Below are 144179 nucleotides of genomic sequence, written 5' to 3' on the forward strand. Positions count from 1 at the left end.
CTGTGTCACAAATACTTTGATAAAAAGAAAATGGCAACTATCACTCCCTTTCTAATGTAAAAAAAACAAACAAGAAACATATTTCCTAAAGATATATACAGGTTTAACGTATTTAGTTTAGTTTAACTGGTAGTTTTGTATTTAAGATATCTTAACATACTTTGATATATCATATCACTTATGTATTAGGATAATTAGGTACTTAACAAACCATGAGTTTAAGTTTTGAATAAACATTGAAGTATTATCTATTTAAGAACAAAAAGCTACTCTTTTCAATGTATAAAATATCGAGTTATACGAATGACGCATGCCTAAGAGAAAACAACAACAACAATAAAAAAGAACAGATGACCTACTTTGAAAGTTACTACATATAGAAATGCAAACTATTTAATTGTGAATAAATTATCTTCAGTTAGTGCAAGTCACAGAACTTGTAAACATTTTTATAATTTCTGGTGACGAGAAACCCACTAAAAGTAAAAATGTATTCTAAAGATAACTGGTATGGGTACTAAAACTTTAAATAAAATAAAAGTACAGAACAACGTTTCGACCTTCTTTGTTAACCTGAAAATGACCTAAGAAGGTCGAAACGTTTTTATATACTTTATTTTAATTAAAGTTCTAATACCCATACTAGCCGTCTTTAGAATATATTTATAATTTATGCCACTTGACAGAGAGATTACTATAACACTTTTTAAATTTATTCAATTCGTGTAGTAATAGCATAGAAGTATGTTAAACTTTACGTCCTTTATGAACATTATTTTTTATAACACTTTGCGAAGAAACCACAATTTAAATTCGTGTTTTTGTTACTGCGGTAACACAATGATCTATTCATAAAAATAATACTAAAGAACGGTGGATTGAGAGAGACGATAGTTTAATTCTTGCTGTGACATCTCAAAACAAGTTTGATACCGACTCTGATACGTGTCTGGATTTTGATTGGGTGGGTGTATGTTATACAGAGTATAATGTACTGTAAGAAACGAAACCGCTTGAATTACTACTTGAAACAACAACAACAAAAAATTCCCTTGTAATTAGCGCCACCCTTTGGGTAAATATTCAAGGAGAGAAAATCTGTAATGCATTTTTGCTGTCAATAACTGTTAAAAAAAGAAGGAAACTTGAGCTAAGAGCATCTTTAGTGAGCTATTTGTAGAATGTTGTACATCATATGATCACGTGGGTTTTGATAAGAGGACTATACCAGTACAAGTACATAGTTGAGAGTGGGGGGAAAGGGGGAAAAACAGTCCTTACGATCAAAGGTCCTTCTGTTCTGTTCAGTTCAGTGTAATCCACGTTAGCAATGAGATGAAAACATGTTGTTAGTTTCAGTAGTGTTAGTATACTTTCTAGTCTAAGTAAATAAACTGAGGAAACGTTTTAGTGGTATAAAATGATAATACCATGATTTGTTTTATGTGGTTTTATTCAAGATAATTTAAACTCCAGATTATGGTTTTGAATGGGCCTAGGTCTTCAACAAGGAAAGAACATCATGTTAGACAGAGAAGTATTCATTTTTTTTATGTTTTATTACGTTTATAAAGTACAATCAAGATGAGTACGTGTAAACTAGCGAAGTTGTATATTATGATAGCTCTCTCTGGATTTTTCTTTGGAGCAGAGATTGTTGCCAGCCACTTCACCAGATCTCTGGTTTTGTTGGCAGACTCATATCACATGTTATATAATGTGTTCTCTCTACTTTTACTTATTATTAACTTTAACACGACAAAGGAAAGAACGTTGAAAAATACGTTTGCTTGGGCACGTGTAGAGGTGCTGGGAGTCCTAGTGAATGTGTTTTTTCTCGTTGCTTTGTGTTTTACCATTTGTGTAGAATTCTTCCGAACATTTTTTCATGTTTCTCATGAAATAATTGGACCTCAGTATCCTTACGGCCTGTTAACATTTGGTGTATATGGATTGTGTCTCAACTGTGTTTGTACAGTCTTAATTGGTGGCTACTCAAGGCATCAAGGTTGCTATCTAAGCGTTAATGGGGAAGATGTTGAAGTAAACTTGGTGTTGTGTACAGATGAGAACACAAGTAAACCAATGCATCCGGAATACATCGAACACACAAGGGAAACTCTACTATACGGTCAAACCCGTGGTTTACGTAGTTCCAACATTACACAGTACTCACGTTATTTGCGTCGAATGCTTGATTTTCTACGTGATTCGTGCAGTTCTGTTTTAGTTACAATAGTTTCCTATTTTATTCTTCACAAGAATGACCAAGGTTTGATGAAATATGCAGATTCCATCCTTGGCCTCATCACTGCTGCAATCTTGATCATTACAAGTTATCCACTCATGAAGGAAAGTGGACTGATTCCTCTTCAGAGTGTAATTCATCACATCGATGTCACAATGCTAAAGAAACGCTTGATGTTAGAATTTCCTATCATTCTAAACGTACACGACTTACACGTATGGCAACTGGCCAGTGATCATGTGATTGCCACACTTCATATAATCTTGAATTCTTACCACGACTACCCGAATATTGCTTACCATATTGAGAATTTCTTTCGAAAAGAAGGCATTGCTTCTGTGACTGTACAGCCAGAATTCTTCAGAATTAGAGGAGTTCTCAGAAGTTCTGAATGTATTACTCAGTGTTTAGAGTCAAGAACATGCGGAACTTTAATGTGCTGTGGGTCTTTACGTCAAACTTTCAAAAAACAATTGGAGAACAGATGTAAATGTAATTGTGGATCACTCTGTGTAAGTAATTCTGACCATGGTGTCATTGATCAGATTGTTTCAAGTATTGTACCACATGTTCATGATAAGATAATTATTAAGAAAAAGTGCAAGAACCTCGAAAGGCAACAACAAAGTATGGTTGTTAAATCTAATTTTGATAGTAATAATTTCTGTGCAGAGTCTATAACATATATTTTCAAAAATTTAAACGAAAGTAAAGAAACTCGTGTGTGATACTTGGAAGGCAATATAAAAACTCATTTTTGAAATAAAAAATTAAATCTATATGTAACTTTAAGACACAGTATTAACATTCATAAATACTGTGTTACAGATAAGTAAATAAGTGTGTAAAACAAATAAAGAAATTGATATTCACGTAACGATTTTCTGTGTGAAATATGGAAGTGAATTAAAAACATTCTCTTTAAACTCTGAAAAGTGATATAAAAGAATTATGATATTTGGGAAAAAGACAAACTTTTATTTTTGACATCTACTAGGTTGCAAGAAATTTTATATAGAACTAAAGCAGATAAAAATTCGTAAGCTAAGTTTAATGAAAGAAAAGTAATCAATGTCGGATGTCTGAAAATAATTTTGATTTACAACCTTTAGGGCACTCGGAAGAAGTTACAGAAAACTTCAATGAGAGTGTAAACAAAAGAAACACAATAACTCTCTTGCAGATAAAATTCAATATTTTCTTTAACTGAATTTCAATGTAATCTATTGAGGTAAAATGAAGTGTTGTCTGAAATATTTTGTGTAGTAATTGTGTGTAAAAATTAGAATTAGATGAAAAATCTTACATTTGTACTGTACTCTTCTATACTGGTAACATAACTCTTTGTATAGCTTTTGCGACACATTTTCTAGTTTTGTTTTATTATACTTTTTGAAATTTATAGCTATACAGTTGTATACAAAAGAAATTTACTAATGCTCTTTTCGTCGATTCAAAAAACTAAATACCGTATCTGACTTCATAATTTCTTTAATAAAATAGTTTGTTGATACGTCGTGGATGGTGAAATAATACAATAATAACCTATTTACTAGTAAACAAAACATGACAATTTCCAGATATTTAAAATAATTAGTCAGGTTATTTGGTTATTCATGAGAAGTTATAGCTAAGTTAACCAATACAACTACAGCAACAAAATAAAAACCTGTAGAAATAAAGGATAAGAAATGGAATCTTTGAACGTGGGTTTTACAAGGAAAATAATAGTGTTAAAAGGAAAGTCTGTTAAATCAAGTCTTAACAAAAGTATAAAAGTCTCTAAGCTAAGTTTTATAAATAACCGTGAGGTTAGTATAATGAAGGGTAGAAAAAGTTCGCAGACGTCGTTGGTCTCGAATACACAAAAAGTTTATTATCGGAAAACAGTTAATCAAGAGTAAAAAAATAAATACTTAACATCGTTTTTAAACATTTCCACTGTATTGTTTAGCACAGTTCCAACTTGTAATTAATTCATGATTTTAATAAGTCTTGTTATATGACACATCACTTACTTGATGTTGAAATTACACTTCCATGTAATTTTTTTTTGCAGTTCGTGGTATTTTATGATGATGTTAACATGACTTGTTAATAAAAATGTTGGTAGACCAAGTTTTTGAACTGGAATTTTGTATCCATTTCATAATATATAATTTTGTTATTCCGTTAAATTCTGTAAGAAAAAAACCTAGGTTAGAGCTCTCATGATGTATTTACCAACTGCTACAAGTTTTTATGGAAAATAAAAATTTGTTATAAAAAAGTAAATATAATAATAATATTATTAATTTACTTTAATAATGAGTGAAAAACGTCTTAGAATATACAGTTATGCTAAAGATATGGAGCTGATTATCGCCTAGTGTGTTTGATAATCTTTGTTTTGGCGTGAGTTCGAGACATTTCGCTGTGCCACTTCAGAGCGGCTAAACTTGTCGCAGTGTAGAATTTTGGGGCCATGGGTGTATTATAAGAGTGACGATCATATTCCACTATTCCGTGATACAAGAGTAGCCCAGGTGTTGGCGGTAGGTACTCTAGTATATCAGATCTAAATTCGGTACGGCTTTCGTGAATAGCCTTTGAGTAGCTACGCACAAATACCCGAAAACCTAACACTAAAGCAACAACGTAAAATTAAAAATACGAGAACATAGTTTATTTGTATTGAATAAATGTAGGACATAACACTGTGTATAATTATAATTGATTAGGGGCGTTAGAGGTTTTCTGTAATATTTATATATTGTATTTGATTCGTTTTTATTTCTTTAGGTTCCTGAAATGTTTTTCTAACACTTTAGTGAAACTTTATAAAATAAAAATTATTTTGGTGATTTCCAGAATGTTCTAATTATTCAAGAAAAATTATGATATAGAAAATAACTTTGAATAGCTGGTGGTTTAGGGTGCTCTGATTCGAATATCTTTTGCCGAACATAATAGCTCTTTTAGCAGTGAGTGCGTTATAATGTGATGGTCAATCCCAAGAATTGCTGTGTGTGTGATATTAACTAGCTGTCCTATCTCTAGTCTTTCACTGCTAAATTACGGACAGCTAGCGCAATAGCTCTTCTATAGCTTTGCTCAAACTTCAAACCAAACCAAGCCATAGTAGAGTGAAAGACAAAAGAAGAAAGAATTACATATATATATATATATCAATGATGAATATCCTATACATACACGAAACAATTGTTATATTGAGCTTTAACCTCGAATTAATGTGTTTTTCTAATGCTGATTAATGATATAGTTTTATTAATTTTATTCACTTTAGTTTAATCTTGATAATTTTTAAAACTTTTCTAATTTACTAGTTTCCAAGTGATATTATGATATTTATTTGTTTGCTAAGTACAAAATTGAAAAAAAATGCTCTTTCTTTTGTGCACATTACAGGATATAATCCTGAATTTCAGAAGTATAAGCCTTATGTGAACTTACCACTAAGACATGGGGGGCAATGTCACATAAAACACTTCTATTTACTAGCTTGTAAATAATAAAATAACGTTTAAGCCCCTTGGACTTTACTAATTCAACAAGTACATGATAACATTAACACTAAATACTTCTGTTTGTTAGCTGAACACGGGTATGATAATATTCAAAACACTTTTACTTACTAGTTTCATAAAGTATGGTAATATTTTAACTTCTTCCAAGATAAAACTGTGGAACGTATTTAGCTGTATCGCTTCTCAAACCCCGTATTCTACGATTCTTAACTTGACATGATAATCACTGGGCGATGCTCTATCCTAAGCTTTAGCTAATTTGGTACACATTTTTTATTGCTTTTTATATTTCTCTAGACAGAATTTTCGCTTATTTCGTTTGTTACTTTAGCCTTTTAAAGTCATAGAAAATATATTAATTAGAAGAGCAGATATCGTCTGAAAGAGTAAGCTCATACTTACCAGAACATTTTATTTATTGTTTAAGCTCTGGACGTTTTTAAAACTGAGTGTAACAAAAATTAATAGAGGGAACATGTCATATATGTTTAATAGAAACATATTTGTTCTCCGCTGGAGCAGCATTAAGTTTACATAAGTACAACGTTAAAATCAGTGGTTCAATTTCTCGCGGTACAAACAGCAATTAACCAAGTGTGGCTTTTACCCTAAAAGAAACAAACAGACAAAAAAAATACAGCCCATAAGTTCTGATTACAATTTTTGTTGTTGTCTGTACAGACGGGAAATTAGTAACAACTGGTGGCAAACTTACGAGAAAGAAATTGGATAAAAATAGCAAATAAAGATTTTTATGGATTTAGTTAGAGAACTTGTTTCAAATGTTTAATTATTTAAATACTATAAAAGTCAAACTAATATGTGGCGCCATCGTTTGTCCAGTGGCGGAAGTGTAATGAGGTTAGCTAGATAAAAAATTGAGACACATTTTAGGCAAACATACCATAGGAAGCATTGATGGGGTTAGGAGCTACGGCATATTAGATAGGGGAGCTTCAGTCTCAACAAGCTATCCCTTTTACTGTTGTCTCTTTCTATGTTATTTATGACCAGGTTTTTACCCTTCAGTAACACTTTATCTTTGAGCTTACAGTTGATAGTAGTTAATTCATAATCTTAAGCTTTGAGACAAGTGTTAGTTGTTAAACATAATTGCTGGATTTGTTTATAATTGGCATTAAGCTCCGAAACTTAATCAAGTCAAACTTTATGCAGTTTATACCGACCTTTCAAATGAATTTATTTCACTATACAGATTATGATACTGGTGCTTGACATCAATCCATACTAGTAAAGCGAAAATGGTATAAATGTTGTGGAAGTAAATATTCATGATTACTGTTTTATTATGCAATTAGATGTTATTATGATATGAATATGAACTGTCAAGTGACACTGTTATTAATAATGAATCTTTTACACCCACCAGAGATAAACTCATGTAAGCGATAGCCAAAAACTATTATATAAAATGTTTGGCAGTAACACTGAAAACAACACACAAGAAAAGTTTACATGGCTCTAAGCTGCTGTCAAAAAACTGTATTGTTCTGCGCATGACTATCATGAGATTATTTGAATATTATAATTTATATATTAAATTTTATTTTCCATGTTAATCCACGATAGGTTATATTTTATTATTCGTTTTCTTGTTTCCTTTAGATCAGCATTTTTTATATTAGTCCAACATCAATTTATTCTGTTGCCGAATAAGATCAAGTTGCAAAGTTTGCGCTTGTAATCTGTACTGAAGATATTCTACTAAAAATATTCGACCGTTTACCACTACACTATTTCTTGCCCGATACATTTACGGAAAGTGATGAAGAACAGAACTGGATATCTTAAGTACTTGTCGTTTTCTCTTACACGACTTTGATCGCCGTTCGAAAGCTCTCAAATATTAAACATACACACCGTACTTACAGTTACTGTGCCATCATCATGTGCTGGTGTATTGTGTATGAACATATCCGAGGTATTTCAAGTCTATAAAACGAAAAGCAAACCATAAACATTCCCTGTGATAGTTAGACTTTACTAAAATTTCTTAAAATTTAAAGAAAATAAAATATAGAAGGAAATTTCTTGGAAATATTTATTTTAAAACTTGGATGCAACAAGGGAATCAAAGAATATTTCAAACATAAAAAGTAGATGTTTGTTTTGCTGTCGGAAAATTAGAATTTTTGCTGCCATAGACTTGTAGTTTTAATACTGCGTTATACGACATTTTATAAGCTGTAAAAATTAAGTAATAAATGATAAAAGGTGGGACTCTTTACATTTTGTAACTAAAGTGATGATAAATCACAATTAAAGTGTTTGAAAACATGACTCTTTAAAGGTCAAGAAACGTTCGAAATATTATCAGTGTTATTGCGCAATTTCATCGTGCGAGTTACTATAAAAAGGAAGCTGTTTGATGTTATCAGTACTGTAATGAAACATGGGCGTACCCCAAGTTACATTTGTTGTAATAGTTAAAAACTAATAAAATGATTAGGCTAAATTTAAAGTAAAATAGTATTAAATACTCGCTGAAAACAATGACACATATATGTAACACATGTGTTAAGTAGCGTTCTACTTAAAGAATGATTAAATGCTTACATTCTTAGAATCGGATCAGCGAAGCAGTTGGAGCGTTGGAAAATTTTTACAGCTAAAAAAGAACAAAGAACAAAGAAGAAAGAAAATGTACGATAAAAATATGTATCTTCACTCTGTACAAAACGATATAAGCTATACATAAATGAATATAAATTAAAACAGACTGAAAGTAAAATAGAGGAAATCTCAAGATAAACTGAATTAAACTGAAATTAGAATAATTAGGAAATTAGGAAAACTGAAGATAACTGAAGCATACTGAAAGTAAAATATAGAACACTAAAAATAAGCTGAATACTGCCTAAGGTGGTCGGCTGGCATACTGAGAAAAGGGGCTAATTCTTTCATGTCATTACAGAATGTAAATTTCAACACTATGGTAATGCTTCACTGACCCTTATTGACAACTGAATGAGCCAGGATGAGAATACTTATCATTCTTTAGAGTTAGCATATGCTTGTACCAAGTGCTTGTCATAAGAGTTCTACTGGAATAAACATACTCACCAAATCTGTGGTCTAAAATAACTGTCATGGTACTCCATGCAGCGTCTTAACTATATAGAAATAAGGTGTATGGTACCGGTATATGTTAGAAAAAAATTAGCACTCCATAAATAAACTTTGATAAAAACAGTATTTAACACTATATATTACGTTCTACGGTCATGCCATGGCCGAAACAACGTAGAGAATCTTCAGTAGAATAGAAAATTCGCATAAAAGCTTAACATGATGCTGGTTGGATGCTGCAGACCCGAAATGCTCCCCAAACATTGTCAAGTACACCCTAGATCGTGAGACCGTGACAGGTAAGTTTGAAAATAGGAATCTTTTAGATTCAGAACACCTAATCTCAATAATACTTCAGAACAGAAGGAAGATTGTCATTAATCTCAAGCATGAGATAAACTACCATGTACTAAATGACAGCAAAGTGTCCAGAGCTACAATATCAAGAAGTTTGAATGAAAACGGAATATTTATTTTACTTTGATCTTTAAATATGATCGAAAAACTGAATTTGCTAAAAAGTACATAAACTAGACTGTTGATTGGAAAATGATGTTATGGAAGAATGAGTCCAATTATGAAATATTTGGTTTCAGCGCAGGTTGTAGGTCTGGTAGAAGAAAGGTGAAAGATACTTACCTCAATGCATATCACCTACCATAAAGTATGCGATGGTTGGGACGTTTTTATTTTGAGGCGACAAGAGATAATTGCAAAAAAACAACCAAAAAAAAACAACAGTAAAATGGACCAGTGCAAGTACCATCAGATGCTAATCCGTCATGATATAGTGGTCGTATTATTGATAAAGAATTATTAGTATTAAAAAGATAATGATCTCAAACACTCATCTAACCTATGCAGCAATTATTCGGCTAAGAAAAAAGCTGCTGGAGTCATTCAAATGATGCAATTGTTCCCACAGAGTTTCGATCTTCCGAATTGAGTAGATCTGGAATTTGATAGATCAAAAACTTTACGTATCAAAGGTTACTTCCAAAGAAAGTTTATGGGACTTTATTAAAGACGTTTGGAGTAAAATCGCAAAGGAATCTTTGATTAACTATGTATTAACAATGTGTGAAAGACTCTCTGTAGTTATTAAAGCAAAAAGGGAACATACAAAACATTAACTGTTCGCTGAACTCAAGCACTTCCAATGAGTTCCGCTTGTATTAAATATGAAGGTTAATAAAATGTTTATGTTTTACCTGTGCTTTAACTTCTACCGTTCTTTGAAAGTAGCCTGAAATATAATTTTTGACTTTGCTCAAACACTTATCTACAGTACTGTAACTTAAGCGATATTCAGGATATGAAACTCTTAAATATACAATATTAACCAGGGCAGTTGTGTTCTCCAGTTGTACAGTGGTATGTCTGCGGACTAACAACTCCAGAACCTGGGCTTAGATATCCGTGATGGGCAAAGCACAGATAACCCTTGTGTAGCTTTGTGTTTAACTACGAACAAACCAACAATGTTATAGCTTTCTTAACCTTTACCTAGTAAACTAAGCAGTTCTATAAAAATGAACACAGCGAAGAGTGAGACACAACTCATTAAGCTTCTGATTAATTTAAGAACGGTTTGAATAACCGTAGTAGTACTTTTCGTAATTCTATAACATATCCCTTAGTTTTCAGAAGTACAAGAATGTGGAGTTTTGAAACTTAATATTACATATTTACCATTACTACTTACAGGAAAGTAATATTATAATAACAACAAATATATATTTGAGCTTTGGGAAACACGACATAAATTTATAAGTGCAAAACAAAAAGAACAAACCTATTTGTGTTAATACTGTTTTCATTCCACATAAATTGAATCGAATCCTAGTTTTCTATGTTTATCTAATTATAATGAATATTATATATATTGGTATGTTTAGAAGAGTAGTTTACATACGAGAACTAAGGACCAATTATATATGCAAAAACGGCTCGTTTGTGTTGAGAAAATATTTTACGTAGAAGAGCGAACAATGTTTCGACCTTCTTCGGTCATTGTCAGGGTTTTTTTTTTTTTTGTGAACCTGACGATGACCGAAGAAGGTCGAAACGTTGTTTGCTCTTCTACGTAAAATATTTTCTCATCCCAAACGAGCCGTTTTTGCATATATATTTCTCTACAAGTGGGTTTTCTCGACATCACTGATTAAGGACCAATTACTTTCCATGTATGTAGTGTGTTAGTTAATAAATATGATGAATAATCTACACAGCGTTAGATTTTCATTATTGTTATCGTTTTCTATCTCTTTTTGCTTTGTTACATACAGAGTTTATGGTATAGTGTTATTCATTTTTTTAAATTTTTACGTAAATTTCAGATTCTATAAAACAATGAAGACAAAAGGATAAATCATAAATGAAACTTGGTCTCGCTCATTATAGACTGTTTTTAAAATCCCAATAAAACAGAAACATTTCTTAACCTTTCTAGACATAAATGTTACATTTTCACCATTTATGGACGCAAAGAAAGTATTTTACCAAATAATTAAGTACAATGAAGAAGGACTAGTTAGAAAAGTTATTTAATAAAATAAAAATAATTTCCTATGACGATAATATTTGTTAACAAAAAGACTGCTATAAAATGTAACAATGAAAACAGAAACATGGTACACCAAAGCAGGCAATTGAATCCATTAGAGTTTGACATTCTGGATTTTTTTCAAGCTTCATAAATAATGAATTATAAATCTAACTAAATTTATATTATTTTATAAAACTATACAGTTAGCTGTACATGCGCTGTACTTTTACTGATCAAACAACTGAAGCTGAAGCTTTGGCGCCTACTGAAATTCATATTTATTCCATTGACTTTTTGACATTTATTGTGTAAGTGATAAACTAACTCCTTAAGAACTTATTAACAAGCAGCTTTCAAACCTATAGTTTTGTTATGTAGCTGTCTCCCCAATATTAATATTATTTTCGATTTCTCAAGAGTCATTATACTTCAGTCCTGGCAGATCATCAATACACGTGCTTCCTCTATCTGATAGCTGTGACCTTTTTGGCTACTTGCGTAAGTGATATCTAAACGAAAGAAAGAAGAAAAGTAACAAACAATATTTTGATCGATGGCCTTTTGTTCTCTACATAATTGACCGGAAATATCTCATTCTGTTCATCACCGATGTTTTCTCTACGCTAGTGACTAGTGTTTTGATGTTTGTACAACTGTTGTCACGATTTTGATAAGTGAGTATTTCTGTGCATGTAAGTTGCTGAACATTGCTTTGTCACATAGAATACGGTTACTACGAATTACTACTGTTTAGTCAAGTTGTTGGGTAAAATTTGATGGATAGAGTTCTGTTGTTTGTGAGAGTTATTACACAATATTGTGGTATATTGACCTATAAACCATTGTAGTATATGCAAATTACTCTGGACAACGTTTTGGTCTTTGATTTGAAGCTTTATATAATTTTGAATTATTTGCACGATGATTAAAAAAACGGTTTGTAATACATTGTCCTACTGTATAATGAAAATTTTTTCAACTCGATAAGTGTGCAAAAAAAGAAAAATCAGTTAACATCAATAAATTTGATATATTTTTTTCTAATCTTGAATACAGTGCGGTGCTTATAATACTTATACTGCAATACAAACATCATTTTACCATTCTATGTAATTTACTGCTTCTAGTACAGTATTTTTCATATCTACATTGCAATACAAACATTATCTTACCATTCTATGTAATTTACTGCTTCTAGTACAGTATTTTTCATATCTACATTGCAATACAAACATTATCTTACAAAGCTACGCATTTTACAACAAGAACATATGCTTTTTGTGAGATTTTATTAAAACATTAAAAACAAATATAATATTCATAACAACATGAAAGCCAATATATTCATGAAAATGGTAATAAAAAAGCTTCATATAAATTATACAGTATTCACACGACGAATATACAGAGGGAGCTGTAATGAACATTCCAATAAACCTATTACTTCTGTTGTATTCCGTAAGAAGCTGTAGTCATATTATATTAATAACAGTGGTGAACACTTTGAATACTTGTAAAACTGTGTAGAAACTTTTATGCTAGTATTCAGTTTCATTATAGCTAGCCAATTCTATTAACTGTTACATAAATAAACATGTAAGAGTAATGATGAAACTACTGTCTCACAACAGGTGCTTTATAAGGGTGCTTGTAGCAACACTGCTTAAGAAATTTAACTTAGTTCAAGAGTCAGTTTGAAAATAGCAGCATACAATACAAACTTACCCAAAGTTTGTTGTTAAACGCAAAGCTGAGTTAGTTATTTGTGCTACAGTAAACACAGAGACCAAAACCCTTACGTTTTGGGTAATAATCCCTTTAAGCCACTGAGAGGGAGACATTAATAAAAGGAAACTTAAACGGACGCTTGTAATTACGCTATTGTAAAACATCGCCTAACCGTATTCTGTACAATCTTTTAAAAAAGTGTAAAAACCGATGTTAAGTGACTTGGCGTATTAATTTAGGGTATGTAAACATGAGTCATCCCTTTTTAATTATATTTAATTTATATATAACCTAATTTTGTCTTCATATTCCATGATAAACGACACTTTTTTGTAAACGACGCTTTATGAAATTCATTTATTTTTTGTATGAAAAATTCGTTATTTCTATATTACAAGCTGAATGTTTGAACTTTTAAAGTTTAGAATATTGGAGCTACAAACGTCAGATATGCTGGATACCTTAAAGAAATCTAGGGTAAATTGAAAGGCGTATTTTTAGCTAATGTGTTATATGATTCCTAGAAACAGACACATTTTTCTCTTGTTCGACATTGAACAAAAGTAAGCAAGTTTGTAGTTTTCAAATAGTAGAGGTAATTATATTTAAATATTTCTCAGTCACATTGTTATAACTTGTCTATGCCGTTCCATACCGATTGGGTCAACATACTAGCCTGTTACAATACTCATTGTTAAGAAGCGAACACATACTGTTAGGTGGAATCACTAATATTCTATATAAAGTACACAAAGGGCTCCAACATTCACTAGTGAGATTATGTGCATTATTCATGGCATAATTCTTTATATTTGTTTGTTGTGATTTACATGTTATTACGAACCTTAAAATTAACAAAAAATGTCTTAAAAGCCATCTATACCAATTAGACCATATCAGTAATTCTAGGGTTAAACATATTACCGTTTCAAACAAACAAAATTAAACATGTGTCAAGCCCAACAAAATATTTCAGCAATTTTATTCAAAAGCATAAATCCAACTACACATCACTAGTCTCACTTCATTTGTTTTTAAAATTTTTAACGAATTCCAACTGCATAGTACAAAAACTAGAAAATATCAAGTAACATAATAATCAGGAACACCACAACAAAGTGAAAAATATATACAATCCTTGACAAAATGTTTGTATATTTTGTAACAAATAAGATCATTATAAAAAAAGATGGAATACAAATACATTCAGCGATGTTAAACTGAGAAATGCATGCTATATTAAACATTAAAGATGTATAATTCCTTATTTCACTTGTTACAACAAAACTTTACCAAAACATATATATAATGACAAAATATAGCATCAAAATAATTATAAATAGCATTTATAATTTATATAAGTTAACATTAAACGTTCAGTCCTTGGTTAGTCCTTCTCGTACTTTAACAACCTCTGTAAGGCAACGTGGCATGTTGTTTATGAAGTTATTGTTGTAATACACCATGATTCCATCGCAACTGAGTACTAGAAAGCGCTGTAACGTAGCTGCAGTAGCTGGTTTATGGTCGGTATTTCCGGCTCAGTTTTGTTCAACAATTCTCAATAGGATTACAATCTGAGGACTTTTCTGGCCATGGTAATCACGCTCTGTTCTACTTGTAGAGATAATCCTGTACAGTATGCATACTACGGGAAGTGGTATTGTCATCCTGGTACACAAAGGTGTTGCCAATGTGACGCCTGCAGGAGGTGCCATCAACGTTTCCGTGGAGAATATTAAGAGCAGCAGTATTATCTGTTCCTCCGGCTTGAGGTAGGACACTGGTAACCTGTCAGATGACACACATTGTCTTGTCCAAATAACACAGTGACAGCTGTAGATTCTAGTTAATATTGGCTTGCTGATAGCCCTTTTTGCAAAATAATCTTGTTTGGTTAGTTTACTTTCACTGTTCTTTTGTATACTCTGTAATGAATGTGTTCATGCCCTTCCTGCTGTAAGGTGTTGCAAGACATCTTTATACCTTGACGTGTTAACTTAATCAAAACACGGTCACCACTGGTAGTAGTTTTTCAGAATCTACTAAAAAACTTCATTGAAACAACGTGTCTTGTAGTCCAATGACGTTTCCGGATTCTAGATATATTACACTTGGATACTTGATTATTTTGGCAATGTCAGTTTGCTCCATACCGTTTCTAAACAGTCGAAACATTTAACGTCTTGTAACTTCTGACAAGTGATGAAACACGATTTTCCACAAAGTACAGATAAATTGTCCGAGCAAGTGTTGATATGTTTCGAGAAACGTTATATCAGAAGCTCTTACCTTTATACAAAACTAGTGTATATGTGTATTTTGGTAAACAAATTCTGAAAGCAGCTTATACAGACCAGAATAACAACTCGTACATAGATATTTGATCATAATCTACCTTCTATGTTATTACGTGGGTATTTACTCAATAAATACTCCCTGCATGAAAACAATACTATTACTATAAAACAGTGTGCAAACATTTGGGTCAAGACTGTCTATCAGAGGCACGGCATGGCCAGGTCGGTTAAGGCGTTCGACTCGTAATCTGAGGGTCGCGGGTTCGATTCCCCGTCGCACCAAACACTATGCGTTGGTAAAAGAGTAGCCTAAGAGTTGGCGGTGGGTGGTGATGACTAACTGCTTTCTCTCTAGTCTTACACTGATAAATTAGGGACGGCTGCCGAAAATAAGCCCTTGTGTAGCTTTGCGCGAAATTCAGAAACAAACAAACTGTGTAGCAGTATGAGTTCATCTGCAAAATACCTTATAATTCATAGCCCTCACCAACATATATAGTTAACAGTTGAGAAAAGGTAAAGAAAAAGTAAATTATTTTAAAACGATTTTATTCTAAATTATTTCTACAGCGACTGAGATTTTTTAAAATACAATTGATGGCATACACAGAAAACTCAAAAGTGATCTTGACATATTTGAAACAAGTATTTTAAGATATTCTAATTACATATTTTGGATTTTCAAAAAAAATGACAACATTTTGCTACTTCTTAAACTATTTAACTTATATAAGGTATGTTAGCCTCACTCATGCCGAAATAGGATCATTAACCTTACCAGACGAATAGAATATAAAATTCTGATATTAGTTATCAGCTTAGTATTTAAAGTGTTAACATCGTAATTATTACTTTCAAGTAGTTTTCTTTAAAATTATACCTCCCGGCAGCTGAGCTGTAAGTATGAGGTCTTACATCGGGTTTGATACTTGCGATGGACAGAGGACAGATATCTTGTTCATTGTTCAGTTTGACGCTTGATGACAAATAAGCTCTTCGATCGTACACTCTTACTTTGTTTACCTATTTTAAGCAATATTATATTAAACATATTTAGTTTAACATTAAAGTGTTTACACTGTAGGGAAATCTAAACACACTCTTTAACTTAACATTAGTTTTTGCAGTTTTTGAAACGAATATGTTCTACCAGAATGACAGAGATTTATAATTTCATTAAATCCTATTTTAAGCAAAACTTCATAATAATCCAATAAAAATGACCACTAAGCCACTAGTGAAGATGACAATACTCTGTTGCATAAACACTAAACAACTAATTCGTGATGACAACTAGAGAAGATGAGACCACTAAGTTACATAAGCACTAAACAACGACTCAGTGACATTATTGAACAATTATTACAATATAATAAACACCCTCCATAAGCACAAATTTGAACATTAAATTAACCAATCAAGTTTTCAGTTGTCTCGTTCAGGATTTTCACACAAAGCTATACAAAGGTCCTTAGCGGTCCTGACTTTTGAAATGATAGACTAGAAGAAAAGCAGTTAATCAACAACACATCTTTTGCTATTTTTATACGACCTAATAACATCATTTGGCTGTCACTCTTATAACGCGCCCACGACACCAAAGTGCGGAACGCGAAGCGAGTCATGATTCATTAAGACCAAAGAGCAGATAGGAAAAAAATAATCACAAGTTGGATGGGATGCTTTCAGTCAGCTATTCCTTTTGTGGTAGTGGTATGAAGGCGAAAGCATGTCGAATGAGCACAGGATTCAGAGTTAAAACCGAAATACAGAGTTTCCAGTTTTATTGTAACAAACTAAATATAGACGAGACAATTAAATAAAATAAATTAAACATTATTTACAATAATGAAATAAACATTAAATAATGTTGATTAATACCCGTACTATATAGATCAAAGTCCATAAAGATGGAGGTTCTGATAGGTCCATTACTTTTAACACCAATACTTACAATAAGGCTCCAACAAAATATATTTATATATCAGAGTATTAAACGTTAGTAGGTAACTCTAGTCTCTCGTTGGTACAGCGGTAAGTCTTCGGAATTACAACGGTAAAATGAGGGGTTCGATTTCCCTCGGTGGACTCAGCAGATAGCCCAATGTGGCTTTGCTTTAAGAAAACACGCACACACAATAGATAACGCTGAGATAAACGGTTTTGAATTTGCTTAGACTGTATAACTGCACTATGTAACACAAATTTTGATCTTGGATAATATGTGTTATTTCTTAATTGCTTATGTCGTAAAAGTACAGAAAATGGCCATTATTCCCCTCAAACTTTGCTTTCGTGATCTGGATAATGAAATTTAGAAATTAACCTAGTTTCTACGTAAAAACGGACAAATTTGCACATTTTCATTTACATAAGGGCTGAATAAAACAATATACGAATCGAGATTTACATGTATTTACACTAAAGTTATACAAAATTGAACAAACATGTTTAGAAGTGAGTAGTGTTTTGAGATTTGCGACTGTAATGTAAATCACTTTCACGTATCAGCCCCCAAACATAGTCTCCCGTCATGTTTTTGTTATACGCTCCTTGGTAGTGGCGTTCAAAATCCAGTACATCTTAGTGGAAGAGCTCGCATTGTTTCTCTGTTCCCATGTTTTCCTTGAATTTATCTAGATGAGCGTCAAGGATATGGACTTTCAGAGACATCCTGTAGCCCATTTTGCCGTAGTTCTTCACCAGAGTCTCAACCAATTCCATATAATATTCGGCCTTGTGATTGCCCAAGAAGCCTTGAACAACTGCGACAAAGCTGCTCCAAGCTTTTTTGTCCCATCTTACTGAGCTTCTTGGGGAATTCTGTGCACTCCAGGATCTTCTTTATTTATGGTCCAACGAAGACCTCAGCTTTGACCTTTGCCTCAGACAGCTTAGGGAAGAAGTCTCGAAGGTACTTGAAAGCTGCAGAATCCTTATCAAGAGCTGTGGCAAATTGTTTCATAAGACCAAATTTTATGTGCAATGGTGGGAACAAAACCTTCTGGAGGTCCACTAGTGGCTCACACTTGACATTGCGCCTCCCCAGAGAGAACTCGGTCCGTTGTGACCAGTGCTTCCTGTTGTAGTACGCTGCGGTGTTCCTGCTGTCCCAAAGGCAAAGATAACAGAGAAACTTCGTAAAGCCTCCTTGGAGACGGATCAGGAATGCTACCATTTTGAAGTCTGCGATAACCTTTCAGCCATACTCATCATTCTTCAAGGCTTCTAGCAAGGTCTTGACTCTGTTGTATTCCTCTTTGAGATACACCGGATAAACCAGGGAAGAGACGGATATTTATTCCTGTTATGGAGCAGCACAGCTTTGATGCTTCTGGAGAATGTTTGCAGCTTCTTGATACCATCTCTGATAAAATCAGATAGGTCTATGTGTTCACTTAGGCAGCTGGAACTAAACTAAAGTGGTGAATTTCTGTATGTATATTACTATGGAATGTTCTAGAAAATTCTAAAAGGTTCTTGAAAATTCTCCTAAGTTCTGCAACATTCTAGAAAGTTCTTGAAAATTCTTGTAAGTTCGAGAAAATTCTCTATCAGTTACTCAGCACTTAATCTATCTGGAATGTTCTGGAAAATGGTTAAATTTGAAAATTTCATTATCCAGGTCACAAAAGCAAAGTTTAAAGAGTAAAATAAATCTTTTCCATTTATTTTAGGCATAAGTAATCGGGAAATAACACTTTCTGCCCAGGAACAATAAAAAGTAAAAAAATTGTTACATTGTGCAGCTTAAGTTTTATAATGCGATGTACTAGTTTAGACATATAATCTATACTAACATGCCATTAGATGAGACTATTGATTTACGTACAAAGTTTGTACTTCGAAATCAAGAGATTGCAAACAACGTTTTTTCTGTCTACTGTTAATGAAAAATTTGGTCCCAATCTTGATTTATCGCGCATACAAAATCACCAGGAGATATGAAAATTTTAATAAGGAACTGAATAATACAAAACATTTTCAGCAGAAATATGGTTTTACAAATAACGTAATAATATCACGTAGAAGTATTTAATGGAAGTTAGAAGCATCAAACAGCTCATGTAAAATGCGACGACAAAACCAATATCAACAGTATTACCCTGTACTGACAAAATATGTAACGTTAGTAAGAAATGACTAATGTTTTCGTAGAAACTTATACACAGATATATTTACGAGTGATTTTTAGATCACAATGTATACCGGGAACATTTTCCGATTTAAGAACAGAATACCGTTTTAATAAAATCAACAACTAGTTACGAATTCAAAATATCCCAGATGTCGCTCTAGATATATTGAGACTACCACCAGATAGCTAAAACGGATATAAGAAAGGACAAATTTACTAAGTAATAACAAATGCAATATAAAAGATTACGCCTTATGAGACCCTAACACGATAATACACTATTCATCGCTTGAGAAATGTCTATGTAAAATAGAAACATTCTTAATTCGTAAATTCAAGCCTAAACTGAATGGAATTAGTTCATCAACTGACTTATTGCAAAAATTTCTAAAATTAGATTTAAAAAGCTGTTGAAATTTTCCAAAAAATAATCTCCTTTTTCAGTGCAAATATGTTTTAACAGAGCACTAATTCTATTTCTTTTGCAAATATATTTGTTTGTCATAACAAGAAACAATGGTTATATGATTGTCTATCAGAATTTATACCCTTGTTTTATAGACATTACATCAATGGTACTTTTAGCATAGCTAAAAAATAAAGTAGTTTGGGGAACTACAAACAGCCTAATCAACTCTAAAATTGTGATGAGCGCGATTCTAGTTACGTTATTATTTCTTTAGAACATCCAGCATGTGCTGTGAGAAAGTATACACCAGAAGGAACGATCCTCATGTTGAACTAAAAAATATATATACGTATTGTGTTTGATATTAAATACACATATATTTTTATTATGTTTAAACTTAAGATCTTATTATGAGAAATAAAAACATAAAAAAAGTTTCTACGTATGTTTGTTTATTTAGAGCTTAAACGGGTGATTCATAATGATCTATCAGCGCTTTAGCTACCGCCAATATCAAACCCAGAATGTTAGCATAAAGTTTTCAAATTTATTACTGACTCACAGTAGGGAGTTTTGTAACACTACGATGTAATGTATCTTAACACCTACTATACAAGCCAGCCGAGCATTTTTTAGCACTTAACCTAAGATGGTTAACAGGGGGTCATTTCGGAAATCAGTGATCCAGGATTATTTGTATAAGTATCGATGAATGAAGCTTGGAACAACTTCTAAAACGAAACTAAACTAAACATTAATTACAATATAAGATGATAAAATACATATGGGTCATAATACGGTGATAACATACTGAGCATTACATATATATTTTTTATTCCACATGATAGAAATGACATTTTTAGCTGCGGCATAGTGGCTCATAGAATGATTCTGAGATTTTTTTCATGTACAAACTTTCATATCATAGCTCCGTCAGCTGTTGACCGATTTGATATATAATTGCAGTTTTCGACTCAGGGGTTTAAATCCTTTCTATTGCTGTATTTGACAAAGTTCAAGGTGTCATAGATTAATTTACTATAATCCTACTTAAAAGAATTTCAGTTTAAGAGTAGACTGGAAGAGATTCTCATGAGTAATAAAATTGAATCTTGTATTCTCATGCTATACACATGATTTTGCTGGCGCACAAAAATATAGCTAAAAAAACAGAACAAAAGGTTATCGCAGATTAAGCTACTGTAATTATGCATAAAATAATTTTCAGTGCCACGGCTGTTGATGATTCTCTCTAGTTCATTTAAGAATCGCTAGTGACATCACCTTGCAATGCTTCGTACATCTGCTTCAACTTCAACTCTGTATCTATGGGCTCTACTGTACCATTAGCTTCACAAAATAATGAAACTGATAATTTTGTTTATATATGATTCTAATCCCCTTTTTGAAGACAAAGATATTATTGTTTTTAATGTTTCGTTAGGAATGCAGCAATCAATGACGAATCTCCGATTCAGGTGATATCTTAAATCAATTGGGATATATTCGAATAAGTTCTTTTCTCATCTGACCTAAATCCATTGTTTAGCTTGATCGTTACACGTAAGCCATTACAATCTCAACTACATCTAGAACATTTTAACCACGTTTCATCATTTTACTGTACACTTAATAGTTAATTCATCCATATTGGTTTTCAGGGTCCAGTTAGGGGTCTGGTCCAATGACCTAGACCTTGGAAATTGTGCCAAATGTCATTTCTTTTGTCTAATCACAACCCAAACCTTTTCGAAATAACACATCTTTTGGGTCAACATCGAGATGTCTTACTTATTATTTTGTTTATACTATCAGGTGATATGTCTAACTTAGAAACAATATCATTTTAGATAAGTGGATCTTTTTTGTGAACGAAAGATCTCTTTTTTGAAAATGCTGTTTGTTATTAAGCATAAAGTTACATATTACGGGTATCAAAATCCGGTTTCTAGCACTATATGTAAACTAGGAGGGTATTTAAAAATGAAAGATTTGGTTCAACTTGGATGTGTTTTTGAAGCCGTTTGCTATCCTAAACACACTGCTGTGCGCGATTCGTACTTCTAAAGAGTTTAGTTACGATTCCCTTCGAAATTCTAATCCTTTATCTCAAAAACTATTTAACACTTTTTGGGAGATAATTTACAATCCCAACTAGAAGCTATGCGGGATAAATGCCTGTTGCAAATTTGACCATATCAGCAGAGCCGTCCTTATTACGCACATTCTTATAACAAAGCTGGGTATAATGGATCATTTTAAATGTTTCAACTGCGTAAAGCAAAGACGCTTTACTAGGGTTTGTCCTGATCTTAGATATTATAGAGAACTTTCATGGATATATTAAAAATTGTATATAAACAGAGATTTTAGAAATGGGTCAAAAAATAAATATTACAATTACCCCGTTTGGTCAGTGTGAAGTTTATGAACTTATAATTTAAAATGTGGGAGTTGTTTGTTTTAGTACAAAGTTACACAAACCATTTTCTGTGCTCTGTTCAAATAAATAAAATTCATGATAAATAATAGAAACCCGTTTTGAGTCTTCTTTCGAATTTTCTTCATATACCTGTGTAAGTCCAGTGTGGTCAGGTGGTTAAAGGGTTGAGTTGTAATCCGAGGGTCGTGGGTTCAAAAATCCGTCACGCCAAACATGCTCGCCCATTCAGCCGTGGTGGCGTTATAATGTGATGGTTAATCTCACTATTCACTGGTAAAAGGGTAGCCTAAGAGTCGGCGGTGGATGGTGGTGACAAACTGCCTTCCATCTAGTCTTACACTGCTAAATACACGGCTAGCACAGATAGCCCTCCTGTAGCTTTGCGATAAATTCAAAAACAAACAAACAAACAAACAAAATTCCAGTGTGAATTGTTTGTAGAATTTATATTTTCCCTTAGCCAAAGGTATATATTTGTGTTGTCAGTTAGAATGACGAACCATAACACAAGGGTCGTGTTTTTTAATCAAAATGTTTATAGGTTTAAAATATTTCATGTCTTCACAAGCATCACAAACTATAAGGTTTCTCTAATGAAGCAACGTCCATTTGTGCAACTTTCGTGTAAAACTGAATAATAAAGAACTATTGTCTTTATAATATGTGATTATTCAAAGGACAGAAATTGTTCCAGCAATATTACCTTAATAAATGATGAAATTGCGAGCCTTAATGGCGAAAGAAATTTAGTAGGGTTGTTAAGATTAAATTAATGATGAAATAATGTTAACCATGTTACACATAATTAACAACGAACAGGTAAGTACGTTTTAATGAAAGTTTTCCGGTGTTGCATTCTCTTATCTGTATTTCACTGGTTTCTCATTAATAGAGTTTTTTATACATATAAATGTCTCCGGTAAATGATATGTATCGATAATTGTGTAAAACAGGTAATAACTTAAAATGAATGAAGATATTTAAAAGCACGCGGGATCAACAGTAAATGTTAGCATCAGGAGTAAATAGCAAATGATCATTGCTAACAGGGCCATGCTGATCAGTTACGAGGTCGTTGTACGAAACTGTAACGTCACACGTTTCTCAGAATATGACCAAAGTTGTGAAATATTCGAGTGTGTGATGAGAAACAAACAGAAAGTAGAATTTTGAAATAAGACAACTGTATTTGAGCAAGAAGTACCATTGACAATGGAATAATTTTTGTAATGATGGCGTTGAATACTATTCAGTATAATCGAATCGTTATACATGATTGAAACCACGCATGTTTAGTATCCCCATAGATCAAGACACTCCTAGTTCCTGCGCCCTTGAGAAGTACTGCCGAAAACATTTGGGAGATTTATGAACAAAAACACTTAGTATTAGAGTAACGGGAAGGATGAAATATTAATATAAAATTTAAGTAATAAAATCCAATAAAAATACATAATAAATGAGACGATACAAATAAAATATATCAGTTGAGAGGAGATATGAGTAGTTACACAGAAATAAAATTAATTTTAATTCAGTTATTACGAAGTTATGAAAAAATTTGTTTCAGAAAACATTTTCTAAGATTTTCTGTACTTGAGTTACAGAACGAAGATTATTTCTTTTTTTTATTAAGCACAAAGGACTACCTATGCTTTGCCAGCCACGGGTATCGAAACCCGGTTTCTAGCGGTGTAAGTTCGTAGACATACCGCTGTACCAGTGGCGGCACGAAGAATGTTAATACTGGGGTCAAGGGTCATACCATATAGGTGACAGTATTTAAAAATATTTCTCTAGTACGTCTCATCTATTTCTGTGTCGGATGTACAGTTAAAACCAGTCTCCATACTACGGAGAATTATGTTATTGATGAAATGGATAAGCGTAGAACAACAAGAACATATTTTAAAATTGACAAATAATTTGTAGCTATTAAACCGTTCTCTAAAGGTCGTCATGGTTTGTTTCACATTTTCATGTGTGATGTTTTTGCACTGTATAACACATATCGTGTTTTGAGTTTGGCAAGAAATTATTTTATTCATGTTGGCTAGAGAAAGTACTAGTAGTTTTATAAAATTACAAATCTGACATCGAACTTTATTTTAAGAAGTATTCTACAGCACACCATAATTTATTTTTTCGTGAAGAAATACATTTCTGAGACTATTTTTCGCAAGTAGACGACTGAAATTTCAGGGACGTTTGAATTACTATGAGGTGTTAAAAATATTCCTGAGAAAAAAGAGGTTATAAAGTTTCTGGAACAGAAGAACAACTTGAAACAAACGGACAGAATTTCATGTGTTGTTGTTCTCAACTAGTACGACCTCAAGAAATGTATCAGTTTTTCTGCTTGTCACATATTAAAGCCCCTAGTTGTACATGCACGTAAATGTTGTCAGTTTGAAAATAATAACAAATAACAAATAAGTCAAATACAACTATACAAGTGTGAAATAGCTTTGTTTGTATTTGATTAAGATTAAATTAGACTTTAGAAAAAAAAAACACCTTTTAAAAACTGTGATAATAATTTGTTAATTTGGTGGAGTGTCGAGCAAACGTTCTTTTTCAAGCCAGAAAACAAACTTATCGGTCAGTGATACATACATGAACGTTTTGAAGTGAAAACGATTACAATGAAACAAGTAACAATTTATATATATATTTATATATGCATTTGTATATACACTCACATAAAGGCACTGTAATAAACATAACGTTACAAATCTTTGGAGTATTTTCTTGTTTTTTTCACTTTTAATTTTTCACACAGTAATTTTACAGACTTTTTGCTATGTGAAAGTAATGTTCTGAAAATAAGGAGTGCTCGTTTCTCATACTGCCATGCATGTAAAGGATATAAATGGAGCCCTTGAACTGTAAAAACACCAGATATGCAAAGAGAGTTTCACTTACGATTGGTGTTCATGGTACTTCCTCTTCAGCAGAGAACATGTAGTGTGTCGCTTTGAATGTGGTCAGAGTGAAAGAGTCATTGCATTTGATGCTGCAGAAACAGCAGAGAGGAACAATGATAAGTGTTTTCATTATTTAAAATCTAATTCTTGACCATTTTGGCAAGATACTTCTTTAGTCAGCCAGTGATTATCTTGCTTTGTTGCCTATTCCTGAGATAACAATAGAAAACTGCATGGTTTGATGAAGACCAGTAGGTTTAAAACTTCTTCCACAGTGAAGGAGTGGGCTTCGCCACTTATCCGTATATTTCTTAAGCCAGCCTAATGTTTACTATGACACCTTCTATGGACGAAGATGCATTGTTAATAGATGCATTAGAGATGTTAAAGCTTGTCAAAACTTTGTTTTGAAGCCACCTGGAGTTAAACAGTCCTCATCAACAGCTGTACGTGTGGCTTGCACAAGATGGACTTGTGATGACGGAAGCAGCAGGGACCACCACCTCATTAATTCCAGAGAAGCCTGACAGATAACTATGCTACATCTGCTGACACCACAAAAATCCAACCAGTGTAATCTGAAAAAGTGAGACCCACTCCCAAGATGTCCATTAAGAGGATGCAGTGTAACAATATATTGAATTTGCTCAATATATTTTAATCTTTGATGGGTGCACTATATTTTAAACACCAAGAAAACCCTTTCAATACTTGAACGCTTAGGTGTATTGACCAGATTTAGTGTTGTATGAGACCGTGGGAGTTCCAGCTACAACTGAAATACTGACTGCCATGCCAGACAGCGCCATCATTAAAAGTGATTTTTACCTATGTAAAAATTGCACATAGAAATGACTATAAAAGCATTAGCATTTCGACTTTGTATGTGTTCGTTTCGTAAAAGATAACAAAACTATATGAACTAATCAGTACAAGTTGGGGCATTCTCTATTGTGTATGCTAGTTTGAATAGTTGGCAGTGTATATAACTTTAGATTATGGGAAACTACGCTTAGACAGTTTGTTTAATTTAATAGTGCAATATTTCATAATTGTTACTACATTCATTCTATGTGGATTTTCATAAAAAACCTCTCTGCAAATCAATAGCTTGGCAGTTGAATAAACACGACTTCGTTCCAACAAATAAAGGTTTTGATAATTTTTTTCTTTTGTGTTTGTGTCCACAGAAGCACAATCCTAAGTCTGCTCACTTTTCGATGGCAAATACCGGATATCGATACTTGTGGTGGGCATAGGAGAGATAGTCCATAATATAGTTATTTTGCTTAACTATAAACAAACTCTTGCGTTTGTTTGATTTTCCTTTGCTTTTGAAGTTCAATTTATTTGTTGAGTTTGCATATTACCTTAGGCATTATATTTATTTGCTGTACATTGGAGGATTTTAGTACTACAACATCATTACAACTGCTACACAATAGCTTATATGAGATATTTATTGCTACTTTTGATGCTTAGATATACCGATCTTAATTTTCCACTTTGTTCATATTTACATAGATACTTAATGGTATGAACTCTTAAAAAGTTTTTATTTAAGGTAAGGGATGGCAGGCTGGGCAAGTAGGATAGGAAAAGTTCCTTAAAGTAAACTTTTCCTATTATGCTATAGCGAGTTTTAACATTATTCAATGTTATACTGCAGACTATTTTCATTATGATTGTAGAGTCGCTATGCCTTTTTAGAATCTATGAATTGTTATCATTACTCTGGTCCTGCGCTGAGTGTGGCCCAGTTGTCAGTAGAAGGGACTGTGGATCTTAGGTTCCATGGTTGATGTTTTCATTACCATCTAAAACAATTCATGCTCTGCATTTTAAAGCTGTGGATGTACTATAAGAGAAAAAGTTAAATTGATTAGAGCAAACCACAAGATGGAGGAAGAAGGTATTAAACAGCTGCCTTTTCTCTTGTTTATTTCTTTAAAATTAGGAAGAGTAATGCACATAGAGTAGCTTACTTTAACAAGAAGAAACTTTAGCTTTCAGTGAAAAATGCAAAACCATGAAGAAGTAGTGTATGCAGCATTGGAAAGTATTTTTTATAGTAGCGAATAAAACATGCAATTAGGAAAATGGTAGCCAAAGGCACATAGAACTACTTTACTATAAGTTCAGAAAATGTAGTAGTCCAAAACACGGTAGTGCAAGCAACATTCGCAGGCTGAAAAGTGTGTATCCACCCAGCTTCTGATGGAAAACTCCTACAAGAGCAATCTTTTTTCTGGCACAACCAACGTCGACTATACACTCAATTTCAACTCCTAGAGGGTCTACCAGTGTTGGTTGACAGTGTATTTATCTTTGGCTACCCCTGAAAATAGGAAATTGTGGAGTATCACGGCCATATAGGTGGAGAAGGCTCTGCAAAGCACTCAGTGGCTAGAGATGTTTTTGCTGTGTGCAAAGCAATGAGCAAAAATGCTAATGGAATAACATGTGGCCATATCCCAACAAATATTTTCAAAATCAATGCAGCCAACAAAGACGATGGCAGCGCCATCCAGGTATGTGTTACCAAAATTGAACACAACACTAGGTGCAAGGCTAGATAGAAGTAGAAGAAACTATACAATGCAGGTACTGCCCCTAGACTAGACGTGAGGTGTATTAAAAAGACTTGTGTAAGTGCGTGTTTAGGTATTCAGTGTACTCGGCAAGGTGGCCACTTGCTAAAGTCAGTACCTCCCCTGCCCTGAAGTTCGAATAAACCTTAAGGTAGAGCTTGGTACAAACTCTACGACCATCTTGAGAGCTGTGGGCCCAAATACAGATGTGCTTGCTAACAATGTTTGCTGGAATATTTGGCATTGCTTGATCAGATCATGGCATTATAAAGGGCACCGTGTTCTTGAATGATCTTGAAAGTGTACAACTGCTTCACCATAATTTTATGGTCTAGAATCTTTAAAAAGTCTTGTGTGTAGTCGACTGAATACAGTCTATAGCCATGTACTAGCAGCTGATTTTCAAAGGTAGGAAGTGCAGCTTCAAGTTTGTCCATATGAATTTTAAACATGTCCTTGCATACCTGCTGTGGATGTAGACTGTCAATTACAATGACCGAAGAAAATGTTGGCAGTAAACTTGGTGCTCGTTTCACAAGTTGACCCTTCGTAAGAGAGATGTTTTTTCATAATCCAGTAGTGGAACCTCCTGGCTGCAAACCTCGGCCAATGATGCTTTGTGCTCGCCAACTGCCTGCAAAGTGAGATCTTAGTGACTTGGTATATACGCACACATAAAACCACAGGCAGAGTTCTGGGAGTTCATATGGTTTCTACCAAGGCCAACGTGCAGAATGACCAGAAGCGGGATACGCAGTTGAAAGGATACTGCCAAGGAAGCCTACACAGCTTCACCATGATTCCTCAGATCCCAATCAGCTACTGACAGAGACACTCTATGTGTCATGGATCTTGTAAACCAGGAAATGGCAAATCATTGATATGGGTACGCCTATTTTCCAATTCCACCAGTGGAAAACGAAAGACAGGATTGAAAATTGTCGAAATCCAACTGCAAAAAGTGCCTACAAAAGCTATCAGATGCACTGTAAACGCTAGAACAAGCTAAGTCTAGTTTGAACTCTACTCTTTCACAAACACTTAGATGTAGATTGTTTTGTCTTGGGGATGAAGTAGGTTGCAGCTCCCTCAGAGAGGTAGCGACTTGTGTGCACAATTTTTCCGAGTCTCTGTTGCACGTGCAAAGCATTTGATCAAGGGTTGGGAATGGCCGGATACAGTAGACACAACAGGAAACAACTATATTACACATAACAACACTTTTCTTGGACAAGAACAAAATCAAAATGCTCTCCACGGCATGTTTTGGCAGCTAAAGCTAAAAGGTGTTTCAGAATAGGCCATTTGAGGCTCTACAGGATTTGACAGTACGCAGTTCTTTCTAGTTTACAGGACAAACAAAGGAAACTGCTTACACTAACTACGCCCATGTCTACAGAGGACATGAATGTTGCGTTCTGTAGAATGGAATCCACAGGATGGGCAACAAAAAATCTTTGCCCTAACAGTTCGAGAGCAAACCCTGTTCAGGGCGTCTAGAGAAACATTTGACAACGTCTAGCACCTACACAAGATGTACAGAAAAATTCTCTCTAAGAATTTGGAAGATGACTTGCACAGAGTACAAAGTGAAGTGTGGGAGGAATACCAAGAGTATCTCTCTCTCTCGCAGCCATGCCACATAGACTTGGGGCAGTTGCACAATTCTTGGAGTTGCAACAGAAGGAAAGCAGCAGTCTCCTACAAACCTCATGCAACCAGCACAATTTTCACATTCAATGACCACAGATAAGAAAGTCTTTTTATATGTGTAGAGGCCAGCAACAGGCTTGAATGGGTATGGGATATACCACCAGAAATGGTAGCCAAAACTTTGGTAGCTCTAGAAAAACACATTATACTAACCGGAGTGCTTTTTAGCTACTGCTCTAACTTAGAGAACGTCTTTTGCAAGCATGGCCTCGTGGCCACCTGCACAGGCCAACTGAAAAGATTGCCAGCATGTAATCTCATACGTGGGCGTTGTCTGGGTGCGGGCTTCCCGGGGTTTGTCCTTGCTATTTTATTCCACCCTCTTGCACTTCATCAATTTACCCTTCCCAGGCCTACATGTTATTCTGCTGAGGTGACCTGAGGTGCTCTTTTCACTTCGTTCACTGACTGCTCATATGTGGGTACAGGGGACTGACGTGCGTCCACCCCAGCAGCTGCCAAAAGGTCCAAGCAGCTTCTACTGTGTCTGCTTCAGGCCAGTAGTAGCAGCCCTGCAGGACCCATTTGCATAGACAACTCTTAATCCTTGTTCGATTTCTTTGTGATGCATAAAAGGGGGCTAAAACTAAGAAAATAGGTGCTTCTACAGATGCCCACAAAGAGGTTGGAGGTGAAGTTGGTCCAGAACCCCAATTATGTGTACTGCTAATCTAGACCATGATCTTCCAAGGTTGAGAATTAGTTATTTTCACCACGACCTTCCGATGTAGACAGTTTTTAATCTACCTTAGTATATATTTTTTGTTGAGGGTCTGCCACCCTGGGAAATGGGGCTGGAAACTAAACCAGGGAATAGCCAAAACTACTGTTTTGCTCGTGACCCAAAAATGAAATTGTAATATCTTTAGACTTGTATTAAATATTTTTGCAGATAAAAATAAATTGTGTATTTGTTCTACCACTTGTAAAATTTGTACTGTAGTATCGACGTTAAAATAGCAAGTACAGCTTAAACGTTAGTAATAAAGGTCGGCTCTAACAGACTCAATGTTAAACAAAATTTGTTTATGTAAGCGACACAAAAAGAGGAATAAACATGAAAAATAATAAAGGGAAAGTACACAGAAAATATGGTTATGTACTAACACCTAATGATGAACATTTCAATATTGAGTCGTAAGAAACAAAAACAAACCACAGTATAATTTCTTCACTTTTTTATTATATTATTGAGTTGACTTTTTACCTTTGAAAGTACCACGTATTGGTCAATCATATATTCTACACGCACTTTATGATCGTAACTATCGTTATGTATCCTAATATTTACGAGTAAGAAAAATAATGTAAGAAAAGTATATTTAATTGACTTGTTCTTATTGAAAGTTAATGTTAATAGATGCCATAAATTACGACACTCGCCCCTGCTTTTCTGCATTAACAGAATATAATAGCTAGAAATTAAATATGCGTAATCAGTTAATGCAGTACTTCCTTTGGGTAGCTAGTTTAACAACGGTAGTCATTAGTGTCATTCATCAATTTACGTTTAAGTAGTTATATACAAGAAATTGTCACTTTCTATAAACCTATGTTTGCATGTACATATAGAAAGTAAGGTGCTCAAATTCAAGTGATGTGATATTGAGATATAACTGTTAGATTGCAAGCCAATGGCTATAAACAAGACTCAAGGTCAGAGACATCTTTCATTAAAATGTTTCGAGCAATGCAATTGAAAGGAAAAGTGTCTGACGTTAATAGAACCTGTTGTCACCATCGGTGTGACAGCTCAGTGCGAATAACAGTTGGAGAAGCTGTGTTTGGGTTGAAGGCTTTATTCTTCAGTAATATGCAGAATATAATTGAAAGGTGTTATATGGCAGCCAATAAACAAATACTTATCTCATATACAAACAAAAGTTACAGTTTCTTTCGTGCTTAGAGCACAAACTGTGAATAATAATCATCAAGAAGCAAATGATATAGTCGATAAAATTCACATTTTACTGTTTTCCTTACGTTTTACTTCTTTGTAGAAAAATAGGAGAAAGACAACATGAAGCATTAGACCCTTCTTTAATATTTTCGGTTCGAGATGATATAATAGTGTGGAAGACACTTGGTATTTGTTCTTTATAATTCTTTACAGAATAACGTAATATGTCAAGGGTACTTCTTTGTTTATTACTGTTTTCAAATCCTAGTTTCACTGATAATCTATTTAGTGAGCTTAAATGTTTCATTCGCTACCATATTCCTTTGCTGAACTTTGCAAAACTGTCATATATCACACTCCACGAACAACTTGCTACATTCAAATAAGATACCGATGCGTTCTCAAGTATACGCTTTGTGAAGTCTAAGGTTTTATCACGGTGAAAAGTGATTCAGTGCAACATATGATGAGTGTTTATGTAAAATGTCCTATCATTGAATCCGTTACTCCACATATTACTAATAAGTTTAAGTACAAGTAAGCTCTGTGGTATTCTTTGATAGATTGTTTAGGCAGAGTATTCATGATGAAACCTTGTAGAATGGACGGCAACTGCCTGTTGTGGAAACACAAGTGAAGAGACGAAAGGCGGAAGACTTTCGAAACGTCGTCCTTTACACTTGTGTCTCCACAACAGGCAGTTGCCGTCCATTCTACAAAGTTTCAAGCCCTGAGGTAGATCTCTGGATTTCTGAGCCAGTGAGTTTATTTCGTTTGCATGGCATAACCAGGTGGTTAGGGCGCCATACTCGTAATCTGAGGGTCGTGGGTTTGAATCTCCGCCTGGTCAAACATGCTTGCCATTCCAGCCGTGGAGACGTTATAACGTTACAGCCAATCCCACTTTTTTCGTAAAAGATCAACCCAAGATGTGGTTGTAGTTGTGATGACTAGCTGCCTTCCATCTAGTCTTACACTGCTAAATTAGGGACGGCTATCACAGATAGCCCTCGTGTAGCTTTGTGCGAAATTAAAAAAACAACAACAAAAAACATGCGACACGTAATCTGAGGGTCGCAGGCTCGAATCTCAGTCGCACTAACATGCTCACCCTTTCAGCCGTGAGGGCGTTATTATGTGACTGTCAATTCCACTATTCGTTGGTAAAAGAATTGGCGGTGGGTGATGATGACTAGCTGACTTCCCTCTAGTCTTACACTGCTAAATTAGGGACGGCTGGCGCAGATAGTCCTCAAGTAGCTTTGCGCGAGATTAAAAAACAAACAACCAAAACAAGAGTTGGCGGTGGGTGGTGATGACTAGCTACCTTCCCACTAGTCTTACACTTCAAAATTAGGGACGGCTAGCGCAGATAGCCCTCGAGAACTTTGCACGAAATTCAGAAATAAACTCTACGAAGGATTGTACATTTATCTGTACGTAATATAATAATCTCTTTAAATATCGGCATGTGCATGTCTAAATTTCATATATGTAATGCAGTTTTCGCAACCTTAATGTCTTTTTGTACCATACAAATATTCACATATGTTTATACCATCTTATATTACGCGAGAAATACATGGACTTGACAGACGAAGTCCATTAACTTCATATTGTAATAGCCTTTTATTACTCTTGTTTGGTCGAAAAAAAAACAACTGATTAAAGATGTATAGGTTACATCAACATTTTTGTCATTAGTTAAAATTAAATGAACAGTTACCAACAAATAATCCGGTTTCTAATATAGCTTTGCTTACAATTCAAAAGAATTAAAACAATACAAAATAGCTAAAACTAACTGTACCTTTCCAGAACATACAAATAATTATTTCTGACCTTAATCTGTTTCTTTATAGCTACACAATGTGCTCTCTGTGCAATGCCCACCACTAGTATCTAAACCCAGATTCTAACGTTGTTAGTCCGCAAAAATACCGCTGGAGGGCTTAATTTGTTATTAATATGTTGCATGTTTACGTATATGAATGACATAAAGCGTTGTTTGTGTTAATTATTATTACTTTTTTTATGCACAGGACCAACAGTTGCCATTTTGATGCTTTTAGCAAGTTTAAACATTTGCGTGAACCCATAGATATATCTGGCATTCAACCATAACCTAGTTAGTGCTTTGAAACACATATGTTGTCACAAAAGATCTCACGGTTGCTCTCTCCAGATCCCCGTGGAAAACGTTAATAACATCACTAGTAGACGTTCACAGACAGACAATGAAATATGCACCTCCTATCCACTTAGTTTGAGACGTGGTGTTCACTACACATCTTCTTTTCATCTCAGAAAGAGAAAGATAACTCATTTACTCATGTAAAGTAGTCTATCATACCTTTTCTCTCCCTTGTTATTAGCTATATTTGTATGCACCACCACTGCTACATATGTATCTGGTATATAAGAAAGAGCCAATTCGCTAAAATGTCATAAGAAAAAGGAAAAATAATAATCTATTATTCCTAAATGTTTTATATAAAGACCAGAATGTTACACAAACTATCAAATAATAATTTTGAATATTGATGTTAACCAATAAGTGACTCAATTATTGAACTTTTCAATTGTTCGTACAGATTAAAATATTTAGGTGAAAGTTGTATATAGTTTAATTTTGGTAATAAGTTGACATAATATAAGAACAACAATTTATTTGACACTAGTTTGAATATGTGTAAATAGGATTTTGTTAACAAAATTTCAGTTTATTAACACAACTTTTACGTGTTAATTCTGAAGGTTTTATTATCAAAAAGGAAAGAATAACACTTTGAATAAATTATAACATAATAACTAACTTATTGTGTGTTGAAGTATTGTAATTTTCTGAGCATGAAGCTACATACTAGACCAGCTGTCGAATCTAACTCATGCTACAGCGTTGTAGATGCGTAAATTTAGCGTAGGAACATACTAAAGAGACAAGCTTATTTCACCTAGATAAGAGAGAGACTATACATAATAAAACATTAGAAGTATATAGTTAGTCACTTTAGGTTTCATTAATGCCCGGCTATCCATATAATATAGTAGTATATTTACCTATTAGTTGAAAATAAAAATAAAAAGTATTTACTACACGAAAATAGGTATTTAATACGGAATTAAAGTACTTTCAATGAAAAACTATAATGGGGATTATTTATTTTGCTCTAATTATGTTGGCCTATTTTCAAAAATATGTTTGAAAATGTTAAAATTCGATTTTTTTTCAGGATAAAAGTAAATGAGCCAATTTTTTTGGTGAATCACTACTGACACTGGAATCGTATTGAGAACTATCTTATACACATTAAACAGTTTTGTCTGTCCAAGCGTTCGTCTGTCTACCTTTTGAAAAGTCCAACATTAATCTACGAAGTGGTGGTAGAACAGGCATGAATAATATTGATGTCAAATCTTACTTCACAAGCAGGATATTCTGCAATAAATTGTTAGGGATTAACCACACTACTATTCACATTTCAAAATATGATGTAACTTAAATAATAAAAATTTACTGTATGCTATTCTTGAACGATTCTCAGCATGACTGAAATGCTCAAATAATTATCGTATTTTCCGGCGTCGAAGATTACCTACATTTTGATAAAGAAAAAATAAACATAAGAATACAGTACTTTCACCAATCTTATAAAGATGTTTCGTAGGTTGTTTAGTGACTTATGATACATAAATCATTTTGCCCACTTATCTTTTTTGTGAGCTAAATACTTATCATATTTACCTTTGAAAGTGGTACCTTATACACTGCTGGCCAAAATCTGAAGGTCAATGAACATAAACAAAATATATGCATTTTGCTTTGTTAGACTCAACAACTTATTTAAGTAGAGCTTCGAAAGATGAAAATAAGAAAAGGAAAAATAAAAATAAAAACTTTTTTTGCATTTAATAGGAAAAATGTGAACACTATAAAATTAGCCTAAATATTAGGTTGAGGAATAATTCGTGAGCGTTTTTAAATAATTTCATTCAAGCATTACATGCAAGACTATACAATACTTCAATGCGTGAACACATTACACCCAAAACATTTATTATGATACTTTATTCCATGTAATACCTAGGTATATAGTATGCATTGTTTTAAACGAAATTGCAAGAAATTAAATGGGAAAAGCAGATGGTGTCGAAAATGCTCGATTTTGTCCACTTGACATTCCATTTAATGAGCAGAAAAATGTAAGCAAAAATTAAAGACATATGAAAATCAAACACACCATCTATTAGAGCAAAAAATTATCTTCCAAATGACATGAAATATTTTGCGAAAGCGTTTCATTTATGAATATATTTTGTTAACTTGAAAAAACGCTCACGAATTATTCCTCAACCCAATACTAGCTGGTCAAAAACTTAAAACTATACTAAAAAGAAGTCCTAAACAGGGTAGGAAATGCCCAAAATGAGGTGTCAGTAGTGATTTGCACGGCTGTCATTGCAAATAACTTCAAACATTCGCTTTGGCAGGGTCGATATAAGCGTTTGCAAAAGGCTGGCTGGAATGTTATTCCAAGTGGTGAAGATGGCTTCACGAACATCATGCACTGTTTGGAATTGACGTCCATTTCTATAAACTTCCCTTGCCATCCACCCTCAAACATTTTCAATGGGGTTCAGTTCGGGCGAAAACGCTGGATGGCCCAAAATAATCACGTTATTCGACATGAAACAGTCCTTTGTCATGCGGGCATTGTGGATTGCAACGTTGTCCTGCTGAAAGATCCAGTCATTTCCACACAAGCGAGGGCTTTCAGTCAATAAGGATGCTTTTTCCAACATGCCAATGTAGCCAGTTGTTGTTTGACGCCCCTGTATGACTTGAAGCTCCATCCGTTGTTCCATGGAAGGAGAAAGCACCCCAGATCATGATGGAACCTCCTCCACTGTGTCATGTAGAAAATGTTTCTGATGGGATATCCTTATCGTGCCAGTAACGTTGGAAGCCATCTGGACCATCCAGGTTAAATTTTTTTCTCATCAGAGAACTTAACCTTCGTCCACTTTTCTACGTCCAATTTTTGGTGCTTCTCAGCAAAGTTTAACCGAGCTGTTTCGTGGTGTGGAAGGAAGCGTGGCATTTGAAGACGTTTACGGTTTTTAAAGCCTTTCTCTCGTATATGCCGAGAGGATTTTTTTATTGTTTTATTGCTTTTGAGCTGCATTCTGCGTCCGTAAGGGCCTTAATCTGGTTCGACGAACGGCTGGTGTCCTGTCGGATTACCCGTCGAATCCTCCTTCTCAACGTCGGCGAAATTTTCTTGGGCCGGCCACTTGAGATTCTCGTTCCGTATCCCTTAGAGTCTTTTAAGAAATTTGAAACAGCAGTTTTACTACGCCCAATCTCACCATCGATGGCACGTTGAGAGAGATCTTGCTTTTGTAGCTCGACAATACTGCCACGTTCAAATTCTGTCAACGTTTTATTTTTTGCCATGTTTTTTACACAATGTAACGCTAATATTTGAACACAAATGACTAAATTTCGTTACGTGTTTACCGATTAACGCTTGTTTCAGTATGATCTTAAATTTTTGACCAGCTAATATTTAAGTTAATTTCATAGTGTCCACATTTTCCCTATTAAATGCTAAAAAAGTTTTTTATTTTTATTTTCCCTTTTATTATTTTCATCTTTTGAAGCTCTACTCAAATAAGTTGTTGAGTCTAACAACGCAAAATGCATATTTTTTCTTTATGTTCATGGGCCTTAGGTTTAGGCTAATGGGCAACTTAACCTTCGGCCTGGAAGAAGCAGGGTGAATGTTTGAGACTTATTCTGGAGAAGAAATAGGGTTTCGACGCCGGGAAATACGGTATTTATCACGGTGGGCGGTTGAAATTGCTCAGAGCTTTGTCTCAGAATGAAACTAAGAGAACAACATAATTAACCTATTTAAGCCTATGAATAATTTAAATTGATAGATTAACTTTTCCTGCATGGGGAGAGTACATTTTGTTATATTATAAATGAGTGAATGGTATCGAATATTTCTATAACACATCTCATGACATCCTGGATTGTGAATCTGAGGTTTCATTATTCCTGGTTTCAAATTCAGATTTACATGTTTGTTGATGCTTGCAAAATACTTTTTGTAATAGTTATAGTTTTGACTACAGTGCAAAGTAATAAACCAGATATATCATTTAAATAATTTTTATTGTTTTGAAAATTAACGTAATTTGCACTTAAATTAACCATATCTGTATATGATAAGCTTATCAATAAGCTAATTATGATAAACTCTTCATCCAAAGTACATACTTGAGAATATGCAGATCAGAAAAGTTAAACTACTTTAGAGAAAAACAAAACTTTGTATTATAATATTTACATTAACCATATGAACTTCTCATTCCATATTTTGTTTTGAATTTCACGCAAAGCTACTCAAGGACTATCTGCGCTAGCCGTCCCTAATTTAGCAGTGTAAGACTAGAGAGAAGGCAGCTAGTCATCACCACCTACCGCCAACTCTTGGGTTGCTCTTTTACCAAGGAATAGTGGGATTGACCGAAAGATTATAACGCTCCCACGGCTGAAAGGGCGAACATGGTTGGTGGAGCAGGGATTCAAATCCCCGACCCTCGGATTACGAGTCGAATGCCTTAACCCACTTGGCCATGCCGGGCCCTCATTATATATAAACTGTAGATATATTCTTTTCGAAGTCTTTTGTTTCGTGGTGTCTAATTCAATCACACCGGATACAATTCTGTCATGGCAATGCCTTTGAAGAAATGTGCTAACTTCAGATATAGAACTCCAATCACAAACCTTGATGAAAAGTTTGGTCGTTTTCATTATAGTTCAATTTTTGAAGTCCCCGCTGGTGCAGCGATAAGTCTAAGGACTTACAACGGTAAACACCGCAGGTAGTGCGATATGGCTTTGATGTAAGAAAGCATAAAATTTTTTAATGAGCGTTTGCAGCCAGTTTATACTATACACCACATTTAGATTTATGTATTCAGTTCTCAAACTTTAATGAATCTATGAAGAACGTGAACATGGAAATGTTTCATATGATAATAATGTTATTTATTACATTTAATAAATATTTATTAGTTTGTTATTTAGCACAAAGCTGGACAAAGGGCTATCTGTGGTCTGCCCTCCACGGATAACGAAACTCGGTTTTTTGCAACTCCCCACCTAACATCACCCTACGGAAGATGCCACTCCTGCGCCTGATCAGTTCCAGCCGAACGGTGCCCTACACAGACTTGGATCCACCGAGTTTCTCTTCCACCCTTCAAATGTTTAGGATTTTTACTCTTAAAATCTCCAAGAATATCTATCCATGAATATTAATCAATGTTTGTTTCTCTTCTAAAGCTTCTTCCAGTCCTTCTTGGTCCTGAAAGTGAGTTTTCTCGAGGTAGTCCCGTTTCCCTTCACAGCAGAATTACCAGCTAGTTCTGGATCCATTGATCCCAGCCATGAGATGTTTCGTTTTAATATTGGTTCAAAAACATTAATTCTCAAAATCCAAATTTTTGAAACTCTCTAAAAAATAAAAACAAACTTTATTTTCAAACTATTTACTTACAGAATTAACAAATCAGATAAGATAAGAATCTAGTCTCAGATAGCATAGTTTAACATTTTAAACATAATTGAACGTACTCAACCTGCTATACTTAGCTCTTCTCAACTAAATATATATGTAAAAACGGCTTCAGGTTCGTCAGGTTCACCAATAACAACGAAACATTCATGGAAGTAATGTAAATATTTGACTGCATTACAACTTAAACTCAGAAAGGCAAGCATATACTCGTAAAAGCTAAACAAAGAGTGTTTGTTCTGAACTAGTTTCAATTTAGTTCCAGTACACGTCGGTACATTTATTTACATTGGATAAATGTTAGAAATTATTTTAGCTGGTATAGTCCGTGACTCTTTATACTTCTAAACGAATTCTTTTCATCGTTTAAATGAAATCTATCCTCCTTCATGGCGTCTGATAGATTCTTTTGAATGTACTCAGTTACTAAGTTTAGTCAAAGCAAATCGGAAGATAAAGCTTTAGTCAATAAGCAATAATAGATTATTTGAACTTTATAACAAAAAAAAACAACAACCAACAACTAGCTCATTAATCATTAGTATTATTATTGATATATACATATATATTTACTGAGTTCAGGAAATTAAGTAGAAATGTTGATCGAATAAAAGAATTGAATGCTAATATTTTTAGTCTGTAATCCAGATGATAAGAGTAGGCTTAATAGAAAATAAGTGAACTATATAAAACGGACATTTATTATGCTTAATATCCATCTTTAGCTATGACATAAAATACAAAAAAAATTAATAACTGGAGAGTTTTTCAATGAAAAGAAGAAAACAATGAGATATTATTTCCTCATTTAGGATTGCTGATCAAATATTGTAGGTATGTGAAGTGTTTGGGTTCTTCACTGGGTGGTGCTAATAAAGAGCAATATATATATACATATAAGATAGTTAATAGTTTTGAAAAGTTAATCGAATACGGAAACAATAGTCTCAGTCAATTATTATTTTTTATTTCAATTAAACAATTTAATATCATGATACAAGATATTCAATCAAAACTAATTATTAATTTCAAGAACTAGTATTTTTTGCTAAGAGAACTAATATTGCTTTTTTTTATAATATTTGCTTCATTTTTTCAAAATAAGCTATAGAAAGCCAAAATTACAATACTTTATACACGACTATACTTCAGAATTTGGGTGTTTAGGGAGGTATGAACTTAAAAGTTAAGTTTTACATGTACAGAAGTTATAAAAAATAGTTAAAGAACTTTTGGTGATGTATATTTTTTATAACATTTATAGTTTTATGAGGGTGAAAATTGGAGAACTATGACTTGCTCAGTACATTCGAGGTATTTTGCAATAATTTATTCAAAACAGCTAGCCACACAATAAATATTTTTACATTTAAAGCGTTGACAATAAATGTGAAATGTTTTCATTAACCCGAAATATTATTTAATTTTAATTTTCCTTACAGAAATTTCGCTTTGAAATCTAAATTTTAAAATTTAGACTGCAATAGCGTAATGTTACAATTGAACATTATCATAGGTAACACTAGACTGCCAACATGGTGCTATAAGTTCATTTTATATATATCATCATAATGATGTTTTCAAAACATAATTACTCTAGCATTTAATCTTCTAGAAATTGTAGACTGCATTTTGTTTGGAGATTTGAGGTGGGCGATACTTTGATTTGCTTGCTAAAGGCCTGGAAGGAAAAACCGAAATGCCTTGCACTACGCAGTCTATAAACGATTAAACACCGGCACAATTACTCTCTCTAAACTACGTTAACAAAATGTGATCGTTACTAGTGTTATTCTCTTTCTTTCTAAATAAGCCTAAAGAAAGTTTGAGAAATGTCTTTGAAATTTAGTTTAAGTACCCTTATGCCCATACGCAATACTACTCTTACTCTTTTATAACTGGTAACTTGTTACTATAACGTAACCTACAAGAATCGTTTCAAATCGATGCTATGGGAACCAAGTGAGAAAATTGTGCTTAATGTTTCAATAATATTGATTTATTTTTGCTAAAATTTATGATGGTAAACAGTAAAAGGCTAAAGTCCTATTAATAACAGAATCAGTGAAAGGTTTTACACATAAATCTGAACCTAGGAAGTAAGTTATTAATACTTTTTAAAAGGTAGTTTGGAATTATTTTACAAAGAATAAAATAAACAACCTCAATAATGAAAGAATGTTACCAGGTTAAGGTTTTCTCCTTGGAAAATGTAGTTTTATTTCTTACAAAATATATATGTAATACATAGCTCACGAAAGATTCTGCTTATCAAATGCGTTTGTTGCTTCAATTCTGTTTTTCAGGGTTGCGTTTTTCACAATAGAAACTAAACTAGCCCACAAGAATATGACGGTAATAACAATAATCATGACCAGTTAAGCTGAAGAAACTAAATTCGATTAAGATTATATATACAATCCAAAGCGTCATCAGTATGCTATGCCACTGGATAAGTAGAGAAGGAGCAGCCAGTGTTTTTACATATAATAAAAATGCAGCTTGCCCAGATCATTTAAACGAAATATTCACGCTCTAAATTAGATTAAAATAGATAGATTCTGGCCGAACTCTTCGAATAAGTGAGACAGAAAATCCTAAAGTTAAGATTAATATATTTTAAGGTCGAATATATCCCTGAACCTGTACCTAAGTGTATAAGGTGTACTAAGACTTTAAGGAATTACATAAAAACATAATTATAAATATAGAAGGGCTCGGTTTCTGATTTATTCAGGGAATATGATTTAAGGTTTTAAGTTTTATGTGATAATTGTATCGTTATAACGCTTCTCGGGTATACAAATCTTTCAGACATCGAGTTGCATTTTCAAAGGAATTAGGAATATAACCACAGGAAGGCATTTATTGTTGAGTAGCTATTTTTGTACATTATATTGAGAAAAATGTTTTTAAACAGCTTGGTTTACATATTTTTGATATAACTTGGGTGACGTTACATCACAAAGTTAATTATGATAATAATTCAACAAGTCTATCTTTACTTGCTCTCGTTTTCAATGAAGAGAAATATAATGACGGCATGCTTGGTTCGTAATCAGGAAAATCAAGCAGTTATTTTGACAATAAACAACAATAGAATAATCAATAAATGTTTAGAAAATTAAAATTTTTGAATTTTGTTTCGAGTTTGTCTTAATAAAAGAAGTCACTTTTTATGTGAAGAAAAAGCTGTTATATATGTAGTACTATGCAAGTGATAAATTTGATTTCAGGTTACTTTGAAAGAAAAATGGAAGGTAAAACACAGATGAACCATCAAAATGTTATTAATCTTCATATTTAATACTATAGCAACTCAGTAGAAGTGTTTTAGTTCAGCAAACAGTTAATATCTTGTGTGTTCTCCTTTTGTTTTAATAACTGCAGACAGTCTTTCAGCCATTTTTCAACATATTTAACAAAAGTGTTCTTTTGAATTTTATTCCATGTAACTCTAATACACACCCATTAATTTTTTTGAATTTACATTAAATTTGTCAAGCTTTTAATCTCTTAAATCCCAAATACACTCGACTTGGACTCATTTGAATGACTCCAGCAGCTCCTTTCTTAAAGAAGTACATGTAATTGATATACAGATTGGATGAGTGTTTGGGATCATTATCTTCTTGGTAGTAGAATTAGTTACCAATAATACACAAACCACTGGGTATACCATAAAGAATTAGCATTACTTGTACTGGTCTATTATTTAATCTCCTTTACAAATATCTTCTGACGCTTCAGCAAAAGAACATCCTCATACCATCACACTACTTCCTCCATGCTTTATGATGGGTGCTATGCATTCAGGTATATTTTACTTTTCTTCCACCGGACGTGCACGTCCGGTGGAAGAAACTTCCATAACACCCTTTTCCAATCATCAACAGCCCAGTTTTGTACTTTTAGCAAATTAAAATGTCTTTATAATATTTGGAGGTTTATTTGTGGAGTCCTATTAAAATGATTTCTTCTCGCATATAACTTTACCATATTTGTTTATTTGAGCTTAAGCACAAAGCAGCACCATGGGCTGTCTGTGCTTTGTCCACCATGAGTATCGAAACATGGATGCTATCCTTGAAAGTCTGCAGACACTGAGGGTATAGAAATTTTAATAACGTATAGACATAATCCGAATTTTGTATGAAACGTACAGGATATTTAGTTACATAAGAGATCTTGGATTATTGATAAATTAAAGAATTGTTATTATGACGTTAAAGAAATGATTTTTATACATGTATCTATAAATAAGTATTGCTGATTATGAATGTTGATAAATGCTTTTCTTAAATAAATGTGTGCTTTCTATGGTTAATGTAAACCGATTTTAAATCCTTTAAATATTGGATACAATATGTAAACCATGTTCATTATTGATTAAAATGACTATGATAGAGTTCAAAGTGTTTTTTATTATTGAATCTTGCAACGAAATAATCATATCTTTTAAACTTTCAATGAGTAGCATTGAAGGTGTGAAAAGAAAGATACCAAAATAGCGATTTAAGTACTTCAATGAACGGCCCAGTATGGCCAAGCGTGCGACTCGTAATCTGAGGGTCGCGGGTTCGCATCTCCGTCGCGCCAAACGTGCTCGCACTTTCAGCCATGGGGGCGTTATGATGTTACGATCAATCCCATTATTCGTTGATAAAAGAGTAGCTCAAGAGTTGGCGGTGGGTGGTGATGACTAGCTGCCTTCCCTCTAGTCTTACACTGCACAGATAGCTCTCGAGTAGCTTTGTGCGAAATTCGAAACAAACAAACAAACTTCAATGAATACACTGTGAAAATAGAAATGTTCATACTAAAATAACTGCGGCAGCAGAACTTTTATAAGTCTTTGATAATATAATATCAAATTCCATGAAATGCATTCTTACTAAATCAATAATTCGAGCGAATGAAATGTTACATCAGTTTGATTTCAATACAAACGAACTTTTTTCTGGGATGTTGTGAGTTCTGGTATCTAGATTCTAGCCCTTTATTGAATCATTAGCTTGATTTCTAGTTTTACATCTGTTATTTTGGTTACGTCTGATAGACGGAATATTAACAACACTTTTGGGTGCTTTTGCGGCATACATTTTAACGTTGAAATGGTACCATTTATATTTTTGTATAAATACTATAACCTTACATTTCTTTGTTACTTATTTGCTAGCGCAATCTTGTGTTTATTTGGTAGATCTATAATAAAAATATTGTGTTGTTACACATTTATTTCCTCAGACCTGTGTTAACTTGTGTCTGTAATGTAATATAGATAACTGTGTAAATATATATATATACACACACATATATGTATATTTATATTTTAATATAATCATTATTTGACAAATCATTACGTGTGTTTTGTGCATGTACCCTGCCATTTGAACATGAATGTTCCGCACTACGGTTAGAATGTCTAGATCATTCTGCTGTTTTATGACGTAAATATTTTAACTTTCTGCGTACGTAATTTTCAAAGATTCTATTTGTTTGTTTAATTCACTGGAAGTATAGTATGCTTACACTTTCAAATGTAATGTAAGAAAACATTTTACTGTTGTTTAAATTTGACTTTTTAAAGTTAATACCTAAAATTTGTAAAGTGTCAAAAACACAGGAATCTAGGAGAGTTGCTGGCTTCTAACAAGAAACATAAACACATTAATATAATCAAAAAGAAAATAAAAGTAATAATTTTGTTTCTGAAAGGAAGCAAGTCATATAAAGTGGTAATCAGTAAAGAGATACGAAACGCATAACTGCAAAGATGTCTTTGTTATTTCTTCTTCTTATATTTTAGTTTCTAACTGATATTTAGAGTTGCAGTACATTTTCTCCGATATTTTGAGGTACACGTGTAATGCTTAAAAACTATGTTACGGAATACCCGATAGAACTTGTACAATTTATATTCTTATATAAATTTTTACATTGTAATGCATACCTTTATTTCATTTTAATGAATCCGATTGCAATAAGTTTGATGTTTTGTTTTAAATAAATTATCATAAAGTATAGCAGTAAAGAAACCAATAACTACATTTTATTCAATAACAAAGTTAAAACATTTCCAAATGTACCATTAGGTAGTTTACACGTCAGTATCACTCTCTAGTAGAACAATTTTATTTTCAATTACATAACTTGCGAGTATATTTCAGTAGCTATTTGCTAGCAGATTATTTAAACTATTCATCAATTTAAGGATTAGAAGCGTTTTCTTTACCTGTAATATAGTCTAGTTTTCGGCTTTACAAATTACTTTGAACACACTGGGGGATTGGGATCACTTCACATTCATGTATACATTAATATAGTTGGGTATTAACGAAAGAATATTTGTACAGATAGTTCATTTCATGCTTGTTGTCTGAGTTTATTGGGATTGAGAAGAGTAAAATAAAGTCTTAACATTACAAAATTTCACTGCATAGATCTTTAAAAAATACAATGGAATTATCACATGTGCAATAGGCTCTATTGTGATTTCTAGAAATTCGAAGTAAAATACAAAGTTTAGTATTTTTAATCATGACCATTCATAGCATGGTATCACAAAAATGGATTTTATGTATTTAATATACCTAAGGTGAATAAACATAAAAGCTTTAAAAGGTGATAGGATTTTCAGTGAAATGGCCATGTTTTAAATATTATGAACGTTTATGCGTGAAAAGCATTTACGACATAATTAGTAACATGGAATCCGTGTAAAACTGTAAGTTTTCTGCAAATAGATTTTTATTTTGGTATTTACACAAAAGCTACTAACGCTGCCTTTGCTGCTTTTATTTTGACCTGCTAAGAAGCAGGAAGGAATCAATCAGCATCCTAACTCTCACTATTCACGTTTTTCCTTTGATCTACTAACAAGAGGGATGGAATCAATCAGCATCCTAACACTCACTATTTACGTTCTTATTTTGACCTACTAACAAGAGGGAATGAATCAATCAGCATCCTAACTCTCACTATTCACGTTCTTATTTTGACCTACTAACAAGAGGGAAGGAATCAATCAGCATCCTAATACTCACTATTCACGTAAAGGCATCGGTTTTTATTGTTATAACACACTAATAGCTTAGAGGGATGGAAATATTTTGCAATATGGTATGAATTCGAACCCTTGTCGTAATATCAAAAATAGAGAGCTTTAATTTGGAGAAACCTGAGTCCATTTTACAAAGATCATAATAGCTATTTTCAGAAAAATAATAATTAGCTAAGGCAGTATCTCAGATGAATATGCTTATTGGCTTTCTCAGAGAGGAGGGGGAAGTAGAGGCAGTGCATAATAGCTCCACAAAGCAACAACAGATGACATAGATGTCTTAGAGTTATAGTTCCATGAAGTGGCACCAGAGGGCACATTGGTATATAGAGCATGCAGACAGTTCATGACAGAACTATCAGAGAGTGTTTTACATCAACAGGAAGTTAACTCTATAGTAACAGTCGAAGTCTAACGTTAATCATTTAATCTATTTGGCATAACATTATGTTTCTATAGGGAGATGGCAAAATGTTTTACTGAGGTTAGCTCTAATACAAAGGATGGTGTTTCTATAAAAAGAAAGTTAAACATAATGATTAGTTCATCATAGGATCATCAATGTCGATGTTTTATTACATCTTAAACTAGTATTTGTTTTTTATTGACTTAGCATAACAATGAAACTGAGCTTCACAAAATATTTTATTATACTATAGTTTTTATTTATAAGCTTTTTGTATTACAAAGGCAGATAGTGTATTTGTAGGTGGACAGTGTTGCTATACTTCTGTAGGATTGAATACAGATTTCAGTTTACTCGAACTTATGTTTATATTTTTATTAATATATTTGGCTGTATCACATGTATTTCTAACACATTTAACACAACTGAAACTATTTTTTTCACACCCAACGTTTCGTCTTTATAAGTATCCAATGAGACAGTGCACTATAGCTGATTTTGTTTTTATGATTTTCTACATACTTAAAATACTGTGTGTTTAATTTGCATAACATACCTTGTAATTGTAAAAGGTATGTTATGCAAATTAAACACACAGTCACTATAGCTGATTTTGTTTTTATGATTTTCTACATACTTAAAATACTGTGTGTTTAATTTGCATAGTACACCTTTTACAATTACAATCCTGAAAATTATTTTTACTTAAATCTCACGCTTAGCTTTATGATTTGATTTGTTTTACTAAAGTTCAAAGAATCTTTGTTAAAGAGTCATGTTTATCTATTAGTATACATATTTTGTGTAGATATTTTCACAAATATTAATCTAGAGCTTGTTCCTCATTGGATTGAAATTGTATGCACAAACTTTTGTGGTTTTTAAGAATAATTTATAAACGAACAAAATGTCTCCCATTAATATTTTAGATAAAAGTCTAACTTATGCAACTACTGTTTGAGAGGTACAACTTGAATGACATTCATAAACTTTGATAGTTGGAAAATAAAAAGGACAGAAGAGGTCGTCACGTTGCTCATGCGTCACATCCAGCTGGTGGAAAGTATAGACTTAACAAGCATAGTGAAACATTTATTAACCAAACGCTATGATACAGTAATACATTTTTTAGAAAAAACTATTGATTTAGTCTTTTATGATACATTACACACTATGAATATATTAGTTTCTAACAAGTATGACTGAGCAATTAATACAAGTCTCCACATATATTTCTTATATAAAACTGTTGCTTCATTATAGCCCAAGTAGAAATACACACTTAAAAACAATATTAAAACTTGTGTTAGTAAAACTTCAAGTGATATTAATATACTTTTTATAAAAACATTACCTTTTCCAATTTAATAATACTTGCAGTACGCACTTGTTCTAGTAGTGCTATTAGTCAATTAGAATAAATGACCATAAACAAAACAGATAACACAACCCTCAAAGTGACTCGAGCTAGCATAACCAAAGTATATTTTTGTTTTCAGAAACACTACAAATTAAATAATACGCTTCGAATCTATAACTAAATTGGCTGCCGCCATCATGCTAAATCCCACGTTACCCCTCCCCTAATGCTTAAAACTGGCGTTTTTCACCATATCCTGTATGCTACACTACTTGGCTAAAATATGTGCTTGTTTAACATCTTATTCCAAGAACATGGGCATTAACATGGATCTGGTCTCCCCTTTGCTGCTATAACAGCCTCCACTCTTCTGGGAAGGCCTTGCACTAGACTTTGGAACATGGCTGCGGGGATTCCCTCCTATTCAGCAAAATTAAATTAAAATATACATTTTAGAACTTTGACCGTTACTATAAAGTTGATGACCTGTTGATCTACATCAGTCTGTGGTGGCTCACTTGTAAATCACTTCTTGAAACTAGAACTATAAGGTAATCGTCTCTACAACTTCTTTCGAGAGCGTTTGATCCTGATATCGCTCTAACTATTGACATTTTTATATTTTTTACCTGAGGTTTAATTTTAATTTTTGCCCCACTTGGTTTGAAACAATAACTTTAGAACAGTTGTAAGTTTTAGATAAATTAGTTATAAATTGGGCCTGCCATAGCCAAGCGCGTAAGGCGTGCGACTTCTAATCAGAGGGTCTCGCGCCCGCGACGCGCTAAAACATGCTCGCCCTCCCAGCCGTGGGGGCGTATAATGTGACGGTCAATCCTACTATTCGTTGGTAAAAGAGTAGCCCAAGAGTTGGCGGTGGGTGGTGATGACTAGTTGCCTTCCCTCTAGTCTTACACTGCTAAATTAGGGGCGGCTAGCACAGATAGCCCTCGAGTAGCTATGTGCGAAATTCCAAAACAAACAAGTTATAAATTACTTTTACAAATATTAAAAGTAACTGTATTGTTTTAATGTTTTATCATGGCAACTGTTTTATTATTCATTATGAAAAAACTGTTGAAGTTGTTTACAGATTTTGTACCTGTTTGTTATGTAAGTATTTTGAACAAGGAGTTATTATTATTAACTTGAAAAATATCACCAATGTTTGGAGCAATGCTTAGGTGAAAATTTATTTTTATCTTTTATATAATGTATAACCAAGAGAACTCCATAGACTATTTCAAAGAGGTGTTTATTAATATTTTATTTGGTTTTATAAATTTACTGATAACACGAATTTTTTTCACTTATTTTATATGAAGGAATGTGTTTTCAAAAATAGTCTGAAGAGCTTAAGAATGTAAGTTCAAAGCATGTAATACATATATATATAATATTTATTAATGCCCCCAAAACTTTAAAATACAGTTCTATAAAAATCAAATTTGTTATTATTTTAACATGTGGATATGTTCTATAGAAGGCTTATGATTATAAAATATTAAGAGAATAATTATTCAGAATGATTAAAATATATTTCATTATTTTTAGTCCCCCGCTAGTACAGCGGTATGTCTTCGAAATTACAACGCTAAAATCAGGCGTTCGATTCCGCTCGGTAGGCTCAGCAGATAGTTCGGTGTACCTTTGCTATAAGAAAGCACACACATTGTTTTTAGAGTATAATTAATGCATATTTAAAGCTGCAGTAATATATTTTATTGGTAGAAATAAGAGAAATATTTCTGAAAACGAAACTTTAATTACATTCTATCTTCATCACAAAAATATAAATCACGTGACGATATTTAGGTATTTAATTATTTTAAATCGATTCTAAAAGCATATATATGTATATTTAATATAATTTTGAGATTCTGTTCAAAAGAAAAAATTCATTTACACCTACAACGTTTATTATAGCTATTACAATTTTATAATGGTGTAAAATATTGTTATTATTTTACAGCTATAACCTTCCACATTACTCTTTTATAATGGTGTAAAAAGTTATTTTACAGTTACAAGTCACACCAATCATGCTCGCCCTTTCAACCATGAAGCCATTATAACATTTTGTTCAATGCCACTATTCGTTGCTAAAAGAGTAACCCAAGAATTGGCGGTGGGTGATGATGACTAGCTGTCTTTTCTCTAGTTTTGCCCTGCTAATTTAGAACTGTTAGTGTAGATAGCCCTTGTGTAGCTTTGCGCGAAATTGACAAATAAACAAACAATACAGTTACAACATTTCATGCTTATTACGTCTTTTAGCGTACAAAAGAGCGGTTCCTAAAATTTAATTCAAATAAAATAAACAAATACATTCGTTTTGAGTTTATTCATTTTGATTTTAAAATATGAGCATTTGTTATTATCCGTCTACAAAAAATTACTCGAACACAGTTGCATCCGATATCAAGCTGCGCTGAGATGAAAAGCGTTTACTTGTCGTGCGTCTTGTGCACGAAGCAAGACCTCACGGGAAGGTAAACTTCACGAAGCATCAGTGGTAAGTGAGTGGGATGATCAGGTTCTCCAAAAATTCAGACATCGCCGGAGATCCTTCTCTTTCACACTTTGCTTTTGAAATCAGTAAGTTCATGGAGCTGTAATATGAAGTAGGGTAAGTTGTGATAATAATTAGTTAATAAGGTATTATTTTGTTCGTTTGTTGTTAAGCACAAAGCTATCAGTACTCTTCCAACAGCGGGAATTGAAACCCGAATTTTATGTTATAAACGTTAGGCATAAATAGCAGGAGGAAGGACAGTATTATTTTAGACACTTTAGTTTGCAAACAAAATTGTGGTAAAACAAACTTACATAAAATACCTACAATAAGACTGGCAGAATTTGATTTCAGTACTTTAAATGCTTTTGAAATTCATGATTCCTGACGTTTCTGTTCATTTTGTAAAATGTACGTAAATTTTTGACAGAATGATATATAGCAACAACTGTTTACTTTAATTTTCCAGACTTAATTATGAAGTATGTAAAATATTTTAATCAATCTTAGTTCACAATATTATTTGCATAGGTTTCAGTTTTATGAATAGTATAAATAAATGTAGGAAGATGTAGAGAGAAATTGGTTCAAGAATTTTCGATGTTTATTTGAGAATTTCTTAATTCTTTAGATATTTGGTTTTCAGAATTTCGCGCAAAGATGCAAAAAGGCTTTCTGCACAAAAGCACTCTCTAATTTTTGGCTGATAACATATAAGGAAGGCAGTTAGTCAAAAGTATCTTTCAAATAGCGGAATTTATCAGTCCTGGAAGTGTGGAACGAATTTTTATGATAACGAGTCGTGAAATGTTAATCTTAGGATTCACAGTCCGAAATCACTAATCACTAGACCGCGTTCGGCCTGTTTTAGCTCAAGTAAATGTAATAAAAGAATCTAAATATAAGAGTTGACTTAGAATGTTTTAAAACATGTTGTTTATAAGGGAGGATTGTTCGTTTATAACTCTCCATCACTGATTATACAAGTTGCATGTAAATTACTGAAGTGTCTGTCATGTTGTATGTATGCATTTCAGATATATACACTAGTTGATTAATAGATAAACGATGTTTTATTTGAACTATTTCCATGCTTTAAAAACATCAAGAAAACCTTTGTTTAGTGAATCAATACTGCAGGTATTTAATTATTATAATGTTCATTTTTGGTTGAGAATATCTGTGTCCAAGCGTCATACGTAACGTGTGATTCCACTTTCCTTGCAAGTGATAGCACTTGCTCTCCTACGTAAATCAACACCATTTTTATACAAATAAGCACGAGTGTTAAATAAAAAAACACAAAAACATTTAACTTATGGACATTATCTCTCGTAAAAACAATTGCTATTAGTTTTACTTTAAATACGCCTTAATTGAAGTTGGTATTTTCAAGAAATAGCGCAAAAATTTAAAAGAAAATAATACTAGTGAGGTAAAAGGTTAACCTCAAGAGATGCAAAGACTGATTTAACTTCATTTATGGATTGAGAATGTTGAGTGTTAATATAACTATTTTGTAGAACTCACACTATACTCATTACGGTTGTAGATATCAATTTTATTAAAAATGATTTATTTATGTATGGATCATGGGCAAATCGCTGTTTATTATTAATACAATTAAATGGGGCACAGCCACAGTCTTGTTCAAAATTGAGGTAAGTAAGTTTTGATGTGCTACGTCGTAGATGTGTTTTTATGTGTAAAGATCGCGAAAAATTCGTTGTCTCGACGCATAATTTTTATACACAGACACACGTAAAGTCACATAGGTGTTGCCCTTTACTGTATAATATGCTTTTAATTTGAATAGAAAAGTCCACAACCTGTTAATCCACAGGTGCGTTTTCAGGTTATGTTAAATCCTTAGGTTCGTTTAAACACTTTTCTAAGGTACAGAAATAGAATTTTGTCACCAAGTGTTCTTTGCTTCTAGTAATCCTAACTAGAATCAAAGGTTTACTTAGTGTCAGTGTAAAATAACAACTATAGATTTTGTAAACCTAATCAATCTACTTTTTATCTCCGTATTGAAGATAGATACGTTTCAGTTTTAAAGTGAATTCGTCATTCTGAACAGTGGCGAATCTATTAAGAAATTGCTCGTCACACATTCTTTTAAGACAACAGTGAGTTTAATTACGATTTTTTACGGGTTAATGTTAAAAGGTTGTTTACATTAACATATTATAATAACGTTTACATGAACACGTAATAGCAATGTAAGCAGTTGTTTCATGTTATTTAAAGATATCCCAGCAACAAGTGCTTGAAGTAGTCGAATTGGAAGAAATTGCAGCTTTAATTTTAAAATATTTATTCATATCACTATAGCCTTTATCTACAATCACGTGATATAAAATCTTAGTGTAATAACGCACTGAAGATGAAAGTAACTGATGAGGGAACTTAAGTGTTTCTGCAAAACTTAATAGTCACTTAGTAATGTTTATATTTTTCGCAATTTTGTTTTCTTTTTTTATCTTTGTTTAACAGAGTTAAAATATTTTTTTTCAAACAGTTAATTTTGAGAACAATTTTATTTGAAAAAAAAACTTACTTAGCAAGAGAAACGCTCTGTTATTATCTAAATTTAAATATCACTCACGGATTTACATCAAATTCAACCAAAAATACCCAAAAGCAGCAGAAATAATACATCAAATGGAAATCAGCATACAATAGCAAAGAACAGGTTACATTATAGTTTGATATTTCCACCCTTGTTCATATAATAAATAAGTAGTAGATGAAATAAACACATTTTAAGAGTTTAATTTGTTTTTTAGAAAATAAAACGATACTGGGTGAAAACAAAAGTCATATACAGAAAAACAATTTAAGTAACGTTAAAAAAACACACGAACTTTACACACATATTTATAAAAGCTGTCTCATCAACTTTATTGAAAGTTCTATATCACGTGCGATTTCCGTATAAATAATTCGGAAGCCACAGTACATTTTTTTTTCACCGTCTGAGCAGTCCCCTTTGAAGAACTGAAGGATCTGAATTTAGGAATTCTTTTCAGTTATCGAAGAGAATCTGCACGCGTTTCAAAAGTGTATTGGATCATGCCCACAAGATAAAGTTCTACGACTAATATTCTTAAGAGAATAAACTAACATTGCAACATTATTTGAAAAAATAAACAAACATAGCTTGAATTAATGTGTTACAAATTTTTAAAGTAATGAAACTAAGTAGTGGTTGTGAGGTAAAAAAAGGTAAAATACTCATATTTCTTATTTGCGATATGTCTATGATTCTTAATCAGATTATAATAATTTTCATAGTTTCGATAATGTTGAGAGACATCAATTATTGTACCATAACTTACAATTTTGTCTCCTGGTGGTTCAGCTGTAATCTTTAAAGCTTTTAATGTTGAAATTAAGGGCTGAGTTCTCTTACCAAACACACTTCAAATCGCTTGTTGCGTAGCTTTACTTTAAAAAAATTAAAACAAACAAACAAATTTTTAGCCTACAAGTTGTTTGTTTTGGTCATATTTAAAATTAGGTTAAAATACAAGATTATGGATAGCAAGCAGCAATAAAAGTTATTTATTATTTGTTCCAATAACATTTGTCTCAGGCTTTAGTTTAAACATAAATAAAATAACCTTTAAAATGAGCCTCATCATTGACCCTTGCTAAGATGTTAAACCAAATGTAATGAGCAACAACGTAAACTTGCTTCTCTGGAAAACTGTGCACTTTTTAATTTTCTTTGTTGTATTGGTTCTTTTCTCATAATGATTTTATCTTTGATTACCACGCAAGTCATGCCTGGAAATTTTGAAAGAAATTTATTTAGCTGGTGCTAGTTCGTTATTTGATAAGGAAAACTTTTGATGTTCATACCATCAAAAATGAGTTTCCTTTGAAGCTATTTAATTTACAGCTTTTGAATGTCATTAGAAAAACATTAAAACATACAAGAACTAATTCATATGTTATATTGGATTTTTCCAATACAATATGTTCTTAAAAATACACAGGGTTTTTCTTTTCATAACTAATATAAAACTTATATAACTTAAGAATCTAAGTTTGTTATGATGAGCTTGTTACATATTTTAAATTAATTATTTACATAACTTAGGAATCTAAGTTTGTTATGATAAGCTTGTTACATATTTTAAATGAATTATTTACATATGTTTCTTTTTCTGAGATTTTTCGCAATTCCTTTTTCTTTCATCTGTATATTATAGGATTAAAAATTCAACCAATTATACTAGGAAAACATAAAGTGTGTGTATTTTCTTATAGCAAAGTCACATCGTGCAATGCTGCGTCTGCCGAAGGTAATCGACCCCCTTAGTTTAGGGTTGTAAATCTGAAGACCTACTGTCGTCCAACCGGTGGAGACAGGAAACCATTAAAGCTTCAGTACTACATAAATATATTTGTTTGCTTGGAATTGAGCACAAAGCTATCTGTCCTCTTTCTACCACGACTATCGAAACGTAGTTTTTAACGTTATAAGCCAACGGACTTATCACTTCTCCACGAGGAAAAGGAGCAGACATACCGCTATGCCACTATAACGAATTTTTTATTGTATATTTAATTTAATATCTTTGTTTGTTTAAGTTTAATATACGAGTAGATTTAGAAATGTGTGCAACTTATATTGTTAAATGTGTATTGCGAAAATCCCTTCTATTTCCTGAATTTGTAAAAGATTCTCGAGTGTAAGAATCCACAATATATGTTTTATGAAAGCACTAGCGTATCTTCCAATATAGTTGCAAACTAAACTTTCGAGAACATTACCTTTAAAGTTTATAAATCGACGCGCCAAGAGATCATTTAATATTATTGGTTTGCTACAGTCAGTATGCTTTAAATCTTGGAAGTTATAACTGTGATAAACGCTTATCAGTCGGGGAGCTACAGAATTTGACCAGAAACGTTTATAGATTTCGAACACTACAAACCGTTCAACTTCAGGGAATTAACTTCGGACGCTAGTACTTTTACGAATACATTAAATATTTTCGTCAATGAAAAACTTATGTGTTCTCAGTGAAGCAACTTGCTATCTATCCCGTAAATGAACTGTACCGATATCAACTTGAAATGCATTCGCTTGTCGTAAACCGTCGATAAAATATTCAGTTATCCACCAGAGAGATAACTCAAGATTGTTTCTAAGTTTGTAAAACTTTTGTGGGTAAATCTTTTTTTGTAATAACTGTTTGTAATAAACTGTATTTATAAATTTAGATTGGAAAAAAAAGAGACTGGACTTCTAATAGTGGTAGATCTACGAACCTGCGGGAAAAGGTGAGACCATTTTGACACATTGTGATATAGATTCAGGAAAACAAAAATTATAATTGTAATTATAAATTATACATTGTAATTATAAATTATACATTGTATAATGTATGTTTCTTGATATATCTTATTTACACATAGTCTATCAAAATGTCGTGCTTGATAGAACAGTTGACTTCCTACTAAGTTTATAATATATTTTTGATTAAGGAACCGTTTTTTGGTTGTTTTCGTTAAACAAAAAAGTTTTAAAATTAGTATATATACTACTCTCCACCACGGGTCTTCCAGCCTAGTTTTAAGCCATCAGGAAGCCATAACTCTATGGCTGATGAAGTATGATTTTGATATGTCAGTAAAAATCCTCTAGTTATACCAGAGTAAAAAGTCTGCAATTATGCTCATAAAACTATGAATACAGTTTGTTAATCAAAACTTATTTGCAAAGAAGTACTTTTTTCTGGATTATCGAGACATCTGGATAGTGGAATTAGTTACTTTGAATATGATGCATGTTCTATTAACAGCATAAGTTATGATCGAAAATGTAAAGGTGTTGTAACTGGTAAGGGAAGACATGCAATTTATAAATCAAAAAGGCTATGTTTCAAAATGTATTTTGGGTGTAAAATATCTTGTTCGTAACATCACTTTGAACGTTTCTGTATTAGTTGCGTTAAATAAAACAAAAAATGCTATATTTTACTGACTTTTAGGAAGTTAATTATATATATATTAAAAACTAGTCTCCCAACATAGAAAAATAGTTACATTATAATATAAAAATATATTTTGTGCGTATAATAATTCTACCATAATTCTATTTTAGGTTCTTTTTGTTTTAGGAACGTTACAAAATTCAAATAAAACATACTATACTTTACCATTCTGGTTGGTTTGTTTACTAATTCTAAGTTTTAGGTGTAACACTTAGTAATAGCATAAAAAAAAATCGATGTTATTAACCATTAGCCCGGCATGGCCAGGTGGTTAAGGCACTCGATTCGTAATCTGAGAGTTAAGGATTCGAATCCATGTTACACCAAACCTCTCGCCCATTCAGTCGTGGGAGCGTTACAGTGTTACCGTCAATCCCACTATTCGTTGGTAAATGAGTTACCCAAGAGTTGGGTGTAGGTGATGATGACTAGCTGTCTTCCCTCTAGTCTTACACTGTTAAATTAAGGACGGCTAGCACAGATAGCTTTCGAGTAGCTTTGTGCGAAATTCAAATAACAAAAAACAAACAACCCTTTTGTCTTACACTGCTAAATTAGAGACGGCTAGTGCAGATAACCCTCGTGTAGTTTTGCGTGAAATTCGAAAACAAAACTTACTGACCATTGATAATAACCGTAAGTTTTATAACTTTTCTCTCGGTCTGCTAAAGAGAAATATGTTATTGTTAGGCAATCTGTCTAATACGATCTCTTCGTTTTCTGCTTGAACTGTACTTTTTTGTTACCTGTCCACGTGTTGAGAAAGACTTCTAACTGAAATATAACGAAGAAAATGTCAGTCATTCGTACCGTCTTGTTGCTGAACACAAAGAATTCTTAAGAAATTATCTCGTTTACCGTTAGTTTATGATTGACATAGCTGAATATGTAGACTGATTCTACATTACGCTCGTGGTTTAATGGAAATATTACTCAAAATATTTATTGCAAATCTATAATCACTTCGCAATGAAAGCAACTATTTGGTTTGGTCAGTATGGTGGACTTGACAAACAGAAAATAGCATCATATGTAACATAACATGTTCATTCAATACCTCAACGGGCGCTGTGTAGCTAGGTAGTTAAGGCGATCGACTTTTAATCTTATGTTCGAAGGTTTGAATACCTGTTACACTAAACATATTCACCTTTTTAGCCTTGGAGGCGTTCTAATGTGACGGTACATCGCATTATTCGTTGTTAAAGAGTAGGCCAAGGGTTGGTGGTGATGACAAGCTGACTTTCCTCTGGTCGTGTATTGTTAAATTAATAACGGCTAGCGCAGATAGTCCTTGTGTAGCTTTGCGCGAAATTCCAAAACAAACAATACCTCAAACCCAGAAAATTGACTTTTGTTTAGATTAAAATTCCACTTAATAGGTCAGAGATCATCCAAATGATATCTAACTGACCAACAGTTTTGTTTCGTTGATATCGGACCAAAATGTAACATTCCAAAACACTGTAAATTTGATAATCTGTTGGATTTTCTGGTTTATAATATGTTTAATTTTTCCAGAACTGTATTTTTGCAGTATTTATAGATATTGTCATATACACTATTTGAAAATTCTCATCTTTCCGACATCTAAACCTACCCCATCTTTGTTGTTAAAATATTGTAACACAAACGTATTGATATCACTAAAATTATCTAACGAACCAAGAAGTGCCGCGCCAGCATAAAGCCTAGATTGTACACCTTGCTGTAAATACAAGTATAAACGTTAACTTCACAAAAGTAAGATATATATTAGCAAAAAGTGATATTAATGAACGTGTAGATGTTCAAAACTACTGCCGAGAAGAGGTAACCAAGCCAAATGGTTGAAATATATATTGATCACAAATAGTGGAATGAACAGAACTTCAGACGTGTGCGTCTTACAGACAAATCCAAGTTATAATTGTTCACGAACAATCAACGCTACGTTATTATACAATGGAAAAGAGAAGCTTATCATAGTCAAAGTAGAATGTTTACACTAAAGCGTTGTGTGGAATGAATACGTGTTTGCAGCTGCGTTTCAACCAACGCTATCGGTGATCTAAGGAAACAAACTGATGGCACCTTGACTACTGAGAAGTACAGACCTATCATGATCCATTGTTGTATTTTCTCAGGAACGCAACCATGATCCAAGGCATACAACAAATGTTGTAAAACAATACCATGATGGGTAAAGAAGCCAATGAAACATTTTCAATCATGGTTTGGCTTGCACATAATCCTGATAAGAATATTCTTAAAGCTATATGGGCTTATGTAAAATATGAAAAGGTTAAAAAGCGACCCAACAATTTGTCTGAATTGTGAGGGTACTTAGAATAATATTATGAAGTAATCCATTGATCATATATAATTTACTGTAAACACAAGACATAATGTTCGTTTTGAGCTAATGGGTTCACATACAAAACAGTAGCGTTTTGTATCCTCTTTTATTGTGTATTTTCTGTCACAACGTTCTGAACCATCTATAAATACAGACTTATATGCCTTGTGTTTGAGTTTTGTATGTACATATTTTGTGTGTTTCCATAGTTTTGTTTATTACTGTTTATCATAATATAGGAAAAATAATTATTTGGATCGGTGTATACAGTAGTTCATTATCAAAAGTATCTTACTGCCATACAGTGTTGAAGATTTTAAATGAACACAATATATATATATATATATGTATATTTTTTCTGTAGGGCTGTTTCATAAAAGATTATGTATCTATGATGCCTGCAAATCGTCGAACTGCAGTTCTCGTATCTCACTGCCAACTTTTTCAGAGTAAAAGAATTACTGGTGGATTTGTAATGGCAGGACCATTTGTCATCTGCTTTGCATTGTTTGGTATTATAAATCTTATTGCTGGAACATATTTAACCATCAAGGCTTGTAAACCACGAACACCAGATGCGGATTCAACCTATAGTGAGGAGTTTATTCGTACTTTCAGCAAAAAACTCGAAAATATATTAGATCCATTTAAGATTGTTGGTCCTATACTTCTAATTACAGGCTTCTTGTTAGTTAACGTAGGAGTAGTCTTAGGGATAATTGCATGCAAATCATAAGTTCACGCTACCCAGAAGTATTCACTACCATCTACATTATCATGTTTTCAAATGTCAGACATCAATGGTACTATTGGGACGAGACTTCAAACTAAAAGGAACTTCAAGAAACGAACTTTCTTGTGTTTACCTCAGCGAAAAAATTTAGGAAATAGGGACACTGCTTCTTTCACATATCCAGATGTTACCACTGATGTTCATTTTGCCACTTCTAAAAATGGTGAAACAATCTTCAAGTCATTATCAGCAGCTAAAGCACAGGAAAATGTTTCATCAGTTGCCCATGGCAATATAGAAGACAAAGATACCAAAAGAGAAGACATAAGTTTAAAAGAAGAGACTTTATTTCATGTGTAAGAATTGTATGTATATGGGTACGTGTGTGTTTTTGTAAGCAGACACGAATCAGATTAATGCATCTGTGTTGTTACATACTGTGCTTTGAAAGATAAATAAATCTCTAATACTTATCCAACATTTCAAAGCAATTTATCAGGTTAAGTACATAATAAATGGGATTAACACAACGTAATTTAAAACACAATACTTGCTGAACCTAGTGTTGTTTAGAATGCCATTAAAATTAAAAATATTTCATTGATTTGGCTTACACTACAGTCATAATCTTAAAACAAAAAGGAAGATCGCTTAGAAATATTTGAATCTCCCCAAATTTGTGGTTACCGTTGATCAGTGGCTTCTCTAGTGTTGATTTCGTGAATGTAATAACACACAACGTAATTATTTCACAAATATTAAATTATTACAAGCGTATTAAAAATCTCAATTTACACTATTTACGTATGACATACTTAAAGCTTATGTTTAACGCAAATGAATGACTCAACAATTAAAATATTTACTCTTTTTAAAAATATTTCTACATTTAGAAATGACCGCGCAATGACTAGATATCTAGTAAACAACGTGTTTTAAAGTGCAATGACTGAAATAGTCATTATTTAAACATTAAGATAAATCTTAATTCATGTATATATACATAATATTCTAAATTTTCATGCAGTTTCTTCATATAGCGAATCACGTCAATTAAGGCTAAGAACTTTGACATGTATCCTCTCAAGTCGTGCACTTCGTTTAAAATTGTGCATAAACTATTTACTGATATATTTAACTTCCTTCCTTATTTCATAAGGTTAATTAAGACAGGTATATTTATACTCCTTTCCATTGATTCTTCCTGAGTCTTGATGTATCTCTTGGTCGTCATCTGTTGTTTCGAAGTCTTAGGCTCCAATAGACGACACAGAAGAAATCTTATCAGTTCAGGTGATATAACAATGTATTTGGGTAAAAAAGAATTTTATGTTTAAAACTATTTGTTTGTCTCCCGCTACAGCTCATATCAATTTACCTTTTGCTTAGACGTGTTGAACCTGTTTTATGCGGGATCCATTGATTACCTAAAAGCCACAAACCGAGTTATTTCATTGGAAATGAATTGTTACATAAGCACCTTTTGTTCCTTTTAATTTATTAATTATTGTTACTTCATTAAGTTAATATTATTTGTTTACCTTGATTTCAATGGCCTTTACCATTAGCTTGTGTGGTTGGAGGGTTAGAGAAACAAGTCAACAAATCAGTACCGAACCAGCAGAATAGAAAAAAAAAGTGCCTGCTTAGGCAACTCAACCCATTCTGACCTGTTCCATAGTGACTTTTCTTTTTAATGTTATTCCATAACAGATTTAAGAATAAGAAATATAAGAAAGAGGGGTGAGTGTGTGTTTTCTTACAGCAAAGCCAATCAGGCTATGTGCTAAGCCCACCTAGGGAAATCGAACACTTGATTTTAACGTTGTAAATCCGTAGACTTACCGCTGTATTAGCGGGGGGCATAAGAAAGAGGACGAAGTACATTAAATAGTCGTAAGTATCACACAAGAACTTGAAGAATGAGTGACGACTCTTTAGATGAGCTGACAACCTAGTTTTTACAAAAGATTGGAATCATTGCTTGTATACTGGTTCAACATTATATAAAAATGAAGTGAAATAATAACATTCGCCTGATATGTTAATATTAATAAAAAAAAACACTGGAATTAATTTTATCATAGCTTTTACTTAAAAATATGCCCATGAAGATGTAACTGTATAATCAGAATTAATGATCAATAAATTTTCGCAAAGCAGAATAAATAATAGACTTGTAGTTAAGAAATGCGTAAGTAATCTACCAGAAAACATCATTAATATACAGAAAAAGAAACGAAGATAAAAACACTATTTGAAATGCAAGCAACAGACCTAAAAAACAAAAAACGTCAAAACTCTTTCAACTTTGTTTAAAGATCTCATTAATTCATTCAGTTAAAGATAATTTATCCAGAATGTCGTAATACTTAAATGTTCTGGCTGCATAATCTACAATGTTTCAATGAATCCTACCAAGAAAAAAAACCAACTACGTTTAGAGGCGTACGAAATAATGAAAACAATCTTGAAATTTCTTCGTAAAACTGATCAAGTAAAAAGTATAAAACATAAATTAAAATATTATAGATTACATCAAAGGTAACATAAAACTGGATAATTAGTTGAATGATATATATATATATATATACAGTCTAATGAAAAAGTTAGAACACTCTATAAAAGCCTATGTATTTTTGTAACATTTTTGCAATTTCCATAAACAAACATTGGCAGTAGAATGGGTCATACTGAAAAACTCGGCGACTTTCAACGTGGCACTGTCATAAGATGTCATCTCCTCAACAAGCCAGTTTGTCAAATTTCTTCTCTGCTATAGCTGTTCCGGTCAACTGTTTGTGCTGTTATTGTGAAGCCGAAACGTCTAAGAGCAACAACAGCTCAGCCACGAAGCGGTAGGCCACATAAGCTCACAGAACGGGACCTTCGAGTGGTGAAGCACGTACCGCGTAAAAGTAAAAATCGTCTGTCTTCAGTTGCAGTACTCACTACCGAGTCCCAAACTGCCTCTGGAGGCAACGTCAGCACAAGACCTGCTGGTCGAGAGCTTCATAAAGTGGGTTTCTATGGCCGAGCAGCCGCACACAAGCCTAAGATCACTATGTGCAATGCCAAGCATGGGCTGTAGTGCTGTAAAGCACACCGCCATTGGACTCTGGAGAAGTGGAAACGCGTTCTCTGGAGTGACGAATCACACTTTACTATCTGGCAGTCTGACGGACGAGTCTGGATTTGGCGGATGCCAGGAGAACGTTACCTGCCTGAATTCATAGTGCCAACTGTAAAGTTTTGTGGAGGAGAAAAATGGTCTGGGGCTGTTTTTCATGGTTTAGACTAGGCTCTTGAATTACAATGAAGGAAAGTCTTAATGCTACAGCATACAATGACATTCTAGAGAATTGTGTGCTTCCAACTTAGTGGCAATAATTTGGAGAAGGTCCTTTTTTTGTTTCAGTATGACAATGTCCCCGTGCACAAAGCGAGATCCATAAAAACATGGTTTGCCGAGGTTCGTGTGGAAGAACTTGATTGGCTTGCCCAGAGCCCTGATTTTAACCTTATCGAACACTTTTGGGATGAATTGGAACGCCGACTGCAAGCCAACCCTTCTCGCCCGACCTTGCTAATGCTCTTGTGGCTGAATAGAAGCGAATCCCCACATCCATATTCCAAAGTCTTGTGAACACCCTTCCTAGAAGAGTGAAGGCTTTTATAGCAGCAAAGGAGGAGCCAGCTCCATATTAATGCCCATGGGTTTGGAATGAGATGTTCAACAAACAAATGTTGGTGTGATGGTCGGTGTTTACATACTTTTTGCCATGTAGTGTATTAAACCAGCATAGATATTCTCAGAATTTAGGAATTTCATAAAACCCGTGATGAATCTGTTGACACTCGAACGTAAAGAACCCACAACTTCAGTGATTACTATAGTGGTTAAACCAGTATAGGCAAACACCTCGTAATTTCTAGTATAAAAAGATACAAAACTTTTAAACTCAGCATTGTTTGTTTGTAGTTTAGCTCATAGCTACAGAAAGTGTTATCTATATTCTGCCCATCTCGGTTCCCAACTTTGTAAGTCCGCCATTGGAGTGGGGCGAAACTCAACATATGAAAATAGAATTCTAATTTTAGTTCTGTTTTTGAACCAATTATCTTCTCCTCAAGTCTTGCCCAGCATAGTTAGTTGGTTAAGGCACTCGACTCGTAAACTAAGTATCGCGAGTTTGAATTCCCGTCACACCAAACATGTTCGCCCTTTCAAACGTGGGAGCATTATAATACGTTGGTAAAAATGTAGCCCACGAGTTGGTGGTGGGTACTGATGAATAGCTGCCTTTCCTCTAGTCTTACACTCCTAAATTAGGGACGGCTAGCGCAGATAGTCCTCGGGTAGCTTTGCGCGAAATTGAAAAAAACAACACACCTTTAAGCCTCAGATATTAATTACTTATTCATCATGAAACACAAACTGTATGACACCAACGTACTGTAAAACTTACTTTGGCGCTTTTAAAAAAAATGTTCAGCGAAGACTTTTCAGAACATCCTAAATCTGTTTCTCCTTGGAGTTCAGTAAACCAAAATGTTAATTTACCCATGATAGTTTTCTGTAACAGAAAAAATCTTCGATTTACATTAAATTAGGATGTATAAGTATCACAAACAAACAAACATAATCCAGAAGCAATATCTCTGTTTTATATATTGGTTGTGCTTTATTTTTTATTTTTTTAAAGTTTTACTTAAATTTTAGACGCGTCCAAAGGTTTCCAAGAAATGCGACACTGTTTAAACGTCTTTCAAAACCTCTTCTTAAACAAATGATACAATGTTTCAAATGAATGCAAATCAATACAATTTAAGATTAGAAATGAGTGAACAACGCGCCATTTTTACTAGAATTAATAACTAGTTGATCTCAATACATAAATAAATAAAATTAAACCTAGTAATGAAAGTAAGATCTGAAGGCATATCCATTAAGATAATTTTTGAAAAACTTAAACTAATATTATTGTTGTAGCGATCAGTGAAACGTTGAGAATATAAAATATTGTCATCCCCAGTTTAGGGTTTTTCTCAGTAATTTGTACTTTACAGTTTATGAAGTACCAGTGTAACTAAATTTATAACCCTTATGCACTTGAGACTATTTTATTAAGTGGTTCATGAAGTAAATCCTTCATAAGTATTAATTTTTGTTATTTGCATACATGTAAGTAAAGAAAATTATTGTAAAGACCTGGTGAGGATAAAAACATGATCAATAAACAGCAGGGCGGAACAGAAGCAGAGAAACTGACATGATTCCATTACTATATTGAAAACAAAGCAAACCCCCCGCTAGTACAGCGGTATGTCTCCGGATTTACAACGTTAAAATCAGGGGTTCGATTCACCTCGGTGGGCTGAGCAGATAGCCTTTGTGGCTTTGCTAAAAGAAAAAAACACACACACAGACAAAGTAAATACATCGTTATCTACTATTTATTAAAGTAAAGAAGACAATTGTGTAAACGAACTTTGGTAACATGAATCTGAGACATAAGTCCAATACCAAAAACACAAGCCGGTATGCAATCAGAACAGGATCGTTTCATACACATACAGAATATCCATAAATTAAATAAAAATATCAGTGACAAAATAATCGGTAATAAAAAGAGTACAGTAACTAAAATTAAAGTATCTACAACTTTATAAAGATACTTATAGTACATATATATATATACACACAAGACGCACAGCAATTAAGCAATATTTAATGTGGTAGATGAGGAAAACATATAATATAATGTTTTTCTTTGTCCTGTGTAATTTTTGATAATCAAAAAAGAAAACGATACTTTTTACTCCAAGGAGAAATTTCTAGAGGTTTCTCCAACAGTTTTTCTAATTTAAAACTGCTACCTCTCACCTTCAGCCGCTTATAGAGACAGCTGCTCCTACTGAAAAAAAGTCCCGTATACAGCCAAGTGGTTAGGGCACATGACTCGTAATCTGATGTTGGTGAGTTTGAATCCCCGGCAAACCAAACATGCTTAACCTTTTAACCATAGGGATGTTATAATGTGATGTTCATCCCCAATATTCGTTGATAAAAGTTCAGCCTAAGAGTTGGCGGTGGGTGGTGATGACGAGCTGCTTTCCCTCTAGACTTACACTGCTAAATTAGGATGAAGAGCGCAGATAGCCCTCGCGAAATTCAAAACAAACAAACAAGATAATGAAAGATAATATAAAAAAACTAAATAGATAATACTGTGGGTTAGTGGTTGAATATCTGAAATTGGCATCTTGCCAAAGAACTATGGCTTCAGATAAGCATACAATTTTGTGTATTATATTTATTTTAAGGTGATAAATTTGTCCAATAGAATATCGTCAACCAAAAACCTATTTGCAGTGATGCTATTTTAAATCATTCAAAATACTTACTGCTTGAAAAGACAAATCTCAATTGGTCGATCATAGCTACTAATAGTTATAGTTGTGTTAAGAGCATAATAAACTGGTAATGAACGATCTTTTCTATGAAATTCGATACTAATAGCGATAATGGTTATTTTAATTCGAACATTGTTGGGGGAGAAATGGAAATAACGTAGAAGTAATTTTCTTGTGTTAAAATATTTGTCTTTTTTGTTTTTTTATTAATAACAAACAATTAATAACTGAAAAGAATATAACTAGCTTATCACGTGTGATTTAACTTTTTGCCATGTTTAAGATCTCAATGAGCAAGTTCTTGTGGATGAATAGCCACTCTCCTACAGTTCATGGCACCAGACCCTCTTTCCGAAATTTGTTTTATTAATAAATAACAATGTGACAGTTTGTTATTTTATATAGTTGACTTATTCAAATAAGCAATATAAATATGACACAGTTTATGTGTGTGTGTTCAACTATGTGTGCGTGTGTTCTGTACAATACATACTAAAATTATCACTTACCAAGTATTAGTGACTTAGATTTTTTTTACTGAATATGATTGGATGTTCTGCTCTGCTTGTTAAAGTACTATCACGCTGTTTCTAACATCAAAAAACAGAACACTTTTCAAGCCGTTTCAGATGCATTATGGGGATGTTTTTTAAGCTGAAAAGCATGTATCTATGCAACAAGGCTTTCGAGGAGTAACAGATTATACAGAGCTTCACGTAAAAGTTTTTATTAAATGGAATCAATTAGTCTAACTCACTATATCGTTTGGAACAAAGATAAAGACTAATAAGAACATCACGCGACAGTTTATAAACGTAATGTATTTAGTTAAAGCCTGTTTTATATTTTTAGTACACAGTATGACACTGAGAAATAGTTTTTTTTTCTGTCAGACTTGCAAATAAGGCAACGTCTGAATATTTTTGTCGCTCTTAAACAAATGCATATAAACTAGACATTTTCCTCCACACATGACAATATTAATATTTAATTTTTTTCAGTTTTTGCTACTTTTGTAGAGAATAAATTAAATCATAATATTCATGTTTTAATTTTAATTATTGGGTTTAAACTTTTCCTGATGTTGATATAAAGTAAAATCTTTAAGAATATTCTCGATCGGTTTGGTTGTTATGAATTTCACTCAAAGCTACACGAGGGTTATCTGATTTAGCAGAAAAAATATTAGAGAAAAAAAGTTTCTTATCACTCTCACTTCTAGCTTTGAAATACTCTTTTTACCAATAAACTATGGAAATGATGACTCCCCACAGCTAGTGGAAGGGAGATTCTAATCCGCGACCGTTAGATGGAGAGTGAAGTTGTCTTACCGCCAGAAAAAGAAAAACGTGAGCTATGATATACGCTAGTAATCCATAGTAATATCAATCTTGATATTCCGTGAAATTATATTGTTTTCAATTAATATTATTTTCTAATAATCTTCAATGTAGTTGAACTTTATTTTTTATCAATGTATTATTAACAAAACTTTACGTCTGGGATATTTTCAGGTGTATAAAGAAATTTTGAGGTAGCCTAAAATATCAAGATTTAAAGCATATTTAGAGTAAGTACAAGGCCTGGCATGGCCAAGCGCGTAAGGCGTGCGACTCGTAATCCGAGGGTCGCGGGTTCGCGCCCGCGTCGCGCTAAACATGCTCGCCCTCCCAGCCGTGGGGGCGTATAATGTTACGGTCAATCCCACTATTCGTTGGTAAAAGAGCCCAAGAGTTGGTGGTGATGACTAACCGCCTTCCCTCTAGTCTTACACTGTTAAATTAGGGACGGCTAGCACAGATAGCCCTCGAGTAGCTTTATGCGAAATTCCAAAAACAAACAAACAAACGAGTAAGTACATTTCATGATAGAAGTATTCATTCAGATACTGGCAGGGCGTGACCTAGTAGTTAACATAACAAATTGTGAATCCTAGGGCCTATGATTCATTTTTCTTGTCGCAAAAATATATTTTCATTAACACCAACGAGAAACTACAAAAAATCAACTTTAAATACCAGTCCAGCTTTAAAACATACAGTTTGATTCCATTGTTTCATTCAATGCAATTCATAAATTAATCTAAAATATCCAAAAAAGACCCTGCATTATTTGTAGAAAGGCATATATTAAGGTGTTATCCTGCATTCCAAAACAAAAAATTTTTTTTACATACAAACTAGCGAAATTGAACGCTGTAAATATGAATAAGAAAGAAACAGGTTAATTCAAATACATTCATTTTATGTGAATTTCTGCCGACACTGTAACCATATGAAGGTTTAAGAAACCGTGATTATAATTTTCGAAATATCAAAAGATCACTGAAGTCACTAAACGAGGAAACCAATTCGAACCACTTTGTTATTCATGTTCCTAAGTGTTTTACTTTTGTTATTTTTTATAAATAGCTTTTGGCAACTTGTTGTTTTTAAAACTGTTATAAGTAAGCAGAAAGATCTAATATTCTGAAAATAAAGTATGTAACACTTTATTTTTTAAATAAAACTTTGACCGGAAAAATAAATAATTATTTTTGAATCAGCCAAATTGTTAATTAGCATAAAATGGTTTATGTAACTTGAAAAAAAAATAATGGTTTTCACCTCTATGTTGAAATATTGAGATAAAATATAATAAATTCCCAAAAATCAAATGGAAAAACAATATTTGGTATAATCAATAAGTTTTAAGTTTTAACAATTTACTAGAGGAAAATATATTTAACAGATAATAAATTCGAACCTTCAACTTGTGCACAAAATATCCGCGCTTTTAACACATGTCTTATACTGTCTCCAAGAAACAATACCGACCTTTGAGTATTTGTTAGTAAAAAAGTGGGCAGTGATGCCTAGCTGCCTTCCTTTTAGCCTTTCACTGCTAAATTGGGGAAAGCTATCACAAATAGCCCTTCAGTAGTTTTGCGCGAAATTCTAACCAAACCAAACTGGCCTACGTGAGAAGAGGATAGACATTTTCCTTTTATGCTTAGGTAATATAAACTCCTTACATTAGGTCCTGGTTTATCCACAAAAACTCCATAGCGGCAAAACATTTATTGTTACAAGTATGTCAGTTTTTATCCCTTCGTAACTAACTTGTGATTATACCTTCTTTAGTGTGTGTATATGCATACAAAACCAAAACTATTCTTCTATCGCTCGTCCTCGCTGTCGTCTTTTAGTCATGACAGATAATGTCTGAAGCTACAGCACCCAAACACGTTGGGAATATTCCATCCATCAGACAAGATCCTGACGTTAATATCAAACTAGCTCCCAACTAAGGAGAATCAGTTATTAGTTGGGTGTTGAGTGCTTGAACCCACAATATCTTAACTTCTACTACTTTTTGCTGTCTGCAGTTAGACGTGAAAATGTAATGATCTTTAATATTTAGATGAAATCTTAAAGTAGAATTTAATAGGGTTTAATTAAATTACAATTCGGGTCCGGCATGGCCAAACGCGTTATGGCGTGCGACTCGTAATCCGAGGGTCGCGGGTTCGCGCCCGCGTCACGCCAAACATGCTCGTCCTCCCAGCCGCGGGGGCGTTGTAATGTTACGGTCAATCCCACTATTTGTTGGTAAAAGAGTGGCCCAAGAGTTGGCGGTGGGTGGTGATGACTAGCTGCCTTCCCTCTAGTCTTACGCTACTAAATTAGAGATAGCGCGGTGCAGTGGGCTAACAACCTACTCACTTAAAAACCTATTGAAGAATCCGCAAGTGATTGCGGCCCTATGTTTCTTGATGGAATCGAGTTGTGAATGAATGAAATTACAATTCCCAATTTACACTTTTTAATGTTATTTGTGTGTATGTATACATAAATATATGAAACAAAAATATGTATGGCTGTTTGTCTGTCCATTATATAACTACTACTAAGTTGCTGGACCTACCTCAACCAAAATTTATTGGAAGACACTTTGAAACAAGGGTCGTGCAAATGAAGAGTTAAAAATCCTTCCACCCCAATCATTACTGTAACTGTTACAAATTTCTCATATGTCTCAAAGAGTGCATCAGCATTCTACATGGAGGAATGTAAGGATTGATATTTTTATTACAACAGCCATCATAAGGCTGATATAAAGAGCCGTTTTTTTTTTCAGTTATATCCACTACTTACTCTGGCACGTAGCCTTTCAACGTCAGCCTGTTTTTATATTTCTGCGGCAAATGATTTTTAATTAATTAATCATGTGGAACATTGTGGAAGGACATCAGTAGCTGAATATTGAAAGCGGGTATCACAAAGCACCCTTACTCTTACTGTTTAACTATTACCTCTTCCAACAAAGCCACCCTATTTCACAATGTGTACCATGTTTTAAGTATATAAATATTGGGTTATTAAAACTTACACAACATATTTTGTGAGCTGTTAATGATTAAAGGTGGCAGCACTTATCTCAATATTCTTAACACTCCCACTTAATTTTAAGTTTTACACAAACTTACAATTACTGTCTTTGATTTCACCATACACAGCCATTCTTTTCATCGTGAACAACACTGAGTCCAAGGATGTAATGGAGCTTTTCAAGGTCTTTCATGCGAAATTTTTCCTTCAGTGCTTCCTTTATATTGATTATTTCATCATTACTATTAGCAAACAAAATAATGTCAGACACATATACTGCAACTATTGTTAGATTTTCACCCTTCCGTATGAAAACACATGGATCTGTTGAACTCTGAACAAATTCCAGTTCCATCATCTATTCATGAAATGATTTGTTCCAACAGCGTGGTGACTGTTTTAATCCACACAGTGATTTTTTCAGTTTACACACAAGGTTTTACACACCTCTCCAGAACGAACCATAAACATTTCTGGTGAACTCGATCAAAAGTTTTGCTCTGGTCAAAGGACACAAAGATTGCAGGGATATCCCTGTCTGTGATGTAATGGAACAGGTCCCTGAGAAGCACCAGATTTTGTTATATGCTTCTTTCCCACGTGTGAGTACAGCAAACCAAAGAAGGCATAACTACACTCAAATGGGCACACAGGACAAGAGAAATAATCTTTCCATCCACGTTCAAAAGAGATGTGAGACACCACGAGGAAAGATCTTCAGATTGTCTAGGATCCTTACTCATAAGAGTAATGATCCCATCCAGTGTTCCCGGCGGCATAGACCCCGTGGCCAGACCAACATTCACCCAGGCTGATGGGTTTCACTAGTTGTTCGTGAAAGGAAAAGTCGAGGGTGGCAGAAACTGAGTAATGTCGTCCCACAACCCATCGTCCACGGTTAGGCCGAATAGAAACGGCGGTAACAGCCGAGACACGCGTCTAGAATGTCAGAGATTTCAAATGTCAATTGACCATTCTCCAACACTAGACTGGAGATGTGTTTGGTCTTGGCCATTTCCCGTGCCTTGCACAGTGAAACTCTCGTAACATTTCGAGGATCAAGAGATTCCATCAGACTAGAGATGCTCGCCGAATGAAATAGTTTGGAATAATCCTAATCTATTTCTCTGTGAATGTTCTCAATGTTCGAGAGGATCCAGTAATCCATTGGCCTGCCACAGAGCAAGGCAGCTAACATGCCTGCTTGCCTAGCAAGGCCAGGCGGCGGGCTCACGAATGCCACATGCCAGCTTAACAAGGAGGCACAGATTTCCTTGAGAGCCACCCACCAGGACACGTTGACAGACTCGACAAAAAAGCCCCCAAACAAAGGCAATCAATTCATCCCCAATCTAATCCTCGGCAAGGAGGGAGACGTTGAGCCTCCACACACCAGGGCCCTGAAAAACGGGGATAACATCCTGGAATGTGGTGAGAAGGACTCAATGGTCGGACAGTAAAACGAGACATCCCCAACCCAGTGAACTGCAGCCCTGCTAAGGCTCTGCTGAAGGCCAGGTGTTACATAGAACCTGTCAAGGCAACAAGAAATACCCTGACCAGTTCAAGTGGCCACGAAAGCAAATTCATGCAGTACACGCCAGGCATTAGAAGTTTCGAAATCTGATAGCAGCACGTGCAGAGACTGCATACACTGATCACCAGAAAGATGATTGCTTCCAATCTTGTTGAGATGAAGATCCAGAGTGCAGTTGAAATCACCAACGAGGACGATATCAGTCTGTGTTATAAAGAACCTGTCTAAGCCCCAGAAGAAAGCCAACTCCCTAGACCAAACAGGTGCATAGACATTAACAAACCGAATCCTACGACCTCCAGTGACAATATCAACGCTCACAACCCGCCCCTCAGCATCACTATGTGACGTAAAGATCATGCCAGTAAAATGCAGGTGAAAAAAGATCCCCATACCACGCACAGACAGGACAGCATGAAGAGAATGAAAAGTGGTTCTTCTGAGAGGCAAAATGGATTTCTTGCAGGAATATAGCTTCAACCGCAAAGCAGTTGAAGAGAAAAAAATGTGTAGAATTGCTTATAAATGCTATGCATCTCCTGGATGTTCAACGTGATGCAGGAAAAACCCTTCTACCAATCCTGAGGGAAGAATCAGTGACACTGCTACTTCAACTGTACAGACTGGGATGTGGCGTGTGCAGCCTCTTAAGGCCACGTGCTCCCACCTCCGCTTCGCAGCTGCGGCCGCCGAAATCCGACTACCACGGCTATACAACTGATAAGTCCAGACCAAAGTCTGGTAACATCGCAGGGCTGCAGGGCCTCGTTCCCCCTCCTCCATCAGCTCTAAAAGACCTGGAATGCTGTGGAAGTCAATTAGACAGTCGAATAAGCCAGGTGACAGTAGTTCGTCCAACGTCGGTGTGGGGTTTGCAACGGCCATGAGGGAGGAGCTCAAAAGACCCACAACACGCGAGGCCCTCAGAACTCACAGTACACATCTCCTCAAGCAGGAAAGCCTGAGCCACCTTGGAAGCAGTATCTCCTCGGATGACCCACCCTGTATAGAGGAAACTGAACCTTCCTTCCTCAAAGGATCCCATCCTAACACTTACTGGGGTGGCAAGTGTGGGTGCCAAAGTAGCCCCAACCCTGTCACCACCAGGCTGAGGCCTGAACTTCCACAGAGACAGGGACATCCCAAAGTCTCCCAGGATGGCCAGAGCACTCTCAGAGCCCAAACCAAACTGGGCCAGAAGGGTGGGCCTGAACCTCCTCAGAGGCCTCTCCCAACCAGACGGCGTCCAGAGTGTCCTCCATCTCTGCAGGGCCCAAAGCCCCCTCAACTGGGGTTGAAGAGGCCTGGCCCTCCACAGGGGACTGGGATCCTCCTTCCCGACTCTCGGGGTCTGCAGGGGTAGGCGCCCCCTCAGAGGCCCCACCCCAGCTGCTGTTAGCTTTTGGGTGGGTCAGTGGAAACCCCACCTCTTTCTCCTTCTTAACGTGCGGTTGCCCTGCAGCCACCATAGCATATGTTGCCACACGCCTCGGGCAACACGAGGACGTGTAGCTACCATTACAAATTTCACACTTGATGTCACAGTCACTATCTGTGTGTTCATATGCCAGACACTTGCCATATTGTGGGGTCTGGCAGTAACTGAGCAGGTGGCCCTCGAGGCCACAGTGGTGGCACAACCACTGCATGCCAGGATAATTACACATTACCCGGAAGCCGTGAACAATAATAAAGTTTGGACTGGCTTTTTCATGTCTATGCACACACGCCGATTCCATGTGCACATTCCCCGGCCACTCTGACAGGTCTCGTATTCCATTTTGCGATATTTCCCGTACGGTGCCAATTCGTCCTTGACGGCATCGTAGAACAGTGTTCTGGTGGATTGTGGAGAGCATGTTGTGACTGATTGGATTATCACTATTTCTGATTGGAGGAAAGATTTTCTGTAGATTCAACCAATAGCAGCCACAGGATACTCACTTCTAATCCGGAATTTCTGATTCTTTGATTTTTTTCTCTTCCAGAATTTCTCTATGTCAATGATTCTAGTTTTCTCCCATTTCATTCTGTGTTCAGTTGACGTGACATGCTCTGCAAAGCTGAATTTTGTGTTTTCATGGGTCTTTTACTATCTTTTTGTTCTCTTATTCTTGTCGCGAGGTTTCTTCCCATTTCTCCAATGTATGTATCATTGCAGGAGCACGGAATTTCACAGATGACGTTTTTGAAATTCTCTTTGGTAAGTCGCTGTTTGTTTTTCACCAGAATGGACCTTAAGGTATTGTAGGAATTCTACCGGACTTCTGTGTTGAATTTTTTTGGTTAGTGTTTGAGGTTTTCAATGAAATGTTGTAGTTATGGTAGGTAAATGGTGGTAACTTTCTGATCTTTTCTTTCTGTCGTGGTCTTCTTCAAGGAGTTTTTGATAAAGGATGAGTTGTAACCATTCTGTTTAAAATGTTTGTTACACCTACACACACACTGAGCGCCTGTTCTGTGAAAGTGGGTTTTCTCGGGGCACTCCCGTTTCCCCCCACATCCAAATATTAGGCATTGGATCTTTAGATCCCAGTCAAGGCAATGTTCTTGCCCGGCCCTGAATTGTGCTGTTTGAGTCGATGTCTCGTCGGTTTTCCAGACTGCGGGCTCCAGGCTTGCCTACCTCTCTTGTACAGCTTTTGTCTCGCTCCCCTTTCTCACCCGCAATTTTTATAATTCCCCACCTCACTTCATCACCTTAAACAAGCCAGATCAAATTAAAAAAAAAAACTTTTACGTAAAAGTAAATAATTTTCCATGAGCGGGGACGAAGAGGAACCACAACGTTTCTGACCATCCCTGTTGAGAAGAGAATTTCTCATACCTCTCTCTCTTTAAACTTAACTTCTGCAAAGCTCAAAGCGAAAGCACACACACTGACTTGAAGACGAAAGGCGGAAGACTTTCGAAACATCGTCCTCTACACTTGTGCCTCCACAACAGGCAGTTCCGTCCATTCTACAAAGTTTCATCATAAATAATCTGCCTAAACAATCTGTCAAAGAATACTCGAAATTGTGATAAACGCTTTTCAATGTAGAAAAACTAAAAATATTTGACCAGGAACGGCTATAGATTTCAAACATTATGAGCCATTTAACTTCAGTGAATGAACTTGGGACGTTAATATTTCTACGAGGATATTAGATAAAGTCGTTGGTGAAAAAGTTATGTGTGCTTCGAGTTAGCTAGCCATCAAGAGAAGTGTACTGGTATGTCAATATAGAACTATTTCTCTCTCCTTGAACCGTCGACAAAACATTCAATTCCGGATCAGATAGAAGATTTAGTATTGTTTGTAAAATTTTTGTATATAAATTATTATATATAATGACCGTTATTACAAATTGTATTGTTATTATATATTGTATATTGAGATATATTTGTGTTAAGAAAGAAAATTCCATGTATCAATCTTGTTGGCAAATATCACTCAATTAACTTCTGAGTTAAAAGGTTAGGATATTTGAAATCGTAATATGTAACGTACGTAACATAATAAATCAGAGACTTGTCCGAGATCAATTATAATACGTAACAAGTTTAATAAATATGAAATGAAATAAGGGAAAGAAACCAGAAAAAATGAATGATCTGATTCAACAGAGAACAACACAATGTTTGAAATAAATTAAACCACTTCTAAGTATCGGAAAACAATTAGCATTAGTTCATTCTATTTATATCTCGTAAACTAAGTCTTTTTAAAAATGAAGGAATGCTTTTAGTTTTGGTAAGACTACGAGATTATATCCAACCTGACTATCTATAACCATAAATCTACATAATCTTTCACGAATTAATATCTGTTTTTCATCGCTAGAGGAATCTCGTGTTAGTGTCATAAAACATGCATTTTCAAAATAAAAGTGTTCTAAATTGATGGCGATATGAGGAATAATAAAAAAATATAATTATGGTAAACAAGACAATAACAAAATAGAAGTATTATTAGCCACTTTACAAGATAAAATACAAAATGTCCGTAGGTTAAACATGTTTTGTTTTACCGTAGTATTTCTATTTTTTATTATCTTTAAGACCATTGCTATTTTTATTAGAATAAAATATATTATTTTATGTTAAATAACGTAAGTTTGTGGATTTGTAAAATGCTGCTCAATATGCTATTGTAAAACTAATAGAGAAAAAAAATTACAAACATTATCGAAATATATGAAAGTATTACCATAATTCTATTTCTCTTTATGAAATAAGATACCGAAACTATTTCAATGGATAATTGGCTACACTACGAGATGTCGCGCTTACTGGTGCTTGTTTACCATTACGGAAGCAGGTGTTTTTGAATTTTGTTAAAACGAAGTCTGAATTTAGTGGTATGATTTTTACTTTAGGTTTAAATTAAAATTTACGATAGGCGTGACCTGGTGAATAATTAATAACAAAAAATTTAAACTTGTTGAACCAGGTGGTCATTTGTCAATTGTTGAATTTGTTCGCTCCTGTACGTAAAAAATTTTCTCATCCCAAACGAGCCGTTTTTACATGTATATTTTACTCTACAAGTGGGCTTTTTACTTTTATTTTGCGTCTCGCTTTCTGAGTTTCTCATTCATAATTTTACTGTTGATATTAATGGTGTTATTTTACATTTCTTATTGTTCCTGTGTGAATGTAGTCTTGCAATTTGTCTTTCCTTTGTTGTTTAAACATGTCGATAACCTAATTGTTGTATACGAGCTTTGTCACCCGCTATTAATACTATACGACTTTGTATTATAATTTATATGTCAAATACTATATTTTATTTGATACTTAGTCATCGAATTGTTGTAGGCTGGTTAAAGACTAGTGAAGTTTAAAGCAAAGTAATCAATACATGGTGTGTCGTACATCAGTGGAAATATATATTATTAAGTTATTTACAAGAAACTATACAGTTATAACTGTTCATCGTTGACTTTCATCTGTTTCAACTATTGCTCACCTCCAGTAGAACAGGTTATTTTGTGAATTATTTTACTTTTGTATTTCATCTTAATTTTAACTCATATTGTAACTTTTTGTATTATCAAGTACAAGTACAAAATTGTCCTTTCTAAAATTCTCACCTTTACTAATTTTTATTGAAATATTTGCTTGCTTAGGTTTGTGCATTACATTTAATGGTTTTGGGATAATACACTTATTAGAAGGTTTCATAGTTTTAGTATTTTTACTTGTAATTATTATTTCTTACTTATATGTCTTTATTTTTGCAAATGTAGTATATTACATTTTCATTTTTTTTTCTGTAAATGATTGACCATTGTTTTGTTTTTACTTTGGGTTTCTTGTTACTTTGGAGGGAAACGATGTAAAAGTCTTGGTTGGTATTGATTCAGATCCATATAGTATTTGAAACTACAGTCTGTCAAAACATACTTTGTAATGCAGTACTTTATGATACACCTTACATGAAATTATGTAATGGTTGTGTTGTCAACACCACAGAACTACAACTTTGATCCAATAAAATCTTACAAAAATGACATTTGATTGACAAAATGCTTTTAAAGAAAAATATGAAAAAGAAACCAAACCAAGCCTTGCAGAATCACCTTTTTCCTGCTGCTTGTCCTGTCAATACTTTTTTTGCATCCTCTCTCCATTAAAGGCTGGCCATAACAGATTTCAAAGGTGACTTTTTAGTAGAGCCAATTTGAATTTCATGCAAAACTACTCGAGAGCCATCTACGCTAGTTGTCCCTAATTTAGCAGTGTAAGACTAGAGGGAAGACAGCTAGTCATCACCACCCACGATGACCTCTTGGGCTACTCTTTTACCAATGAATAGTGGGATTGATCCATCACATTATAATGCCCCCATGGCCAAAAGGGCAAGCATATTTGGTGTAACGGGGATTCAAACCCACAACCATTGAATAACAAGTTGAGTACTTTAACCACCTGGCCATGCCAGGCCATCTGTGGTAGTTCAGCCATATCTTTCTGCACATCTATGGACTGTCTTTGCAAAAGAAAACATTTGTGTCACATAACTGTTTTCTCATGGACTTTCCATGTCTATTTGTGTTCAGTCATCTCTTTCTCCCTCTGATTGTCCTTCTATGTCATCAGATTCTTTGTATCTATGGCACCTGAAGAAGGCAATGTCTTATCTGCAGGTTATAAATGGAATTGAACAGGGTCTCAACCCCTTTCTGGGGTTTTTGTTTATGCTATTTTTCATCATTCCCAAAGAGATAAGAGATTGATGACTGGTAATTGTCCAATTATTTTTGAACAGATTCTTTCACTCAGTTCATAGAATTAGAAATTATTTCTCATGAAGTGGATGTTCTCTCCTGGACAATGTTTACCAATTTTAGGTTTTGGACACTTTTTTCTTTATTCCAATTTGTCTATCTGCTTCTTGCTTTTCGAGTTCATTCAAGACAGTTAAATTTTACATTTTGAGGTCTTCCCTTCTGGTTTACTATGGTCTCTGAAATTTTCTTTCAGTTTCTGAGAGTATTTGCACAGAGGATGCATTTGTTCTACTTCTATATTTGATAACTGGCTCAACTCCTTGCTTCTCAAACATTTTCAGCTATAACCTCACTTCTTTTTCAGGAGTACTCTTACTTCAGTTTACTGGTTAACTTCTACATGTTTGCATTGATCCCTTGCCATGTATTTGATTCATTTGAGAGTCTTTTTCAATTCATTTGCAGCACAGGTTCAACATTTTCCACTGTGTCTTCAATACACTGAACTTCTGATTCCCAGAGGTCACATACTTCCTTTTTCTTCTTACAAGAAAGGTTCTGTCTCATTTGGGGGAATTTGACTTCTCACAATTTTTATGTTCTTGGATTTATCCATATGAATCTCCTTCAGTTGACCTTGGCCAGTCAGTGAAATATTTCTGTAGGTTCACTGTATTCTCTTGTATTTCTTCAACTCTTGCTATCAAGATGATTTTATCAGTCTTGCATGTTATTGGGATTATTTTTGAAATTTGTTGCTTGATACGTTTACAATTATTCTTTGACTCATCTTTTTGGTTGTATTGTTATAATTCATTTGGATAATTCTACGACAATTTCTTATATCAATCTACATATCTACAAAACAAGACATTCAGGACCTAAGCTTTCTGGCTTTAGATTTTCTGTCTCTGGGTCCATAGCCACCACCACATTCAGTTGTAGGTCTGTCATATGTTGGGAGCTTTTGAACTTGATGGAGATATTCAATCTCTCTTAGACCTGTATCATCTCAAAGAATAGCTTTTTCAATCCCTGGACGTTTTAGTAGATTTGTTACCACTTTGGAAATCCTCTCATGTATACCTTAGCCACTTCTTTGAACACCAGTCTTCCACTTGTATGGTCACCAATTCTCAACTTTTCAGCTCTGACAATTCTGTGATTTGGAATTCTTGCCTTCTTCTTCCCTCAAGGGCACTTTTATTTATGACATCCATTGCCAGATTTCTTTTCTTTGGTCTTCTCAGTCAGTCTTGATTTCGACTCTTGCACCTCTTAATGCCTCAGTTACTTCTTCCAGCTTGGAGGTCCTTTTTATTTAGCCTGGAACATTCATTTTTTACCATAGTCTATCATGCCTTCATCTTTATTCATGGATTTTGTCCAATCCCTTGTAAGATGGGCAGACTTTTCTAAGGAAGTGGTCCATTTTTTATTTATTTTGTACTTTATGAATGCAGTGTTGATCCATTGATCATTCCCTTTTTTGGTTTATCCAGCTCATTCTCATTTCATTTTCTTTTTACCTGGCTTTTCAAGAGTGGTTTGTACAATTTTACAGTTATGGATTACAAAGTAATGTGTGTGTGGCTTTTCATTTCTTTCCTAGCTATTCACTTTTTCTTTCTCCAATTATTTTAGATCTTTTCCAGGCCTGTTGTCATGCTTGTCAAGTTCATCTTCTGGACTGGAATCTCTATTTAGTTCTTTGGGCTCTTGTTCAAACTTTTGAACCACTATTCCCTGTACTATCTTTCTTTAAAGGCAACTTTCTTTTTGCTTGCAGAAGATGTCTCTTTAACATTATTGTCTTAGATGTTTTCTGCACACTTTATCATAGGGATATGTTATTTTTATTTCCAAATGGCTGTTTTTTCACCAATACTTGTACTGTTCAGAAAGGTAATCAGATGTTTCCTCATGCACCTTCTCTGCTGTATCTTCTCATTACACTCTGTAACTCAAATTTTGTTCCTGGATAGTATGTGTTATTTCTTTATTTGTTTATGTTGTAAAAGTACATAAAATGGCCATTATTCCCTTCAAACTTTCTTTTGTGACCTGGATAATGAAATTTAGAAATTAACCTATTTTCTTTGTAAAAATAGGCAAATTTACTTGAGGTCTGAATAAAGCAAAATATGAATCAAGATTTACATTTATTTATACTAAAGTTATACAAAAATGAACAAAAATGTTTGGAAGTGAGTAGTTTTTCGATACTTGCGACTGTATCAGCCCCCAAATATAGTCTCCCATCATGTAATTGTTATATATTCCCAGGTCAGAAAAGCAAAGTTTGAAGAGAAAAATAGATCTTTTCTATTTACTTCAGACATCAGCAATTGGAAAATAACATTTTCTACCCAGAAACAAGAAAAAGTAAAAATTTTGTTACATAGTTTTATCATTCTAATCCTAAGTGTCTCCTTTGCCCTGTTTAGTCAGTAAAGTGCTGTATATATTATATAGCTACAATTCTGACAATTGTCTTTTCTTTCTGATTGCTTTTTTTTTCCTTATGACTTATCTCCGTGGATTGAAAATAAACACTAAGGTTGTGTATTCTTTTAGAGATGAAAATAATTTTCAACATTTTTAATCTCACCTCTCATCAAGTTTATCATCTTATAACTTTTCTTTCCTTTTGCCATTGACATCCTTTGGATGAGACCTTGTAAGCAATAATGTTGATGGCCACAGACAGGTTTGTGTCTATAACTTACATTACATTTTAGTTTAATATTCCTCTGCACATATCATTATTCTCCAATCTTCCCAGAGACTGGTGTGTTGTTAGTTATTTTCTTCTTTTTCACAGCTTCATCATCTTTGTATTTCTTTGTCGTTATGCTGGAGAAGATATAACCCACCATGAGGCCAATGATGCTTCACAGATGATACTTCTCTCACCTGAAATCTGCATTGAGTGGAAAATAAAGTATTAAGTCAATCTGCATCTGTTTATTGCTTGCTATTGAAAAAGGGTTTTCTGCAAGACTCATTTTGGCCACATACTACAGGAAAAACAAAAAGCATTTGACATCACATCTGACTGGCACCTACTGTTCCTGTTTGCAGTAACCCATTCCCAGTCTATCAGTGTGAGACCTTATACGGATGAGATAAAGTCCTTGTTTGGTCTGTACACTTCTGCTTATGCTTGTTTCATCCACTTTGTCTTTTCATTTGTTTGAGAAATGGCAGAATCCTTTCTACCAAGTCTCAAGCTGCTGGGAAGGTCAGTATCAAGAGTTCTCCCTTCAGATCAATACTGTTTCACTGGTATGAGACTGAATGGGTGCATCCTTCAATGAAAAGTAGGGCTGGGATGCTTTATCATCCCTACTGAGTGGATACATCCTTCAATGGAAAGTAGAGTTGGGGCATTTTATCTGGAAGAGTAGTGTAAGTCATCCCTGCAATAAGACTCAGAACATTTTTGGTGGCTCTACCAACCAAATAGGTCTTGCATTTTCTTTGGGATACAGATCTGAGGTGATTCCTTTTTGAATTGCTTATTCTGGTAAGTATTTTATGTAAGTATATCTCCAATACAGTATTGCTTTAACCATACAACACACCTATGCTTAAGCTACCATTATGATACAATGGCTTGGTTGAGCAGACTTCCATTCTGTTCACATGAAATATTGTAGCATCACTCAGAATTTCTTTTAGACATTACATCTTGCTCTGTGTCCTTTATTGGTCAAAAAAGTGTTTCATGCATGAGAAGAAATTGGTATTATGTTCTATGGGTATTTTCTCTTTTTGATGATATAATTTCAAAAAGAAGCTCATCCTTTTCATTTCTTCATCTACACTGGCTCCTTCATCACTTCATCAATGTGGGATTCTTTCTGTTTATTCTGTGGAGAGGAGAGTAGCAATTATAAAGTTAACATCTTCCTTTCCAAAAATCATATATTAAATAGAACTTCTTCACAGAACCTTTTGCCTTATTAAGAATAAGCCTTTGATAAAATGCTTGTACTCATCATGTTTTCTGTGCACAGAGGATGTGTTGCTCTCCTTTAGTAAAGATTGTAGTTTAACTGTAGTTTAGTAAAGGTGGGCCTTTCTTCTTCAGGGACAAACTGGGAATGCTTTTAAAGAAAAAAGGTCCACCTTTTGAAAGTGCTTGAGTTATAGGATTTTTATTGTTTTGTTTTCTTGATCCCACATGTATTTTTGACATCATGTAAATATTAATACATCTAGGTGTGGAAATTTTATTTAAGGCTCATGACATGCAGAAGATAAAAACATTTCTGAGTTAGATAATAGAATCTTAAGTGGCCATGGGATAATCCAAAACATTTTTAGTCAGTATGGATTTATTAAACAAGACAACCTATTTTTATGGAATATCATTTCATGAAATTCTACTTTTCATGCTGTTTGGCAGGGTAAATGCAAAGTCAACTCTAATGACATAGTAATTTAACCAGTTTTCTTCCAAGCTGTTTTGTAAAGATTTTATTAAATTTGGTGGTTAAGAAAAATATAATCTGGTCAAAATATTTTCATTCTCTTGCTTAAAAGAAAAAAAAGAAAAAGAGGCCATTATGTGATATATATCTTACAGTGAAGCTTCCTTTTCATATATAATCAGCAAATTTCTTTAACAAATGTGCAACAAATTTGACATAACATTGTTTAGTTAAATCTTAGTTGCATTATCTTTACACATGTCTTTACATTTTCTATTTTCAGGAAGAAAGATATAAATTTTCTCTAAAAAAGAGACTACAAGTGAGTTACTTCCTATTTCACATGTAAATAAGTATTGTCTTGTTTACTTGATGAATTCAGAAAAAATGGAAACACAAAGAAAATACTCTTCATCAACTTCAGAAAAAGGTTTTATCTGAACATCTGGATGTTTTTTATATTGACAAGAATAATAATGTCTGGCCTGCTCTATGTAAACATGAAAAAACATGTCCTGTATCTGTAAGTAACCATAAAAAAGAAGTAAACACTGAAAATATAGATGAAAACCAAAGGCAAAACATTTCCATATCACTTGATAAAATTTGTGAATCAGTTGGTAAAATTTATCGAGTATTTCCAGTTTATGGTTTTATCACTATTACACAGCCTGTAAAAACTACTATATATTTCGATGTTGGAACCTTTGAAGATAGAACCAAGACAACCTCCTAAACAGAACTGTTTTCTTCCACATAAGAGACATTGAAAATCCAACAGGAGAACATTTTGATAAATTAGATGATGTATTGAAAAAGGGAGAAAAAGTCAGGTTTCATGCTATTCCTTCATCTTTGAAAAACTCTTTAGCAAAGTGGCAGGCAACTCGTGTATTTATCAAACATTTTGAAAATAAGTCTATATTGACCACTGAGGATGAGCAACCTATTTTAAACTCACATTTTTCTTCCAGTTTAGATAAAAGTGACAGTAGCTTTTCTAATTATAAAACCTTACATGAACAAAAAGAATACCTAAATCTGGAAAAAAACATTTCACCAAACTGTGAACAGTATCAGGAAAATATGGAAAATAGTTTGCAATTGCAAGATTATAATACATGCTCCACAACTCCAACAGGCATGTAAAGTACTGCAGGTAATTTTTTAACTTCTAAAATCAATTTATTTAAACAAGGGTTAATTGAGAAATCAAACCAATGGCTTAACCATCAGTCTTTGAATGGTGGCTTAACACAAGTAAAACATGATGTGCCTTTGAGAAGTAATCACAATGTTGGAGAATCCATCTCTACAGAAGAAAATAATTCAAGTACTTTAAGATACTTGGAAGAAACTCCAGAAGGTGTCACTGAAAATAATGAAATCCATCCATTAATGTATGGTGCCAGAAAATTCATAACATCAACTTCTTCTGTAGATTGTCTTTCCTCTGTGTGTCAGACTGGTTCACTGGTTGACTTTAAAGAAACCTATGATTATCCTTTGGGTTCATGTTCCTCTACAGATTCTGGCTTAAACAAGTTACAAGTGAGTTTTTGTTGCACCTAAGTTTTTATATACGAGTCTCCCTTTCGGAAAAGTTTAATTCCCTAATAAATTTCATCAGTTTATACAGAACCAGAAGTATTTTAAGTTTTGTAGTCGATTTAATGCTTTGGTGAAAATATTATCTGATTCTACACTTCATAAATTTATAAATGTTGCATAAAGTAACAAATTCTCATAGACCTTTAAATTTACTGACTTCCATTTTTCATGTGGTTATGTGATACATAAGAGCAATTATTAACCTACTGGTAATATCATAAATTGCTTATTGTGTCTTTAAGAAAGTATTTATAATAAGCAGGATTGCTGAAAACAATTTAGTAACTGATGTTATATATCATCACACACACTTATAAATATCTTTAAACTTTGATTACCTCTTCAGGCATGACGTACTCATCAGTGTAAATATTTCTTTGCCAAAAAAAAAAAATCAGTTAAAAATTTTTTGATGACTCAGCATTAGCCAATTTTTTTTAGCTGCACTTTATTATTATAATGAAGAGGAGCAGTAAAAATCTGGAATTTTATTTTGTTCATCTTATTAATGAGAAGAATAATATAAAATAAAAATACATTTATATATACAAATTGTAATAAAATTTTGGAATGGACAGTATATCATATCAGCTGCTTTGTTGTTTTTTATGTTATTGGATTCATAATTTTCTTTTTTAAAAACAGGTCCATTTCACCCAGCTGAGTACCTCTACTTTTTGTTTTGAGAATTTCTCTCTTCTTTAGTGATCAGATGAGTTCCTTTTAAATAATTACAGAAAATGAGAAAACCTGAAAAACTGAGTGGAAAATACTATTTTTTGAGACCTTCTAGCATTAAGAAACCATGCGCTCTATACAGAAGTATATTATTATTCTCTTTTACACGTTGCCAGCTTTGATTCTAATTTAAATTTTTGTTTTGCCTTCTCTGTTTCTTTCATAAAATGTGATGTTGTTTGACTTTCTTCATCATGTTGTAAAGCTGCTTTGATTTTGTTTGAAGCCATTTATTGGAGCATTATATATTTCATATTTGCTACAAGTTTTTATTTTGTGAATCAATTTTTAGAATTTTTAGAATCTATTTTTGATATTCCTCAACTAAGTCTTTTTATGCTATTAGCTGTGTACTCTGCAATTACTTCATTATTTTAGGTTATATGTGTACTTTTAACATATCTATAAGTTAGTACTGTAAAGCTAATCTTTCCCAATTAATTAAAAGCTCTCCATTCAGTTGTCTATGTATGGATGTTTTACTTAACCCATTTTTTTCTTGATAGAAGTTGAGTAGTTTCCATTGGAAACTTAGTATCTTTTTTGTACGGTTATGCTTTCTTTTTAAGAGCACACTGGTGGTTGTTTGTACTTCTCTTTTATCACATCAATTAACTTTAGTTACTTGTAAAAAAATAACTTAGTTTTCATACTGCGGCAATTACATACGTTTACCTCGTTCATTGTACACTTTTTACCGTCTGCACGATTCCCAATTTGTTGACCCCCGCTGGTACAGTGGTACGTCTACGGATTTACGACGCTAAAATCAGGGGTTCGATGCACCTCGGTGGGCTCAGCAGATAGTCCGATGTGGCTTTGCTTCAAGAAAACACAAACACACTCAATCTGTTCAGCGCACAAAATAACTTTTCCTTTAAATTCTGCATCGTACGTAAAACACTCTTCTATGGATAAAAACGCAATAAAAATATGAAACACAATAAAAGAGCTTCTGAACAACAAGAAAATCAGACAAAGACTGAGAACGATGATATCCAACTACAGCTCTAGAGGCGCTAGCATTGGCAAATTTGACGTTTTGCACTATTTTCAGTCTTTCTACGTTCTTCTTAAAATATAGTCCAATCTGTTTGTTAATGCAGGATTTTTTTCAAAAATCTTTGTTGTTCGAGGAAAATGATGTTTTCGAGACTTTCGAAGAGTGAAAAATAACAACTCGAATTTAAGACGCAACCTAATTTTTAGTTTGGAAAAATGCGAAAAAAATGTGTCATAAATTCAAAGTAATACGTATTCGTAATCTTTATAATCCAGTATAAAACTTATAACAATATGGATTATATATATGTATTTGGGAGTGTACTATTGGCTCAGCATGGCCAGGTGGTTGAGGCGCTCGAATCGTAATCTGAGAGTCGTGGGTTCGAATCCCCGTCATACCAAATATGATCGCCCTTTCAGCCGTGGGGGCGTTATAAATTTACGGTCAATTCCATTATTAATTGATAAAAGAGTAACTCAAGAGTTGGCGGTGAGTAGTAATGACTAGCTACCTTCTCTCTAGCCTTACACTGCTAAACTAGGAGCAGATAGCACTCATGTTGCTTTGCGCGAAATTAAAAAACAAACGTATATTTTTCTTATTCTTTCCATAACTAGATTTTATCATAGTTATACCATGTGCAAACCAACAAACAGCAAAGAAATATAAGGTTCTGAGAATACCTTATTCTGTTGTTAAAGTGTCATCTTAATTGTGTTTCCAAAATTTCAGGCTATTTCTAAACATAAGTAACGAACGAAATATAATAAATCGAGGTCTCGTCCGACATGCAAAGTATGCTATGTAACAACTGTCAGTCAAAAATCCAAAGATCTCCCAAATTATTTCTTCGGGAAAGTTATAATTTAATAAGTTGTAGCGTAGACCAATGCATCAAACACAAGAAAGCTTTGATTGTTATCTTTAAAGAGTTATATATTTTAGTCGTGTACTTGTAGTTCTTTGGTTATCTATATCATAAGTGCTGTGAGCAATGATTCGCGAACTAGGTAACGAGAAGTCAAAATTTCTCCTTTAAAGTTCTCCCAGTCAGCTGTTTTCAACTGCATTGAATTTAAGAGACTTTTTTGCCGATAATTATTGGGATCGCTAGGGTCTTTCCATGTTTAATTTGTACAACTAAATTATTGTTTTCAATGATAGTATGCGAGAGATTTCCATTAGCGTTTGTCATTCGACAATTGAAGTCTACACGATTTTTATTTTAATCTCATATAATTATTTTTTATCTTCGCCCTTCTCTTGGATGTTAATATAGAAAGTTATTGAGGTACGAGAAAATAGATGTTTCTTAGTAGCCATCACTAGTAAAGAAAAACCTGTGTATAATGTAAGATGTTGTTGGATTTCGTAGTATCCTGGTGGATTATGCAGGACATTTTGGTTTGTTTATCGCTGATTGGTAGAAAGACTACATGATATTTCAACCAATTGTAACCGTAGATTGCTCACTTGTAATCTGGAATCATTGTTTATTGAAGGCTTTATTTTGTTAATGTAAATATATTATTTAATTTCGTTGTTTTCCAAAGTTTGTCTCTGACGATGATTCTAATTTTAGCTCAGTTTATTTTGAGTCCAGTTGATATAGTGGTTTCTGTAATGGCTAAATTTTGTATTTTCGTGAATCTTGTGCTATCGCCGTGTTCTTTTATTTTTGTACCGACTCGTCTTACTGTTTCTTCAGTATACGTTTTGTTGCAGGAGTATGAAACTTCACAGATGACGTTTTTTGTTTTTTATCAGTGGGATTCTGTTGGTAAGATATCTATAAGACATCTATATTGAATTTCTTGGCTCACTTGAGTTTTTTACCGAAATATTGCATGTAGTAGAGGTACCGGTAGTATTCTTCTTTCCGTTGAGGTGTTCAGGGAAGTTTTGATGACAGTGGAGGTGTAACCGTTCTTTTGGCGATTTACATTGATGGATGTCTTATCGCATATGTTTTCTGCTATCTTGTTTAGGCATTTCGCTATTCCACATTTTACCGAGGTCATATGAAAGGACTAGAAGTTTAGGTAACTGTCATTGTAGGTGTGGTTTTTGTGTACAGTTATGGTGATTTTCCTCTCTTGCCTATTGATGAGTATGCTAAGAAATGATACGCTATTTTGTTGATCTATTTTCACGGTAAAATAGATGCTGTTGTTTATAACATTAAGACGTTCAAATAAGTTTTAATAATCGTGGAGCCAGATAATAAAGATGACATCAATATAGCGTCTGTAAAAAACTTGTTTTATGTGTGTGTGTGGATGAGAGGGTTTTTTCTTTAAAGCCTTTCATGAAAAACGTCACCTAAGACTGGAAGAGTAGTTTGATCCCATGGCGAGTTCGTCCATTTTTTTGTAGAATTTTTCGTTGTAATGTATGTAAGCTGACTGTTAGTTCCATGATGACATCTGTCTTCCTGTCAGTTCTAGGTGGTAGAGAGTAGCTATTCATCAGTCGTTAACCTGTGATATGAAGGGTGTCTGAAGTTGTAACATTGGTGAATTGGTCTGTGAGGTTATAACTGACGAGAATATCTTGAGGTCTTACGTTTAGTTGTTCTGAAATCTTTCGAATCGTGAAGCTGGGTTTCAGTATTCCCTTGTAGTAAAGATAAGATAGGTAACAAAACTACTGATAACGCAAAAAAGAATATCCCAAGTGTTAATATTTTTATGGATTTTTATTTACGTCGTGCTATTCAGTTCATGACTCACGAATTTTGGTTACAGAGGTAAATACTAACATTTACACTCCGTTTATTGTAATATGAAGGTGTAATGTGTGCTAAAAACAGCAAGAGAAGAAATAAGAAGGTAGAAACAGTTAATTCGTATTCGTTTAATTCATGAAATGCTATGGTATAATTTCGATTGAAAATCATCTATTTAGTTTTATAAATTATTAAAGACTCCTATTGTTATAGATTGTTACGAAAGATTGAGTACGAATTATATCTTGAAAGTTGATTTTTTATTTGAATTTTTTACTCAAATTTATATTCTGACCAAAACAAAAGATGATTTTTTTAAAGATTTATACGGTTGAGTAGAAAATTACGGATGCAAAAACTGGTTTAAATTATATAAAAGTTGATTAATAATAATGATGATATTAATCCGTCAAAATATTTGAAAAAAAAAAGAAAAATCCACGAATAGATGGTTTACTATTGAGATACAAAAAAATTTCAACAAATACATTGGATTATTATCCACTTTCCCAAAGGTGGATTAAGATAAGTATTAAGAAAACTGGCTTTTGGAGTCCTTATTGTCCGTTTTGCTTAAACTTGTTTTAGTATACATAGCGGATGGGTGTAAAGTCTCTCTTCCAGTTTGTGTTGTAATCACTTATTAATTTGATTATGTAAGAGGAATTTTGAAATTATATTTAATTTTTAGTTGATTCTTTAAGCTGAAAATTGTGAAGTTTTTACTTTAGAGAATAAAACATTAAACTGTATTGAAATCTTTGATAACAAACCTGAACATTTTATTACACAAATCAACAGAAAATATCAAAGTTATACAAGTTCAAGTTATAGCGCTCGGTAAACAGCTTTAAAATTTCCTCATTGCTACGGAAAGGAATGTATATATACATGTTCTAGTAATGTAACATTAGGCTTCTTGATTCTAAAAACAAGTTGCTATCTTTTATATGCAAGTTTTACCTATCACACCAAATGGTCTGTTTTAGTCATTTGTTTTAATTAATATATTGGTTTATTAACTGTTCTCTCGTAGCACAATCGTAAGCCTGAAGGCTTATACTACTAAACACTGGTGAGAACAGCACAGATAATTTATTGCGAAGCTTTAATCCTAATGACAAACATGTTCATCAGGTTTCTTTGGTTTACAAACAAAAACTTAAATCATAAAATTTCTGAGAAACTTGTGTGTTTTTATACTTTTTTTATGAAAACAAATAATAAAACATTCAATAAAATCCTTCCTAACTTTATATTGGCTTTTTCTTTGATGTTTCTGAAGTTATAAAATAAAAACAGGATAATATTTTGCTACGTTGAGATCTATATTAATAAAATAGAATTTGTAGTAGTAAATCGTTAGTTACATTTAAATTATTTGTAATGAAAATGGGCGTTTTTATATGAAGGTGTTTGTCATTATTAACTAAAAATTAACTTTTGTGATATTGGTAGATAATTATTTTATTCAAGTGTTAATATTTGGAATTTTCAACAGTTCTAAAACTATGTGAAAGTGTCACACACGAATAATGAGGTTCAAAAAATAATTTATTTATTCGATTCTAAGTATATATAATTTCTGAGACACGCAAAACACCAAGTGAAATAGTTTCTTTGAGTTAGGTGTTAGGTCACTTGACTCACAATCCGCTGGCTGCAAAGTCGAATTCCTTCACCGAACAGGTTCGCGTTTTTAAACGTGAGAACGTCATAAAGTTACGACTAATCTAATTATTCGATTAGATTGTTCCAAGAGTTGACGATCAGATGTGTTACTTAGTTGCCCTATTAAATTACAGCCAGTAGCACCTTTTATTAAACTGTGCCACCTATATCATCTGCTTCGAAATGTGGATATTCAATAAACAGCGATCTTTCATTTTAAGACTATCGGCAGTAAGTTTACGGAATTACAAAGATAAAATATGAGTTTCAATTCCAGATGGTTATCAGAGAACCCATAACTCATTGTGTAACTATGCGCTAGAAACACAAGAAGAAAAAATAGCTTTTCAAATTTCAGCACCAACTTTTAATTGTTTCGTTTTTTTTATCTTTTGTTCAAAGACTATTTTTTTATGAACAATCTAATTGGTAATAAAATAAATGTCTGGCCTACCAAGTATAAATGGAAGGTTTACCACACAAGTCCAAACGTCACATATTATTACACAGGATAACATGTACGTTATTACTAACTGTACCGTACGAAGTTATCCTATTGCACTACAGCCTGGTAAAGCTAAAACTGTTTGTAAAAGTTTATGTGAGAAGCCAAAAATTAGAGAAGAATGAAAATGCTGCTAAAACGCAGTTCTACTAATATATTTATTTTAGGGTATGACACTATAGCACTTTATTATGCTGATAAAATTAAGAAACGAATTAGAATAAAAGATTCTCTTGTTTGTATTGGAATTTGTATTGGCTGTGCTAGCCGTCCCTAATTTAGCAGTGTAAGACTAGAGGGAAGGCAGCTGGTCATCAACACCCACCGCCAACTCTTGGGCTACTCTTTTACCAACGAATAGTGGGATTGACCGTCACATTAAAAAGCCCTAACGCCTGGGAGGGTGAGCATGTTTGGCGCGACGCGGATGCGAACCCGCGACCCTCAGATTACGAGTCGCACGCCTTAACGCGCTTGGCCATCCCGGGCCCGAGATTCTCTCGCAGTATTTACATTGTTAATGTGATTATATTTTAAACTGTTATTTTCAATAATTTTATAACTTGTTTTATTCGTTTATTTTATTTTTGTAATTGTTTCTAACTTCTCAAGCAAGAAAGTACATTTTGATAACATAATAATAAAGAGATAAACAACAATTTATGATATAAGAATAATTTTATTAATAGCAAAACATACTATATCTTGTTTATAATTTCTTGAGTAAGAAAGTACATTTTAATAATATAATAATAAACAGGTAAGCGACGATTTATAATATTAGGAATAATTTTATTAATAGCAAAACATACAATATCTTTATAATTTCTTGAATAAGAAAGTACATTTTGATAATATAAAATTAAGAGATAAACAACGATTTATAATATAAGGAATAATTTTATTAACAGCAAAACATACAATATCTTAGGCTAGAAATTTTGTCTGTATTCCTAAGCAGTAGAATGTTAGTAGAATGTTAAAAACAATAAACATGACAGGAATTTTGTTTCAAAGAGAAATTTTGTTTCTTATCTCGTCATGACCGGAAACTGAATATTGAAGTGATTTTATGTCAGTATTTAGTTCCTCTTCTGATAATTTTCTGGTTATGATGTTATAATAGCTTGTTGCAGGATTTTTTTTTCTTGTTTTTAAATTCTAAATGATATGTGGTGTGGTTTGAGTTTTGTATGTAGAAGTGACTGTTTAACAAATGTTTTGTAAAAGTTCAGTTTGTTATGAAAATCAAGGAAAGCTACAGAGCTCTACTAACGGTGCAAGTTTCTTAAATGTGTTATCACTGATGTTTGTAGTGTTTGTTTTGAATTTCGCGCAAAGCTACAAGAAGGCTATCTGCACTATCCGTCCCTAATTCAGAGTGTAAGACTAGAGGGAAGGCAGCTAATCATCACCACCAACCGCTAACTTTTGAGCTAACCTTTCACCAACGACTAGTGGGATTGACCGTCACATTTTAACGTTCCCATGGTTGAAAGAACGAGCACGTTTGGTGCGACGGGTATTCGAACCCGTGACCCTCGGATTACAAGTCGAGTGCATTAACCATCTGGCCATACCGGACCTGTTTGTAGTGATGGGTGTGTTTGTGTGGTTGTTTTGTTGTTAGTTGGTGATGTTGATGTGAGTGGCTTTGTTGGTTTTTCTCTTTGTTATTGCTGTAGTTTTCATTAAGGAAGCAGGGTTGGGACATTGTTGCATGTTTCTCTGTTGTGGTGGTGTTGGCGTGACCATGGTTGATGTTTCTAGAAGAGGTTAGAATTATTGTTTGAATAATTTGAAATTATGTCATGAATGGATGGGGTTGTGTGTTTTATACAAACATATATATATATGTTCAAAGATGGGAAAACCTCTAAAATTAACGGCGTTTTGACCCGTACAATTAGCACAAATAATCTTGTCTCATTCATTCGGGACTAGACTACTTCCTGTTGGGCAGCACATTTAACACATGTTGGGGAAGCAATAGAGTGTGGTTTAATGTGTCCAAATTTATGGCAGCTGTAACATTTGACAATTTATCTTGCTTGTGTTTTTGCAGGTTACATGAACTAATTTTTTTTACAAACAGTGTGAAATCGTCCTTTAGTGATTTGTCGTGTTCCTCTTGGTTCTGAATGGTTACTTTAACAAGTAGTGTCTTTTGTTTTAAAAGAAGTGATTCACTCTACTTTACTTAGTGGTACTGTAACAAATTGTTTTAAGCTCGTCGGTGATTTCGTTATCTTCGATATTGAATTCGACATTTTTGATAACGATGACTGTTTGTGATGTTCTTGGGATTGTGTGTTATGGTTTTGCCATAGAAGACAGTGTTTGGCCAGTGGGCTAAAATGTGTGCATAGTCCAAAGTGGAACACAATTAAGCAGAATTCCTTATTTCGTGGCCCGGTATTACTAGTTGGGTTAAGGCGTGCGACTCGTAATCTGAGGGTCGCGGGTTCGCATCATCGTCGCACCAAACATGCTCGCCTTTTCATCCGTGGGGGCGTTATAATGTGACGGTCAATTCCGCTATTCGTTGGTAAAAGAGTAGCCCAAGAGTTGGCGATGGGTGGTGATGACTATCTGCCTTCCCTCTAGTCTTACACTGTAAAATTAGGGACGGCTAGCGCAGATAGCCCTTGAGTAGCTTTGCGCGAAATTCAATAAAAACAAAAAAACACTTATTTCGTAAGACTTCATATGTCTTTGAAATATTATTCAGTGAACAGTTTTCTTATTTCAGTGACAATCTGTGTTATTCTGAATGAAAGTAGAATTTCCTCAATGATTAAAGCAAGAATTTTGTATTGTTTGTCCGTGATGGTAATAAATATTGTATTTTGTGTGTTTGGTGTTGTCTTATTACTATTATTATTATTACTATCAGAAACATTATTTTCCAGTGCAGCCTTCTTTCTTCATGACTGTTTAAAAAACCATCGACTTTGTTGTTTTCTGGTGGCGACTGTGTGTACTATGTGAAGTGCAGTTCGAAGTAATGTTCTGAACAATGGATTCTAATCCTGTTATCAGGTGATCAGGAGTCATTAGTTGTCCATGTCGGTATAAGGCTCGTCATCGCTTTAACAAGGCAAGCACTGAGGATAAATCCTACTGAAAAATGGAATAATAAAATTATTTCAAATTACAGAATTCAGTTCTAACATGTCTTCATTCTTCAGTAGTTGAGAAACGAAAGATCCGTTACAAAGAAAAAGGACAAACAAATTAAATATAAAGAAAATGGTGTCATCAGGCGGCAGGATATAGGTATAGGTCAAGTCTGGTCAAATGCGTGCAGAACTCCCACCCAGCTGCCATCTTTTCCCACTTCGTCCTCTACCAACCAGTATCCCCAAACAAACAGAAACATTTCACCAAGATCGACCGTCAAGAAACTAAAGATTCAACTATATCATCAGGACACTACCACTTTTGTTTGTAAATCATTCCTCTAAGTCGTACACTCAATTCGTTTGTTTTTCACATCTAAGATGCTTTTAATTGGATACCATGAGTAATTAACAATACACATCAACAAACCAGAGCATGTAAGAAAATGACACTGGATATTAATCCATATTGTGTTTAGGTTCAGATGACCTTTATTATAGCCCCCTGCCAGTACAGCGGTATGTCTACGGACTTACAACGCTAAAATTAGCGATTCGATCAATCTCGGTGGGCTCAGTATGTGGCTTTGCTGTAAGAAAAACACATACATTTGTTATACCGCACCAACCAGAGTCTTTAAGACGTGTGGTGTTAATTTTCCTCTCTAAGTTAATATCTTAATCTTAATATTAATATGTTAATATCTTACTTCATAGTAAACCTTTGAAACTTAGATTAACAGTTTCTTGTCATCTACACATGTAATCCACAAAGCCATTTCAAGCATCATTATTTATGCTAACTGCTTAAATTAATCTCACGTGACAATAAACCCTCTTTATGTTGGATAATTTCGTAAAATTGGTAAGAAATAATCAATAATAACCATCCACCCGTATAATTCCATTGAAAACTTGAGTTAGAAACTGTTAATTTAATTTGATTGGCTTAAGAAACCTTATGTATCAGATGGACCTTTTATCTGATAGTTTTGCTGTTCTAAATGAGCCATATTTAACCCAAATGACAGCAAATTAAAAACAGTTCACTTTTACTTTTAGGTGAAGCTGTATTCACAATGTTAGCCGATAGCTCACGTGACTTTTTGTGTAGTTATGCGCAAAGGTTTCGTTCAGTTTCAGCGGTTTTTGTTGGATAACTTTGTACAAGTGGTTTATACTTATGTCAAAAGAACTCTTAATTGTAGTTCAAAAAAAATTTGTCAGTCTATCATATGTGAAAAACAAACAAACATAAAGATAAGCGTCTTTCTCTATCGAATAAAGTTTTAGTATTTTTGGTGGGCGGACAAAAAAGGGAATAAATTCAATCAAAATTGAAGATATTATATCTCAGGTATTTCTTTATGGATATTCTAGAAATTTGGTATGTGACATGGGAGTCCAATAAAACACTTCCACTGGAAATATGCATTAGTTTAGATCACCACATTCAGAGGTAAAGAAGGTAGAATATCGCTAAACTCTCTCTCGTGAACAACACACAGTTGTCTAACAGCAGATTGTTTTGGTCGCACGACACATTACTGTGTAACTTGGTCTCCTGAGAAACTAATGTTATGTTTCTCTCTTTCGCCTTCTGTTTCCGCTTCCCCAACAGCAAAATTACTTATATTTTTAGATCCCTGCCTTCCTGAAGGACTTTATGCCCCACAGGGACCGTTTGATCTGTTAAACAAGGGTCTCTGGTTCTCCCTTATTCATTCAAGCTTTCTTGACTCCTTCTTACTTCTTGAGGACTCTTCAAATCTGCCATGTTAGTACAATCATCATTTAGTATGTTAAAATACTAAAACTTTAGCTACAGCACACACCACTATTTTGAGAGGGACGAACAATGGCGGAAAATCTCATAATGAAGTTCCTGCCATGTATTGAATAAATGAATATCAAGTGTATGAATAATTAATAGACCTTATCAAATACGGCTGATGTTGTTATTGTCATTATAACGATTTAATCAGATCGTTTAATTTGATGATTTCTGTAGTTTTTAAACAGTCTCTTTCTTTTTCAGTTTCTTGTAGGTGTAATAAAAGCATTTCATCCCAAAGTAATATATGACCTGTTTCGTATTGATAAATGTTAAGGATAATATTTGTAATCCACTTGCGCGTGAGAATTTGAGATTATTTGCGTCTCATATCTCAGGAACGTGTTATTTAAGTTATGCATTCTTTCCACGTTCATACGGAATATTTTTTTCCATTTAGTTACGATTGTTTCGAGTGAGGTAGTAATGTAACAATTTTTTATGGTTTGAATACAGTTTTTGCATCAATTATTAAATTATCAGGTCATCACATAAATAATGTCCGAAAATTTAATAGAAAAAGTGCATCACTATTTCTGTTTTTCGAGAAGGCCTCAGTGACTAAAATACGTATCAGGACGTGTACACAAATGTACATCATTAATCAGAAAACCCTTATGAAGATGGATGTTTCTGAGGAGCACATTGGGCATATAATGCTTTATGGCTCAGTGCAGGTAAGCTGGCTAAAGCAAGCACAAAATGGACCTTCACCCTAAATTCTTGTTAAAGTTTGGTGGGATATTGTTGATGTGATCCACTTTGAGTTGCAGCCACTCAATATAACGATTACATCAGACTTCTACTGTCAACAGTTAGAGCGCTTGAATGTTGCACTGATAGGGAAGAGGCCTGCTTTAATCAATCGTTAAGGTGTTGTGTTACACCAGGATAATGCACAGCCCTATTCAGCAAGAATAACATCAGCAAAAATTGAAGAGCCAGGCAGGAAGTAATTAATAATAATGGAACACACATTATTGATTGAATAACATTAAAAGCGTTTGATATCCTTTCTCCTTTTTTTGAACATAAAATCAGACATTACTTAAGGAATGACCTGATATTAAATAGGCTAGTAATTTCATTTACAATTTTTGGCACAAACGAGGATCAGCATCTTACTACCTATCTCGACAGAATCCGTACCAAAGGAACAAAAACAATATATATAATACATATGAGAAATAAGACACAGAGAACACAGATGTCACATGCGAAGGTGAATTACAGATATCCGCTTTAGCATATGTGTTTTGTGAACAACAAATAAGAATAGTATCAGGTTGTAACAACTGGATTCATAACTAAGTGAGAGTTAGCTTTTGGATAACCGATAAGGGATAGTCCGTTGTAAAATGTCCCCCAGTAGCACATGTGCGGACTCACACCACTAGAAATCGGGTTTCGATACCTATACTTTTCAGAGCACAGACAGCCCATTGTGTAGTTTTGTGGTTAATTTTAAAGAAACAAACCGTTGTCAAATATTTTCCAGTCGAGATAGTAATCAACGGATTTCAAGATTATAATTTATATTTAAGATACATTTGTTGCATCAGTTCATATAGTCTAGCCATGAAACTATTACGTCAGTATCAGTATCACAACTCGAGTGTTCTAGGCCTAATACCAAAAAGAGGCAGACAACACTAATATTATTGAGCTTTAATTTTCTACGTGATGAAGAGAAATCTGAGGGACAATGTAATCATCCTAAAATAAAAAATAACCCACTTGCTAGAACAATGAAAAACAAGTGATACTTGTGTAATGACTTGACAGATCACTACACCCTCAATTAAATCTTTTATAAGCAAGAGTAACAGGTGAACAACAACACTCTTCATATACTGTTACGACTTCGTGAATATAGTTTTTTATTTCCAACTATGCTAAAGAACGACATTTCAATGAAAAAAATGCTATAAGATTATTTTCTGAAATCAAATGATGAAGTAAACAGTGAAATATCTATCTTTTTGACCGCCTGAAAACAAAACACATAAAATCCGAAATGTTTGAAATTTGTTTTAAGTTATTTTGGAATTTAAAAATAGGAAAGTCTTAAGCATTTAAAAGAACTAAACGAAGTGAAATGTTAAGTGTTGTATGGAACATTCAATCATTACATAATGACATTAGATAGACAGATTAAGGCTGCAAAGAGTCGTTTACACCAAAATACCAGAAATCAGATTATTTTGTTCATGATTTCATACTTTCTTTATGTATGTTTCTAACACAGCTGGTATTGTTATTCGTGAGAGGATATTTAAGTCACATAGTGTTTATTACTCCACTGGAGTTTTACAAACTGAACCGACATCGTGTTCAGTGATGTATATCCGAGACAGACAAATCAGCTCCATGTCTCTACGTCCAGTGGTTGGTTGTATGTTCAAGGTCAATTTGGTTTGTACATTTGTTCAAAGCTACACAAACCGGAGTTCTCTGTGCTAACCACCTCAAATTTAAAGGTTAGGGAAGCCAGCTAGCTAATCAACAGCAGATACCGCTAACTCTAAGACTACTGTAATAGAACAGTAAGATTTGCTTGTGATATTCATTATAAACCCAAGGCCCCAACGTGTAGTGTTTTTATATATATTTGTTAACGGTAGCTGGACGACATATCAACAGTTTCATACGTTAAGCACAAGTTTATACCGTGCTTTCAGTTACCTATCGTTACATACGCTTATGGAAACATGAGCGTATGACTTGTTTTAATTAATTTATAAAGTATAGACTATAGTTATAACACTGGTCTATAATATCTTCCTTAGATTATTTTACTTACATTTATTTTATATATTATGTGTTTTTACAAATCTGAATTAGTTATAATCAATTGAGAAATAGTAATGATATTATGCTGAATTATACGTATTTGGATGACAGTCCAGAAAACCTATAGAAGCAGGTTAGGGTTAAATTTTTATAATTAATCATGTTATTGGAAAGAAACTATCAAAAAATTAGCAAACACAGAGGCTAATCACAACGTATAACGGAACGCCCCCAATAACTACAGTAAATTGAGTTTTATAAATATAAATAAAGAACTATATGCATATACAGTTTTCTTCGATTATATAAATTTGCAGCTTCCATGGTTTGATTTTCCCACTTGATAATGTATCCACAGCTGGAAGTGTAGACCGTGTTCAGCAGAATCTTGTATCCTTCGATTTCACATCTACTTACACAAACGTTTAGGCCACGCCCAGCCCACAGTGTATTATAAAAACTATAAGACTGTTTAAAATCATATTACCCGTTATGTTTTTTAGGTCGCTGTCCTTTAAGTTTCCGTCAGTAGGTGATGCTGGAAACAAACCATTTTGGAGGAAATAATCTTTTTGTTCTGTACAACTGTCCTGTTTTTCTTGGACTGGTAACAAATACTCCGGAGATGAATTCGAAGAATTTGGACTTACGTAATCCTGCGGTTCTTGAACTTGATGAACTTGAGCTATTGTCTCAAATTCTAATGGTGTGTCATTCAGTGACGAATTACTTTTGCACCATAAGTTTCTGTTGGAGGGCCTAAGTAGATTTTTATTCTGTAAGTCACAAATCACAGTCCTCTCGACTGGAAAAGAGACTATCATCAACTCTTCTTTGGAATTTTTAAATGTTATTATTTCCTCCAGTTCTTCTTCTTCAATTTCACCTTCTTTTAATTCTATGTCGTTGTTCTGTTTTATTTCTTCACCTCTGCAGCAACTATAAAGTAATTGAATAAGATGTTACTTATTTTTTCGGAATTCAAGTAACTATGAAAATATTAACGTTATTATCATTCGTACAACAATCCAATAATAAGAAATCAACTTATAAGTAAAATTAACTTTTAAAAAAATGTCTACGAAGCTTGTATCTTATAAGATTATAAATTTTATTAATTTTTAAAATTTTCGGTGATGATTGAAGGATGGAAACATCTGATAATTTCTATTATTATCATTACCATGAAAAGAAGATTTATTTTCAAATCAACATTTAAAACCTTCTTTTTACATTAATTAAGACAACCCAAATTGTTGATAATAAGGGAAATAAGTGATTTCATCATTGTAAGCACAACCAAATTTTCACAAACTTACAACAATTTTTTTCACCGTAACCTAGACAGATAATCTATATGAAACGCTGCGAATGTCCACGACTTACTTAAAAAGTTGATTTACGTAATAATAAATACACAATAGTTGAGAGGTTCTTATGAGCGGGTGCCTTTGTTATAAATGCGTGTTAAACGCGTTTACACAAAATCTCAGACACAAAGTCACCTGGCTCAGTAAATAATTTTTTGAAAATACATAGTTTAAAGCATTGTTTTCGACTTATTTGTTTTGCTTGAAAAAGTTATTTTCCTACTAGTTTTCTGTTTTTATGCATGCTTAATGGGGTTATATCTTACTTTAGGCGTATACTTACCCATTGGTGTGGATTCAGAAAGGCAATATATAATTAAAAGTTGATAATTTAGAATATACAAATAGTGATCGCAAAAAAGAAAGTACACAAGGCTAGATATCTACTGTTGGTTGTTTTCTCAAGATATAAATCCCCGTTAAGATTCCACTGCAAGTAATATATACTGTGCTGTGAGATCTCACAGAAATTTATAAAAAAAAATAGAATTTTTTAAAATTTAAAATATTCGCTTTAATTTTATTGTAATGTAAAAATTTCAAATTTCTTCTCTTTCTACCACTAAAAATGTCCAGTGTTTTCCTACTGTATACGCTAGTTGAAAGCTATAACACGTGCATTTTCTGGCACATTAGTTGGAAACTGTCACATGAAACATCCCATATTTTGCTGCTTCATATTGTTTCACAAGTTTGTTGTCCCTATGTGGACTTCTGCAATTATATTTCAGCTAAGTTTGAAATTGGAGAGTTACCACAGTAGATTTCCCACTCAGATGACGGAAGTGATCCTTTGTCCTTTTTATTTTTATAATTATATGACTTCATGAGTGTGTATTACATATTTATTACCGCTGCATATAGCATTATTCCATATATACATATATTGCTATTTTTAATAGTTTGTGTTAAAGTAGCGCTCCTAAATGTCGAAAAGTGGCGACTTAAGTTAAGTGTTTCGCTGTTATCTATCTTGCATGCATCATATTTCCAGCAAACATTTGTGGACAACAGGCTTTTGAAGAACATACACATGTGTTATAAAGACCTAACGAGATAAGCATGTTACTGCATCTGTTTACATTGTTAATCTGTATTGTATTATCTTAAAAGTAATATTATTCCTTTATGATAAGCTTGATTTTTGATGCTTTTCTTTATTACATAACTCTTTGATATAACTGAAAGACGGTTATTAAATCTATGACGATAAAATCCTTGCCTTAACGACGGTTCTTTGGTAAAAACTTTGCATTTTGTTTCCTGTAGTTAGCTAACAATACATGTTCTAAGAGAACTGAACTTACACTCCAAACTCCGCCTAACTCTTCAAAATATTGTCATAACGAAATATCATCGCACCATATTTTTTTAGAAGACATTTCAGTTCTAACACACAGATGTAATGACCATCACAATGTTTGTTATTTATTGTACATTTGTTACTTTTCTTGGGTGGTTGGGTGTAAAAAAGCCAATGCAGCAGTAAATTATTGAAATACAGTGATAATTCGGTTTTCGAACTTAATCCGTTCCAGAAGGCTGTTCGAAAACCGAATCGATTTTTCCCATAAGAAATATTGTAAATTAAATTAATCCGTTACGCATTTTAAAGCATTTTAAGTAAAATCATTACTTATTTATACCCGTATAATAATACTTACATGCATAAAGTCAACCACAATAAAAAAACAATAAATGGAAATTTAACTGCACTCTACCTGTACTGAGGAGCATTGATGGCGTAAGTAAAAGGTGGTGATGAATGTGGAAAGTAGGAGGGTTATTATTGTTTGGAAGGGGAGTCACCTTCCATAAAAACGTCAGGTAACTCTCCTTCTGGGGTTCTCTCTCTTTTCTGTCTCTTTGCACCGCTACAATCTACTTGAAACTCACTGGACCTATTTCTCACTAAAAACGTGTTTAATGAGGCTTGTTTCTGCCTGCATTTTAAAATGTTTCTGAAGTAAGACATTGCATTGTCATTGAAAAGGTTTATGCTGCGATTTGCTACAACATTGTCAGGGTGAAAGTTTTCCATTTTCTACACATTTCCTTGATTACTGAACTAGGAACATCCTCCCTTCCCTACTTCTTATCTGAAGACACTTCCTCAGATGCATTCTGTTGCTGCTCCTTCTGAAGGTCTTGGAGTTTTTCCGTGGTGAGCTCACTGTTATTGTCTTCCACCAACACCTCCACATCATTACCACTCACATTCAAGCCCATATACTTGCCTAGTGAGACAATATCCTCGACAACAGGCTCAGCGTCAAAGCCTTCAAAGTCTCTATCTGCTACTGAGCCTGGCCTCAAAGACACGTCCCTCCGGGCTTTGTCTATGATCCTCAATAATTGGAGGATATTAATGTGGTTTTCTAAAACTCTCTGAGGGTTAACTCTGTGTCAAAGGTCACTTCAAAGCACCTTTGAAGCAGTGCTTTGGTGTAGAGTTTCATAAAGTTTGATATGACCTGCTGGTCCATGGGCTGAATGAGAGGAGTCGTGTTAGGAGGCAAGAGCTTCACCGTAATGAAACTGTACTCCTCCACCAACCCGTCCTCAAAGCCTGGTGGATGAGCATGTGCATTGTCCATCACAAGAAGGGCCTTGAGTGGCAACTGTTTTTTCCGTGAGGTAATTCTTTACACGTGGGGCAAACACTTCATGAACCCACTCCATAAAAAATTGCCTGGTTACCCATGCTTTACTATTCGCCCTTCACATGACATTTAGTTTACTTTACAGGGCATTATTTTTCTTAAAACCCCTCGGGTTCTCAGAATGGTACACAAGCAAAGGCTTAAGTTTTAAGTCCCCACTTTCATTACTACATAACTATAGAGTTAGTCTGTCCTTCATTGGCTTGTTTCCTAGCAGTGACTTCTCCTCCTTCGTGATGTAGGTCCTCTTTGGCATTTTCTTCCAAACGAGGCCTGTCTCATCACACTTGAACACTTGTTGGGGGAATAAAACCCTCAGCTTCTACATAGTCCTTAAATTCCCTAACAAAGTTATCAGCAGCGTTTTTGTTAGAACTGCACTGTCCCCATGTCTTACCACATTATGTATGTCACTACTCTTCCTAAATTTTTCAAACCACCCCTACTAGCCTAATGGCATCACTTGTATCAGCACTCGTTCCAGGGTGTTTTTTAGGAGGTCAGCATGCAACTGCTTTGTTTTCTCACAAATGCTATCACCAGCTAACTGTTTTTCGTTTACACAAATCAACAACAGTTTTTCTACCTCTTCATTGTTTGTGATCTTTGTTCGTAAGCACTGTCACTCCTTTTGCAATATCAGCTTCTTTGATGACCTCTTTATTTGTCAGTATAGTGCAGACTGTAGACTTCGCCATACCAAACTGTGTAGCAAAGTCAGACACACGAACACCACTCTCATACTTCACTATGAGATCTTTTTTTTCACCTCTATTGTGGCTCTAACAACTTTTCTTTTTGGTTTGTTGCTTTCATTATCCTTCTTTGACCCCATGGTGGCTTATTTAATCAGAATATTTAGGAAAACAACAAAAAAAAAAAAAAAAAGAAAAACGAGAACGTTCACAGCAGATTTTAGCGGGGGTGTGGACTGAGCGACAGGTGCGGTAAAATATTTTGGGCTCAGTCGGGTTATTTCAGGGGTTCGGGCCCGAGATCTTGGTTCGGTAATCGAGTTTATGTTCCACAACCGAAACATTTTTTTTCTCTAACAATATGTTCGAAAACCGAATTGTTCGAGAAGGGAGTCGTTCGAGAACCGAGGTATCACTGTACATGTGACATTCAACGGAACGCATATGCACGTACGTGGCTTAAAATGCATTCTCCATAAATGTACATAAAAATCTTAAAGAAAAAGCTCAGTATAAATTTAAAAACTGGAAATAGTGATAATCAAAAAGTACAAAAATAAGATGAAACAACATGTAACAAATTAAAAACCCCACAAACAAGACCTCTAAACGAAGGTAAACAAACAACATTAGAAATAGTATTTATATTATTTTCTCAAGCTACAAATCCATATTTTAGCTCCATATCTATAGAAAATATAACTTTTAGTGGAGCCAAAATAAGAGATTTTTAGCTTGAGAAAATAATATAGACACTATTTCTGATGTTCTTTGTTTACTTTTTCAGTAACTTGTTAATAGGTTAAAAATACATATTTGCAATTTGATTCAACGTTTCGTCTTATGATCTTTTCAAATGAAGTTCCATGTTTGTTTTTAGTTAAGCATAAAGCTGCACAATGGGTTGTTTATCCTGTTGCCATCACGGGTAGCGAAACCTGGCTTCTAACGTTGTAAGTCCATTGAAGGTGACCTAAGAAGGTCGAAACGTTTTCTCTGCTCTTTATTTTAATAGAAGTTTTAATACCCATACTAGCCGTCTTGAGATACAGGTCTTCGTTGTACCTGACCCTTTCAGGTCGTTGATTACGACCAAAATAGCAATCCTGACAACGTGTGCAAAACTGATTTTAAATTGCAGTGACCAAAAATAATATAAAGCTACACCAAGATAATAGAACGATTTAGAGTAAAGAATTACGGAGCAGGTTACAGTCGCTAATCGCACACACATACAATAAAATAACTTTTACATTAAGTTTTGATTCGAAACCGCATAAAATTTCATTGTGTTTAAGATCATTAGCGTAATGAAAAAATGTATATATATTTTATCGTTCTTAAAACTTAAGTGTTTAAGTTTATTGTAAACAGTCTCACACAGCGATATTGTCGACAAAACAAAACTTAGAATGGTAAAGTGCAAAATGATTTAACTAAGCTTTCATTATCTTGTTCCATGAAAAAAAAAATGTTCTTATTATTCTACAGCTTTATAATTCAAATGAAATGTAAAATAATAAAACAAGCTTTGATGATAGATGAAATCAGAAATATGATTGTGGTAGTTGTTTACAAACATCTTTTGTTTCAGCGACATATTACCCAACTTGTTTTTATCATTGTGTTTAATATATTAAGAATACTTATGAAGTACATTTTTATACTATAAGAAGCTTGTACAATTATATTATAATACTACAAAACTAAGCAGCGTCAAATATTAGTTCCAACACGAAATTAAAAACCCGATAAATGAAGCATAATATATTTATTGGAAAACAAAATAAAACCTAAACGTTATTACTTATGTTTCTGTTTAAGCTTGTGTCACACATATGATGAATAATAAAGAATAAGCAGACGTTACATAAGTTAATTTATAGTATTTAGTGGAAAACGTTGTTTCATGTAACTGTGAAAACAAAATCGATATAAAAAACACGACAATACAAAAAAATCTTTAATGAAGTAACTTTAATTAAAGAATTCAAAAAACTTTTTTTAAAATTCACCCTCATTTTAATGATTTCTAATCATTTCTAATGGTCACCTTTATGACCAGATAGATGGAGTGGCGAGGGGATCACTTCTAGGTCGGACCATTGCAAATATTTTTCTGTTTTAATACGAACGTGAACAGCTAGATAATTACTCCCTTTATTAAAAAAACCCTGTATTATATAGAAGGTACGACGATGATACTTTTCTACCCTTTCATACAAAGAAGATTTTTTCTTAAAATACCCAAACTCACCACATCCATTAATAAACTTTACGTGAGAGATAGAAGAAAACAGTAACTTAGAGTTTTTAAACGGTCAAATAAACAATCTCTTTTCAACATCTATTTATTTACTCTAAGAAAATATTTATTGACTTATACATTTGTTTCAAATCAGACAGTCCCGGCATGGCCAGGTTTAAGGCGCTCAAATTGCAATCTGAGGATTTGCAGGTTCGAATCCCGTCACATCAAACATGCTCTTTCTTTCAGCCGTGGGGGCGTTATAAACTACGATCAATCCCACAATTAGTTAGTAAAAGAATAGCCCAACAGCTGGCGGTGGGTGGTGATGGCTGGCGTCGATAATCTTCATGTAACTTTACGCGAAATTATAAACAAATCATGTCAGAATCCTTCAAACATAACATTGCTCTAAATATTTTAAACGAAGTGTATAATATTTGTTTTGGCTACTTCTGTCTTCCCTTAGGCCCGACAGGGCCAGGTGGTTGAGGCACTCGACGCGTATTCCGAGGGTCGCAGGTTCAATACCCCTCACACCAAACTTGCTCACCCTTTCAGTTGTGTGGGCTTTATAATGTGACGGTGAATCCCACTATTCGTTGGTAAAAGAGTAGCCCAAGAGTTGTCGGTGGGTGGTGATGATTAGCTGCCTTCCCTCTAGTCTTACACTGCTAAATAAGGACGGCTAGCGCAGATAGTCCTTTTGTAGGTTTGCACGAAATTGAAAACAAATCAAAGCAATTTTCACTTAGAAATTTCAAAAATTCATAAGTTATGACAAAATAATGGTTTATCGTTTTATTTCTTATACTTCACTACTGATTCTTATCATATCTTTCATTGACAAAGTTTTAAACTCAAATATGAAATTTATAAATGATTAAAACATATTGCCCACATTAAGAATTTAAAATATGTTTAAAATCAAAACACTTAACACATTTCTGTACGCCTACAGGTCGTATATAAATACGCATATGGTAGCTATAAAGCAACCTATATTGATAAAACTATACGTCACTTACAAATGCATACATATGATAATTTAAGCAAGAAGCGGTTGTAAGTGAAGCAATTCACCGAACTCTAATACCAGATTTCGTGGTAAGAATAACAACCACATCATTTTTTTTATTAAAGTTTCATAATTCTCGACGACGAAACCATAGATTATGAACTAGTTATTAAAGAAAACCTCTCATTTCCAATAATCACATAACACTAAAGAATAACATCAAATTCTAAGTTTCTGATTCTCATTATTTTTATTTAATATTCACTATTATTTTAAGAAGACAGTGTTTATGCTTATATTCAAGCCTTTCTCTGTGATAATTGCTATTTACAACGTTATTTAACAAACATATATAAGCCGCACGTTTTGTCGTGCTTTCCGTTATATTGTTACCGTTCTTTCTGTTAATGTTCTTTCTGAACTTCCAATTGAATTTGAAATCTTGCTGTATGCTAATATTGTTTTATATAATTCGAATATTACGAACTAATTTTCTTTTTGAGTTTAATCTTTACAAGCATAAACCAGTGTGCGCTAATTTATAAAAAAGCAATTTCTTCGCGATGAACAGACAGACAAATGCATAGTTTTTGGTTAAAAAGTTAAATAAAAATGAATAGGAAAACTTAAAATTTACTGCGCTCTCTGTTATATAAATACAAGTACTTAAAACAACAGTGACAGACTTTGCGTGTGTTTTCTTTTTACAAAGCCACATCTGGCTATCTGCTGAGCCTACCGAAGGGAATCGAACGTCTGATTTTAACGTTGTAAATCCGTAGACATACCACTGTACTAGTTGGTGGCGACAGACGTTGTATAAATAATAATATAAAAACTTCAAACAACATAAAAGTTAAAATAATGTCAACTCATTTTCTAAAATAAAACTTTTAATCATCATAACTTTATCTTCAAATGTTCAAAATCCATTAGTGAATTTATACGCTTAAGATCAGTACTTGAAATAGGCCAGTGTTTGTTGGTACACTGCTATACTGTGAACAGTTGCATATTAACATTTTTCTCATATCCGGAAATATATATTCCATGATAATAGAATAAAAAAGTGTAAAGTGAAGCAGTTTGTTGAACATTTGATTTAATTACATGAGGTGATTTGGTGAGGTCTCTTAATGACGATATAGTTTATTTTTGTTATAAAATATTTTGTAATTCTTGATGTCGAAAATAAGAAAGCCAAAAAAACATAGTTTGTAAAAGACTTGAACTAAATATAAAATAAAATTCTGTGAAACAAAGAGCAATGGTCTAATAGGAAAAGTGCCCAGAACTAATTTCCAAATATAAGTTCAATTTGAAACCAATTAAAGCTAATCATAAAACTTGGAACATGCGAAAAACCAATGCTTGAGTAATCTAAAACAAAAAAATAGAAGAAAACTTATAGCATGAAAAATAGCTAATGTGAAATACATAATCGCTCCAAACCGGATTTCGATACTCGTGATGGACAAGGCACAGGTAATCCATTGTGTAGCTTTATACCTAATTTTAAAACAGTACAAACTTGACATTTCTTCGTAATGCCTAAAATTAAAAACTAATTGGTGATTTTGAACTTTGATGGAATATAATGTTCGACATCACAACAAACACAAACCGTTTGAAATGAACACCAAACAACAGATCAAATATAGCATACAAGTGAAACACTGGAGAAACAATCTTTTATACAAAACGATAAAACTTATACATATATATGTGTATGTGTGTGTGTCTCAATGAACGAAAATAAGAGTCCAAACAGAAATAAGCAACAAAAATTAGTTTGAATTAAATTTTAGTTTTTTCGAAAAAAATGTGAGTAATATTAATAGGTGTTTTGTATTATTTTAGGACAACTGTGTTACGTTTCTAAAGTTCGTATGATTTGGTTTGCTAGCCGTCCCTAATTTAGCAGTGTAAAACTAGAGGGAAGGCAGCTAGTCATCATCACCTACCGCCAACTCTTGCGCTACTCTTTTACCAACGAATAGTGAGATTGACCGTCACATTATAACGAGCTCATGGTTAAAAGGGCAAGCATGTTAAGTGTGACTGAGATTTGAACCTGCGACTCTCGGCTTAAGAGTCGAAGGCCTTAACCACCTGGCCATGCCGGGCCTGTTTAGTTTTGTTTGTTTTTTTAATAAAACTTTGACCGGAAAAATAAATAATTATTTTTGAATCAGCCAAATTGTTAATTAGCATAAAATGGTTTATGTAACTTGAAAAAAAATAATGGTTTCACCTCTATGTTGAAATATTGAGATAAAATAGAGTAAATTCCCAAAAATCAAATGGAAAAAACAATATTTGGTATAATCAATAAGTTTTGAGTTTTAACAATTTACTAGAGGAAAATATATTTAACAGATAATATATTCGAACCTTCAACTTGTGCACAAAATATCCGCGCTTTTAACACATGTCTTAGTTAAAATTTAGAAAGATTATAGTTCAAGGGAACTTGTACAATTTTGTAAATAATATGCAATGTCTACAAGAAATGATACATCACAATACGACATTATCATGTTATGAAAAGGTTTTCAGAAATAAATTTGTAGAGGAACTCATGAGCAAATCAATGCAGCATAAACATAGGAGCCAGAGAAATTTCATCAGTAACTAAGGAAATTTCTCTGAAGGTAAAGTTGAGAGTGATAGTGTGAAAAAAGTTGATGTAAAAGAAACACAGTGATAGGTATATATATGCTGGTTAACACTCTTTCAACATTCTTCAGGACGACAATTCCTTATTGAGCTCAAAATGTTACATCCTCAGTTTTAGCACCATCAGCTGTTGCCAGTATATATTCAAACCTTTTCCCTAAGTTAACACCGTAATCTGGTGTGGTCGCCGAATGAGGAACTAACTTTCTCTATATGGTGCTGTGTAGTAAGGAAGACAGCAGGTTTATTTCCCACTGCTTTAGCATATATTAACTAGTAGTTCCCAGATTCTATCTGACCAAAATATTGCGTAGCAGCAACAGTTCGATTGTATTTAAAGGAGGGTAAAGGCTAGTTATTCTGAACTGAGCATGATTTAGTACGTATGGTTCCATACTTGGACACGAGGTTGAGTTTTTGATGAACAGACAAGTGTTGTGAGGAATTCGTTGGACGGTAGAGTACGATAGGTGTTCCGTAAATCGACCACTCTGGTCAATAGATATTTACCTTGTTATAATTAATGAGCTATTTTGCGAGACAAAGCTACAGGAAATGTTATTGACTGGTGAACTGTAGGCCTAACTTAATAAAATGGAAAAGGACTACCACAAGTTAAACGTGTTCAATGCGACAACATCAAAATAATGCGTATCAATAGAAAAAAATGTTTGATATTTTTATCATTTACTGTAATATTAAATGTTTAAAAATGGGTTTGTTTATTTTGTTTGTTTGTTAAGTTTCATATAAATCTTCACGAGAACTATCTAGTCTAGTCTTATCTAATTTCTAAATGATAGGCTAGATGGAAGACATCTTAACATAACCGACTATGAACTTTTGGGTTACTCTTTACTAACGAATAGTGTGATTAGTCGTTACGTTATAATTTCCACACGGTTGAAAGAGCGAGTACGTTCAAACACGTAGCCCACATGTTGAAAGTTTAGTAGGCTAACCACCAAGCTAGGTTAGGCTCCTAAAATCAAACGCAAACCACAGCGTGTTAGAGTTTTAAAATGCAAAGAAGTGCTGAAGATTCTGTAAAGGAAAAAAAAATATTTTTGTCAATGAACTTTCAACAGAACGTAATAAATGTGTCGAGAAACACGTTTGATAAAGTATGTTTCTTTCTATAATATCTATTAACTAGCTTGTTGACAAATTCAATTAGGATATTTGTAAATACAAAATTTTAGACCTATATTTTTTCTCTATCAAATTCGTCAGCTGGATTTGGAGTGTAGCAGCCTATGCCAATTGAATAATTAAGATAAATTTGATGGAACACATTTGTCTTCGATCATGGTTTGCAAAACACAGTTTAATGTAAGAGTTTTCTTATGTGCAGAGTATTATCGGAATAAGAATAACAATAAAAAATATCTAATTTTATATTGAACAAAATGTCCCATGTACATTAATTGTTAGAAAAACATTGGTATATTGATGAAGCAAATAATAAAGCAAAACGAAGATAAATGACACATAATAATTTAACAAAAAATCCTGATCGCCCCCTCCATAAAGCCCCTCAGTGGCATAACGGCATGTCTGCGGACTCACACAGCTAAAAATCGGCTTTCGATACCCATGGTGGGCAGAGCACAGATACCCTATTGTATAGTTTTGGGCTTAATTCTAAACAAATAAACAATCAAAAATTAATAATATTAAATAAAAGTAAGAAAATCCAAAAAATACACCAAGATGAACTTAAATAAAGATTTTATTGTTTATTTTAGAGTAATGCCATAGTGGGCTATCTTCTTTGTTCACCGTGAAGAATCAACTGGTCGTAAGTGCGTAGAAATACCGCAGTCTCATTGAAGGACGGAATTAATGGTAAAAAAAATCAAATACTTAACTTCTAATTTTAAAAATTGCAAAGAAGTCAACGAAATTCCAGTGCAGGGCTCTGTAACCGACCGTGTAATAGCAAATAACAATAAACTACTAAATTAAAGAGAAACAGTTTTGATGTAGAAAGTGTATCTCTGATATAAGCAAAACTCAGTTTGTTGCGTTCGTGTGCGAAATTTTCAAGTAGAAAAGAACACAAGAAAACTAGTTTGATATGTGAGAGATCATGTCTGTTATCTCAAAAATGTCGGGGGACTGGCCCATGGTTATTACCATTAATAATATTTTTAACGTGTTGGCGAAATCTATCACTAGCTTTGCGGTTTTACCGATATATAAAATGTATCGAAAATCACAAATTATACAGTAAACGACAAACTCAGATATATATTTAGAAGTATTTTTCAATCCGAAGAAGTTCTTTGGGTCCAATGATCAAGATACAATTATTCACATGATTGCATGTTACACGAAGATACGGCTGAGTAAATACTGTTGTTCTTTGATAAATTATTCAGGCAGAGTATTCACGATGAAACTTTATAGAATGGACGGCAACTGCCTGTTGTAGAGACACAAGTGTAGAGGACGATGTTTAAAAAGTTTTCCTCTACACTCATGTCTCCACAACAGGCAGTTGCCGTCCATTCTACAAAGTTTCAACGCTGTTTTTGTTAAAAGAAGCAAAAAAGCAGATCTTGCAGATGATGGTTGTGTAAACATGCAGTCAGGTGAAATAAATAAGATCAGAAATAATGTCTTATGTGGATGAATCAATTTGTAAAATCTGAAAGTTGTCCGTTATTGTTTTAGCTCCCAGTAGAAAGAGAGAAACAGTAGTGCGATATGGAAGTGTTAAGGAGAGTTTTGTTTTACCTGTGATGTCAGCCTAAGTAAAGATCTGAGTCTAGAGTGTACTGTTTGTTCAGTGAAGATATTTGTTTGAATGTTCAGATAACCGAGTGAAAAAAAGACGGTTATTTCTTCTGAGTTAGAGGTGAATTATCCTCTTTAATAAAAGAGACATCGTCAATGCATAAACTCCAAGCTTGTAGGGAAGAATCAGAGAAAAAATGAATGTGGGAGTTTGTATATATATAATCAACAGAATAAGTGAGTCTGTCGTTTATGTTCAAGACATGAGTTAGAGATTTCCCATCGAAAGTCCAATTAAGGGTAAAATTGAGGGGTAAGAAAACTAGTAAAAGTATCAAACTCAGTTTGGTCACCAATAAATGTTCCCGTAATAGCAATAATGGTTTTCGTAGATCCTCAAGAGACACATGTTGATATAGAGTAATAAATTCGTAAATATAGAATTCTGTGTATTAAGTTATTTGATCGCTCATCATATGCGGCATCTTAACAGAACTCTCATCCACTACGTGATTGATGTTACTTACATTACTGTTGCTGACGATATTGAATAGTGCAATGAAAAGTCTGTATTTTGTTACAAACGAGCCTATTTGTAATTTGCATCCTTTGTATTGCAGTAAAGGATCAATCAGCTTTTGACTCTTGGTGTTTGTGCTACATATATTAGGATAACTTACTGTTCCTCTTATACTCTGACTAATGTAACTGCAGTCCATTCGATTGAAAGTAAAGTCAAAAGAACATTCTCATCAGAGGAGGTAACAGCCCTGATATCCTAACTTTAATGTTAAAACACACGATAATGTATCGTGCGGTCTATACAACCTGAATGGCACACTGTGTGTTATTAACATGAGTGAAAATTTATCGATATATCACTTTCTGTAGTTCAGACTATGATAATCATAACTATCGGATATTTTCAATGAATGTACTCCTCTGGACCCTTAATTGACATACTAATTTTCAAGGCAATTCAATAGGAAATACACAAGATATGAAATCTCTAAGAGTGACTGATATTTTCCATTTTGTTCTTCTTGGCACAGAAAGTACGGAAATTTATTTGATATGAAATCATACATGACTTTTAAGGATCTTTTTAAAAATTCAGTTCACTAATAGATATTCTCAGACCACAATTACGAGTTTCATTTAGTGCAAAGTTATTCAACAAAATCACTCAAACTAGATAGGGTGAAAGGACGTGAGGTACAGAAGTACTGGTTAGGCCAAGCAAACTGGTAAGCCTCAGATTAGAGATCAAACTCTATCATAAAAGTCAAACATCACACAGAAAATTTAAATAGTTTTCTAATTTGAAATGATTATTATTCCTTAGTAAAAGATTCAAAATTATTTGTGAGCTATGAATATTAATTTCTAAACAAAAGTCTTATTTTTACGTATCCTAACTTTATTTCATTTCTGCAAAGTTAAGCTAAATGACACTCTTTATGAGCATATTTTACAAGTTATAGTTTTAGATAGCATTTGAGGTGGAAGTGTTGAAGAGTGAACGAATAATCCACATTTCAAAACCTGAGTACAAGGAATGATGATAGCATCGTTTACATAAAAATGTAACATGACTACTAGTTATTAACAATACTTATATAAGTGGATATTTCGTTTTCGTTTGAAACTATTTAATGACTGAAATTGGTTGACATCATTGTTCTGGTGTTTTTGTTGTCGGGTAATAAAAAAGAACAAAACATTCTAACTTTCTGCTATTATATTTCAAACATTCCCAGAACTTGTGATTCAGTCATTACATAGATATTGTTATAAAAGGAAATACTGTATCGTGTTATGAAGTTCTCACGACCTATTGAAGATGTATCTAAACTACCATATTGATGAACAATTCGAGCCATCCCCTACCTTGACAATGCTACAATCTGCTTGATATTCCTTAAAGTAGTAATTACAATTACTTTAGTAAAAGTCAAAGAAATATTTAATAGAAAATAAAAGTGCTTTTATCTTATACCTCTGTAACTACTGTTAAAATGGTGTGCAAGTATTATCGAACCAATTATATATCAACCGTTTCTAATATTATTTGTTGGATTATGCCACATATTTGGTATATATTTACTTCAAAAAATTAAAATACATTATTCTTAGCTACATGGCACCTGGAATAGTATTACCTACCGTTGATTCATTGTATAATACTGATAACTTTATAGATACATATTCATTATTGCGGTCAACTATGCAAAACACATACGCTCTGTGCTTTCGAAAATTCAGAAACTGTTAAGTGGGTGGCGTTCCCTATTGACAAAATGTGGAATAATAACCTATAATTTACTCACAGCAGTTTTAACGTATTTGTAGAAAAGAACATTATTTGTAATAATTGTAACATCTCAGCGATGTTAACTTTAACTATAATTTTAAAATATGTGAAAACGTGAATAGAATAAAAGTAAGTGAACGTAGATGCAGAAATACAGACAACAATGCGTTTGTTATTACAGGACCTGAGTAAATGTTAAGACAGACTGATACACAGCTTCTCAGTAATGTAAACTGGCACAATTCCTAATACTACAATGGCAAAAAATCACTATGGGATTATTCTTGGCCATAAAACTCTAGTAGTTTCGCATGGAGGATACTGTTAGAAAACCAGGAATGTTCCAAGGTACTCATCAGAAAGCAGACTCATTTATGGCCTTCCATGCATTACAGATGGCTGAAAATGTACTTATCATACTATGGGGAATGTTAGAAGTTCTCCTTACCCAAGAAATATATCAGAATTCTGCATATAGTTAGACTTTCTATTTATTAATCTAAACATATTATAGCCTGTTGTGAATTAAACCCAATGAATATAACAGAGCGTCTGTTTAACTACTTTATATTCTCTTAAGTGTCTGTTACAGGTTAATCTGAATTTCAGGACCCTCAGGACCTTGGCAAGTTCTGAGTATTCCTTAATATGTTAGAGTTAGATTTTCGGGTCTATTCCAGGATTCTCTTGTCCAAAATGTCTGTTTGGTTCATTTTATATTCAAGGGACTTAAATACTACCTAAGCTGGACCTATTCCCCCTTCTGGGGATATTGGGACGTTTGTCAAGAGATTACAACCCCAACATGTCTGTCATGGGTAATTCATATTCGAAGAACTCCTAAGCTCATTTGCAAACAGTTTTTCTCAGGACTTTTTATTTCTGATCTAGACTACATTTTGGAGGAGAATTATTGGGGAGAGGGAGGTAATCTCACCCAAAAGGACGTGGTAAACGATTATTTTCAAAAGAAAATGGAAATGTCATAAACATCTTGTAGGATTCATGCTTGGGGCCATGTTTGTTGTGGTTCGAGGTTCTGGGCTACCGATCTACTAGACCATTGTCTGGAAATTATTTCAAAGTTTAGGAATCAATTTGAACTACATATAAAAAGCGAATTCAGCTAGAAGGTGTGTAAATTAGTTTGTTAGTGTGATTTTATTCTGCTACTGAATCTGTTAGTTAATTACCAAACACTCAATGCATTAATACATCAGTTTACTCCTTACTTTAACCTGTTGATATTTCAGTGCTGTAAATATTGAGCTTCTGGTGAAGAGTAGCTTCAAAATTAGTAAGAAAGTAAGTGGAATTTCTGTTAGAGATAATTTATTTATAAAGTTAAGCCATCTGCCAAACTTGATGTTGAAGAAATAATAACTTTTGTTATTCTTCAGTGGACTGAAAGTTTCATTATATAATTTAGAAGAATCGGACCAAGAATATCATAACAGGATTTTGACTTGGTTATTTTGTTTTGAATGATGTGGCCTGATGAACTGTCAGACTGTCATATTCTATGGATTTAGAGTGTTTGTAATTTTGAATAAAAAAACTGACAAAAATATCATTTTGTGAATCAAAAATGGCATACAGAACACTGAGGTAGAAGCGATTCGGGCTTAGAGAACTTTTAGACGAATAGCTTTCTTTTATTGATTTACTTATATAATTGCAATTTTTTATGTTTCTTGAGATGAATTCACAAAAGGTTTGTAGAAGACATAATGTGTAAATAATATCAACTATAGAAACCTCTATGTGGTTTATCGTACGTGAGTATTAAAAGCTTTTCCATTTAGTAACTGAAAAATCCTGTATTTAATTACCCTCAGAAGATGTGAAAAATAACAGTTTCTTCTTCTTGGTTAATTATCCAGCTTGGCATAAGTTGTGGAGCAAAGAATCCGTGGTCAGGTTTTTGTGCTGCACAACTGCACTCCTAACTTTGCGTTTGTACGTAGGTTACAAGGGTAACGGTTAGAGCAGTAGTTGACAGTAAATACTGGGATTAGTTGCATTTAATTTGAACTGTCAGTTCAAAATTAGGAAATTTGTACAGCTTTTGTAAAACGTTGTGTGAACATACAAAGCGATTATTAATTTACCTGTAATATTATGTGTTGAGTTCGATAGTCTTCTCTAATTTGATTGGCGTGGCTCTGTGTTTAGTGTGCTGAGGTTCTAACCGTTTGAACACCAATGCTCACAAAACACACTTAATTTTTATAAAAATGACAGTCAATCCTGTTGTTCGGTTGAGATTAGCTTTGTAGCCGTAAGGTGTTTCTGATCGATTGCTTTTTTTTCTAGTCAGCAGTTCTAAATTAAGAATAGCTATGAGATGTGATCAAAAAGTTCTAAGACTTCATTTTTATTCTAAAGAATAACGTACATACATCAGTATTATATGCTGTACTCTTCAAAGTGATCTCTCCCAACTGATACACACTTGTTGCAACGTTCCTGCCACTTTTGGAAGCAATGATGGAATCTTCAACTGTTATGCGACTAAGTTCTGCTTTCCCTTTATTATAGATGGTTGAAATGTCATCAATTATCTTTCCTTTCAAGTTAATTTTGATTTTTGGGAACAGAAAAAAATCACACGTGGCAAGATCGGGAGAATACGGGGATTGTGATTTCATAGGAATGTTTTTTGTGCCAACAATTCTTCAACACACACAGCAGTGTGTGAAGGCGAGTTGTTATGATAAAGAAACAAGTGACACGATCCGAAAGAAACGCCCAGTTTATCAGCAATTTCGTAAATAGTTAATCGTCGATCACTTCGAATTATTTCTTTCACCTTATCGACCGTTTCATCAGGGCTCGCCCAGAACGTGGATCATCTTTGACAGCTTCCCGGCCATCTTGGAAATGTTTTATCCACTGATAAACGACAGCCTTACTTAAGCAGTCATTAACATATCGAGAATTTCTGTTCCTCCTTTACCATTTTTATAAAAACTTGATGTAAACACGTTGTTCTTCTTTTTTGTCCATTGTTTATTACGACAGGACAAAAGAGATACATCTGTCTTTGAACATGTTTATCGCAACACAGGTATAAGGTCAAGAGGAATTGCTTGTTCGTAGGGTAGATGACTATTTGCACTTTGTACAAACCTCAGTGAAGTTCACTGCCTCTTTACTGGCACCTGTGACAGAAGAAGTTTTAAAACGTTTTTATCAGACTTCGCATGCTAATCATTAGGATCTCTCATATATGCCGTTTGGTCCATATGTCACATAAATTATCAATCAGGGTAAAAATACCAAAGACCTCTTTAACTGAAAAAATATAAGTTTCATAAAACTTTTTTCAGTTACAATCATGTGAAAAAGTTAGGACACCCTATGAAACCCTGTGTATTTTTGTAACATTTTTGGATATATATATACTTAATCTCAATTTTAACAATACTGAGAGATTATAGAAATATAACTAAACAAATAAAACTGAAGAAAAGACTTTTCAAGATCTTCTGTAAATGTAATTATACAAAAAGGCATATTCTATCTGAGGAAAAAGTTAGGACACCCCCACATGTATTCCCATTTAAAATGGCTCAACTCACACACAGGGGTATCACACCAGGTGCACATGATTAGAAGTTCGTTACTCAGCATTTTTAATGAGGCTTGCCCTATTTAAACCTCAGACATTTAGTTTGGTGTGGTCCTGACTGTTGATGTGAAAGTGAGCACCATGGTGAGAGCAAAAGAGCTGCCTGAGGCCTTCAGAGAGAAAATTGTAGGAGCTTATGAGTCTGGTAAGGGATTTAAAAAGATCCCAAAAGATTTTGAAATCAGCCATTCCACTGTCCGGAAAATAGTCAACAAGTAGAGGATTTTCAAAACAACTGTCAACATGCCCAGGTGTGGTCGTCCAAGCAAGATCACCCAAAGAGCAGACCGCAAGATGCTAAAAGAGGTCTTCAAACACCCTAACATGTCATAACGGGACCTATAGCAGGCTCTGGCTACTGTTGATGTGAAAGTGCATGCCTCCACAATCAGAAAGAGACTGCACAAGTTTAACTTGCATGGGAGGTGTGCAAGGAGGAAACATTTGCTCTCTAAGAGAAACATCAAGGCCAGACTGAAGTTTGCCAGAGAGAATGTAGACAAAGACCAGGACTTCTGGAATAATGTTCTTTGGACAGATGAGTCCAAAATTGAATTATTTGGACACCAGAACAAAGGACATATTTGGCGTAAACCAAATACAACATTCCAGGAAAAGAACCTCATACCAACTGTGAAGCATGGAGGTGGAAGTGTCATGGTTTTGGGCTGCATTGTTGCAGCAGGAACTGGATAGCTCACAATCATAGAATCCACCAGGAATTCTACCGTGTATCAGAAGGTGCTTGAGGAACATGTGAGTCCATCTGTAAAAAAATTAAAGCTAAAGCAGAACTGGACCCTACAACACGACAATGACCCAAAACATACCAGTTAATCCACCAAGAACTGGCTGAAAATTAAGAAATGGAGAGTCCTGGAATGGCCAAATCAAAGCCCAAATCTTAATCCCATTGATATGCTGTGTGGTGACTTGAAATGGGCTGTACGTGCAAGAAGCCCCTCACACAGCTGACAGAATTCTGCATTGAGAAGTGGGGCAAACTTTCTTCAGACCGATGACAGAGTCTGGTAGATGGCTACAAGAAGTGTCTCACTGCAGTTATTTCAGCCAAAGGGAGTAATACTAGCTATTTTTCACATGACTGTATATATAATATGCAGAAAATGTTTTTCGAGATAAAGGGATAATATTAACCTTCTTTACTATTTATTAAAGTTATTTTTAGCTAGTTATAGGAATTTGCCTAAAATACGTTTCTTAGCTAATTTTCATAAATAAACTTACTAAATGTTTATTTAGTGAGAAAAAGTTAGATTAGAAGTGTATACTTTACGACTTCTTGAAAACACTGTTAGGCAAAAGATTAAATCTTGCATTAATATGAATTTTAATTATAGAAGTGAAATTATTAGCTTTATTGCACGGGTCTTTTTTACAGCGTACGGTATGTATTGTATTATTTCATTAGTTTATTTAAAAACGTAATATTTTCAATATTATGTTGTTTGTATAGTTCTCCATTTGAACGCAGAGAGATGTTTAAGTGAGCAAGTAACTTTCACTTTTCCTCAGCTGCGAAGTTAGTTTAATGAAGGCAGACTGGTTATCGGAGTTTCGTACAGCAATAACAACACTGTTTTAATTAGTAAGCTAAGTTGTTCTTTAAGGAAATCAGATAAAAGTTGCGAATGAAATCGTTCTGAATCTTCAATGCCCGTTGGTCAGTCGGTCTAATAAAAACTGATACGTGCTATCTTGTGTCAGAAATTTTAGGAATTATCGACCTGACCTGGTGGTTAATGTATTTTACTAGAAATTAGTGGGTTACGAGTTTGAAACCCTTTCGACGAACATACTCATCCTATACTCAGCCAGGTCTAAACATTCTTGGCTTCCAAACATACTGGCAGATTTTAAAAGAGGTTGATAATGAAAAAAAATGGAGTTGAGATATTAAGTCATTGTTGAAGCTCAAGAGAGCAGAATTACACAGTGTTACAGCCAATTTTAAACAGTTATTGCAAACTTTTCTATTCTTTTTAGTTTTCTTTTATTTTTCTTGTTGTATTTTAACAACTATCCTGCAGAAACGTTCAGTTCTGGACTTATTATGCTTTTATATCAAATTAGAAGTCTAATCGACTGGCACCTTTTCTTTAAGGTTGCTTTTGTTTCAGTGCTGTTGAAATGCTTTTTTAGAAGAGTAAACAAATTTAGAGTGCAGTAATTGGCTCATTTATTAGGGTTTAAAGTGTTCATTGTTGAGCCTCATTAGCGAAACCCAAGTAAGAACTTGGATTTTACACAAAGTATTTATGTAGATAAAAATAACGTGACATTTTACTGAAAATGAAGCATGTTTACAACTAGTATTTTCTCTTACTTCACACAGTTTAAGCCGAACAGCTTCTTGTTTAATATATTGTATGTCACTGTTTTGTTTCTATGTGCATTTTTCTTCTTTAGTAAAGCCACATCAGGCTATCTGCTGAGTCCACCGAGGGGAATCGAACCCCTAATTTTAGGGTTATAAATCCATAGACTTTCTGCTGTACCAGCGCGGGCGGTTGAACGTGTTATTTATTGTCTTAGTGAAATTAGTCAGTTATTCTTTGTCTAAATATGTGTCTTGCCACCCATTTCTTCTGACATAACTCTTGCAATTTGTCAGGATATTTACAAAGAAGCCTCTAGTATTTAACTGATAGTTATCCGTGAGATATTTACAGTTAAATATTTTTACGCAGTACGTAATTATAAATACAAAATTTATAAAGAGGTTTTTAATAATGAATATATATGATTCATAATATTCAGATACTGTTTGTTTGTTTGGAATTAAGCACAAAACTAAATAACGGGCTATCTGTGTTCTGTCCACCACACGTATCAAAACGCGGTTTGTAGCGGTGTGAATCTGCTGAATTATCACTTTGCCACTGGGGTTCACTAAAGTGAGTATAACTAAATCGCAGAACAGTGATCGAAGTTGGTTCTAACTTCCTATTTTGATTGGCTAACTAAGAAGGATATATTACAAATTAATATCGTAAAGAAACATGGCTTGGAAAGTGTTTTAGGCCCATTTTGTACTGTATCTCAGAAATTACTAGAAGTGTTGTAAAATTTTAGATTTATTTGCTTGTTAAATTTCGTTCAACGTTATTTGAGAATTTCTGCGTTAATCGCTCTTCATTGTCAACTCTTAGGCTATTCTTTAACAAAGAAATATTGGACTGACCAACATGTTAAAACGTATCCACAGTTGAAAGGTCACCCACAGGTTTAGATTATTAAATTCCTAATAATCATAAACAAGGTGATAAAAGCTATAAAAATTGTTTTATGACTTACCTAACCCACCCTGAGGTGATTCCTAGTAGCTCATCTGAAAGCTTGAAGGTTTATACTCTAAAACTAGGTTTTGATACCCGTGGTGGGCAAAACACAGATAACACGTTGTGGCACTTAAACAGACTCTTTATATTGATAGCTGAGAATCAGTGATATGATTTATCTAACTGAACATACACTTCATCTGGTGTTAATTTGATATTTCTAGCATTCCTAACGTTAGCTTGTTCAAACTAAAAGTTAACAAAAACAAAACCTAATGATAAGAGGCGTGTTCAATTCGTCATTTTCTATTTCGGTCAAGGCATAAAGTTGTACAGTTATAGTAGGAAGACAACGCCCTCTACATTGCAAACATTTTACTGCTCAATAACTATTAAAGTTGTAGGTTCTTTTGCATAATCCATGACAGTAATAGATCTTAACTAGCTAAACCGCTGCAATATTTTCTCTTATTAACTGCTTTTATGTCAATTTATAATTATATACATTTTTGCAATCAACCGTCCTGTTAGATTTACTTTGAAATATTTGTGATTTTAAGTCAACAGTATAAGGATGCTGTACACGAACAAACACGTATATATATATATATATATTTATTTATTTAAGGCATAACATAGCGGTTACCGAGCCAGAACGTCATTCCGAAGATTCCTTGTTCCGTTGCCGTTTCCACAGAATCGCTGTCCTTACTTTAGGGCCGAGGGTGAGTATTAAGTGTCACGATAAAATACTACTGTTCCATTAGAGTAGCCCAGGAGTTGGTTGTGGGTGTTGTTACCTACTTTTCCTATTGTCTATAAACTTAAAATTAAAAACAGTCGATACGGTAAACTTTTCTGTAGCTTTGAGTAAACACACGTAAATTGCAAGCAAACTATTTTCTGCAATTTTTGATATATTATTCTCTGAGACATAACAATCTGGTTGCTACACTGATAAAAGTATCAATAAAGGTAAACAACCTTCATTTAGACTTAATCAAACTATATTTTTAAAAGACAGATTTGTATTTACATAGTATTTTACAAAGCAATTGGAAAAAAATGTAAGACCCTTACCATATAGTGGTTTGTTACTTCATCAAAAACATAATTGACGCGGTAGGTTCATCAACATTATAAGTAGGCTCAAAATCATTGTTAGCTTCAGTCTTCAGCAGTAATATGATTGACTCATTATCATTTTCGGTATATTTGTATCTACTTCCTTGTTTACCTATAACTGGGACAAGGAAAATTGTCAATGCAATCATCCTAGTGCCAAATTTGTTAAGTGAAATGGTCTAAATTAATTTTTAGTTTATCGTGGATTCGTTTTATGAATTAAAAAAATTGAAACCCTAGGACAGATCGTTCTAATTAGAGAATGTTGGTTTAATACACTACATGGCCAAAAGTATATGGAGACCCGACCATGACACCAATATTTACTTGTTGAACATCTCATTCCAAAACCATGGGCATTAATATGGAGTTGGTCCTCCTTTTGTTGCTATAACAACCTCCACTTTTCTGGGAAAGCTTTACACTATACTTTGGAACATGGCTGCGGGGATTCGCTCCTATTCAGTCACAACAGCAATAACGAGGTTGGGCACTGATGTCGGGCGAGAAAGCCTGACTCACAGTCGACGTTCCAATTCATCTCAAAAGGTGTTCGATGGGGTTGAGGTCAGGGCTTTGGGCAGGCAAGTTAAGATCTTTCACACGAATCTAGGCAAATCATGTCTTTATGGACCTCACTTTGAGGACGGGAGCATACTAAAACAAAAAAAAGGACCTTCTCCAAATTATTGTCACAAATTTGGAACACACAATTCTCCAGAATGTTATTGTATGCTGTAGCGTTATGCTTTCTCTTCATTGTAATTCAAGAGCCTAGTCTAAACCACGAAAAACAGCCCCAGACAATTTTTTCTCCTCCACAAAACTTTACAGTTGGCACTATGAATTCAGGCAGGTAGCGTTCTCCTGGCATCCACCAAATCCAGACTCGTCCGTCAGACTGCCAGATAGTGAAGTGTGATTCATCACTCCAGAGAACGCGTTTCCACTTCTCAAGAGTCCAATGGTGGTGTGCTTTAGAGCACTCTAGCTGACGCTTGGTATTGCGCATGGTGATCTTAGGCTTGTGTACTGCTGCTCGACCATTTCATGAAACTCCCGACGAACAGTTCTTGTACTAACGATGCTTCCAGAGGCGGTTTGGAACTTGCTAGTGAAAGTTGCAACTGTGGACAGACGATTTTTACGTGTTTCAGCACCAGGCGGTCCTGTTCTATGAGCTTGTGTAGCCTACCGCTTCGTGGTTGAGCTATTGTTGCTCCTAGACGTTTCCACTTTACAATAACAGTACTACAGTTGACCGGGGCAGCACTAGCAGGGCAGGAACTTGACAAACTGAGTTGTTGGAAAGGTAACATCCTATGACAGTGCCACGTTGAAAGTCACCGAGCTCTTCAGTATGACCCATTCTACTGCCAATGTTTGTCTGTGGAGACTGCACGGCTGTATGCTTGATTTTATGCACCTGTTAGCAATGGATGAGGCTGAACTAGCCGAATGCACTAATTAGAAGGGGTGTCCACATACTTTTGTCTATGTAGTGTATGCTTGTAAAGAAAAAACACCAAAATTAAATAAAGGTATAAAACATTCTCTCAGCAAAAAATCTAACTTATAGTTACAAAACTAGTCTAAGTAAGTTTCAATCAAATTAATAGAACTTAATATCAAAACTAGATCAAGTGACTTTTAACCCAACTTTTCGAATCCAGTTCCAAAGATTGGTTAAGTCAATTTTAATTCAAGTTATACAATCCACCTACAAAGATTAAATAAGTTGTAATCCAGCTTATAGAGTTTAGTTCCAAAACTATATTTTGTAAGTTTTAATCCAGATTATATAATATAGCCATAAAGCTAAATTAAGCCACTTTAATCCAATTTATAGAATCCGGCTTAGAAGCTTTATTAAGTAAGTTTTATGAACAAACTAAGATATTTATATTTGTGAAGACTTATTAGTTAATGTTTATGATTTTGTCATTAAAAGTATAGCTTTTTATTTTTATAATATTTCTTGTGATTGTCAAACAATTAAGAAATGGCCTGGCATAACTAGGTGGTTAAGGCGCTCGACTCGTAATCTGAGGGTCGGGGGTTCGAATCTTTGACGCACTAAACATGCTCGCCCTTTCAGCCGTGGGGAGTTATAATGTGACGGTCAATCCCACTATCCGTTGGCAAAAGAGTAGCCCAAGAGTTGGCGGTGGGTGGTGATGACTAGCTGCCTTCCCTCTAGTCTTACACTGCTAAATTAGGGACGGCTAGCGCAGATAGCCCTCAAGTAGTTTTGCGCGAAATTCAAAACCAACAAACAAACAAGCTTTGCGCAAAATTCAAAAACAAACAAACAACTAAAAAATGGAAAATAGTGAAGGTGGATATAATTTCCAATCCCTTATATCCTAGATTAAAACATTAGTTTTACTTTTGGTAACACCTTCATATCATTATACTTTCATAAGCCTCTCAATTCACATTTGCATGCGTAAGTAAATCATAAGAAACTGCTACTTTCCTAAACCAGACCACATAAACAAAGATTAATTTTGTGAAGTTCATAGAGATTCTCAGAGAAAAGAAAAGAAAATAAGTAAAATAGGAAATGGCAATTTATTGTAATAACAAACAACATGCGATGGGGTTTAATGTCGACAATTTTGTGAAGTTATAATTGATTTCTCTCCCCATTCGGAAAAACTGTTTAGTATTAAATGTTAAAGAATAATTTAAACTATTAAGCCACCTGAGTTACAAAAAAATCAAACTTTCAAATAATACGTGTATGTTCAGTTATACTTGTCACAATGCACTTGCGTTAGGCTTATTGTATTTTATTTTTACGCATTTGATCCAGTTCCTTAGGTTTTGCCCCCCGCTAGTACAGCGGTAAGTATACGGATTTACAACGCTAAAATTATGGGTTCGATTTCATCGGTGGGCTCAGCAGATAGCCCGATGTGACTTTGGTACAAGAAAAGACACACACATACTCCTTAGGGTTTCTCAGCAAGGCGAGGGTATAATAATATTTTAACCATACTATGTCTACCATGGAATGTAGTGTTAAAAAAAAAAGACATGTATGATTAATTGTAATCATGCTTCTACGGCTTAGACAAAACATAGGATATAAGTTTATCAAAGTTCATGGTGTAAAACGCCTTAGCCGAGGAAACTCAATCTTTTGATTGACAGCTGGTGAGGAATTGCATGATAATTAGACTGACAGTAATTTTACTATATTGATATTGTACTAAATGTGTGAGGTCAATGCAAAATAAACCAGTCTACAATAAAGAAAGTGGTAACTAATTTATAATTGTATTAATAATAAATACTTTTACTTCCACATTAAAATAATTAATCTAAATAAAAGATAACTAGTTTCTGACAGTCATTAACTTAATGACTCACCACGAACACATTTAAATTAAGTCATAGACGTTTTTAAATTCATCTTTAAAGTTGTGAAAAATTACATTAAATTCATCCATACAATAAATGTGAGAACTAATTATTGTTTTACATTTCTAGCTGGTCACTTTAATAAAATTATATTGATGCTATAAATCAGCGTTTCTCAAGCTGGGGATTCCGGTTGAAAACGGCCAGCAAGATTATTGTAAGGGGGCCATGAAAAATATTGATATAACAGTTATCTTAGAATATGTATCGTAATTTGCTATCACTTTGTGTGTGTGTGTAGGGGAGTTTCGTCACAGCCTCAAACGAGGATCTAGAAAAAAGATATTAGAACTCCACTATAAATGATATCAGAAATGATGATATTCTTCTAATTAAAATCAGTACATAGCTATAATAAGAGTAAAATATTTATATGCTAAACATGTGAAATGAGACAGTGTAATCAAATTTATGTCTTAATGATATAACACAGCTCAAATGTCCAACGTCCAAGATCACTAATTCTAAAATAGTAAAATATAGGCCACACTTCCATGATAAAAAAAAAGTTGCATAGTCCAATAGCATGGCTATCCCGTGTCAGTCGATGTTACGTCAAATCTAAACAAATGGTTTATGCGGTTTTTGGTTTATTATATTAAAGCTATGAGGAACACAGATTTGTGTATAAGACTCTGCCTTGATAAGTTTATACATTCTTCCGGTCTTTACACTGAAGGAGAAATATATATATATATGTAAGATGCTAATATTTGTACGTCCGCAAAATTCCTCCCGTAATTTAAGAAAGATTTGGATGAAACTTCAATGAAGTTCCATGAGAGGAAGTTCCAAGCAAAGTTTTGTTACAACTAAGTCTTTTATAGACAAGTTTATTTAGTACGTGTGTCTATTTTTTTTAAAGATATAGGTCAAAAACAGTTTCATATTGCACCAAAATGAAAATCATTATAAAATATTCCCTTGCTAAAATTATAAAAAATGACCTTATTTTATAACATATTCTCTGAAATCTTCATTAATGGAGAAATGGTACTTCTTTCATTTTTGATAATGTACATTGGTTTTGTAATTTATTGTTATCAACGAAATTATATTGTTCAAATAATACTTCTAAAGTTATTCTAAAGTGAGTTTAATCCAGAATGTCAAAGTGAGTCTTCATACTGCGGAATTATTGTGATATTTCAGAATAAAAGTGTTTTTTTTCTGTTGGGGAATTCAAGTGCACGATATGAATTAATTAACAAGTTGTTCGTTCGGTTTTCGTTGGATACAAAGTTGTATTAAATTTATAGCAACTCGATCTTCTTAAGTTGTTTTTATTTACTTCAGTATAAGTATGAAGTGATCAGTACGTTGAAAATCATGATACCAAAAATTGCCAGAAGGAAAGTGACTTATCCAGTCATCACTGAGGAAGTACAAAACTTTAAGAAAAGAAATAAAACGCCAGAATGCAAGAAAGCGAGAGGCTTGTTCTCTAAGTTAAAATAAGCCTGATACAAAGTGAAAATAAAGAACTACATAAAACTGCCTGATCAAGATGTAGTTAGTAGAAGTGAGGAGCAATTTCTTGACAGAGAAGCACATCATTCAACTCGTCAAGAACCCTAGGGTATTATTTCAGCTAGAGTTTATGCACAAACAGAAATTTCGTTTTTAATAACTGGTTTCCGCCAAGCAATTTTATTATTATTATGAGACGAAGGATATAATATTAGTTAATTGTTTCAGATTTTTTTTAAAACCTACATAAGGACTACTTGGGAATAGCCATTCCTAATTTGAACTGATAAGTTAAAGAAGAGGAAAGCCATTCAAAAGCACCATCGTCGATCATTTGGCTACTCTTGTCTGATCGAACAGTTGGGACTTGACCGTTTTCATAAAATCATACCCATGACACTAACATTCGGAGAACGTTTTTTTTTGACTGTGGGTTAACAACAACGAATCCTCGCACTTCCGGTCTGGACACGTTATCATCCAAGTCACAGAGTTGCGGTTCTCAAAATAAACTGTTAATTCTTGTAGAATATGGTATTAATTTTCATGTTCTATGTTCCATCAGTCTAACAGCACTTACATCATTCTAAAACCAGAACACTTTTCAGCAACACTAATTTTTTAAAATTTGTTTTTACTTCCATAAGGGGTCCCAGCGGACTCAGTGGGAAAAATTTATAACGCTAAAGACCGGTTCACGATGCCTCCGTTGGGCATAGCACAAATAGCCCATTGTGTAGACTTGTACTTAACAACAAACAAATTTCTGAAAGCATTATTTTATATCATTCTAGCGATTGATACTTTTAACTCTGACCTTTCAGCCAGTACGATATTGTAATATCTTTGTTTTTATCTTTATATTTTCATACTTATAGTGATATAAGGTGGTACAAAAATGCTTTTTAGCAATATTTTTCTCCCTTCTCTTATGTCATTTAATAGTAAACTATATAATTTGTTTTCAGTTATCATTTTAACATTGAGGTTAACAGGACGACATCCCTTTTTTGGATGCCACTTAGTAAAAAAATATTTTTGTTTTTAAAATTCAGTTCAAGTATTTAGAACAAATCATAAGATATATTAAGTATTCTAACTGTTTTTGTTTCAAATTACAGATACACACACATCGTATGGTTATTGATAAAACAGAGCGGTTTAGTTTGCACACTTGGTAAGCTGGCTCTATGGTTAAACATTTTGTTGCTTATTATTTGAATGTAGTAATATGGAGAAAAGTGAGAAGTATTGTTTATAATGAAGTCATATATAGCAATACCAGCTATTTAAATTTTATCAGTTGCAAAAAGTTATGAAAATAAAACAGTTTAAAAACATATATGTACATTTGTACCTAAGCAATAGTTCACTTTGAACGGTTATAAGGACAATGTTTGTACAAGTGGGAATGGATTTATGGAAATGTTTTTTTTACAATGTAGGTTAACTTTCGAGAAATTGTTTCTGTTATTTCACAGATAAAATTCGATTCAACATTTATATTGTTGATTTTCCTTCTGGTGCATTCTCAATCTCTAATTAATGTTTGTGTAATTGTAAAATGCAGTTGTTTTTTTTTTCTAGAATTGAAAAAGTTCCATATGTCCAATGGTATTTCTTTGAGCTTAAGGCCTAGCTGAAACAAAAGACTGAAAGGAATATTGTTACAAAAAAACGCTTGGCCGGCATGGACAAGCGTGTTAAGGCGTTCGACTCGTAATCCGAGGGTCGCGGGTTCAAATCCCGGTCACACCAAACATGCTCGCCCTTTCAGCTGTGGGGGCGTTATATAGTGAAGATCAATCCCACTATTCGTTGGTAAAAGAGTAGCCCAAGAGTTGGTGGTGGGTGGTGATAACTAGCTGCTTTCCCTCTAGTTTTACGCTGCTAAATTAGGGACGGCTAGCGCAGATAGCCCTCGTGTAGCTTTGTGCGAAATTCAAAACAAACAAATACAAAGTGACTTGTTTCTACATGGATGCATCTTATTTGTTTCTTGCAGCTAAACTCGGATATCTAGATTTTATCATGCAATTTAGCATGGACACCAAGTAGGATCTAAACTAGTGAGGTTAAAAGGGGACGCTCCAATATAATGATTTATATACATCAAAAGAATAAAGCTTGGAAAGTTCAGGTTATCACGTCAGGTGGTAAAATCTCAGAATAATTACTCATTTACCAGCTGTCTCCCATTGTTAGGCATTAAACAAGAAACAATATACATAAGTATTTATGTCCTGGAAAAAAAAAGTATAGTCAATTTTAGAGGTGGTAAATATGTCTACCGAAATCTTTCGTGTTGTCGTCTAAGGATAATTGCAACAACATAACAATAGGTGATAACTCGTTCCAGGGATAACTCCTAAGTTAACAAGAGATTCATTGTAAATCTATAAGCAAATACAAGTTTAAAAATAACAGTGTCCCGTTTTATAGATGCTTAGTTTAGTTAATAAAACGAAACGTATTTTTATTTTTGAAACAGAATTATTTTAAAATTACAACAATAATATAATAAAAATAACATGCTGTAATTTTAACGTTACCTATCAATGAAGATTTGCAAATCATGAGTAATAGAATATATATACAAAAAGGGTTGTTTGAGTAACATTACAAAAACATTTAAGAACGCAACTCAGAAAGTCACAGTCAATAAAAGTCGCGATGGTACGGTATATATCAGAACTAAATTTTGACATTGTTTGATGTTTTATAAGTACTGTGAAATTACTGAAAATTGTTAACTTTTGGAAAAAAATATTTAACAACTACTTTCAACGCAAAATAATCATACACTCAGATCATTAAGGAATAAACAATTATATAACAATTTGGAACTCTGTAGTGTATTAACGAGTAAAAACTTTGGGCTACAGTAATGTACTAGAAAGTAAAAAATTAAACCAGTTTGCGCCTCTGTGGTGCTAGGAAATAAACAATAAAGATATTTTTCAAAATAATAATTATAATAGATGTTGTTTGAATACAACTAAAGCCATTCTATCTTGTGAGAAGAAAAACATGAATAAAAAAAAACATCATCGCTCCAGAACTTTTTATTTATAATGTAGAACCCGTTCGTCTATCAAAAACTGTAATGGACATAAAGCTGTTTATAAATGCGCATGTTAACAAATACGGATTGAACATAAACTATTATGATTCATCGTGAAAGAAGTTTACAATAGCTTTATTCAGATTAGTCATAAAAATTATCAAGCATGTTTCCCATTTCGTAACTAATTTTAAACAACTAATGTCAATCTTATTCTCTCACAAAATCATTTACTTTCGTGAATATTTTAGTGATTTATGTGGTTTCTGATCTCGTTATACAAATCACTGCAAAACGTTTTCACTTGTAGAGTTTTAGGTCTGAAAATATTGTATCTGACATAAAACTACTAATACGTTTGTGGGTTTGTTTTTGTTTTTTGAATTTCGCCCAAAGCTACAGGAGGGCTATCTGCGCTAGCGGTCCCTCATTTAGCAGTGTAAGAGTAGAGGGAAGGCAGCTAGCCATCACCACCCACAGCCAACTCTTGGGCTGTTATTTTACCAACGAATACTGAGATTGACCGTCACATTATAACGCTCCCACGGCTGAAAGAACGAGTATGTTTGGTGCGACGGGGATTTGAACTCTCGACCCTCTGATTAAGAGTCGATCGCCTTAGCCACGTGGCCATGCCGGGCCACGTGAATAGGTATAAAGTTATGCATAAAACATATGAATCCAGCCGCTGTGCTGTTTTGTACTGTATTTAATTGGAATAAGTTTAAGGGCTTTAGGAAATTATATTTTGCGAATTTTGATAACATATGCCATTTGTGAGATTAATAATGTTCGAAAGAAGGGCAAAAAAAGTGTCAGTCGACCCAAACAGATCTCGTTTAGGTAGACTGTGGGCCCTTAACGGTATTAAAAAAAAAAGTCGTGAGAAGGCTCACGACAGAGAGCAGCATCACTGCCTAGCATATTGCGTTTACTCCGAGTGAATGCAAATGTGAAGTAGGACTGATTCAGAGCAGGGGCGCTTTTTAGATGAGAACATATAACACGGATGCTCCAATAACAATAACAGTTCTATCAATATTGTATAGGCATTCATCGTAAGGCTAATTTTTATTTGTATTCGATATAGTCCAAGATAATTAGGATGTCAGTAGCAGAAAGTTCGGAGAACGAAGAAACCACTGAATCTCGTTTCTTGGGGTTCAAAAGGCGAATTTCCTAATATTTCATAGCTGATAATAAAGACAGACTATGTTATAGATAGGTAGGTAGCTAGGGGGGTAGATTAAAAATCATTTGAGCATATCTAACCGCCAAATTATCCAAAACAATAGTAGCATAAATAAATAAACTGACTTCGTATTATTATTTCTATATAGTATACACTTTTGTCAAGTACATAAACAATGTTTTCTGCTACACTTGTACGTATTTAGAAGGTATAAACTATCAGTATCATAAAAAATACACGATATATAATAAACAACAAAGAGACTCGTAAAAACGATTATATGCAGCGATAGAAATAACAAGTGTAATTGACTTTTGTGTGCTAGAGTATTATGACTTTATTAATGCCGTGTGTGGTAGTGGTTCGATGATTAGTTTGTATACTTATAACACTAAAAACCTAGTTTTGATACACATGGTTGGATCAACATTGATAATCTATTATGTATGTTTGTGTTTAAGTACCACAACAACCACTTATATCCGAGTATGAATGTTTGTGTTAAGTTTCAGGACATTAAGTAATTTTGCAACAGCGTAGGTATAATGTTAAAACAAGATTTATTTTATAAATATGGAAGTTTTGTAATAGTAGCTTACATATTTAGTTTTGTAACAGTATCTTACATATTTAGTTTTGTAACAGTAGCCTGCATATTTAGTTTTTGTATTAGTAACCTACGTATTTACCAAAGGGTTTCTGTGTAATTTAATCTCACAATTGCACATTGGTATTTCTTTGGACTTTGAAAACTATAAATCAGGTTTCGATACCCATGGTGGTCAAAACACAGATAGCCCATTGGTGAGCCTTGTGCTTAAGTTCAAACAAACAAGCTGTATACTTTAAATGATTTATTCAGTTTGTGAGTTACCCAAACAACTACGTATTTCATATATTTAATGGTAATAAAGAAACAAACATCAAAACCAAGCAGTCTGTAAGTTGTTAAACATACCACAATATAACTATGAAACTAGGATAAGAGTCTTTTGTGCTTATTATAAAAATATAGTTAAAACTATTTTACCAATATTCGTATATTGAATTGAATCAGATATGAGCAAGTGATTAGATGCTCAGACAGTGAATTCTAGGATTTATTGTTTGCTTCCTGATGGCCCAAGAATACTCTTTGCACTTAGATGCTGTGAGTGCACTATAAGAGTGACTGTCAGTTTCAAATGTCTCTCCAAACAAAGGTAGCCATATATTTACCAGAGGAGGCTGTTGACTAGCTTTCTTCTTTCTAATCTAATAAATATAGTTATGTGTTGGTAGTAGCCCTTTATGTAACAACTGAATAAAATCAGAAGTTAAGTTGTTTTTTTTAACTACTATATCTGAATCCTAGACTTAGCTCAAGTTTAGCAAAAGGCGCTGGTCGTGTTAAAAGTTTCAGTTTTATTTTACTTGACGATGTGTCATAAAGATTAAAATGTGGTTATTAATACTTTCATTTGTTGTTTTTTTCAGATCTACAACGCATCTTCGTTGCAGAGCCTTGTCTACAAATCTAGATATATATGTTATACCTAAAGACAAACACTTCGTAATGAATGTTATATCATTAAGACAATAACTCAGCTAACGTAAGCTTTGTTTCTATACTTCTGTAAACCTAATAACAGAAAAAGACATCTAATTTCGTCTCTTGAAGAGATGGGCAACTGGAAGAACTACAGGATTAAAATAAATGACATGAATCAGATTAACTTCCTACCTCTTTATCTTCGGTTTTGAAAATTATAAACTATTCATGTTTGTTTGTTTTCAGCTAAAATCTCGTAACTTATTCTCTTAACCGATTTCTTTTATCAGAATTAGATGTATCGTTTGTTGTTGTTTTTTAATTCTACGAAAAATTACATGAGGGCTATCTGGGCTTGTTGTCCTAATGTAGCAGACTGGAAGGAAGGTAGATTTTCATCACCACCAACCGACAATTCTTGGGCTTTTCTTTTACCAGTGAATAATGAGAATGACCGTCACATTATAATGCCCCCACGGCTGAAAGGGCGAGCATGTTTGGTGTGACAGGACCCGCAACCCTTAGATTACGAGTCAAGCGCCCTTACCGCCTGGCCACGCCAGACCACATAATTAGATGTATACAAGAGCTATGTCCATTGTGGTTTTTGCTTTACATTAAAAATGATATGCTCTGGAATTGTACGTTACAAATATATATCTTTCTTGGTAAAGTCTAAAATATAACAGTTATATCAGATAGCGATCTATAGAAGTGGTAGTCAGAGATATGCAATAAATGAATAAGAAAGAACAGAAAAATGTGAACAGTTTTTAACACTTAGACCGTTCGGAAGTTGCGGTTAACATCGTAAACAGCTTGAGACATATTGAATCACTAGCAATGAATAAATACTCAGTATCCCAAAAATACATAGAGTTTATTTTATCTGAAATGGATGAAAGTTTTACATTGATAAGAACTTTGAGGATTTTGTTTAATAATGTACATAGAGTTTTTGTGCATGTTCATAGGTATATAAATGCGTAATTAGCGCTGAAAATAAATACACCAAAACAGCTTTTAAATTTTATTTCCCAGTGAGACAGCTATAAGTCTAGAAGTTTACAAAGTATAAATCCGGGGCTTGGTTCTAACTGTGGATACAATAAATAGCCTAAGGTGGGTTTTCTTTAGAAACAAACAGTTAAATTTAAAAAGTAACACGTTAAACTTTTGTGATTTTATTTACTCTTCATCAAATGCAATACAGAAAATTCATTTTACGGTATTGGCACTAGATTCGTGGGGAATTTTTCATGAAACTTAAGAAAACCAAATTTTATATTAATATTCATATAGAGACCATAATATTAAAGCATTACTTTTTCCTGCACATAATATTTGAAAATTATTTATTGATAAGCAGAGAACAACGCTTGGACCTTCCTATTTCATCTTCAGGTTAACCAAAAACCTGAAAATGACCTAGGAAGGTCGAAACGTTGTTCTTTGCTTATCAGTAAATGTGTTAATACCAATATCAGACCTTCTGAGATACATTTTTATTACAAGTGGGTTTCTCGTCATCAAGAATTTGTCTGACAATTTGGAATCCTACCAGTTAGGATTTCGAGCTATTTTGTCTCTCACTCTCTTCCGGCAAAACAACAGCCGATCGTCGAACCAGATTAAGTCTCTTACGGACGCAGAATGTAGCTCAAAAACAATAAGAAGACATTTACGAAAGAAAGGCTTTAAAAACCGAAAACATCTTCAAAGGCTACGCCTCCTTGCACGCCACGAAACAGCTCGGTTAAACTTTGAAGAGAAGCACCAAACATGGAACGAAGAAAAGTGGACGAAGGTTTAGTTCTCTGATGAGAAAAAAAAAACCTGGATGGTCTAGATGGCTCCCAACGTTACTGGCACGATAAGGATATCCCACCAAAGACATTTTCTACACGAAACAGTGGAGGGGGTTCCATCATGATCTGGAGTTCTTTCTCTTTCCATGGAACAATGGAGCTTCGGGTCATACAGGAACGTCAAACATCAGCTGACTACATTGGCATGTTGGACAGAGTATCCTTATTGATTGAAGGCTCTCGCTTGTGTTGAAATGACTGGATCTTTCAGTAGGACAACGCTGCAATCCACAATCCCCGCAGAACAAAGGACGTTTTCATGGCGACTAACGTGATTATTTTGGACCATCCAGCGTTTTCGCCCGAACTGAACCCCACTGAAAATGTTTGGGGGTGGATGATAAAGGAAGTCTACAGAAATGGACGTCAATTCCAAACAGTGCATGATCTTCGTAAAGCCATCTTCACCACTTGGAATAACATTCCAGCCAGCCTTCTACAAACACTTTTGTCGACCATACCAAAGCAAATGTTTACAGTTATTCTCAATGACGGCTGTGCAACTACACTACTGAGATCTCTTGTTGGGCATTTCCTACCCTGTTTAAACTTCTTTTTGGTATGTTCTTAAACTTTTGACCAGCTAGTATTTAGGATAATTTCATAGTGTTCACATTTTCCCTATTAAGTGCTGAGAAGGTTTTTTATTTTTATTTTTCCTTTTCTTATTTTCATCTACTCAAATAAGTGGTTGAGTCTAACAACGCAAAATGCGTATTTTTCCTTTATGTTCATTAGCCTTTAGATTTTGGCCAGCAGAAACTTATAGAATAATTCACTACAAAAATGGCTTTATTATAATTTCATGTTTTAACTCACTAACTTATTCGTATGAATGTTTCTATTACTTTTTGCCATAAGTTAATAGCATATTGACAGTGATAGTTACCAGTAACAAGATGTAGCAGTTAAAAGTAAAGCCTTTTCACATATTAAAAAACACTTTTTTTTTGTAAAGGGATTGACTGACCCACATAACAAAACATTCTTTTATGGCTGAGGGGTTCTTGATAGCTTGAAAATTATTCGTGAAATACAGTGTATTCAGAAGGATTATGACTATAAAACTCTCAAACAATGTTAGTCTACGGTAGGACGGACGTAAGAAGAACGTAAAACGCTATTTTTTTCAGGAAGTTCGATTAGATAGCTTTGTGCATCCTGCGAGTTACTGACGTGCTTGTCCTTCACTCTGCATGTGTGTGGAAGGTCTGTAAATTTATTTACGAAAAGCACACGAGATGGAAGAAGCTTCAGTATTAAATATCACAAAAAAATAACCACTTCCGTTTCACTCCTATTTACTTACATATGTGTTACATTTCCAGCTGTTTATTTCTATTGAAAACTTGCAACTTCCTTAATTTTAACTAATACGTTTTTATTATCACTTATGTAAGTTAGCTCAGACGTTGGAAGCAAGATTTATGTAAGGGTAACGCTGAAATTCTGTGAAACTTGTTAAAAGTATGCTTACTTTTAGATGAGATCCAGTAGGTTCGGAGGCTACTTCATGGGGGAGGAATACAGGGTTCAAAAAGGTACACCTCCAGAAACGGAGTAGAATTTTGAAGCATTTTGATCCAATGGGAATAAAATTAATATGAAAAATAGGCAGTTTGGTGAAATTCGTGCACGATTTGTTTTTTACATCAATATTTTTGTTTTATCTTTATCTCCAACTATTAAATTCATTATACATTTTTATCAGTCTATAATAAACCGTTATTTTGGAATAAAACATCAATTCTATTAGAGCTTGAGAAGTCGTAAACTTATTAAAATTCATGGGGGGAAGAGGGGGGTTGGTCACCTTGTGTTGAAGATAGGAAGCTGAGATCTTCCTGTTTTGACACTTGTGCTTTCAAAGCTTAAATCACTTGAATAACTACAAATTAGGTTAAACTTTCACATTAATCTTATAACAATTGACCAAAAGATAAAAATTTTACTTTTGAATAGTTATTGGAAGTGGAGATGGTATATTACTTATATCAGTGCGAAAGTATTTCTGTATTAAAATATGGAAATAATCTTAGCTGAAATATTATTAGAACATATATGAAATTTACTATTAAGACATAAAATAAACGTTCAGGTTGCATAAGATGAAAGAAAATGAAAAGAGCACGAAATATAATAAGTGCAACTGCTTATGTATACGTCACAACCGATGAAAAAATGCTAGAAAACAGGTTTCAATACACAAGTTAGACACAGTACAAACAACCTATAATGTAGCTTTATGCTTAACTACAAACTTTCGAACAACAAATATATAGCAAAACCGAATGAGATGAGATTAACGACTGTCAGCTGTGAGCATCCTCAATTCAATAATTACATCTGCATAAGTAACATCAATTCCGAAAGATGTCTCACTGATAAGAATTTTATAACTAATAGTGAAGAACGAAGATGAAAACCAAGAAATAAAATGAATCCAGTTTCTAGACTGTAACAAGATTAAACCATAGTAAATTCAAAAGACAAAATCAAAAAGTGATATTACAATCTACGTGTAACCACAAAATGAATTAAAATTGTGTTTCCACAATAATCCTATATGTTTACTGATATTTATCGCAGAATATCAAACTATTTCGAGAGTTATTCTTCAGGTAAAGCATAAACATATAGATCTGTGCATCAGCTGTAACGGAAATAATGCAGAATATTTAATAAAGTTTAACAGTAAATTAAATTGTAAGCATAGAAATTTATCATGTTCAGCAATATTTAAGTATAAACAATTGTTCATCAAAATGATAAAATGACTGATTAATTTATTTGTGTAATAAAGAAATAGTAATAGTACATTAACGCACAAATGATTAAACATTTAACAAAACATGGTAAAATAACCAGAATATTTTCTATAGGCTGAATTGTCATTCTAAAGTGATGAAGTAAAACTGTTCCCAGAGTCTTGTATGTTCATATTAAAACAGCCTCAAAGTGGTCAAGGTTCACTAACGGTTTAAAATATTTTATACATCTACTTAGAGCACATATCAACAACTCATATTTCCAGTTCAAAATCATGGTTTGCGTATGGGCAATTTGTTGTCCCTTCTTCATCGTCTCATCTTCATGAACGATTTTAAAAATACGTTTTGTAATGAACTGGATCAAAATCAAATTTCTATGTACAGTTTGTTAATAATAATAACTACAATAAACAGTTTCGTGAAAATAAATGCAGTTCATCGAGATATAAAATTCACAAAAGGTGTAAATGCATAAATCTAGGCATCTTTATTCCCACAAGTCGAAATATACAAATTTCTTACTTGACTTATGTAGAGCATTATTTCAATTTTTATTGTTGCAATCGTGTTTGTATTGATTAAATAAATGATCTATTTTGACCATCATAAAGAAACGTGAAGGTTACTATCGTTGAAAGGAAGTGAATAATTGCCTTTATCGTTACATGATCACATAATCTAAAAATATTAATTTAAAACAATCAAAAATAATTACAGGATTGATTTTATTCTATCAATGCTGCCCAGCATGACTAGGTGGGTTAAGGCGTGCGTGGCCCGGCATGGCCAAGCGTGTTCAGGCGTGCGACTCGTAATCTGAGGGTCGCGGGTTCGCATCCGCGTCGCGCCAAACATGCTCGCCCTTCAGCCGTGGGGACGTTATAATGTTACGGTCAATTCAACTATTCCTTGGTAAAAGAGTAGCCCAAGAGTTGGCGGTGGATGGTGATGACTAGCTGCCTTCCTTCTCGTCTTACACTACTAAATTAGGGACGGCTAGCACAGATAGCTCTCGAGTAGCTTTATGCGAAATTCAAAAAACAAACTAAGGCGTGCGACTCGTAATCTGAGGGTCGCGGCTTCGTATCCCCGTTGCACTAAACATGCTCGTCTTTTCAGCCATGAGGTCGTTATAAAGTTACGATCAATCCCATTATTCGTTGGTAGAAGATTTGGCGGTGGGTGGTGATGACTAGCTGCCTTCTCTCTAGTCTTACATTGCTAAATTAGGGACGACTAGCGCAGATAGCCCTCAAGTAGCTTTACGCGAAATTCAAAAACAAAACAAACAATCCATCAATGCAACAAAGTAAATCAACACTAATATTTAAAATTAGAAAAAAAAATGTTCAATAATAAAGGAGGATTTGAACTCGATCCTTCATGAAACGTTTTTCTTTTTGTATTACACTGTTATTAGTGCATCTTGACTTCTCTGGGACCATTCTGAGCTTGAAGATTTAGAACACTAACTATGTTCCTTGTGAACGAAAAATATCTTGTTGAAAAGTTGGATTTTTTGTATGTTTCTTAATTTTTAATCAATTGTGTATTATTATGCCGGTGTTTGATTACTCGTTTAGGATATTGCATGTAATACTTCTCCTTCTATACATGTTCATTCAACTATTTTCACATATGAAACGACATTGAAAACTTACAATAAATAGGCGAATACTAGTACTCAATTTATATTTACAAAAAACTCTAGAATTATCAAGCAATTCAAAGTTTTATCAGGTCGTCCTGATAAATAAAAAAATGGTGTTTGTGATATATATGAATGAGAAGGTAACGGGAATCTTAATACATAATTCCCAATTTTAATAACATTTCTTTCTTACAGTTATTTTAAATATTGCACATAAACAGGGTTTTAATATCCCTAATCTATCATCTAAGATATGTTGAGTTCAGTAGTTTTTTACTGCTTTCAAATAAAATAAAAAGTTAAATATGGTGACCTCGATTTTTTTTCATATTATCACACACTTATTTCAGTTAAGCTGTCTAATCTTTTTGTGTCCAAAATTTTTTCTCATTTGACTGTTTTTTTCAGGAGAATCAAATTCTTTTACATAGAAAACTAAAAATAAAATCTGGAAAAAATTAAGATTAATAAAGAGTGTAAGTGGTTCTTTGCCCACTTTTTGTCAAAGAGGGGTGAGATTCACCGTTACTTTATAATGCCCTCACGGCTGAAATGACAAGTATGTTTGGTAGCAGGGATTGTGAGTGTAGCGCTTTAGCCACCAGGCTATACCAAACCTAGATTTTACCAAAAGATCCTACAATGATTCTAATTTTAAGATCTTTAATACCTTTTTGGGGGGAAACTCAATACCCATAACCGGCTGTGGATAGTAGGTGATAATAAGTTGCACGAACTTGTGCTTTAAAGCCCCCCAGTTACTTTAATCCTTTGTTGATCTTCTGTGCCAGTTCTCTTACTCCTTTTCTACATGTTTTAGGATTATCTTTACTAAACAGGACAGCGCTTTTTGGCGCTATTACCACAGACATTTTCCTTCAAAATTACACCTTTTTACTTTTTTTGATGAATGGTATATTTTTTAATTTTCTTGTTTGATTCGTGTTACTAGCATGATAATGAGTTATTGTATTTGGATTTCTTTTGATAAATATTATAGTGTTAAAGTTATTGTGAATGACAGTTCTAGTTTTTACTTTCAATGTGATATTTTGGTTTTATACGTATATACAAATATATATATATACATGCTAAAAATTACTAAAGTTTTAAAATCATGTGCAAGCCAAGGTTATGTAGATTTTAATTTGCAAACATTTATCAAATTGTTTCATGCTATACCCAACAATAGGAAGAAAGTTGTAAAAGTTTCAAATGGATTAAGTGGAATGACATAATTACGATACATAATTTCTAAGAATTTTAGTGTGTCGGTTTAACGATTTATATTTCTTTTATTCTTACCAAAGAGTATACTAAACTTTTATAATATCATAGCCTAATATATCAATTTGTTGTGCTAATCGTTTTGAAAAATCTTGTAGAATTCTCGGTAGTAGTCCGTCAATTATACATCATTTATAATGTTCTTTATTCACCGAAATAGCCTATATTTATGGATATATTTAAAGAAGTGGTAATATTAGTATCACCAGTTAATAAAATCAATAATCGGAATTTTTGTAATTTAGGATACCTTCTTTTTATCATTAGAATTAAATATTTCGATAAAATATACATTTATATTGTTTATTTATTTAGTATTTAATTGGAAATAGTATGATATGACCATTTCTCTATTTAACTCGAATCTAGAAGAGATTTAATCACGTGTTCTGCATACACAAATAATAAACAGAAACGAAGACTTGTATTTTACAAGTTGTCAGTCTAGTTTCCTTTCGTAATTTATTATGTGCAAACAGCTTTCTTTGATATACTAAGATACTTATTTTTTAAGTCTAAAGTCTAACCAGATGTAAGGCTAAAAACACCAAAAATGTGTTTTTTAAACAAAGATAGCCACAAAATACAATGTAATTATAAAGTAATATCAGAATTGATGATAAGCTCAGCTGTCTATCTTGACAAATGTTATTACGACTGCTCAAAAGTACTTTGGATATTATAGAATGTCACTAATATTACTCACGTGTTCCAGACAATGACTCTTCATTACCACCTTAATTATTTTAAGAGATCCAACACAGATAGATGAAACGAAAGAGTACTACCAGATGTAAGAAATAAACCATACTTAAAGGAGATGATTATTTAAAGTTTTGATACAACCATAGTAACCAACAGTGTAAGATAAGTGAAATTATCACTGATTGTATTGTGAGAACAGAGTAAAGAAGAGCTCGTATTGTTGCTCGTTTTCAAAGTTTTCTCTATCGCTTTTTTTCATCAAAACTGTAGAGAATTTATGAAAAATAAAGAAAAAAAGCAGAATGTGTGAAATTTTTCAGTTGATCCTTTATTCGGAAGGCGTTTTTGTTTCTTTGAATGAGCGTAAAACGATAATTCATAAAGAAAGTAAAATAGCCTCAAAGATGGAGAAGCAGGTGCAAAAAGTGAAAAAAGGGAAGCGGCTCGGGACGTTAAACTTGTTTTTTCTCTATTTGATTTTATATTGTATGGGCGTTAAAGTCAGTTACATTTAGAAATGATAGTTGTGACAACTTTGCGTAGGTAACTGTTTACGAATTATTTATTGCGCAGGTCAGTTGTTCTGAGTTGACGTCATGTTAGTTTTACCTTCGGTTTATTCTCGTTGCTTTAAATGAGTATAGTTACATCATAATATCTCGTAATTTATAGAAAGCTCTAGGCCTTAGTCGGACAATATATGTACATAGGCTACCAATTTAGTACAAGCGAAAGTAAAGGTAGGTTACTGAAAAATATAGTCAAATAGATCTAGACTGAATTTGTAAGCTTAAAAAGAATGTATAGTTGCTGTAGTGGTGATTTTTTAAAGTGTAATAATCGCAGCTTGTATTATAATAACTGAGTGGAAAACAACAACAACAACTGGTCTTGTTAATTGGTTCCAAAGTAACTGAATCAGCCTGTTTGAGCTTTTGACATAAAAGAGAATTATTTGAAGCTCTGGACATAACTGTGGTAACCAATAGTGTAACATAAGTAAAATTATCATTCACTGTATTGTGACAACAGAGTAGAGAAGAATAATTCGTTTCTCAGTTGGGTTCTAAAGTAGCTGAACCAATCTGTGGGGACTTTTGACAAAAAAAACGATTATATAAAGCCCTGGATACAACTGTGGTGATTAGCTATATGATGAATAGTTGTATATGCGTTTGACTTGTTTTGAATACACAATTCTAAAATAAGTGGATCACATGCTATACGTTTAATGTTGAAAGTTATCGCCAGCGATTTCTGAAAATAGTCCTACCCGTACACTTACATAAAAATCTGACACAGCAAAAGCTGTCATGAAGGTTAGGTCTCAAATCCTTGCCAAATCATATCCAAAACAAAAACAGATTATGATTTAGTAGGTTCACAACAAAGTAATTTGCCGAGATAATTTTATTCTAGGAGAGTAAAGAAAGGAATGAATATATCTGAGCAACAAAAATTCTGTCATAGATTAACTTATAGAATAATAATTAATGAACACGTTTTGTGCGATCTTAGGTTTCTTTTGAAGAACAACAAGTTTCCTCATTTTCCAAACTTACTGATGAAGAAAGATTAGCCTGAAGTTTTATTAATTATTCAAATTTCACTTTTACCTTGCCTGATTATAAATGTATGTTAGATAATGTAGATAGAAGTCATTAGTTCTCTATAGGTTTTACAGTTTATTTATTCATCACTTATTTAAAGTTTCAAACTTTATTTCTCACGTTATACCTTCTTTATCAAATATTGTAGCTTAAATAAATGTAACATGGCTTGCGAGATCACGCAGACGCAAATGTCAAAATTAGTTGACTCACAAGTGGGGATTAAAACATCAGCCTAAATATGTATTGTTTGTGTAAAATATTTTAACATACATTATGTTTAACTTCGATTATTAATGCACAGAAACTTTTATTTTAGTACAATGGATCTTTTCCTATTTATTTTCAGTCCACGAAAAAGAGATTTCCTAATATATTCGCCCTTTAGCCGAAAGTACGTTATAATGTTACGGTCAATCCGACTATTCGTTAATAAAAGAGTAGCTCAAGAGTTGGCGGCGGGCGTCGTTGCTTAGCTGCTTTCTATCTAGTCTCAAAAATTAGATTTTTTGTGTTTTAAAATATAGGTGTAAATTTCATTGAATACTTTTTTGAAAAATCCAATCTAAAAGATAATGCCACTTATGTATATAACCATCATTTAATTATTTTGGAATTACATATAATCGTTTTTGTTAATTTAGGTATCGATTGCTTTTTTTCTGTTATAAATCTTTTTTACTATCTTTACCCGCAAGAATGCATGAGGTGTCAAGCTCTGTTGTCGATCATACAATTAAAAAAATGTATTATTTTTCAAAGTGTAAAAGTTATGTACATTTTGTTGCTTTGTATTATACAAGTTTAGAATTGTTTAGGATAGCTCCAGTAGATATCAAAAGTTTTATACAAGTCGATAATTGTACAGATCAGTTCCAAAAGGTAAAGAAAATGAGCGTCAAAAGAAGGTATGAACAATGGCATGTGAAAGGAGGTTATATATATATATATATTGGGGGGGGGGGAGAACTTGCAAAGGAGACTCTTAAAGGCTAAAGAACTCAAAATAAACAAACTTGAAACGTCAGCTTTTGTTTACCAATGAATAACAAACTACTATCTATATGATGAGTACCCATTTGTTCATTCTTCAAGTAATCACATGTAACATTGTAGCCATAATAAACAGCCATTAAAATTAATTAGTCGACTAACATTGTACTTTTACGTCACTCCTATGGCCATAATTACCCTTAGGCTAAGTTACCTAGTTCGAGACTTGAAATATGACAGCTT

General features: G+C 33.7%; 1 protein-coding gene and 1 long non-coding RNA gene across 2 annotated transcripts; both read left to right on the forward strand.

The window, feature by feature from the left end:
* The first annotated feature begins 1257 nt into the window (after positions 1-1257).
* Positions 1258-60059, forward strand: LOC143234975 (uncharacterized). The gene is made up of 3 exons (XM_076472675.1): positions 1258-2760; positions 55743-55802; positions 59218-60059. The coding sequence occupies exons 1-3, from the start codon at positions 1585-1587 to the stop codon at positions 59587-59589; spliced, it is 1608 nt and encodes a 535-aa protein (XP_076328790.1). The 5' UTR covers positions 1258-1584; the 3' UTR covers positions 59590-60059.
* Positions 60060-76143: 16084 nt separating this feature from the next.
* On the forward strand, positions 76144-93687 carry LOC143234976 (uncharacterized). Its single transcript, XR_013018875.1, has 3 exons — positions 76144-76253; positions 82851-84118; positions 84824-93687. It is a non-coding gene; the product is annotated as an uncharacterized LOC143234976 (long non-coding RNA).
* Positions 93688-144179: the final 50492 nt, after the last annotated feature.

The sequence above is a fragment of the Tachypleus tridentatus genome, chromosome 12 (assembly GCF_004210375.1).
Source record: "Tachypleus tridentatus isolate NWPU-2018 chromosome 12, ASM421037v1, whole genome shotgun sequence".
NCBI classification, from domain to species: Eukaryota; Metazoa; Arthropoda; class Merostomata; order Xiphosura; family Limulidae; genus Tachypleus; species Tachypleus tridentatus.

What these genes read in the sequence shown, in the direction of transcription:
- LOC143234975 (XM_076472675.1), top strand. Translation starts at nt 1,585, where the DNA reads ATGAGTACGTGTAAACTAGCGAAGTTGTATATTATGATAGCTCTCTCT. An exon ending in GTAATTGTGGATCACTCTGT is followed by an intron (nt 2,761 to 55,742) that starts GTAAGTAATTCT and finishes TTATAAATTTAG; the next exon opens with ATTGGAAAAAAAAGAGACTG. An exon ending in CTACGAACCTGCGGGAAAAG is followed by an intron (nt 55,803 to 59,217) that starts GTGAGACCATTT and finishes TTTTTTCTGTAG; the next exon opens with GGCTGTTTCATAAAAGATTA.